The sequence below is a fragment of the Leuresthes tenuis genome, unplaced genomic scaffold (genome assembly GCF_036924035.1).
Source record: "Leuresthes tenuis unplaced genomic scaffold, fLeuTen1.0.hap1 SCAF_21, whole genome shotgun sequence".
Taxonomy (NCBI): domain Eukaryota; kingdom Metazoa; phylum Chordata; class Actinopteri; order Atheriniformes; family Atherinopsidae; genus Leuresthes; species Leuresthes tenuis.
Window position 1 is genome coordinate 12,792,151 of NW_027325375.1, and position 144,179 is coordinate 12,936,329.

General features: G+C 42.6%; 11 non-coding genes across 11 annotated transcripts; 7 read left to right on the top strand and 4 right to left on the bottom strand.

Moving 5' to 3' along the window:
* Positions 1-32,691: 32,691 nt before the first annotated feature.
* Positions 32,692-32,805, top strand: LOC140280672 (U5 spliceosomal RNA). The gene has a single exon (XR_011909607.1). It is a non-coding gene; the product is annotated as a U5 spliceosomal RNA (small nuclear RNA).
* A 308-nt stretch (positions 32,806-33,113) lies between these two features.
* Positions 33,114-33,297, top strand: LOC140280481 (U2 spliceosomal RNA). Its single transcript, XR_011909444.1, has one exon. It is a non-coding gene; the product is annotated as a U2 spliceosomal RNA (small nuclear RNA).
* Positions 33,298-37,888: 4,591 nt separating this feature from the next.
* LOC140280491 (U2 spliceosomal RNA) lies at positions 37,889-38,073 on the bottom strand. Its single transcript, XR_011909453.1, has one exon. It is a non-coding gene; the product is annotated as a U2 spliceosomal RNA (small nuclear RNA).
* A 308-nt stretch (positions 38,074-38,381) lies between these two features.
* On the bottom strand, positions 38,382-38,495 carry LOC140280673 (U5 spliceosomal RNA). The gene has a single exon (XR_011909608.1). It is a non-coding gene; the product is annotated as a U5 spliceosomal RNA (small nuclear RNA).
* Positions 38,496-56,252: 17,757 nt separating this feature from the next.
* LOC140280638 (U5 spliceosomal RNA) lies at positions 56,253-56,366 on the top strand. The gene has a single exon (XR_011909576.1). It is a non-coding gene; the product is annotated as a U5 spliceosomal RNA (small nuclear RNA).
* Positions 56,367-76,962: 20,596 nt separating this feature from the next.
* LOC140280639 (U5 spliceosomal RNA) lies at positions 76,963-77,076 on the top strand. Its single transcript, XR_011909577.1, has one exon. It is a non-coding gene; the product is annotated as a U5 spliceosomal RNA (small nuclear RNA).
* A 34,358-nt stretch (positions 77,077-111,434) lies between these two features.
* On the top strand, positions 111,435-111,548 carry LOC140280745 (U5 spliceosomal RNA). Its single transcript, XR_011909674.1, has one exon. It is a non-coding gene; the product is annotated as a U5 spliceosomal RNA (small nuclear RNA).
* Positions 111,549-111,856: 308 nt separating this feature from the next.
* On the top strand, positions 111,857-112,040 carry LOC140280482 (U2 spliceosomal RNA). The gene has a single exon (XR_011909445.1). It is a non-coding gene; the product is annotated as a U2 spliceosomal RNA (small nuclear RNA).
* A 4,591-nt stretch (positions 112,041-116,631) lies between these two features.
* On the bottom strand, positions 116,632-116,817 carry LOC140280537 (U2 spliceosomal RNA). The gene has a single exon (XR_011909495.1). It is a non-coding gene; the product is annotated as a U2 spliceosomal RNA (small nuclear RNA).
* Positions 116,818-117,125: 308 nt separating this feature from the next.
* On the bottom strand, positions 117,126-117,239 carry LOC140280674 (U5 spliceosomal RNA). The gene has a single exon (XR_011909609.1). It is a non-coding gene; the product is annotated as a U5 spliceosomal RNA (small nuclear RNA).
* An 18,310-nt stretch (positions 117,240-135,549) lies between these two features.
* Positions 135,550-135,663, top strand: LOC140280640 (U5 spliceosomal RNA). The gene has a single exon (XR_011909578.1). It is a non-coding gene; the product is annotated as a U5 spliceosomal RNA (small nuclear RNA).
* Positions 135,664-144,179: the final 8,516 nt, after the last annotated feature.

Below are 144,179 nucleotides of genomic sequence, written 5' to 3' on the forward strand. Positions count from 1 at the left end.
AGAACAGTGGAAAGGTTTCGACAGTAAGGCAACATAGAATCATCACAAACAGTTGTGGAAGGGAGGGGTCTGGTTACAGGTCCCAATCCCAGGTTAGGAGGTCTGCCAAATAAAATTTCAAATGGGCTGAGATTCACTTGAGCTCTGATTCTCATTCTCATGTAGGTAAGCACAATAGGTAATACTTTTGTCCATGGCAGACCTGTTTCTTCACAACATTTGGCTAACTTGGACTTTAATGTACCATTTTCTCTTTCCACAGCACCTCCACTCTGTGGATGATAAGCACAATGTGTGCGCAAGGTTATTCCCAGGAATTTACCAACCTCAGTCAATGCAGTGTTTACAAAATGTGTGCCATTATCACTGCTGATCTTCTCTGGAATGCCCCATCTAGGAATGATTTCTGTTTAGCAGTGCTTTAGTCACTGCATTACTGTTTGCATGTTTTGCAGGGAAAACTTCAACCCATTTACTAAACACGTCCACTATTACTAGTGCATATTTCTTTCCTTCAGCTGGTGTGAGTTCAACAAAATCCATCATCAAATGTTCAAAAGGTTTCTCTGGTGGAGGGTGTGCAACTTGCGATGTGTGTAATGCCTTTCCTACATTATGTGTGGCACAAACCATACATGACTGACAGTATTTTTGCGCATATGAACTGAACCCTTTTGTGAACCACTGAGCAGTGAGTGCATTCAGCATCCCCCCTTTTGACACATGGTCCAACCCATGTGTCAATTTTGAAAAATGAGGAAAAAAGTGTTTAGGTAGACAGGGTTTACCATCAGGTCCCATCCAAACACCATCCATATGAGTTGCACCCACAGAGGACCAAATGCGTCCAGAGGACCAAATTTCATCTGCAGAGGCAAAAGTTTGCAAAGCATGGAGATCTGTGAGGGAGTCTTCTGCCTGCAAAGAGAGGGAAGCGAAAACAGGAAAAGATTTAGCTGCTTGCTTAGCTGCAGCATCAGCTCTGGCATTGCCACAAGCAACAGGATCGTCTGAGTTAGTGTGAGCCGCACACTTACAGACCGAGATTGCTGTAGGCAAAAGGATCGCATCAAGAAGATCAGAAACCTGCTTGGAGTTCAGAATAGTTTTACCATCTGATTTAAGGAAATGCCTGTGTTTCCACAGCGCACCAAAGTCATGAACAACACCAAAGCATATCTGGAATCTGTGTAAATAGTGACAGACTTACCAGCTGCCAACTTACAAGCTTCAGTAAGTGCAATAAGCTCAGTAGTTTGAGCAGAGAAATGTTTAGGAAGAGAACCAGACAACAAAGTGTCATGTGAAGAACATACTGCAAACCAAACACAGTTAGTACCTGTGGCTGGATCACGCAAAGCTGATCCATCTACAAAAAGAATCATGTCAGAGTTTGGAAGAGGAGTCTCTAAAAGATCAGGTCGGGGTGTACAAACTTGTTCCAAAACAGCTTCACAGTCATGAGGCTCCCCATCCTCAGGAGTCGGAAGCAAAGTAGCAGGAGTCAGAACAGTACAACGTTTAACAGTGACATTTGGCATATCACAGAGGTGTATCTGAGCCAACGAGCAGTTGAAAGATGTGAAGTTTTCTGCTCGAGAAGAATAAAGGCAACAGCATGAGGAACCAAAACAGTCAAATTAGCGTAGCCCACAATATCTTGGGAGGCCAGGACAGCTTTCTCTGCAGCTGCAACAGCACGAAGACAACCGGGCAGGCCTGCAGTCACAGAGTCCAGTTTTGCTGAGAAATGAGCCACCGGCCTTTGCCTGCCCCATGTTCCTGCATAAGAACAGATGTCATACAACCATGCTTCTCATCAACTGCCTGTATGAAAGGTTTATGAGGATCTGGAATGCCAAGTGTTGGTGCTGTTTGAAGAGCCAGCTTAAGCTGACTAAAGGCTGGAGCTGCATGTCAGAACTGCAGCTGCCTTTACCATGGATAAGAGCACCTAAGAGAGCTTCGAGAAAAGAGTAGTTAGGAATAAAGTTCCTGCAGTAAGATGTTATACCTAAGAATGACATAAGCTGTTTTTTAGTAACCGGTTTAGGAATGATCTGAACTGCAGCAACACGTTTAGGAGAAAGTGAGCGCCCATCCTTAAAAATCACATGACCCAAAAAGGTGACTTCGTCCTGTACAAACTGTAACTTAGAAAGGCTGGCTTTATGGCCATAAGAAGGAAGATGTTTCAACAGATTCACTGTCTTTTTCACACTGTTGTTTAGATGGACCACATAAAAGGATGTCATCCACATACTGCAAAAGAGCAGAGCCTGTGGTTGATTGAAGTTAATCCAGACTAGCTTTGAGGGCAGCATTGTAAATAGTGGGACTTTCACAGTACCCCTGGCATAACCGGGTAAAAGTCCAAGATCTCCCTTCAAACTAAAAAGCAAACCAAAATGGGCTATCAGGGTGCACTGGCGACAAGTCAACCACTGAGAAAAACTGTGCATCTGATGTAATTTGAGACAAAATAGTGTGTGGGTTGGGCACAGTAGGAGCATGTGGCTGAACTGCAGCATTCACCGCTTGGAGGTCCTGTACAAAACGCCATTCATCTGGCTGGCCAGCATCTTTAATCTTTTTAACAGGAAACAATGGAGTAAGCACAGGTGAATTTTCAAAAGGAACAATAAACGCCTGTTTTCTGAAAAGATTGAAAAACAGGTTTAATCCCTTTAATTGCTTCAGGCTTAAAAGGGTATTGTTTTTTACATGGACAAAAGTCTGATTTAGGGGTGACAATTACTGGTTCACAGCCTTTTATCAACCCCACATCATATTTGCTCTTAGCCCAAAGATCATTGGGCACTTCAGCCAACATGGGTATCGAAGACAAATCTGTTTCAGATAAAAAACATGCTTCAAAATGTGATTCTGTGGTAGGAATTAAGTCCACAGTTCTCTGACAATGCATTGTACTCAAAAATGTTTTTTTGTATGCTGACAATCGTTCAGAAAACATCAAATTTGGATCAGCAGGTGAAACGGTCCACTCCATTTCTTTCTGACATGTAGCAACAAACTCTCCCACACCTTGTCACTGCCAGTGTGTACGTTTGGCCAAGGAAATGTGAGGGCGAGTACCACAAACATTAAAAAAATCAAAGTGCTCTGGAGTCAATAAAGTAGGCGCACATATTTTTTCACTTCTTCTCATAGTCATTGTCAGGCCCCAAAGAAATGTGTGATGTGCAGTGCAAATCAGTAGGTTGCATGAAATCAGAAAGGGGTGAAACTAACACTTTTGCTTCTTCCACTAGTTGTTGTGAAAAAGGAGAGCTGGGAAGTTTCCACTCATAAGCATATGTAAGTGCCGATGAATCAAACTGCACTGCTGTGAAAACTTTGTCAGGCTGTAACATAACCTTAACACCCTCTGGTGTAGAAGTTAAAATAATGCCTAATTTACACATGAGATCACAGCCCATCAGGTTAATGGGACACAACTCTGATAACAAAAATGAGTGTTTGAAGGAGAGCTCATCCGGAGTGACAACACGCAATGGGCATTGTCATTTTCTCCTTCACAACCTGGCCTGATGCAGACATACAGTAAACGTGGTTTCCACTTAACTTTGGAGGACAATCAAACTCCCCTGACGTCACTACTGATGAACATAAATTCCTATATTCTGAAAGAAATATCTTTGCTCTAGGACGGAAATAGCATGCAAAACTTTACTACGTGAATCACAGTCGGCAAGCGTTTCTTCACTACACAGAGCAGGAAAAATGTGTGAGTGTGTTTGTGCTATCACCCATCAGTGGAGGCTCCGTTGCCGCGTGACGTCCAGAACCTGCCTCCCACCCTCAGTCAGCCTTTTGCCCAATTTCATCACTTTTCAGCTGTGGACAGTCCTTCTTCCAGTGTCCAGTCTGGCCACAGTAAAAACAAATATTCGGATCATAGCTCTGGCGTGGCCCATTTCGACCTCCTCTCCCTCCTCTCTTTCAACTTCGGCCTCGTCCTCTTTTTACACCAACTGCGTAATACATGGTCATGGCTGCCAAATGCAGCTCCTTTTCACACTTGTCCCTTTTGGTTGTCTTACGCGTCTCAACTTGGTAATGAGCATGGCAAACATATCGGCGAACGTCAGCCAAACGAGGACCCTCACACCATCCCACGTAAATGTTCTTTACTTCAGTGGCGACATCTGGTATGAGGCCTTTAATTATTGCATTGCATGCAATACTCTCCCATGGTCCTGATTCATTACCCAAATCCCTTGGTCTCTGATGACCGCTGTGCTTGCTGACTTCCTCAAGGATGCGGTGTACAAAATCATCAGTCCCTTCACCGGGTTTCTGTTTGCAGGTGTAAATGTGGGACATATTGATTTTGGTTGGAAATTGAGTGGTGATGGTTTGACACAGTCTTTGGATGGCTGCTTCATATTGAGCGTTATCATTATGTCCTCGTTCACTGTTGGTAGGTCGCAAATCCAGTTGTAGCATACTGGCCTCTATTTTGCAGAGGTCGGTCGGTTTGAACTTTTTTGCCAATATGCGACGCAATTCAACCCCAGTCGGGCAGATTGTGCGCAGAAATCTCGCAACTCGTCAGCAAAATGGGGTCCAGAAATCTCTGGATCTGGTAAGCATTGTTATGCTTCCATGATGTCAGTCTCAGTCCAGGGTCGATAAACCAGTAATGGTCCAGTGGGAACTGCAACTTTAACCATAGGCATGGTTTGAATCTGGTTTTGTTTTTTCTCACGTTTAGATCTCTGAAGTCCAGATTGTGGGTAAAGGATTTTTGTCACTTGCGTTAAAAGTTCTTGGGCAGGTACGCTGGAGAACCAAACGTCTTCCTTTTCCTCATCATCAGACCTATGTAACTGATGTTGTGAGAATGATGGAATTTCTTCCCGAGGGAGGATGGAAGAAGTCCCTTCTTCCCGAGAGCCAGAGGCTTGTGGCAGGGCTGGCTGTTGTTGTTGCAGGGCAGGAGTCCAGGTCTGGATCCGGCACAGCTAATACTAAATTATTATCATCATTCCGTCATGGCATTTGTTTAACATTTTCCTTTCTTTCTCTTAATACACTTTATTTTTTCCAAAATTCTATACCTTTCTTACTTCTTATATAAACTTAATTTTCTTTTTTTTGCTTCATCTCTTTCTCATATTTGCAAAACTTTTCTTCTAATTTTCTTATTTCTAACATACTAAAAGAACCTTCAGGTGGAAAACCTCTGGACCATATGTCTTTTTCATTTCATCATGCTTAGGTCCCCCGGTAGGGTCAAAAGTCTGAGACCTACTGTTTCCCATTCTCAGACTTGGAATGGGGAAATATATTCCTTCACTCAAAGGACGTCTCCAATGAGGACCTTAATCTATACTCACACTTCTTCGGAGTACTTCACACTTCTTCGGACTGCTTCAAAAGTTTCACTTACCCATGAAATCTCTGTCTCACTAATGACACAACCGGGAAACACTCTTTTATTCAAATAAAAACTAAAAAGCAGTCCTATCGTCTCAGACTATCATATTTCAAAAATGATCCCAGCGCTGGTATTCAAGAAAAGGACCTGCCAGTCCTCTCTCTCAGAAAAGGCCTTGGAGGTATGAGGCTGGAACAGCTACTTCAGTCCAGGCTGGCCATGCACTGCGATCCGGTCCAGAGACACCAGTCGAGGGATCCTGTTCGTGACGTCAAAATTGTGGTGGAAATTTAGTAACGCACAGAGTCAGTTATTTTCTTCTGAGGAGATAAGAGGCTTTAATAATAATATCTTGAAAGAGAGAACAACACAGTACAGAATACAGAGTTGCTCTGACCACTGAAGCAAAAACACACAGTTATATTGCCCGCTCATCACGTCATCTGTCTTTGGTTGATAGTTGATTGTTCTTCTAACTTTCCTCCCCAACCATCAGTTTAGGTTACCCAAAAGGAGTGTATTGCTCCATCACAAGTATGCTTCTTTCACATACAGGGTAATATGAAGAATTTTATGCCTGAAACCTATTTAGACATGCAAAAATATGACGGACAAAGCAGTTTTAACTTGGTTTGAGTGAAGGAATTCATTTTATATCAAAATCCGGAATTGTGTAGAACTCGTGAAAAGAAGCTTATTCTTGGATTCCTGAAAAAATTTAGTGTTGTTGTTTCCTATCCTGAAAAGTACTACGTTGGTTTTTGTTTAAAGCTATTTAGACATGGATAAATATGAAGGACAAAGCAGTTTTAACTTGGTTTGAGTGAAGGAATTCATTTTATATCAAAATCCGAAATTGTGTAGAACTCGTGAAAATAAGCTTATTCTCGGATTCCTAAAGGTTTAGTGTTGTTCTTTCCTATCCTGCAAAGTACAACGTTCTTTTTTGTTTAAAGCTATTTAGACATGGATAAATATTAAGGAAAAAGCAGTTTTAACTTGGTTTGAGTGAAGGAATTCATTTTATATCAAAATCCGGAATTGTGCATTATGTCAGCAGAATTGTAATCTGAATACCTTTATGCCAAACAGATTTGCTTTGCCAAGGGAAGTTTTATAAATGTTTATTGTTTATGTTTACAATATATAAACTAGCAGAATAATTAATTCATCCTCCTGGTCCCTCCCACCCCGGAGAGGGCAGCCAGAGACTGGCTGCAATAGGCATCCCCGCTACCTGGGACCAAACACAGGGCAGGAGGGCCTGATGTCCACCAGGCTCGGGGCCTGCAGTCACCATATTCCGGGAGCTACTGTACCCCCAGAAGGAACCCATCCCGCCCCACCCCACTCAACCCAACCCCACCCCGGAGGACCTCTACAAAAACAAACAAACAACAACAAAAATCAAACAAACAAACAAACAAATCACCCGGTCACACCAGTCGCAGCAGCGAGACCCACCATCACCCAGGCCCCCCCCAACAGGGGAAAAGCACACCCCCACACATACCCCCTCCCCCTCACCGCACGCCCCAACACCCTAAAGAAAATAACCACCTGCGGACACCTTGGAGTTCCCAGAGCAACAAGGCCGGCACCAGGACCTGCACCAACCCACGCATATTGTGGCATGTCCAGGGCAACCCAGACCCCCCGGGCGCAAGGCAGCGGCAAGCCACCAGGTCCAGGCCCAGCTCCACCACACACGCCAGAGCGGCCCGGTCACCCGGTACAGAGCCAGCAGCCACCACCCCAAGGCCCCTAAGGGACCCCGCCCCACACCGCAAGACAGCCCCACCCGCAAGCCCCCAAAACTGCCCTCCAAGCCCGACACACAGTCCCCCCCAGCAATGACCAACCCGGTCCCCACGACCCGAGAGACCACCAGACGCCCGAAGCCACACAGCCCCCCCCAGCACACACCCAACCGCCCAGAGCGACGGGACAGCAACCCACCACCAACACTATGTGATCAAGCTAATCAGAGGGGACCAGAGAGAATTAAATTCAGCCAATTGATGTTTTGAGGAGGCAGACATTGTTTCCATGCTAATATAATCTAAAAGAAAATTTCTAAACTGGTTAATACACAGATTGTTCTTCGCTTTCCAGTTCATGAGAATAGTTTTCTTTGCTATACATAACACTGTGAGGATCATGTGTGCTAAGCTAAATTCCACGTTGATGTTGTCTAAGTCACCCAGTATGCACAGTGTGGGGCATGCAGGAATGCTACACTTTAGCCATGTTGATAGGTCCGCACAGACTTCAAGCCAGAACTTCTGGACAGGCGCACAAAACCACAAAGCGTGTGCATAATCATCAGGTGTGTTATCTGTGCAATGTGAGCAGATGTTTGAGTGTGTTAGACCCATCCTGAACATCCTTTGTCCTGTATAGTGTGTTCTATGAAGAATTTTGTATTGTATGAGCTGTAAATTAGGATTTTGAGTCATTCTGAAGGTGTTCAAACATATTTGTGGCCAGAAGCTATGACTAGAACTGATGGATAAATCTGCCTCCCATTTTGAGGACGGTAGAGACATTGTGTCATCTATCTTAGACAATAATTTATATATTTTTGATAGTAGTTTTGGGGTGCAGATGCTTAGAAATTCTGCTACCCTAATCAGGAGTTGTAAGTCTGGTTGGTGAAGGATATATTTCTTTGTTATTATAGACTTAAGTTGTTGATATTCTAGGAATTTATTGCTGCCTATCTCATGTTGTGATATGAGCTCATCAAATGAAATAAAATGTCCATTTTGGATTATATGTTCCAGATGTTTGATTCCTTTGATCTTCCAGAGAGTAAAGTTTAGCATTTTTTTGTTTTGCAGGATGTCAGGATTGTTCCAGATGGGTGTAAGCTTACACGGGACAAGTGAAGACTTTGTTATTTTAAGAAATTCCCACCAGGCTGTCAGAGAGGTGCTGATGTTAATGCTTTTGAAACATTTGTGATTTTTTACGTTTTGACTAATAAGTGGCAGGTCAGAGATTTCCAGATTATCACACAATGCTTGTTCTATATTTATCCATGTTCATCTATTGGGCTAGGTTTAAACCATTTTGATATATACCGTAACCTATTGGCTAAGGAATAGTGCTGAAAATTAGGTAAATCTAATCCACCACTGTCCTTGGTCTTCTGTAGGGTTTTTAAACTAATACGTGGTGGTTTGTTTTTCCACAGAAATTTGGAGATGCATGAATCTAGTGACTTAAACCAAGTAGCAGGTTGGTTTTATGGGGATCATTGAGAACAAATAGTTAACTTTTGGTAGTATCATCATTTTAATGGTTGTAACTCTCCCCATAAGTGATATAGGTAAGGACTTCCAACGAGAGAGATTGTCCTCTACTGTCTTTAATAATTGCACATAAATTAGTTTTGTTAGCTCTGAGAGCCTGGAGGAAATGTTTATGCCTAAATATCTAATATTTCCTGACTGTAAAGTGATCGCAGGTATATTCTGGACCCTACAGTTAATGGGCAGAACTGTGGTCTTAGACCAATTGATAGAGTAGTCAGAAAGTGCTGAGAATTTATTTATGAGTGTGATCGTGTGAGTGAGAGACGTCTGTGAGTTCTGAAGGAAAAGTAATACATCATCAGCATAAAGACTTATTTTATGCTCAATATTTTGGGGTTGGATGTCTTTAATATTTCTATCTTGTCTGATAGCAGCTGCTAAAGGTTTGATGAAAATAGCAAAAAGTGAGGGAGAAAGTGAGCAACCCTGTCTTGTACTTCTCTGCAGACTGAAGCTTGGAGAAGTTTGATCATTTGTCCTGACACTTGCATTTGGGGAGTCAGTTATTTTCTTGTGAGGAGATAAGAGACTTTAATAATAATATCTTGCAAGAGAGAACAACACAGTACAGAATACAGAGTTGCTCTGACCACTGAAGCAAAAACACACAGTTATATTGCCCGCTCATCACGTCATCTGTTTTTGGGTATAATTGATTGTTCTTTTAACTTTCCTCCCCAACCATCAGTTGAGGTTACCCAGACACACTCGTAAATACCAGCCTAACCCTGTCCCCCCTAAAGTGCAGCTATCTCATTATAACAAGCCCACCATTGTAAAGATGAATTTAAGAAAACAGGGCAGGGTGGTACCTTGCAGCTCGGTCATTTGCAGGTTATACACAGTAACACTCAATACAATGCATATAAGAATTATTTTCCATTACATTCCTCCCTTTTGATTATAATAATACCATTGTATTAATCAACCCAAAAGAAACAAGGAAAATAATAACTTTATCTGTAAAACATCAGCCTGCATTTGCACACAACGTGAGTTTAAAATGCAGGCATCATAGTAATAAAGGGTCCAATGATAAACAATCAAAACATGAACAATTAAACATGATTATCTTCATCCCTCTCTAAGTCAGCGTCACTAGAGGAAAGATTTTGAAAGCAAGAAAGTTATTTGAGTCATTTGGTCTTTTTCACACTGTTGTTTAGATGGACTACATAAAAGGATGTCATCCACATACTGCAAAAGAGCAGAGCCTGTGGTTGATTGAAGTTAATCCAGACTAGCTTTGAGGGCAGCATTGTAAATAGTGGGACTTTCACAGTACCCCTGGCATAACCGGGTAAAAGTCCAAGATCTCCCTTCAAACTAAAAAGCAAACCAAAATGGGCTATCAGGGTGCACTGGCGACAAGTCAACCACTGAGAAAAACTGTGCATCTGATGTAATTTGAGACAAAATAGTGTGTGGGTTGGGCACAGTAGGAGCATGTGGCTGAACTGCAGCATTCACCGCTTGGAGGTCCTGTACAAAACGCCATTCATCTGGCTGGCCAGCATCTTTAATCTTTTTAACAGGAAACAATGGAGTAAGCACAGGTGAATTTTCAAAAGGAACAATAACGCCTGTTTTCTGAAAAGATTGAAAAACAGGTTTAATCCCTTTAATTGCTTCAGGCTTAAAAGGGTATTGTTTTTTACATGGACAAAAGTCTGATTTAGGGGTGACAATTACTGGTTCACAGCCTTTTATCAACCCCACATCATATTTGCTCTTAGCCCAAAGATCATTGGGCACTTCAGCCAACATGGGTATCGAAGACAAATCTGTTTCAGATAAAAAACATGCTTCAAAATGTGATTCTGTGGTAGGAATTAAGTCCACAGTTCTTTGACAATGCATTGTACTCAAAAATGTTTTTTTGTATGCTGACAATCGTTCAGAAAACATCAAATTTGGATCAGCAGGTGAAACAGTCCACTCCATTTCTTTCTGACATTTAGCAACAAACTCTCCCACACCTTGTCACTGCCAGTGTGTACGTTTGGCCAAGGAAATGTGAGGGCGAGTACCACAAACATTAAAAAAATCGAAGTGCTCTGGAGTGAGCGACACAGCCAATAAAGTAGGCGCACATATTTTTTCACTTCTTCTCATAGTCATTGTCAGGCCCCAAAGAAATGTGTGATGTGCAGTGCAAATCAGTAGGTTGCATGAAATCAGAAAGGGGTGAAACTAACGCTTTTGCTTCTTCCACTAGTTGTTGTGAAAAAGGAGAGCTGGGAAGTTTCCACTCATAAGCATATGTAAGTGCCGATGAATCAAACTGCACTGCTGTGAAAACTTTGTCAGGCTGTAACATAACCTTAACACCCTCTGGTGTAGAAGTTAAAATAATGCCTAATTTACACATGAGATCACAGCCCATCAGGTTAATGGGACACAACTCTGATAACAAAAATGAGTGTTTGAAGGAGAGCTCATCGGGAGTGACAACACGCAATGGGCATTGTCATTTTCTCCTTCACAACCTGGCCTGATGCAGACATACAGTAAACGTGGTTTCCACTTAACTTTGGAGGACAATCAAACTCCCCTGACGTCACTACTGATGAACATAAGTTCCTATATTCTGAGAGAAATATCTTTGCTCTAGGACGGAAATAGCATGCAAAACTTTACTACGTGAATCACAGTCGGCAAGCGTTGCTTCACTACACAGAGCAGGAAAAATGTGTGAGTGTGTTTGTGCTATCACCCATTAGTGGAGGCTCCGCTGCCGCGTGACGTCCAGAACCTGCCTCCCACCCTCAGTCAGCCTTTTGCCCAATTTCATCACTTTTTAGCTGTGGACAGTCCTTCTTCCAGTGTCCAGTCTGGCCACAGTAAAAACAAATATTCGGATCATAGCTCTGGCGTGGCCCATTTCGACCTCCTCTCCCACACGTCCACGTCTTCGACTTCGGCCTCGTCCTCTGTTTACACCAACTGCGTAATACATGGTCATGGTTGCCAAATGCAGCTCCTTTTCACACTTGTCCCTTTTGGTTGTCTTACGCGTCTCAACTTGGTTCTGAGCATGGCGAGCATATCGGCGAACGTCAGCCAAACGAGGACCCTCACACCATCCCACGTAAATGTTCTTTACTTCAGTGGCGACATCTATATAATATTGTCTGGGTCCCGTTAAAACATGTATTTTTCCCATCTAATTCCTTGTTTGCTTTAAAACAAGTATTCCCCATTTTCTATCCCTTCAGTAGCCAACCAGTTTGTATGGAGTACACTGGAGCAACTTGACTGATCAGTAAAACACTGCTTTTGTTGTCACCGCAAGGCTTCCCCCGTCGGTTGTTTCACTGAGACACTACTGAGTAACTACAACTCAACACAGTTTATACACATAACATTCATATACATACTAACAAACAAACAAACAATAATTTATCGCAATTTTCTCATCTCTGTTTGAACGTACACCCAGGTAAATATTCCTGTAGTCTTCTCATACCGACTATGGACCCATTCATTGTTTAACTTCACTGTTTTGCAAATCCTAATTGAATATTACACATTGACATTGAACTTTACTGGATAAGCAGGTCTTCATTGCATTCAGCAGCCTATATGTGAGCATCTATGTGTAAGCTGTTCTTCTTTGCATTTATCAGCAGCAAGCAATTCTTCACTGCACATGCATATGTAAATAGTAAAACAATTCCAATGTGATAGCGAAACCTTCTATATCACAGTGGTTTCTAAGATCTATTTTAAGTTCTTTGCCATCAGTGAGATGACATAGTTTACAAAGTGTGTCAAATTATCACTGAAGATCTTTTCAGGAATTTCAAATCTAGAAATGAGTTATTTTACGCGTGATTTTGCTACTGAGAGTGCATCTGCTTGTGCACATGGAAATATTTCAGACCATTTGGTAAAAACCTCTGTTGTCACTGAGCAGAATCGTTTCCCTTAACATTAATTTAGTTCAATGAAATCTACACAATAATGAAATAATGAAATACAAACAAATATGTTGAAAAAGATACACTGGCTTAGGGAATTATCTTCGTTTTGGTCTTAGATTGCCCTGTGGAATGTATTTTGCACATATTTGACCTGCTAGACAAAACTTTATTCATTTATTTATTCTAAAAAAAAAAATTCAATAATTAGTAAAACCATATGCTGTAAAAACCTTGTTCATTATTGCTTCCATCCCTCCTGTTGAGACATGACATGGTCCGTGGCTCAATACTGCAGCATATTTAAACAAATTCTTTGGCAGTATGGTTTTCCTTCCGGTCATTCATACGAGTCTATTGTAGATGGCAATTGAATAACATCTAATAATGCTAAAATATTTGTAGTTTATACATTTAGCTGTGGATGTCAACATACCTGTTTTTCCAATGCTGTGTTAACACATGTACAGTTGAGAAGGCATACTGACTGTCAGTGTAAACGTTAACAACCTTTTTGTTATTTAATTTACAAGCTTCAGTTAAAGCTACCAATTCGACTGCTTGAACAGAGTAATTTTTTGGTAGTGGTTGTTTTAAGAAAACTTCAGTTTCTGTTACTACTGCAAATCCTGTAGCATTTGTGCCATCAGGGTTTTTTGCTTGACCTGTTGAATAAATATAGTTATTTCTGCATTTTCATAACGTATATCAGTTAAGTCTGGCCTGGGTAAAACACTGATGGTTATTTCTGACATGCAATCATGAGGCTTTCCATCTGTGGGGTAGGTAGCAGTGTGGATGGATTAAGTGTAGCACATCTCTCGACAACAAGGTGTGGCTGTGAAAGAAGAACTGTTATGTAGGAGAGATGTCTGGTAAAGATATTTTGTTAAGTAACCATATCACAGCCACTGCATGAGGTACCTTAAGTGTTAATGGGTGAAATAACACCATTATTGTTGATGCCTGCACTGCCAATGGCTTCTGGCCATTGATTCAAAAGTACGATCTCGTCCCTGTTTCCCACTTTCAGTGGACACTGGCCCCTAATTACCGCAATTCAGCAGGGGGTCTTTCATTAGGAGTACTGGACTCCCCCGTGCACGGTTTCAGCTCCGACCCTGGAAAGCGGAAAAAACGTTGAGATCTGGTTTGAGGACCCAATTGTTGAGAAAAGTCTCTCAATGAGACTCAGAGTTGCTGGAGTCAGTTAATGCAAATGTTTAATCTTGCAGCAAGTTCAAGAATGTGTGTGTGTATGGGTGTATGTGTGCGAACGTGTGTGAGTTTGTGTGTGTGAGAGTTTAAAGAACCTGTTATCCACAGGCCGGTCTTAACTAGTATGGCACAGGTCCAGCCTGTCTCATCTTTTTTGGAAGGTCCAGCGCTCGGCCGTAACCCTTCTGTCTGTTTGGACTCTCACATACATTCGGTTAATCATAGAAAAACGAGAACAAAACTTTTTAGCCCCTTAAATTCATAAAACAGACATGGTGCAGTTATTTCCATTCTAGAAAATAAGAGTAATCACCACCATTCCTATAAATTCTGGATATTCTAACAATCTGAATCTTTTTTAAATGTTCGATGAAGCCCTTTGCTGTTCTGTTTAGAGACTCAGCTGATCATAAACCAAGTTTTGCTCTTGAACCAAGCTTCTAAACTCTTCACCTTTTTCATTTCTCAGTTAGTATTCACTTTAAAACTGATTAAAAGAAAAATTAAATGAATGCCTATCAACAAATGTGGGATCTAAACTCTAGTGCTTCCTCTAAAATAATTTCCTTTCTCAATTCAGAAATGTGTGTGTGTAAGTCACAACACCCGTGACACCAAAACGGCTTTCTTTTCTCTCTTTTCTCTACACTCTGCACTGTGAGCACACACACCAAATCAGAAAGGCTTTTTTCTCTCTTTTCTACATTATGGACTGTGGGGACACAAAACCGCTCTCTCTTTTTTTTTTTGATTGTGTGCCAGGGCGTTGTCTCACATATTAGATTATGCTTACGATACGAATGGGTTTATCAGTCACATCAGAATCCATACATACTGATCCTCCCGTAATAAAATGGTCGGATCTTATCAAACACACTTTGTTTCTTGTGACAAGTCAGCGAAACAGCGTATACACGTCAAGACACTGAATCAAGTTTGCCACAAGAACTCATAAGTTTGGCAGTATTGCTCTGCCGTCAGCAATCATACACCCATTTTATTTTCATGAGACATGTGCACAAAGCCTGTTCAGCTGCAAGAAGGTCTAAATGTCCATCAATAATTGCTAGAAAACATGAAAGAAAATTTTCGAAAATCAAACCACACATGATCATAAGTGGGAGAGGAGGTGTTCAGCTGCAAGAAGGTGTGAATGTCCACCCATAATACCTGAAAAATGGGTAAAAAACAAGGTGCGAATGCCCAACCATACATCATCAAAAGCAGGAGTGCATGTGTTCGGCTACAAGAAGGTGTGAACGTCCAACCAAAAGTTTGTAAAAAGCAGTTAAGAAAAGGTTCGAATATCCAACCATACATAATCAAAATCGGGAGCAGAGCTGTTCGACTGCAAGTAGGTGTAAATGTCAGATCATAATTTGCAAAAAGCTGATGAGAAAGGGTGAGAATGCCCGACTATACACCATCAAATGCGGGAGCGGAGTTGTTCGGCTGTGAGTAGGTGTGAATCTCCGACCATAATTGCTGAAAAATGTGTTAGAAAAGGTAAAGAAAGCGGGAGGAGAGGTCTTCGGATGAGAGTGGTTGAAAATTTCCGACCATAATGTATAAAATGCGGTGAAAAAAAGGTGTGATAGAACACTAAAAGGTGGAGCGGAAGTGTTCGGCTGCAAGAAGGTGTGAATGTCCGACTATATTTGGTGAAAAGCAGGTGAAGCAAGGTCTGAATGCCAAACCTTACATCATCAAATGCGAGATCAGAGGTGTTTGGCAGCAAGAAGGCCATAGTTTGCCAAAAGCGGGTAAGGTGCGAATGTCCGACTAAATATCAAAAAAATTTGGGGCAGAGGTCTTCGGATGCAAGTGGGTGTGAATATCCAACCATACAAGTATGGTGGAGAGGAAGCTGTGAATAGCCGACCGTAGTTTGGAAAAAGCGGGTAAGAAAAGGTTTGAATACCCGAACATACACCATCAAAAGAGGGAGCGGAGGTGTTCCGCTGTACGAAGGTGTGAATGTCCGACCATAGTTGGTAAAAAGCGGGTAAGAAAAGGTTAAAATACCCGACTCTACACAATCAATAGCGGGAGCGGATGTGTTCGGCTACAAGAAGGTGTGAAAGTCCGACCATGGTTTGTAAAAAGCGGGTAAGAAAAGGTGCGAATGTCCGACAATGTATGATCAAAAGAGAGAGCGGAGGTTTTCGGATACAAGAAGGTCTGAATGTCCCACCATAGTTTGTAAAAAGCGGGTAAGAAAAGGTTAAAATACCCGACTGTACACAATCAATAGCAGGAGCGAAGTTGTTCGGCTACAAGAAGGTGTGAAAGTCCGACCAGGGTTTGTAAAAACCGGGAAGAAAAGGCTCGAAAGCCCGACTATACACCATCAAAAAGAAGGTTTGAATGTCCATCAATAATTGCTTTAAAACAAGAAAGTAAATTTTCGAATAACAAACCGTACATGATCATAAGCGGGAGAGGAGGTGTTCCGTTGTAAGACGGTGTGAATGTCTGACCATAGTTGGTAAAAAGCGGGTAAGAAAAGGTTAAAATACCCGACTGTACACAATCAATAGCGGGAGCGGAGTTGTTCGGCTACTAAAAGGTGTGAAAGTCCGACCCTGGTTTGTAAAAAGCGGGTAAGAAAAGGTTCGAATGCCCGAACATACACCATCAAAAGAGGGAGCGGAGGTGTTCCGCTGTAAGACGGTGTGAATGTCCGATCATAGTTGGTAAAAAGCGGGTAAGAAAAGGTTAAAATACCCGACTGTACACAATCAAAAGAGGGAGCGGAGTTGTTCAGCTAAGAGAAGGTGTGAAAGTCCAACCATGGTTTGTAAAAAGCGGGTAAGAAAAGGTTCGTATGCCCGAATATACACTATCAAAACCGGAAGTGTAGGTGTTCGGCTGCAAGAAGGTGTGAACGTCCGACCAAAGTTTGTAAAAAAGCAGTTAAGAAAAGGTTCGAATATCTAACCAAACATAATCAAAAGCGGGAGCAGAGCTGTTCGACTGCAAGTAGGTGTGAATGTCAGAGAATAATTTGCAAAAAGCTGATGAGAAAGGGTGAGAAATCCCGACCATACACCATCAAATGCGGTAGCCTAGTTGTTCGGCTGTGAGTAGGTGTGAATCTCCAACCATAATTGCTGAAAAATGTGTTAGAAAAGGTAAAAATGCCGGTCCATACATCATCAAAATCGGGAGAGGTGGTGTTCAGCTGCAAGAAGGTCTAAATGTCCATCAATAATTGCTAGAAAACATGAAAGAAAATTTTCAAAAATCAAACCACACATGATCATAAGTGGGAGAGGAGGTGTTCAGCTGTAAGAAGGTGTGAATGTCCACCCATAATACCTGAAAAAATGGTAAAAAAAAGGTGCGAATGCCCAACCATACATCATCAAAAGCAGGAGTGCATGTGTTCGGCTACAAGGAGGTGTGAACGTCCAACCAAAGTTTGTAAAAAGCAGTTAAGAAAAGGTTCGAATATCCAACCAAACATAATCAAAAGCAGGAGCAGAGCTGTTCGACTGCAAGTAGGTGTGAATGTCAGATCATAATTTGCAAAAAGCTGATGAGAAAGGGTGAGAATGCCCGACTATACACCATCAAATGCGGTAGCGGAGTTGTTCGGCTGTGAGTAGGTGTGAATCTCCGACCATAATTGCTGAAAAATGTGTTAGAAAAGGTAAGAATGCCGATCCATACATCATCAAAAGCGAGAGAGGTTGTGTTCGGCTGCAAGTAGGTGTGACTGTTCGACTAAAGTTTGTAAAAAGTGGGTAAGACAAGGTGCGAATGTCTGACAATGTATGATCAAAAGCGGGAGCGGAGGTGTTCAGCTGCAAGAAGGTCTACATGTCCATCAATAATTGCTAGAAAACATGAAAGAAACTTTTCGAAAATCAAACCGCACATGATCATAAGTGGGATAGGAGGTGTTCAGCTGCAAGGTGTGAATGTCCACCCATAATTCCTGAAAAATGGGCAAAAAAAAGGTGTGAATGCCCAACCATACATCATCAAAAGCAGGAGTGGAAGTGTTCGGCTACAAGAAGGTGTGAACGTCCAACCAAAATATGTAAAAAGCAGTTCAGAAAAGGTTTGAATATCCAACCATACATAATCAAAAGCGGGAGCAGAGCTTTTCGACTGCAAGTAGGTGTGAATGTCAGATCATAATTTGCAAAAAGCTGATGAGAAAGGGTGAGAATGCCCGACTATACATCATCAAATGCGGGAGCGGAGTTGTTCGGCTGTGAGTAGGTGTGAATCTCCGACCATAATTGCTGAAAAATGTGTTAGAAAAGGTAAGAATGCCGATCCATACATCATCAAAAGCGAGAGAGGTTGTGTTCGGCTGCAAGTAGGTGTGACTGTTCGACTAAAGTTTGTAAAAAGTGGGTAAGACAAGGTGCGAATGCCTGACAATGTATGATCAAAAGCGGGAGCGGAGGTGTTCAGCTGCAAGAAGGTCTACATGTCCATCAATAATTGCTAGAAAACATGAAAGAAACTTTTCGAAAATCAAACCGCACATGATCATAAGTGGGATAGGAGGTGTTCAGCTGCAAGGTGTGAATGTCCACCCATAATTCCTGAAAAATGGGCAAAAAAAAAGGTGTGAATGCCCAACCATACATCATCAAAAGCAGGAGTGGAAGTGTTCGGCTACAAGAAGGTGTGAACGTCCAACCAAAATATGTAAAAAGCAGTTCAGAAAAGGTTTGAATATCCAACCATACATAATCAAAAGCGGGAGCAGAGCTTTTCGACTGCAAGTAGGTGTGAATGTCAGATCATAATTTGCAAAAAGCTGATGAGAAAGGGTGAGAATGCCCGACTATACATCATCAAATGCGGGAGCGGAGTTTTTCGGCTGTGAGTAGGTGTGAATCTCCGACCATAATTGCTGAAAAATGTGTTAGAAAAGGTAAAAATGCCGGTCCATACATCATCAAAAGCGAGAGGGGTTGTGTTCGGCTGCAAGTAGGTGTGAATGTCCAGCCATAATTACTCACAAACGGGTAAGAAAAGGTAGTATTGCCAGACCATATATGATCAAAACAGGGAGCGGAGGTGGTTCAGCTGCAAGAAGGTTTGAATGTCCGACTAAAGTTCAAATATATTAAAGAAAGCGGGAGGAGAGGTCTTCGGATGAGAGTGGTTGAAAATTTCCGACCATAATGTATAAAATGCGGTGAAAAAAAGGTGTGATAGAACACTAAAAGGTGGAGCGGAAGTGTTCGGCTGCAAGAAGGTGTGAATGTCCGACTATATTTGGTGAAAAGCAGGTGAAGCAAGGTCTGAATGCCAAACCTTACATCATCAAATGCGAGATCAGAGGTGTTTGGCTGCAAGAAGGCCATAGTTTGCCAAAAGCGGGTAAGGTGCGAATGTCCGACTAAATATCAAAAAAATTTGGGGCAGAGGTCTTCGGATGCAAGTGGGTGTGAATATCCAACCATACAAGTATGGTGGAGAGGAAGCTGTGAATAGCCGACCATAGTTTGGAAAAAGCGGGTAAGAAAAGGTTTGAATACCCGAACATACACCATCAAAAGAGGGAGCGGAGGTGTTCCGCTGTACGAAGGTGTGAATGTCCGACCATAGTTGGTAAAAAGCGGGTAAGAAATGGTTAAAATACCCGACTGTACACAATCAATAGCGGGAGCGGATGTGTTCGGCTACAAGAAGGTGTGAAAGTCCGACCATGGTTTGTAAAAAGCGGGTAAGAAAAGGTGCGAATGTCCGACAATGTATGATCAAAAGAGAGAGCGGAGGTTTTCGGATACAAGAAGGTTTGAATGTCCCACCATAGTTTGTAAAAAGCGGGTAAGAAAAGGTTCGAATGCCCGACTATACACCATCAAAAGCGGGAGCAGAGGTGTTCCGCTGTAAGACGGTGTGAATGTCCGACCATAGTTGGTAAAAAGCGGGTAAGAAAAGGTTAAAATACCCGACTGTACACAATCAATAGCAGGAGCGGAGTTGTTCGGCTACAAGAAGGTGTGAAAGTCCGACCATGGTTTGTAAAAACCGGGAAGAAAAGGCTCGAAAGCCCGACTATACACCATCAAAAAGAAGGTTTAAATGTCCATCAATAATTGCTTTAAAACAAGAAAGTAAATTTTCGAATATCAAACCGTACATGATCATAAGCGGGAGAGGAGGTGTTCCGCTGTAAGACGGTGTGAATGTCCGACCATAGTTGGTAAAAAGCGGGTAAGAAAAGGTCAAAATACCCGACTGTACACAATCAATAGCGGGAGCGGAGTTGTTCGGCTACTAAAAGGTGTGAAAGTCCGACCCTGGTTTGTAAAAAGCGGGTAAGAAAAGGTTCGAATGCCCGAACATACACCATCAAAAGAGGGAGCGGAGGTGTTCCGCTGTAAGACGGTGTGAATGTCCGATCATAGTTGGTAAAAAGCGGGTAAGAAAAGGTTAAAATACCCGACTGTACACAATCAAAACAGGGAGCGGAGTTGTTCAGCTAAGAGAAGGTGTGAAAGTCCGACCATGGTTTGTAAAAAGCGGGTAAGAAAAGGTTCGTATGCCCGAATATACACTATCAAAACCGGAAGTGTAGGTGTTCGGCTGCAAGAAGGTGTGAACGTCCGACCAAAGTTTGTAAAAAAGCAGTTAAGAAAAGGTTCGAATATCTAACCAAACATAATCAAAAGCGGGAGCAGAGCTGTTCGACTGCAAGTAGGTGTGAATGTCAGAGAATGATTTGCAAAAAGCTGATGAGAAAGGGTGAGAAATCCCGACTATACACCATCAAATGCGGTAGCGGAGTTGTTCGGCTGTGAGTAGGTGTGATTCTCCAACCATAATTGCTGAAAAATGTGTTAGAAAAGGTAAGAATGCCGGTCCATACATCAACAAAAGCGGGAGAGGTGGTGTTCGGCTGCAAGTAGGTGTGAATGTCCATTAATAATTGCTTTAAAACATGAAAGAAAATTTTCGAATATCAAACCTTACATGATCATTAGCGGGAGAGGAGGTGTTCAGCTGCAAGAAGATGTGAATATCCACCTATAATTACTGAAAAATGGGTAGGAAAAGATGCGAATGTCCAACCATAAATCATCAAAAGCAGGAGTGGAGTTGTTCAGATACAAGAAGATATGAAAGTCCAACCATGGTTTGTAAAAAGCGGGTAAGAGAAGGTTCGAATACCCGAATATATACCATCAAAAGCGGAAGCGGAGGTGTTCGGCTGCAAGAAGGTGTGAACGTCCGACCAAAGTTTGTAAAAAGCAGTTAAGAAAAGGTTTGAATATCCAACCGAACATAATCAAAAGCGGGAGCAGAGCTGTTCGACTGCAAGTAGGTGTGAATGTCAGATCATAATTGCTGAAAAATGTGATAGAAAAGACTAGAATGCCGGACAATACATCATCAAAAGCGGGAGAGGCGGTTTTTCGGCTGCAAGTAGGTGTGAATGTCCAGCCATAATTACTCACAAACGGGGGAAGAAAAGGTAGTATTTCCAGACCACACATGATCAAAACAGGGAATGGAGGTGGTTCAGCTGCAAGGTGTGAATGTCTGACTAAAGTTTGTAAAAACCGTGTAAGACAAGGGGCGAATGCCCGACAATGTATGATCAAAAGAGGGAGCGGAGGTTTTCGGCCTCAAGGTCTGAATGTCCAACCATAATTTGTAAAAATCGGGGAAGAAAAGGCTCGAAAGCCCGACTATACACCATCAAAAGCGGGAGCAGAGGTGTTCAGGTGCAACAAGGTCTGAATGTCCGACCAATAATTACTGAAAAATGGGTAAGAAAAGGTGCGAATGCCAAATCATACATCATCAAAAGCAGGAGCGGATGTGTTCGGCTACAAGAAGGTTTTAATGTCCAACCATAGTAAGTAATAGGTGGGTAAGAAAATGCTCGAATGCCCGACTATACACCATCAAAAGCGGAAGCGGAGGTGTTCGGCTGCAAGACGGTGTGAACGTCCAACCAAAGTTTGTAAAAAGCATTAAGAAAATGTTCGAATATCCAACCAAACATAATCAAAAGCGGGAGCAGAGCTGTTCGACTTCAAGTAGGTGTGAATATCAGATCATAATTTGCAAAAAGCTGATGAGAAAGGGTGAGAATGCCCAACTATACACTATCAAATGTGGGAGCGGAGGTGTTCGTCTGTGAGTAGGTGTGAATGTCCGACCATAATTGCTGAAAAATGTGTTAGAAAAGGTAAGAAGGCCGGACCATATATCATCAAAAGCGGGAGAGGTTGTGTTTGGCTGCAAGAAGGTGTGAATGTCCAGCCATAATTACTCACAAACGGGTAAGAAAAGGTACTATTGCCAGACCATATATGATCAAAACAGGGAGCGGAGGTGGTTCAGCTGCAAGAAGGTTTGAATGTCCAACTAAAGTTTGTAAAAAGCGGGTAAGACAAGGTGTGAATGCCCGACAATGTATGATCAAAAGAGGAGCGGAGGTTTTCGGCTGCAAGAAGGTCTGAATATCCACCCATAATTACTGAAAAATGGGTAAGAAAAGGTGCGAAAGCCCAACCGCACATGATCATAAGTGGATGAGAAGGTGTTCGACTGCAAGTAGGTGTGAATGTAATCAATGTCTAGATAGATTTCAACAAAAAACAACGTTGTACTTTGCAGTAAAAGAAAGTGCAAATCAAAAGTTTTAGGAATCCGAGAATAAGCTTATTTTCATGAGTTCTGCACGATTTCGGATTTTATGTATAAAATGAATTCATTCACTCAAACCAAGTTAAAACTGCTTTTTCCTTCATATTTTTGCATGTCTAAATAGGTTTCTAGATCGACTTCAACAAAGAACAACATTGTATTTTGCAGTAGAAGAAAGAGCAAAACTGAAGGATCAGGAATCCGAGAATAAGCTTCTTTTCATACGTTCTGCATGATTTGGGATTTTATGTATAAAATGAATTCCTTCACTCAAACTAAGTTAACACTGCTTTGTCCTTCATATGTACCCATTTCTACATATATTTCAAGCATAAACTTCCTCATACTACCCTGAATGAGAAAGAACCACACTTGTGATTAAGCCATACGCCCCTTTTGAGGAGTTCTGCATGATTTGGGATTTTATCTATAAAATCAATTCCTTCACTCAAACTATGTTAAAACGGCTTTTACCTTCATATTTATCAATGTCTCGATATATTTAAACAAAAAAAAACAACGTTGTACTTTGCAGTAAAAGAAAGAGCCAATCAAAAGTTTTAGGAATCCGAGAATAAGCTTATTTTCATGAGTTCTGCACGATTTCGGATTTTATGTATAAAATGAATTAATTCACTCAAACCAAGTTAAAACTGCTTTTTCCTTCATATTTATCAATGTCTAGATCGACTTCAACAAAGAACAACATTGTATTTTGCAGTAGAAGAAAGAGCAACACTGAAGGATCAGGAATCCGAGAATAAGCTTATTTTCTTATGGGCAAGTGGGAACTGCTTTGTCCTTCATATTAATCAATGTGTAGATGGATTTCAACTTCTTCTACTGCAAAGTCCAATGTTTTTCTTTGTTGAAGTCGATCTAGACATTGATGAATATGGAAGGACAAAGCAGTTTTAACTTGGTTTGAGCAAAGCAATTCATTTTATAGCAAAATCCGAAATCGTGCAGAACTCATGAAAGCAGGCTTATACTCGGATTCCTGAAACTTTAGATTTGCTCTTTCTTTTACTGCAAAGTACAACGTTGTTTTTTTGTTTAAATATTTCTAGACATGGTAAATATGAAGGACAAATCAGTTTTAACATAGTTTGAGTGAAGTAATGCATTTTATAAGCAAAATCCCAAATCATGCAGAACTCACGAAATGCTTTTTCTCGCTTTTCACTGCTTTTTACAAACTTTAGTCGGACGTTCACACCTTCTTGCATCCGAACACCTACACTTCCGGTTTTGATAGTGTATATTCGGGCATACGAACCTTTTCTTACCCGCTTTTTACAAACCATGGTCGGACTTTCACACCTTCTCTTAGCTGAACAACTCCGCTCCCTGTTTTGATTGTGTACAGTCGGGTATTTTAACCTTTTCTTACCCGCTTTTTACCAACTATGATCGGACTTTCACACCTTCTTGTAGCCGAACACCACCTCTCCCGCTTTTCTTACCTTTTCTAACACATTTGTCAGCAATTATGGTCGGACATTCACACCTACTCACAGCTGGACACCTCCGCTCCCGCTTTTGATCATACAATGTCGGGACATCGCTCCTTGTCTTACCAGCTTTTTACAAACTTTAGTCGAACATTCACACCTTCTTGCAGCTGAACACCTCCGCTCCCGCTTTTGATGATGTATAGTCGGGCTTTCGAGCCTTTTCTTACCCGGTTTTTACAAATTATGGTTGGACATTCAGACCTTGCAGCCGAACACCTCCGCTCTCTCTTTTGATCATACATTGTTGGGCATTCGCACCTTGTCTTACCCGCTTTTTACAAACTATAGTCAGACATTAACACCTTGAAGCAAACCTCCGCTCCCTGTTTTGATCATGTATGGTCTGGCAATACTACCTTTTCTTCCCCCGTTTGTGAGTAATTATGGCTGGACATTCACACCTACTTGCAGTCGAACAGCTCTGCTCCCGCTTTTGATTATGTTTGGTTGGATATTCGAACCTTTTCTTAACTGCTTTTTACAAACCATGGTTGGACTTTCACACCTTCTTGTAGCCGAACAACTCCGCTCCCGCTATTGATTGTGTACAGTCGGGTATTTTAACCTTTTCTTACCCGCTTTTTACCAACTATGGTCGGACATTCACACCGTCTTACAGCGGAACACCTCCGCTCCCGCTTTTTATGGTGTATAGTCGGGCATTCGAACCTTTTCTTACCCGCTTTTTACAAACTATGGTAGGACATTCAAACCTTCGTGTATCCGAAAACCTCCGCTCTCTCTTTTGATCATACATTGTCAGACATTCGCACCTTTTCTTACCCGCTTTTTACAAACCATGGTCGGACTGTCACACCTTCTTGTAGCCGAACACATCCGCTCCCGCTATTGATTGTGTACAGTCGGGTATTTTAACCTTTTCTTACCCGCTTTTTACCAAGTATGGTCGGACATTCACACCTTCGTACAGCGGAACACCTCCGCTCCCTCTTTTGATGGTGTATGTTCGGGCATTCAAACCTTTTCTTACACGCTTTTTCCAAACTATGGTCGGCTATTCACAGCTTCCTCTCCACCATACTTGTATGGTGGGATATTCACAACCACTTGCATCCGAAAACCTCCGCCCCAAATTTTGTTGATATTTAGTCGGACATTCGCACCTTACCCGTTTTTGGCAAACTATGGCCTTCTTGCAGCCTAACAACTCTGATCTTGCTTTTGATGATGTAAGGTTGGGCATTCAGACCTTGCTTCACCATCTTTTCACCAAATATAGTCGGACATTCACACCTTCTTGCAGCCGAACACTTCCGCTCCACCTTTTAGTGTTCTATCACACCTTTTTTTTCACCGCATTTTATACATTATGGTTGGAAATTTTCAACCACTTTCATCCGAAGACCTCTCCTCCCGCTTTTGTTAATATATTTGAACTTTAGTTTGACATTCAAACCTTCTTGCAGCTGAACCACCTCCGCTCCCTGTTTTGATCATATATTGTCTGGCAATACTACCTTTTCTTACCCGTTTGTGAGTAATTATGGCTGGACATTCACACCTACTTGCAGCCGAACACAACCTCTCTCGCTTTTGATGATGTATGGACCGGCATTTTTACCTTTTCTAACACATTTTTCAGCAATTATGGTCGGAGATTCACACCTACTCACAGCCGAACAACTCCGCTACCGCATTTGATGATGTATAGTCGGGCATTCTCACCCTTTCTCATCAGCTTTTTGCAAATTATGATCTGACATTCACACCTACTTGCAGTCGAACAGCTCTGCTCCCGCTTTTGATTATGTTTGGTTGGATATTCGAACCTTTTCTTAACTTCTTTTTACATATTTTGGTTGGACGTTCACACCTTCTTGTAGCCGAACACTTCCACTCCTGCTTTTGACGATGTATGGTTGGGCATTCACACCTTTTTTTTGCCCATTTTTCAGGAATTATGGGTGGACATTCACACCTTGCAGCTGAACACCTCCTATCCTACTTATGATCATGTGCGGTTTGATTTTCGAAAAGTTTCTTTCATGTTTTTTAGCAATTATTGATGGACATGTAGACCTTCTTGCAGCTGAACACCTCCGCTCCCGCTTTTGATCATACATTGTCAGGCATTCGCACCTTGTCTTACCCACTTTTTACAAACTTTAGTCGAACAGTCACACCTTTTTGCAGCCGAACACCACCTCTACCGCTTTTGATGATGTATGGTCCAGCATTCTTACCTTTTCTAACACATTCTTCAGCAATTATGGTCGGACATTCACACCTACTCAGAGCCAAACACCTCCGCTCCCGCATTTGATGGTGTATAGTCGGGCATTCTACAGCGGAAAAGACTCATTCTTATGTTTGGTTAGATATTCAAACCTTTTCTTAACTGCTTTTTACAAACTTTGGTCGGACGTTCACAATATCTTGCAGCCGAACACCTCCGCTTCCGCTTTTGATGGTGTATATTCGAGCATACGAACCTTTTCTTACCCGCTTTTTACAAACCAAGGTCGGACTTTCACACCTTCTCTTAGCTGAACAACTCCGCTCCCTCTTTTGATTGTGTACAGTCGGGTAATTTAACCTTTTCTTACCCGCTTTTTACCATCTATGGTCGGACATTCACACCGTCTTACAGCGGAACACCTCCGCTCCCTCTTTTGATGATGTATGGTTAGGCATTCGCACCTTTTCTTACCCATTTTTCAGTAATTATGGGTAGACATTCACACCTTCTTGCAGCTGAACACCTCCTCTCCTGCTTATGATCATGTGCAGTTTGATATTCGAAAATTTTCTTTCATGTTTTCTAGCAATTATTGATGGACATTCAGACCGTCTTGAAGCTGAACACCGTCTTGAAGCTGAACACCTCCGCTCCCACTTTTGATGGTGTATAGTCGGGCTTTCGAGCCTTTTCTTCCCCGGTTTTTACAAATTATGGTTGGACATTCAGACCTTCTTGCAGCCGAAAACCTCCACTCCCTCTTTTGATCATACATTGTCGGGCATTCGCACCTTTTCTTACCCGCTTTTTACAAACCATGGTTGGACTTTCACACCTTCTTGTAGCCGAACAACTCCGCTCCCGCTATTGATTGTGTACAGTCGGGTATTTTAACCTTTTCTTACCCGCTTTTTACCAACTATTGTTGGACATTCACACCGTCTTACAGCGGAACACCTCCGCTCCCTCTTTTGATGGTGTATGTTCGGGCATTCGAACCTTTTCTTACCCGCTTTTTACAAACTATGGTCAGACATTCAAACCTTCTTGTAGCCGAACACATCCACTCCTGCTTTTGATGATGGGTATTCAAACCTACTTGTTGCCCGCTTTTCATTAATTATGGGTGGACATACACACCTTGTCGCAGCCAAACACCTCCGCTCCCTGTTTTGATCATGTATGATTGGACATTCGCACCTTTTCTCACCCGCTTTTTACTATGGTCGGCTATTCACAGCTTCCTCTCCACCATACTTGTATGGTGGGATATTCACACCCACTTGCATCCGAAGACCTCCGCCCCCACTTTTGTTGATATTTAGTCGGTCATTCGCAGCTTACCCGCTTTTGGCAAACTATGGCCTTCTTGCAGCCAAACACCTCTGATCTCGTTTTTGATGATGTAAGGTTGGGCATTCAGACCTTGCTTCACCTGCTTTTCACCAAATATAGTCGAACAGTCACACCTTCTTGCAGCCGAACACTTCTGCTCCACCTTTTAGTGTTCTATGGGGTATTCACACCTTTTTTTTCACCGCATTTTATTGATTATGGTTGGAAATTCTCCCCCACTCTTATCCGAAGACCTCTCCTCCTGCTTTTGTTAATATATAGTCGGGCATTCAAACCTTTTCTTACCCGCTTTTTACAAATTATGGTCGAACATTCACACCTACTTGCAGCCGAACACCTCCGCTCCCGCTTTTGATGGTGTATAGTCGGGCTTTCGAGCCTTTTCTTCCCCGGTTTTTACAAATTATGGTTGTACATTCAGACCTTGCAGCCGAAAACCTCCGCTCCCTCATTTGATCATAAATTGTCAGGCATTCGCACCTTGTCTTACCCGCTTTTTATAAACTTTAGTCAGACATTCACACCTTGCAGCTGAACCACCTCCGCTCCCTGTTTTGATAATGTATGGTCTGGCAATACTACCTTTTCTTACCGGTTTGTGAGTAATTATGGCTGGACATTCACACCTACTTGCAGCCGAACACCACTTTTCCCGCTTTTGATGATGTATGGTTCGGCATTCTAGTCTGTTCTAACACATTTTTCAGCAATTATGGTTTGACATTCACACCTACTCACAGCCGAACACTTCCGCTCCCGCTTTTGATTATGTTTGGTTGGATATTCGAAACTTTTCTTCACTGCTTTTTACAAACTTTGGTCGGACATTCACACCTTGCAGCCGAACACCTCCGCTTCCGCTTTTGATGGTATATATTCGGGCATTCGAACCTTTTCTTACCCGCATTTTACGAACTATGGTCGGACATTCAAACCTTCTTTTAGCCGAACACATCCACTCCTGCTTTTGATGATGTATGGTTGAGCATTCACACCTTTTCTTACCCATTTTTTACAAACTATGGTCGGACATTCACACCTTCTTGCAGCTGAACACCTCCTCTCCCGCTTATGATGATGTGTGGTTTGATATTCGAAAATTTTCTTTCATTTTTTCTAGCAATTATTGATGGACATTCAGACCTTCTTGCAGCTGAACACCTCCGCTCCCGCTTTTGATGATGTATAGTCGGGCTTTCGAGCCTTTTCTTCCCCGGTTTTTACAAAATTATTGTTGGACATTCAGACCTTCTTGCAGCCGAAAACCTCCGCTCCCTCTTTTGATCATACATTGTCGGGCATTCGCACCTTCTCTTACCCGCTTTTTACAAACCAGGGTCGGACTTTCACACCTTTTAGTAGCCGAACAACTCCGCTCCCGCTATTGATTGTGTACAGTCGGGTATTTTCACCTTTTCTTACCCGCTTTTTACCAACTATGGTCAGACATTCACACCTTCTTACAGTGGAACACCTCCGCTCCCTCTTTTGATGGTGTATGTTCGGGCATTCGAACCTTTTCTTACCCGTTTTTTACAAACTATGGTCGGACATTAAAACCTTCTTGTAGCCGAACACATCCACTCCTGCTTTTGATGATGTATGGTTGGGCATTCGTACCTTTTCTTACCCATTTTGCAGTAATTATGGGTGGACATTCACACCTTTTTGCATTTTAACACCTCCTCTCCCGCTTATGATCATGTGCGGTTTGATATTCGAAAATTCTCTTCCATGTTTTCTAGCAATTATTGATGGACATTCAGACCTTCTTGCAGCTGAACACCTCCGCTCCAGCTGTTGATGGTGTATAGTCGGGCTTTCGAGCCTTTTCTTCCCCGATTTTTACAAATTATGGATGGACATTCAGACCTTCTTTCAGCCGAAAACATCCGCTCCCTTTTTTGATCATACATTGTCGGGCATTCGCACCTTTTCTTACCCGCTTTTTACAATTCATGGTCGGACTTTCACACCTTTTAGTAGCGGAACAACTCTGCTCCCGCTATTGATTGTGTACAATAGGGTATTTTAACCTTTTCTTACCTGCTTTTTGCCAATTATGGTTGGACATTCACACCTTCTTACAGCGGAACACCTCCGCTCCCTCCTTTGATGGTGTATGTTCGGGCATTCGAACCTTTTCTTACCCGCTTTTTACAAACTATGGTCAGACATTCAAACCTTCTTGTAGCCGAACACATCCACTCCTGCTTTTGATGATGGATATTCAAACCTACTTGTTGCCTGCTTTTCATTAATTATGGGTGTACATACACACCTTGTCGCAGCCAAACACCTCCGCTCCCTGTTAGGATCATGTATGGTTGGGCATTCGTACCTTTTCTTACCCATTTTGCAGTAATTATGGGTGGACATTCACACCTTCTTGCATTTGAACACCTCCTCTCCCGCTTATGATCATGTGCGGTTTGATATTCGAAAATTCTCTTCCATGTTTTCTAGCAATTATTGATGGACATTCAGACCTTCTTGCAGCTGAACACCTCCGCTCCAGCTGTTGATGGTGTATAGTCGGGCTTTTGAGCCTTTTCTTCCCAGATTTTTACAAAATATGGATGGACATTCAGACCTTGTTTCAGCCGAAAACCTCCTCTCCCTCTTTTGATCATACATTGTCGGGCATTCACACCTTTTCTTACCCGCTTTTTACAAACCATGGTCGGACTTTCACACCTTTTAGTAGCGGAACAACTCTGCTCCCGCTATTGATTGTGTACAATCGGGTATTTTAACCTTTTCTTACCTGCTTTTTGCCAACTATGGTCGGACTTTCACACCTTCTTACAGCGGAACACCTCCGCTCCCTCCTTTGATGGTGTATGTTCGGGCATTCGAATCTTTTCTTACCCGCTTTTTACAAACTATGGTCAGACATTCACACCTTCTTGCAGCCGAACACTTCCGCTCTACCTTTTAGTGTTCTATGGGGTATTCACACCTTTTTTTTCACCACATTTTATAGATTATGGTTGTAAATTCTCACCCACTCGTATCCGAAGACCTCTCCTCCTGCTTTGGTTAATATATAGCAGGGCATTCGAACCTTTTCTTACCCGCTTTTTACAAATTATGGTCGAACATTCACACCTACTTGCAGCCGAACACCTCCGCTCCCGCTTTTGATGGTGTATAGTCGGGCTTTCGAGCCTTTTCTTCCCCGGTTTTTACAAATTATGGTTGGACATTCAGACCTTGCAGCCGAAAACCTCCGCTCCCTCTTTTGATCATACATTGTCAGGCATTCGCACCTACTTGCAGCCGAATACTTCCGCTCCACCTTTTAGTGATGTATGGTTGGCATTTGCACCTTTTCTTACCCTTTCTTACCCTACTGATTGCTTAAGATGAAGTTGTTTTTTCTCAAACTACAACATTTTTTTAATTGTTGAAACTTGATTTGAAGTGGATAAATAAGGAGGACAAACAGTTTTAAGTCAGGCTGATAGAAGGAATTAATTTTATAGCAAAATCTGTATTTCGTCATATGTCGAGAGATGCTTATTGCTGAAGAAGTTCTTTCTCATTCTACAAAGTTTGTTGTTTATTGTTGAAACTTCATCAGAAGTGAAGAAATAAATGAATGCCTATCAACAAATGTGGGATCTAAACTCTAGTGCTTCCTCTAAAATAATTTCCTTTCTCAATTCAGAAATGTGTGTGTGTAAGTCACAACACCCGTGACACCAAAACGGCTTTCTTTTCTCTCTTTTCTCTACACTCTGCACTGTGAGCACACACACCAAATCAGAAAGGCTTTTTTCTCTCTTTTCTACATTATGGACTGTGGGGACACAAAACCGCTCTCTCTTTTTTTTTTTGATTGTGTGCCAGGGCGTTGTCTCACGTATTAGATTATGCTTACGATACGAATGGGTTTATCAGTCACATCAGAATCCATACATACTGATACTCCCGTAATAAAATGGTCGGATCTTATCAAACACACTTTGTTTCTTGTGACAATCAAGTCAGCGAAACAGCGTATACACGTCAAGACACTGAATCAAGTTTGCCACAAGAACTCATAAGTTTGGCAGTATTGCTCTGCCGTCAGCAATCATACACCCATTTTATTTTCGTGAGACATGTGCAGGCACCTGTTCATCTACTGTTCTATCACTATGAATTAGTTTATCTATTATCAATAAGGATACTTCTACAACTACTATCAAAGTATGTCCGGACTTCTTATGTTGTCAGTTGCTATATATGAATAAGTGGGTAGCTACTGACAAGCATTAAGCATGTCACACAGCCCAAACATATAACATTTCAGGACACACCACACAGTTAACAACCACAGTGAAGCGTGTCAAAGCCCAAACATGTAACATTCAACAGGACACTTACACAACACATTCAAATCAAACAGTCAGACAACATACAAGAACATATACCCCAGCCGGCATTGCTCCCTGCCTATTTTCGTACAGCACACTATGTGTGCGCACACCTTTATTCACAAACTCTTCAACTTATACTCTTTTACCAAAGCTTTTACAGCTCGATTGGCCGAATACCCTTTGATCCTATTTCGGTGAATTTGACATCTGCCTTACATGTAACAGATTAGCGGTTTAGCAGTTTTAATTTAGTTTGAGTGAAGGAATTCATTTTATAGCAAAATCCGAAATCGTGAAGAACTCATGAAAGTAAGCTTATTCTCGGATTCCTGAAACTTTAGATTTGCTCTTTCTTTTACTTCAAAGTACAACGTTGTTTTTTTTTTGTTTAAATCTTTCTAGACATGGTAAATATGAAGGACAAAGCAGTTTTAACATAGTTTGAGTGAAGGAATTCATTTTATAGATAAAATCCCAAGAGTCTGCTGAGAAAAGAGAGTGAATGCGAAGTAGACTTTAACACGGCTCTGGGAGCGAGCCGAGTGTGGGCTAACCGGGAGAATTGCTTGAAAGAAACGCGACACCGAATGAGAGGTCAGAACAAAGCCTCAATACGGTGTTCCCGTGGTGTTTTTGTTGCTGCCTTGTCGATTGCACAGGGGCAAGCGTTTCAACCAAGCAACGCTCACCATGGGGAAGGTGGCTATGGCAACTAGCCTGATGCCCTGCTCCCGCAGTGACGGATAATCGTACTCTGGTTTCTCTTCATAACATACAAGTCTTTCGCCTTTTACTAAAGACTTTCGTGGAGAGCAGCACTAATGAGTTGTTTCTATTTTTGGCAGGCTTTACCTTTGCGGGTGAAGCCCTTTCTGTCTGTGCAAAAGAAATCTTGTTACTGTGCAGAGTGACTTCTCTGAGTAGAGTCGCCTTACTTGTTGCGATTGTGCCGATGTTCGAAGCTGGAGTGCAAAGTTGTTGCTTGAATGGTGCTTGCTGGAGCATGCGGGAGTGCAAAGTTATACCATTTAAAAGGGCTGAAGAGTGCTCAGTGCAGTGGGTGGGCGGAGGTGCAACGTGACACTCTGGCCACCTATGGCCATAAAAAGAACACTGCTACAAGTGCGCATTGTGCCAGCAAGGGCCCTCGGACCTGAAACAGTGGACAGTTATCGCTTCTCGGCCTTTTGGCTAAGATCAAGTGTAGTATCTGTTCTTATCAGTTTAATATGTCCTCTATACGAGGACTACATATTGAATGGATTTTTAAGAATAGGAGTTGAAAAAGAAGCTTGCTCCGTTCACTCCAAGCATCGACCCAGTACTGCAGTGCCGCTGGGAACGGTGCGCTCTTCTCTGCTCTTGTGAAAGAGCAAACAGCGGTGCAGGATGCAAGTTTCAGGGAGCCCAAGATGAAACTTTCTTTTAGTCTGCTGAGAAAAGAGAGTGAATGCGAAGTAGACTTTAACACAGCTCTGGGAGCGAGCCGAGTGCGGGCTAACCGGGAGAATTGCTTGAAAGAAACGCCATACCAAATGAGCGGTCAGAACAAAGCCTCAATACGGTGTTCCCGTTGTGTTTTTGTTGCTGCCGCTGTTTGCTTTTTCACAAGAGCGCACCTGTTGAGGGGGGGCCTGGGGGGGCCTGGGTGATGTTGGGTCTCAGGCCCGGGCTGCTGCGACTGGTGTGACCGGGTGGTTTGTTTGTTTGTTTTTTGTTGTTGTTTGTTTGTTTTTTGTAGAGGTCCTCCGGAGTGGGGTTGGGTTGAGTGGGGTGGGGCGGTATGGGTACCTTCTGGGGGTACAGTAGCTCCCAGAATATGGTCGCTGCAGGCCCCTGGCCTGGTGGACATCAGGCCCTCCTGTCCTGTGTTGGCTCCCTGGTAGCGGGGATGCCTATTGCAGCCAGTCCCTGGCTGCCCCCAGTGTATATCCCCATACCCCTCTCCCTTCTGGCTCCTGTACACAGCACACACTCACACATGAAGGGTTTTGGGGGCGTGTGTGTTCGGTGGGGTGTAGTGGACTCTGCAGTAGTTGCACTCTGCAGTTCCCACCCCTGTTTTAATTACACCTTAGACATTACTACTTATCAAACACACTCACACACACACATTAGGTCTTGGGGGGTGGTTACACTGAGTGGCATCTGGTGGGCGGGGCTCTTTGGGTATGTAGGCTGCCCAGAGGGCCACGCTCCCAGTTCTACAAGTTTGGCTGCCCCTCAATTTTAATTGCTCACTATTAGAAAATATTGAAGAGCCAGAAGGGTGAGGGGAGGGGTCTTCTTCGCACACCCCTGCTTCCTGGTTGCTGCTCGGGGCGGGAGGGGCCAGGAGGATTAATTAATTGTTCTGCTGGTTTGGGGTCTGTGGTGGCTGGGGGGCTGCTGGCCCCCTGGTGTGCCCGCTGCACTACACCCCAGCGGAGTCGAGGGAGGGAGGACGTGTAGATGTATGGGACATGAAAGTGTGTGTGGTAATGATTGGGCCTGGATCTTGGACTTGCTGTCGCCTGGCCTGCCTGTGCTTCTCCCGATGGGGGGGGCGGCGTGGCCTCTCTCCGCTGCTCGCGACTTCACCCACCTGTGGGCACGTCTTGACTCCCAGGGCACTTGGCCAGGGGTGCTGGGGCAGGCACTGACCCACTGTGTGGCTGTCTGGGGCGCTTGGCCCTCCTGGGTATTGGGTGGGGCCTCTGCCGGGGGGTTTGGGGGCGCTCGGGCTCCTGGGGCCCGGATCCAGTGCACGGCCCATGTCTGGGCGGCTGGGGCCTGGCGACGTCGGTGGGCTGTTGCCCCTGGCTCCCGGAGGGCCTCTGCCCTATGCTTATGGGGGCTCTTTCCGGGGGCTTCCTCTGCAGTCTTCTGGGTGGATGCGTGGTTGCCCCTGCGGTGGGCTTCCTGGGTTCTGTGCTCTGTGGGGGAACCTTTTCTTAACTGCTTTTTTACAAACTTTGGTCGGACGTTCACACCTTCTTGCAGCCGAACACCTACACTTCCGGTTTTGATAGTGTATATTCGGGCATACGAACCTTTTCTTACCCGCTTTTTACAAACGATGGTCGGACTTTCACACCTTCTCTTAGCTGAACAACTCCGCTCCCTCTTTTGATTGTGTACAGTCGGGTATTTTAACCTTTTCTTACCCGCTTTTTACCAACTATGATCGGACATTCACACCGTCTTACAGCGGAACACCTCCGCTCCCTCTTTTGATGGTGTATGTTTGGGCATTCGAACCTTTTCTTACCCGCTTTTTACAAACCAGGGTCGGACTTTCACACCTTTTAGTAGCCGAACAACTCCGCTCCCGCTATTGATTGTGTACAGTCGGGTATTTTAACCTTTTCTTACCCGCTTTTTACCAACTATGGTCGGACATTCACACCGTCTTACAGCGGAACACCTCCTCTCCCGCTTATGATCATGTACGGTTTGATATTCGAAAATTTACTTTCTTGTTTTAAAGCAATTATTGATGGACATTCAAACCTTCTTTTTGATGGTGTATAGTCGGGCTTTCGAGCCTTTTCTTCCCGGTTTTTACAAACCATGGTCGGACTTTCACACCTTCTTGTAGCCGAACAACTCCACTCCTGCTATTGATTGTGTACAGTCGGGTATTTTAACCTTTTCTTACCCGCTTTTTACCAACTATGGTCGGACATTCACACCGTCTTACAGCGGAACACCTCTGCTCCCGCTTTTGATGGTGTATAGTCGGGCATTCGAACCTTTTCTTACCCGCTTTTTACAAACTATGGTGGGACATTCAAACCTTCTTGTATCCGAAAACCTCCGCTCTCTCTTTTGATCATACATTAACGGACATTCGCACCTTTTCTTACCCGCTTTTTACAAACCATGGTCGGACTTTCACACCTTCTTGTAGCCGAACACATCCGCTCCCGCTATTGATTGTGTACAGTCGGGTATTTTAACCTTTTCTTACCCGCCTTTTACCAACTATGGTCGGACATTCACACCTTCGTACAGCGGAACACCTCCGCTCCCTCTTTTGATGGTGTATGTTTGGGTATTCAAACCTTTTCTTACCCGCTTTTTCCAAACTATGGTCGGCTATTCACAGCTTCCTCTCCACCATACTTGTATGGTTGGATATTCACACCCACTTGCATCCGAAGACCTCTGCCCCAAATTTTTTTGATATTTAGTCGGACATTCGCACCTTACCCGCTTTTGGCAAACTATGGCCTTCTTGCAGCCAAACACCTCTGATCTCGCATTTGATGATGTAAGGTTTGGCATTCAGACCTTGCTTCACCTGCTTTTCACCAAATATAGTCGGACATTCACACCTTCTTGCAGCCGAACACTTCCGCTCCACCTTTTAGTGTTCTATCACACCTTTTTTTCACCGCATTTTATACATTATGGTCGGAAATTTTCAACCACTCTCATCCGAAGACCTCTCCTCCCGCTTTCTTTAATATATTTGAACTTTAGTCGGACATTCAAACCTTCTTGCAGCTGAACCACCTCCGCTCCCTGTTTTGATCATATATGGTCTGGCAATACTACCTTTTCTTACCCGTTTGTGAGTAATTATGGCTGGACATTCACACCTACTTGCAGCCGAACACAACCCCTCTCGCTTTTGATGATGTATGGACCGGCATTTTTACCTTTTCTAACACATTTTTCAGCAATTATGGTCGGAGATTCACACCTACTCACAGCCGAACAACTCCGCTACCGCATTTGATGATGTATAGTCGGGCATTCTCACCCTTTCTCATCAGCTTTTTGCAAATTATGATCTGACATTCACACCTACTTGCAGTCGAAAAGCTCTGCTCCCGCTTTTGATTATGTTTGGTTGGATATTCGAACCTTTTCTTAACTGCTTTTTACATATTTTTGTTGGACGTTCACACCTTCTTGTAGCCGAACACTTCCACTCCTGCTTTTGATGATGTATGGTTGGGCATTCACACCTTTTTTTTGCCCATTTTTCAGGAATTATGGGTGGACATTCACACCTTGCAGCTGAACACCTCCTATCCCACTTATGATCATGTGCGGTTTGATTTTCGAAAAGTTTCTTTCATGTTTTCTAGCAATTATTGATGGACATTTAGACCTTCTTGCAGCTGAACACCACCTCTCCCGATTTTGATTATGTATGGACCGGCATTTTTACCTTTTCTAACACATTTCTAAATTGAGAAAGGAAATTATTTTAGAGGAAGCACTAGAGTTTAGATCCCACATTTGTTGATAGGCATTCATTTATTTCTTCACTTCTGATAAAAATGATAAGACTGACCTAAAGAATTGGAGGCCCATCACACTTTTAAACTTTGACTGTAAACTTTTTAGCAAGGTTTTAACGACACGGATGTCCTCTGTTTTAGAGGAGGTAATTCACCCAGACCAGTCTTGTGCCATCTCAGAGAGACAACTCACCGACAGCCTCGTACTGATTCGAGACATCATTGATTACTTAGAGACAGAAACACCCGGCTTGTCATCTTAAATTTAGACTTTGAAAAAGCTTTTGATCGGGTCTCGCATCAATATCTCTTTCAGGTGTTGCAGCCATCGAATAGGGCCCGATTGTTCCTACTTGGTGAGATTTGCTTGGTTGAGACGCTTGCTCCCCCCCCCCTTGCTCCTCGGCTGACCAAGTAGGAACAATCGGGCCCTATTCGATGGCTGCCTTGTCTTTTACTCTGTGCAAAAGACAAGGCAGCCACAAACACCACGGGAACACCGTATTGAGGCTTTGTTCTGACCACTCATTCGGTGTCGCGTTTCTTTCAAGCAATTCTCCCGGTTAGCCCACACTCGGCTCGCTCCCAGAGCTGTGTTAAAGTCTACTTCGCATTCACTCTCTTTTCTCAGCAGATTAAAAGAAAGTTTAATCTTGGGCTCCCTGAAACTTCCATCCTGCACCGCTGTTTGCTTTTTCACAAGAGCAGAGAAGAGCGCACCGTTCCCAGCGGCACTGCAGTACTGGGTCGATGCTTGGAGTGAACGGAGCAAAGCTTCTTTTTCAACTCCTATTCTTAAAAATCCATTTAATATGTAGTCCTCGTATAGAGGACATATTAAACTGATAAGAACAGATACTACACTTGATCTTAGCCAAAAGGCCGAGAAGCGATAACTGTCCACTGTTTCAGGTCCGAGGGCCCTTGCTGGCACAATGCGCACTTGTAGCAGTGTTCTTTTTATGGCCATAGGTGGCCAGAGTGTCACGTTGCACCTCCGCCCACCCGCTGCACTGAGCACTCTTCAGCCCTTTTAAATGGTATAACTTTGCACTCCCGCATGCTCCAGCAAGCACCATTCAAGCAACAACTTTGCACTCCAGCTTCGAACATCGGCACAATCGCAACAAGTAAGGCGACTCTACTCAGAGAAGTCACTCTGCACAGTAACAAGATTTCTTTTGCACAGACAGAAAGGGCTTCACCCGCAAAGGTAAAGCCTGCCAAAAATAGAAACAACTCATTAGTGCTGCTCTCCACGAAAGTCTTTAGTAAAAGGCGAAAGACTTGTATGTTATGAAGAGAAACCAGAGTACGATTATCCGTCACTGCGGGAGCAGGGCATCAGGCTAGTTGCCATAGCCACCTTCCCCATGGTGAGCGTTGCTTGGTTGAAACGCTTGCCCCTGTGCAATCGACAAGGCAGCAACAAAAACACCACGGGAACACCGTATTGAGGCTTTGTTCTGACCGCTCATTCGGTGTCGCGTTTCTTTCAAGCAATTCTCCCGGTTAGCCCACACTCGGCTCGCTCCCAGAGCCGTGTTAAAGTCTACTTCGCATTCACTCTCTTTTCTCAGCAGACTCTTGGGATTTTATCTATAAAATGAATTCCTTCACTCAAACTATGTTAAAACTGCTTTGTCCTTCATATTTACCATGTCTAGAAAGATTTAAACAAAAAAAAAAACAACGTTGTACTTTGCAGTAAAAGAAAGAGCAAATCTAAAGTTTCGGGAATCCGAGAATAAGCTTACTTTCATGAGTTCTTCACGATTTCGGATTTTGCTATAAAATGAATTCCTTCACTCAAACTAAATTAAAACTGCTAAACCGCTAATCTGTTACATGTAAGGCAGATGTCAAATTCACCGCAATAGGATCTAAGGGTATTCGGCCAATCGAGCTGTAGCAGCTTTGGTAAAAGAGTATAAGTTGAAGAGTTTGTGAATAAAGGTGTGCGCACACATAGTGAGCTGTAGGAAAATAGGCAGGGAGCAATGGGTATATGTTCTTGTATGTTGTCTGACTGTTTGATTTGAATGTGTTGTGTAAGTGTCCTGTTGAATGTTACATGTTTGGGCTTTGACACTTCACTGTGGTTGTTAACTGTGTGGTGTGTCCTGAAATGTTATATGTTTGGGCTGTGTGACATGCTTAATGCTTGTCAGTAGCTACCCACTTATTCATATATAGCAACTGACAACATAAGAAGTCTGGACATACTTTGATAGTAGTTGTAGAAGTATCCTTATTGATAATAGATAAACTAATTCATAGTGATAGAACAGTAGATGAACAGGTGCCTGCACATGTCTCACGAAAATAAAATGGGTGTATGATTGCTGACGGCAGAGCAATACTGCCAAACTTATGAGTTCTTGTGGCAAACTTGATTCAGTGTCTTGACGTGTATACGCTGTTTCGCTGACTTGATTGTCACAAGAAACAAAGTGTGTTTGATAAGATCCGACCATTTTATTACGGGAGTATCAGTATGTATGGATTCTGATGTGACTGATAAACCCATTCGTATCGTAAGCATAATCTAATACGTGAGACAACGCCCTGGCACACAATCAAAAAAAAAAAGAGAGAGCGGTTTTGTGTCCCCACAGTCCATAATGTAGAAAAGAGAGAAAAAAGCCTTTCTGATTTGGTGTGTGTGCTCACAGTGCAGAGTGTAGAGAAAAGAGAGAAAAGAAAGCCGTTTTGGTGTCACGGGTGTTGTGACTTACACACACACATTTCTGAATTGAGAAAGGAAATTATTTTAGAGGAAGCACTAGAGTTTAGATCCCACATTTGTTGATAGGCATTCATTTATTTCTTCACTTCTGATGAAGTTTCAACAATAAACAACAAACTTTGTATTATGAGAAAGAACCAGACTCATTCTTCAGGAATCCGAAAATAAGCTCTATTTTACGAGTTATGCACGAATTCGGATTCTCCTATAAAACGAATTCCTTAACTCTAACCAAGTTAAGACTGCTTTGTCCTTCATATTCATTCATGTCTAATCAAGTTTCAACGATAAACAACGTTGTACTTTGTAGAATGAGAAAGAACTTCTTCAGCAATAAGCATCTCTCGACATATGACGAAATACAGATTTTGCTATAAAATTAATTCCTTCTATCAGCCTGACTTAAAACTGTTTGTCCTCCTTATTTATCCACTTCAAATCAAGTTTCAACAATTAAAAAAATTTTGTAGTTTGAGAAAAAACAACTTAATCTTAAGCAATCAGTAGGGTAAGAAAGGGTAAGAAAAGGTGCAAATGCCAACCATACATCACTAAAAGGTGGAGCGGAAGTATTCGGCTGCAAGTAGGTGCGAATGCCTGACAATGTATGATCAAAAGAGGGAGCGGAGGTTTTCGGCTGCAAGGTCTGAATGTCCAACCATAATTTGTAAAAACCGGGGAAGAAAAGGCTCGAAAGCCCGACTATACACCATCAAAAGCGGGAGCGGAGGTGTTCGGCTGCAAGTAGGTGTGAATGTTCGACCATAACTTGTAAAAAGCGGGTAAGAAAAGGTTCGAATGCCCGACTATATATTAACCAAAGCAGGAGGAGAGGTCTTCGGATAAGAGTGGGTGAGAATTTACAACCATAATCTATAAAATGCGGTGAAAAAAAAGGTGTGAATACCCCATAGAACACTAGAACAAAAGGTAGAGCGGAAGTGTTCGGCTGCAAGAAGGTGTGAATGTCTGACCATAGTTTGTAAAAAGCGGGTAAGAAAAGGTTCGAATGCCCGAACATACACCATCAAAGGAGGGAGCGGAGGTGTTCCGCTGTAAGAAGGTGTGAATGTCCGACCATAGTTGGCAAAAAGCAGGTAAGAAAAGGTTAAAATACCCGATTGTACACAATCAATAGCGGGAGCAGAGTTGTTCCACTACTAAAAGGTGTGAAAGTCCGACCATGGTTTGTAAAAAGCGGGTAAGAAAAGGTGCGAATGCCCGACAATGTATGATCAAAAGATCATACATTGATCTTTTGATCAATGTAAGGAGGTTTTCGGCTGAAACAACGTCTGAATGTCCATCCATATTTTGTAAAAATCTGGGAAGAAAAGGCTCGAAAGCCCGACTATACACCATCAACAGCTGGAGCGGAGGTGTTCAGCTGCAAGAAGGTCTGAATGTCCATCAATAATTGCTAGAAAACATGGAAGAGAATTTTCGAATATCAAACCGCACATGATCATAAGCGGGAGAGGAGGTGTTCAAATGCAAGAAGGTGTGAATGTCCACCCATAATTACTGCAAAATGGGTAAGAAAAGGTACGAATGCTCAACCATACATGATCCTCACAGGGAGCGGAGGTGTTTGGCTGCGACAAGGTGTGTATGTCCACCCATAATTAATGAAAAGCGGGCAACAAGTAGGTTTGAATACCCATCATCAAAAGCAGGAGTGGATGTGTTCGGCTACAAGAAGGTTTGAATGTCTGACCATAGTTTGTAAAAAGCAGGTAAGAAAAGGTTCGAATGCCCGAACATACACCATCAAAGGAGGGAGCGGAGGTGTTCCGCTGTAAGAAGGTGTGAATGTCCAACCATAATTGGCAAAAAGCAGGTAAGAAAAGGTTAAAATACCCTATTGTACACAATCAATAGCGGGAGCAGAGTTGTTCCGCTACTAAAAGGTGTGAAAGTCCGACCATGAATTGTAAAAAGCGGGTAAGAAAAGGTGCGAATGCCCGACAATGTATGATCAAAAGAGGGAGCGGAGGTTTTCGGCTGAAAGAAGGTCTGAATGTCCATCCATAATTTGTAAAAATCGGGGAAGAAAAGGCTCGAAAGCCCGACTATACACCATCAACAGCTGGAGCGGAGGTGTTCAGCTGCAAGAAGGTCTGAATGTCCATCAATAATTGCTAGAAAACATGGAAGAGAATTTTCGAATATCAAACCGCACATGATCATAAGCGGGAGAGGAGGTGTTAAAATGCAAAAAGGTGTGAATGTCCACCCATAATTACTGCAAAATGGGTAAGAAAAGGTACGAATGCCCAACCATACATCATCAAAAGCAGGAGTGGATGTGTTCGGCTACAAGAAGGTTTTAATGTCCGACCATAGTTTGTAAAAAGCGGGTAAGAAAAGGTTCGAATGCCCGAACATACACCATCAAAAGAGGGAGCGGAGGTGTTCCACTGTAAGAAGGTGTGAATGTCTGACCATAGTTGGTAAAAAGCGGGTAAGAAAAGGTGAAAATACCCGACTGTACACAATCAATAGCGGGAGCGGAGTTGTTCGGCTACTAAAAGGTGTGAAAGTCCGACCCTGGTTTGTAAAAAGCGGGTAAGAGAAGGTGCGAATGCCCGACAATGTATGATCAAAAGAGGGAGCGGAGGTTTTCGGCTGCAAGAAGGTCTGAATGTCCAACAATAATTTTGTAAAAACCGGGGAAGAAAAGGCTCGAAAGCCCGACTATACATCATCAAAAGCGGGAGCGGAGGTGTTCAGCTGCAAGAAGGTCTGAATGTCCATCAATAATTGCTAGAAAACATGAAAGAAAATTTTCGAATATCAAACCACACATCATCATAAGCGGGAGAGGAGGTGTTCAGCTGCAAGAAGGTGTGAATGTCCGACCATAGTTTGTAAAAAATGGGTAAGAAAAGGTGCGAATGCTCAACCATACATCATCAAAAGCAGGAGTGGATGTGTTCGGCTAAAAGAAGGTTTGAATGTCCGACCATAGTTCGTAAAATGCGGGTAAGAAAAGGTTCGAATGCCCGAACATACACCATCAAAAGAGGGAGCGGAGTTGTTCGGCTACAAGAAGGTGTGAAAGTCCGACCATGGTTTGTAAAAAGCGGGTAAGAAAAGGTTCGAATGCCCGAATATATACCATCAAAAGCAGAAGCGGAGGTGTTCGGCTGCAAGAAGGTGTGAACGTCCGACCAAAGTTTGTAAAAAGCAGTGAAGAAAAGTTTCGAATATCCAACCAAACATAATCAAAAGCGGGAGCAGAGCTGTTCGACTGCAAGTAGGTGTGAATGTCAGATCATAATTTGCAAAAAGCTGATGAGAAAGGGTGAGAATGCCCGACTATACACCATCAAATGCGGGAGCGGAAGTGTTCGGCTGTGAGTAGGTGTGAATATCAAACCATAATTGCTGAAAAATGTGTTAGAAAAGACTAGAATCCTGGACCATACATCATCAAAAGTGGGAAAAGTGGTGTTCGGCTGCAAGTAGGTGTGAATGTCCAGCCATAATTACTCACAAACCGGTAAGAAAAGGTAGTATTGCCAGACCATACATTATCAAAACAGGGAGCGGAGGTGGTTCAGCTGCAAGGTGTGAATGTCTGACTAAAGTTTATAAAAAGCGGGTAAGACAAGGTGCGAATGCCTGACAATGTATGATCAAATGAGGGAGCGGAGGTTTTCGGCTGCAAGGTCTGAATGTACAACCATAATTTGTAAAAACCGGGGAAGAAAAGGCTCGAAAGCCCGACTATACACTATCAAAAGCGGGAGCGGAGGTGTTCGGCTGCAAGTAGGTGTGAATGTTCGACCATAATTTGTAAAAAGCGGGTAAGAAAAGGTTTGAATGCCCGACTATATATTAACAAAAGCAGGAGGAGAGGTCTTCGGATAAGAGTGGGTGAGAATTTCCAACCATAATCAATAAAATAAGGTGAAAAAAAAGGTGTGAATACCCCTTAGAACACTAAAAGGTGGAGCAGAAGTGTTCGGCTGCAAGAAGGTGTGACTGTTCGACTATATTTGGTGAAAAGCAGGTGAAGCAAGGTCTGAATGCCCAACCTTACATCATCAAAAACGAGATCAGAGGTTTTTGGCTGAAAGAAGGCCATAGTTTGCCAAAAGCGGGTAAGCTGCGAATGACCGACTAAATATCAACAAAAGTGGGGGCGGAGGTCTTCGGATGCAAGTGGGTGTGAATATCCCACCATACAAGTATGGTGGAGAGGAAGCTGTGAATGGCCGACCATAGTAAAAAGCGGGTGAGAAAAGGTGTGAATGTCCAATCATACATGATCAAAACAGGAAGCGGAGGTGTTTGGCTGCGACAAGGTGTGTATGTCCACCCATAATTAATGAAAAGCGGGCAACAAGTAGGTTTGAATACCCATCATCAAAAGCAGGAGTGGATGTGTTCGGCTACAAGAAGGTTTGAATGTCTGACCATAGTTTGTAAAAAGCGGGTAAGAAAAGGTTCGAGTGCCCGAACATACACCATCAAAAGAGGGAGCGGAGGTGTTCCGCTGTAAGAAGGTGTGAATGTCCAACAATAGTTGGTAAAAAGCGGGTAAGAAAAGGTTAAAATACCCGACTGTACACAATCAATAGCGGGAGCGGAGTTGTTCGGCTACTAAAAGGTGTGAAAGTCCGACCATGGTTTGTAAAAAGCGGGTAAGAAAAGGTGCGAATGCCCGACAATGTATGATCAAAAGAGGGAGTGGAGGTTTTCGGCTGCAAGAAGGTCTGAATGTCCAACCATAATTTGTAAAAACTGGGGAAGAAAAGGCTCGAAAGCCCGACTATACACCATCAAAAGTGGGAGCGGAGGTGTTCCGCTGTAAGACGGTGTGAATGTCCGACCATAGATGGTAAAAAGCGGGTAAGAAAAGGTTAAATTACCCGACTGTACACAATCAAAAGAGGGAGCGGAGTTTTTCAGCTAAGAGAAGGTGTGAAAGTCCGACCTTGGTTTGTAAAAAGCGGGTAAGAAAAGGTTCGTATGCCCGAATATACACCATCAAAAGCGGAAGCGGAGGTGTTCGGCTGCAAGAAATTGTGAACGTCCGACCAAAGTTTGTAAAAAGCAGTTAAGAAAAGGTTCGAATATCTAACCAAACATAAGAATGAGTCTTTTCCGCTGTAGAATGCCCGACTATAGACCATCAAATGCGGGAGCGGAGGTGTTCGGCTCTGAGTAGGTGTGAATGTCCGACCATAATTGCTAAAGAATGTGTTAGAAAAGGTAAGAATGCTGGACCATACATCATCAAAAGCGGTAGAGGTGGTGTTCGGCTGCAAAAAGGTGTGACTGTTCGACTAAAGTTTGTAAAAAGTGGGTAAGACAAGGTGCGAATGCCTGACAATGTATGATCAAAAGCAGGAGCGGAGGTGTTCAGCTGCAAGAAGGTCTACATGTCCATCAATAATTGCTAGAAAACATGAAAGAAACTTTTCGAAAATCAAACCGCACATGATCATAAGTGGGATAGGAGGTGTTCAGCTGCGAGGTGTGAATGTCCACCCATAATTCCTGAAAAATGGGCAAAAAAAAGGTGTGAATGCCCAACCATACATCATCAAAAGCAGGAGTGGAAGTGTTCGGCTACAAGAAGGTGTGAACGTCCAACCAAAATATGTAAAAAGAAGTGAAGAAAAGGTTCGAATATCCAACCAAACATAATCAAAAGCGGGAGCAGAGCTGTTCGACTGCAAGTAGGTGTGAATGTCAGATCATAATTTGCAAAAAGCTGATGAGAAAGGGTGAGAATGCCCGACTATACATCATCAAATGCGGGAGCGGAGTTGTTCGGCTGTGAGTAGGTGTGAATCTCCGACCATAATTGCTGAAAAATGTGTTAGAAAAGGTAAAAATGCCGGTCCATACATCATCAAAAGCGAGAGAGGTTGTGTTCGACTGCAAGTAGGTGTGAATGTCCAGCCATAATTACTCACAAACGGGTAAGAAAAGGTAGTATTGCCAGACCATATATCATCAAAACAGGGAGCGGAGGTGGTTCAGCTGCAAGAAGGTTTGAATGTCAAACTAAAGTTCAAATATATTAACAAAAGCGGGAGGAGAGGTCTTCGGATGAAAGTGGTTGAAAATTTCCGACCATAATGTATAAAATGCGGTGAAAAAAAAAGGTGTGATAGAACACTAAAAGGTGGAGCGGAAGTGTTCGGCTGCAAGAAGGTGTGAATGTCCGACTATATTTGGTGAAAAGCAGGTGAAGCAAGGTCTGAATGCCAAACCTTACATCATCAAAAGCAAGATCAGAGTTGTTTGGCTGCAAGAAGGCCATAGTTTGCCAAAAGCGGGTAAGGTGCGAATGTCCGACTAAATATCAACAAAATTTGGGGCGGAGGTTTTCGGATGCAAGTGGGTGTGAATATCCAACTATACAAGTATGGTGGAGAGGAAGCTGTGAATAGCCGACCATAGTTTGGAAAAAGCGGGTAAGAAAAGGTTTGAATACCCGAACATACACCATCAAAAGAGGGAGCGGAGGTGTTCCGCTGTACGAAGGTGTGAATGTCTGACCATACTTGGTAAAAAGCGGGTAAGAAAAGGTTAAAAAACCCGACTGTACACAATCAATAGCGGGAGCGGATGTGTTCGGCTACAAGAAGGTGTGACAGTCCGACCATGGTTTGTAAAAAGCGGGTAAGAAAAGGTGCGAATGTCCGACAATGTATGATCAAAAGAGAGAGCGGAGGTTTTCGGATACACGAAGGTTTGAATGTCCTACCATAGTTTGTAAAAAGCAGGTAAGAAAAGGTTCGAATGCCCGACTATACACCATAAAAAGCGGGAGCAGAGGTGTTCCGCTGTAAGACGGTGTGAATGTCCGACCATAGTTGGTAAAAAGCGGGTAAGAAAAGGTTAAAATACCCAACTGTACACAATCAATAGCGGGAGCGGAGTTGTTCGGCTACAAGAAGGTGTGAAAGTCCGACCATGGTTTGTAAAAAGCGGGTAAGAAAAGGTTCGAATATCCAACCAAACATAATCAAAAGCGGGAGCAGAGCTGTTCGACTGCAAGTAGGTGTGAATGTCCAGCCATAATTACTCACAAACGGGGGAAGAAAAGGTAGTATTGCAAGACCATACATGATCAAAACAGGGAGCGGAGGTTCAGCTGCAAGGTGTGAATGTCTGACTATAGTTTGTAAAAACCGGGTAAGAAAAGGCTCGAAAGCCCGACTATACATCAATAAAAGCGGGAGCGGAGGTGTTCAGCTGCAAGAAGGTGTGAATGTTCGACTAAAGTTTGTAAAAAGCTGGTAAGACAAGGAGCGATGTCCCGACATTGTATGATCAAAAGCGGGAGCGGAGGTGTCCAGCTGTGAGTAGGTGTGAATGTCCAACCATAATTGCTGAAAAATATGTTAGAAAAGGTAAGAATACTGGACCATACATCATCAAAAGCGGGAGAGGTGGTGTTCGGCTGCAAGAAGGTGTGAAAGTCCGACAATGGTTTGTAAAAAGCGGGTAAAAAAAAGGTTCGAATGCCCGAATATACATCATCAAAAGCGGAAGCGGAGGTGTTCGGATGCAAGAAGGTGTGAACGTCCGACCAAAGTTTGTAAAAAGCAGTGAAAAGCGAGAAAAAGCATGTCGTGAGTTCTGCATGATTTGGGATTTTGCTTATAAAATGCATTACTTCACTCAAACTATGTTAAAACTGATTTGTCCTTCATATTTACCATGTCTAGAAATATTTAAACAAAAAAACAACATTGTACTTTGCAGTAAAAGAAAGAGCAAATCTAAAGTTTCAGGAATCCGAGTATAAGCCTGCTTTCATGAGTTCTGCACGATTTAGGATTTTGCTATAAAATGAATTGCTTTGCTCAAACCAAGTTAAAACTGCTTTGTCCTTCCATATTCATCAATGTCTAGATCGACTTCTACAAAGAAAAACATTGGACTTTGCAGTAGAAGAAGTTGAAATCCATCTACACATTGATAAATATGAAGGACAAAGCAGTTCCCACTTGCCCATAAGAAAATAAGCTTATTCTCTTTCTTCTACTGCAAAATACAATGTTGTTCTTTGTTGAAGTCGATCTAGACAAATATGATAAATATGAAGGAAAAGGCAGTTTTAACTTGGTTTGAGTGAATGAATTCATTTTATACATAAAATCCGAAATCGTGCAGAACTCATGAAAATAAGCTTATTCTCGGATTCCTAAAACTTTTGATTGGCTCTTTCTTTTACTGCAAAGTACAACGTTGTTTTTTTGTTTAAATATATCGAGACATTGATAAATATGAAGGTAAAAGCCGTTTTAACATAGTTTGAGTGAAGGAATTGATTTTATAGATAAAATCCCAAATCATGCAGAACTCCTCAAAAGGGGCGTATGGCTTAATCACAAGTGTGGTTCTTTCTCATTCAGGGTAGTATGAGGAAGTTTATGCTGGAAATATATGTAGAAATGGGTACATATGAAGGACAAAGCAGTGTTAACTTAGTTTGATTGAAGGAATTCATTTTATAAATAAAATCCCAAATCATGCAGAACGTATGAAAAGAAGCTTATTCTCGGATTCCTGATCCTTCAGTTTTGCTCTTTCTTCTACTGCAAAATACAATGTTGTTCTTTGTTGAAGTCGATCTAGACATTGATAAATATGAAGGAAAAAGCAGTTTTAACTTGGTTTGAGTGAATGAATTCATTTTATACATAAAATCCGAAATCGTGCAGAACTCATGAAAATAAGCTTATTCTCGGATTCCTAAAACTTTTGATTTGCTCTTTCTTTTATTGCAAAGTACAACGTTGTTTTTTTGTTTAAATCTATCGAGACATTGATAAATATGAAGGTAAAAGCCGTTTTAACATAGTTTGAGTGAAGGAATTAATTTTATAGATAAAATCCCAAATCATGCAGAACTCCTCAAAAGGGAGGTATGGCTTAATCACAAGTGTGGCTCTTTCTCATTCAGGGTAATATGAGGAAGTTTATGCTTGAAATATATGTAGAAATGGGTACATATGAAGGACAAAGCAGTGTTAACTTAGTTTGCGTGAAGAAATTCATTTTATACATAAAATCCAAAATCGTGCAGAACTCATGAAAATAAGCTTATTCTCGGATTCCTAAAACTGTTGATTTGCACTTTCTTTTACTGCAAAGTACAACGTTGTTTTTTGTTGAAATCTATCTAGACATTGATAAATACCAGCCGAAACTCTGCTGCCGCTTTTGATAATTTATTATTGGGCATTCTTACCTTTTCTTACCCGCTTTTTACAAATTATGATCTTACATTCACACCTACTTGCAGTCGAACACCTTCTCATCCACTTATGATCATGTGCGGTTGGGCTTTCGCACCTTGTCTTACCCGCTTTTTACAAACTTTAGTCGGACATTCAAACCTTCTTGCAGCTGAACCACCTCCGCTCCCTGTTTTGATCATATATGGTCTGGCAATACTACCTTTTCTTACCGGTTTGTGAGTAATTATGGCTGGACATTCACACCTTCTTGCAGCCGAACACAACCTCTCCCGCTTTTGATGATATATGGTCCGGCATTCTTACCTTTTCTAACACATTTTTCAGCAATTATGGTCGGACATTCACACCTACTCACAGACGAACACCTCCGCTCCCACATTTGACAGTGTATAGTCGGGCATTCTCACCCTTTCTCATCAGCTTTTTGCAAATTATGATCTGATATTCACACCTACTTGCAGTCGAACAGCTCTGCTCCCGCTTTTGATTATGTTTGGTTGGATATTCGAACATTTTCTTAATGCTTTTTACAAACTTTGGTTGGACGTTCACACCGTCTTGCAGCCGAACACCTCCGCTTCCGCTTTTGATGGTGTATAGTTGGGCATTCGAGCCTTTTCTTACCCACCTATTACTTACTATGGTTGGACATTCAAACCTTCTTGTAGCCGAACACATCCGCTCCTGCTTTTGATGATGTATGATTTGGCATTCGCACCTTTTCTTACCCATTTTTCAGTAATTATTGGTCGGACATTCAGACCTTCTTGCACCTGAACACCTCTGCTCCCGCTTTTGATGGTGTATAGTCGGGCTTTCGAGCCTTTTCTTCCCCGATTTTTACAAATTATGGTTGGACATTCAGACCTTGCAGCCGAAAACCTCCGCTCCCTCTTTTGATCATACATTGTCGGGCATTCGCCCCTTGTCTTACACGGTTTTTACAAACTTTAGTCAGACATTCACACCTTGCAGCTGAACCACCTCCATTCCCTGTTTTTATCATGTGTGGTCTGGAAATACTACCTTTTCTTCCCCCGTTTGTGAGTAATTATGGCTGGACATTCACACCTACTTGCAGCCGAAAAACCACCTCTCCCGCTTTTGATGATGTATTGTCCGGCATTCTAGTCTTTTCTATCACATTTTTCAGCAATTATGATCTGACATTCACACCTACTTGCAGTCGAACAACTCTGCTCCCTCTTTTGATTATGTTCGGTTGGATATTCAAACCTTTTCTTAACTGCTTTTTACAAACTATGGTCGGACGTTCACACGTTCTTGTAGCTGAACACCCCCGCTTCCGCTTTTGATGGTATATATTCGGGTATTCGAACCTTCTCTTACCCGCTTTTTACAAACCATGGTTGGACTTTCATACCTTCTTGTAGCTGAACAACTCCACTCCTGCTTTTGATGATTTATGGTTGGACATTCGCATCTTTTCCTACCCATTTTTCAGTAATTATGGGTGGATATTCACATCTTCTTGCAGCTGAACACCTCCTCTCCCGCTAGTGATCATGTAAGGTTTGATATTCGAAAATTTTCTTTCATGTTTTAAAGCAATTATTAATGGACATTCACACCTACTTGCAGCCGAACACAACCTCTCTCGCTTTTGATGATGTATGGACCGGCATTCTTACCTTTTCTAACACATTTTTCAGCAATTATGGTTGGAGAATCACACCTACTCACAGCCGAACAACTCCGCTACCGCATTTGATGGTGTATAGTCGGGATTTCTCACCCTTTCTCATCAGCTTTTTGCAAATTATTCTCTGACATTCACACCTACTTGCAGTCGAACAGCTCTGCTCCCGCTTTTGATTATGTTTGGTTAGATATTCGAACCTTTTCTTAACTGCTTTTTTACAAACTTTGGTCGGACGTTCACACCTTCTTGCAGCCGAACACCTACACGTCCGGTTTTGATAGTGTATATTCGGGCATACGAACCTTTTCTTACCCGCTTTTTACAAACCATGGTCGGACTTTCACACCTTCTCTTAGCTGAACAACTCCGCTCCCTCTTTTGATTGTGTACAGTCGGGTATTTTAACCTTTTCTTACCCGCTTTTTACCAACTATGATCGGACATTCACACCGTCTTACAGCGGAACACCTCCGCTCCCTCTTTCATGGTGTATGTTCGGGTATTCAAACCTTTTCTTACCCGCTTTTTCCAAACTATGGTCGGCTATTCACAGCTTCCTCTCCACCATACTTGTATGGTTGGATATTCACACCCACTTGCATCCGAAGACCTCTGCCCCAAATTTTGTTGATATTTAGTCGGACATTCGCACCTTACCCGCTTTTGGCAAACTATGGCCTTCTTGCAGCCAAACACCTCTGATCTCGCTTTTGATGATGTAAGGTTGGGCATTCAGACCTTGCTTCACCTGCTTTTCACCAAATATAGTCGGACATTCACACCTTCTTGCAGCCGAACACTTCCGCTCCATCTTTTAGTGTTCTATCACACCTTTTTTTCACCGCATTTTATACATTATGGTCGGAAATTTTCAACCACTCTCATCCGAAGACCTCTCCTCCCGCTTTCTTTAATATATTTGAACTTTAGTCGGACATTCAAACCTTCTTGCAGCTGAACCACCTCCGCTCCCTGTTTTGATCATATATGGTCTGGCAATAGTACCTTTTCTTACCCGTTTGTGAGTAATTATGGCTGGACATTCACACCTACTTGCAGCCGAACACAACCTCTCCCGCTTTTGATGATATATGATCCGGCATTCTTACCTTTTCTAACACATTTTTCAGCAATTATGGTCGGACATTCACACCTACTCACAGACGAACACCTCCGCTCCCACATTTGATAGTGTATAGTCGGGCATTCTCACCCTTTCTCAACAGCTTTTTGCAAATTATGATCTGATATTCACACCTACTTGCAGTCAAACAGCTCTGCTCCCGCTTTTGATTATGTTTGGTTGGATATTCGAACATTTTCTTAACTGCTTTTTACAAACTTTGGTCGGACGTTCACACCGTCTTGCAGCCGAACACCTCCGCTTCCGCTTTTGATGGTATATAGTCGGGCATTCGAGCCTTTTCTTACCCGCCTATTACTTACTATGGTTGGACATTCAAACCTTCTTGTAGCTGAACACATCCGCTCCTGCTTTTGATGATGTATGATTTGGCATTCGCACCTTTTCTTACCCATTTTTCAGTAATTTTTGGTTTGACATTCAGACCTTCTTGCACCTGAACACCTCTGCTCCCGCTTTTGATGGTGTATAGTCGGACTTTCGAGCCTTTTCTTCCCCGATTTTTACAAATTGTGGTTGGACATTCAGACCTTGCAGCCGAAAACCTCCGCTCCCTCTTTTGATCATACATTGTCGGGCATTCGCCCCTTGTCTTACACGGTTTTTACAAACTTTAGTCAGACATTCACACCTTGCAGCTGAACCACCTCCATTCCCTGTTTTGATCATGTGTGGTCTGGAAATACTACCTTTTCTTCCCCCGTTTGTGAGTAATTATGGCTGGACATTCACACCTACTTGCAGCCGAAAAACCACCTCTCCCGCTTTTGATGATGTATTGTCCGGCATTCTAGTCTTTTCTATCACATTTTTCAGCAATTATGATCTGACATTCACACCTACTTGCAGTCGAACAGCTCTGCTCCCGCTTTTGATTATGTTTGGTTAGATATTCGAACCTTTTCTTAACTGCTTTTTTACAAACTTTGGTCGGACGTTCACACCTTCTTGCAGCCGAACACCTACGCTTCCGGTTTTGATAGTGTATATTCGGGCATACGAACCTTTTCTTACCCGCTTTTTACAAACCATGGTCGGACTTTCACACCTTCTCTTAGCTGAACAACTCCGCTCCCTCTTTTGATTGTGTACAGTCGGGTATTTTAACCTTTTCTTACCCGCTTTTTACCAACTATGATCGGACATTCACACCGTCTTACAGCGGAACACCTCCGCTCCCTCTTTTGATGATGTATGTTTAGGCATTCGCACCTTTTCTTACCCATTTTTCAGTAATTATGGGTAGACATTCACACCTTCTTGCAGCTGAACACCTCCTCTCCCGCTTATGATCATGTGCAGTTTGATATTCGAAAATTTTCTTTCATGTTTTCTAGCAATTATTGATGGACATTCAGACCGTCTTGCAGCTGAACACCTCCGCTCCCACTTTTGATGGTGTATAGTCGGGCTTTCGAGCCTTTTCTTCCCCGGTTTTTACAAATTATGGTTGGACATTCAGACCTTCTTGTAGCCGAAAACCTCCACTCCCTCTTTTGATCATACATTGTCGGGCATTCGCACCTTTTCTTACCCGCTTTTTACAAACCATGGTCGGACTTTCACACCTTTTAGTAGCCGAACAACTCCGCTCCCGCTATTGATTGTGTACAGTCGGGTATTTTAACCTTTTCTTACCCGCTTTTTACCAACTATGGTTGGACATTCACACCTTCTTACAGCAGAACACCTCCGCTCCCTGTTTTGATTATGTATGGTTTGACATTCGCACCTTCTCTCACCCGCCTTTTACTATGGTCGGCCATTCACAGCTTCCTCTCCACCATACTTGTATGGTGGGATATTCACACCCACTTGCATCCGAAGACCTCCGCCCCCAATTTTGTTGATATTTAGTCGGTCATTCGCACCTTACCCGCTTTTGGCAAACTATGGCCTTCTTGCAGCCAAACACCTCTGATCTCGCTTTTGATGATGTAAGGTTGGGCATTCAGACCTTGCTTCACCTGCTTTTCACCAAATATAGTCGGACATTCACACCTTCTTGCAGCCGAACACTTCCGCTTTTAGTGTTCTATGAGGCATTCACATATTTTTTTTCACCGTATTTTATAGATTATGGTTGGAAATTCTCACCCACTCTCATCCGAAGACCTCTCCTCCCGCTTTTGTTAATATATAGTCGGGCATTCGAACCTTTTCTTACCCGCTTTTTACAAATTATGGTCGAACATTCACACCTACTTGCAGCTGAATACTTCCGCTCCACCTTTTAGGTATGTATGGTTGGCATTTGCACCTCTTTTTATACTGATTGCTGAAGATTAAGTTGTTCTTTCTCAAACTACAAATTTTTTTTAATTGTTGAAACTTGATTTGAAGTGGATAAATAAGGAGGACAAACAGCTTTAAGTCAGGCTGATAGAAGGAATTAATTTTATAGCAAAATCTGTATTTCGTCATATGTCGAGAGATGCTTATTGCTCAAGAAGTTCTTTCTCATTCTACAAAGTACAACGTTGTTTATCGTTGAAACTTGATTAGACATGAATAAATATGAAGGACAAAGCAGTCTTAACTTGGTTTGAGTTAATGAATTCGTTTTATAGGAGAATCCGAATTCGTGCATAACTCATAAAATAGAGCTTATTTTCGGATTCCTGAAGAATGAGTCTGGTTCTTTCTCATAATACAAAGTTTGTTGTTTATTGTTGAAACTTCATCAGAAGTGAAGAAATAAATGAATGCCTATCAACAAATGTGGGATGTAAACTCTAGTGCTTCCTCTAAAATAATTTCCTTTCTCAATTTAGAAATGTGTGTGTGTAAGTCACAACACCCGTGACACCAAAACGGCTTTCTTTTCTCTACACTCTGCACTATGAGTACACACACCAAATCAGAAAGGCTTTTTTCTCTCTTTTCTACATTATGGACTGTGGGGACACAAAACCGCTCTCTCTCTTTTTTTTTTTTTATCGTGTGCCAGGGCGTTGTCTCACGTATTAGATTATGCTTAAGATACGAATGGGTTTATCAGTCACATCAGAATCCATACATACTGATCCTCCCGTAATAAAATGGTCGGATCTTATCAAACACACTTTGTTTCTTGTGACAATCAAGTCAGCGAAACAGCGTATACACGTCAAGACACTGAATCAAGTTTGCCACAAGAACTCATAAGTTTGGCAGTATTGCTCTGCCGTCAGCAATCATACACCCATTTTATTTTCGTGAGACATGTGCAAGCACCTGTTCATCTACTGTTCTATCACTATGAATTAGTGATCTATTATCAATAAGGATACTTCTACAACTACTATCAAAGTATGTCCGGACTTCTTATGTTGTCAGTTGCTATATATGAATAAGTGGGTACCTACTGACAAGCATTAAGCATGTCACACAGCCCAAACATATAACATTTCAGGACACACCACACAGTTAACAACCACAGTGAAGCGTGTCAAAGCCCAAACATGTAACATTCAACAGGACACTTACACAACACATTCAAATCAAACAGTCAGACAACATACAAGAACATATACCCCAGCCGGCATTGCTCCCTGCCTATTTTCGTACAGCACACTATGTGTGCGCACACCTTTATTCACAAACTCTTCAACTTATACTCTTTTACCGAAGCTTTTACAGCTCGATTGGCCGAATACCCTTTGATCCTATTTCGGTGAATTTGACATCTGCCTTACATATAACAGATTAGCGGTTTAGCAGTTTTAATTTAGTTTGAGTGAAGGAATTCATTTTATAGCAAAATCCGAAATCGTGAAGAACTCATGAAAGTAAGCTTATTCTCGGATTCCTGAAACTTTAGATTTGCTCTTTCTTTTACTGCAAAGTACAACGTTGTTTTTTTTGTTTAAATCTTTCTAGACATGGTAAATATTAAGGACAAAGCAGTTTTCACATAGTTTGAGTGAAGGAATTCATTTTATAGATAAAATCCCAAGAGTCTGCTGAGAAAAGAGAGTGAATGCGAAGTAGACTTTAACACGGCTATGGGAGCGAGCCGAGTGTGGGCTAACCGGGAGAATTGCTTGAAAGAAACGCGACACCGAATGAGCGATCAGAACAAAGCCTCAATACGGGATTCTCGTGGTGTTTTTGTTGCTGCCTTGTCTTTTGCACAGAGTAAAGGACAAGGCAGCCATCGAATAGGGCCCGATTGTTCCTAGTTGGTCAGCCGAGGAGCAAGGGGGGGGGGAGCAAGCGTCTCCACCAAGCAAAGCTCACCATGGGGAAGGTGGCTATGCCAACTAGCCTGATGCCCTGCTCCCGCAGTGACGGATAATCGTACTCTGGTTTCTCTTCATAACGTACAAGTCTTTCGCCTTTTACTAAAGATTTCTGTGGAGAGCAGCACTAATGAGTTGTTTCTATTTTTGGCAGGCTTTACCTTTGCGGGTGAAGCCCTTTCTGTCTGTGCAAAAGAAATCTTCTTACTGTGCAGAGTGACTTCTCTGAGTAGAGTCGCCTTACTTGTTGCGACTGTGCCGATGTTCGAAGCTGGAGTGCAAAGTTGTTGCTTGAATGGTGCTTGCTGGAGCGTGCGGGAGTGCAAAGTTATACCATTTAAAAGGGCTGAAGAGTGCTCAGTGCAGCGGGTGGGCGACACTCTGGCCACCTTGAAAACCGAGGTTACATCCACTACCAGGGGCAGCCCAAGTTCTGCCGCAAGTGTGGTGAGCATGGGCACCTGGTTGAGGCTTGTACCAAGGTGTTATGTGGGAAGAGCAGAGAAATTGGGCAAACTTTTGGAGAGTGTCCAAATGGCAGGAAATGTAATCTCTGTGGAGAATTAAATCACCTCTTCAGAGATTGCCCTAAATCTTTTGCCAACAAATTAAAGATGGTAAAGCCACAGTCAAGCCAACAAAGAGAAGGACCAAAGGTGGCAGTTGGTGAACAAAGTGAAGAGGTTGACCCAATAAATTCAAACTTCCCGCCAAAAGCTTGGATTGGAAGTGAGGAGCAAAAAGGGGAGGGGCCTGTAGAGGCCTCACCACTCAGTGTTGAAGTCTGTGAGAATTCACAGGCAGAGGGTGGAGCTACGCTAAATGAGGAGGAAGAGCAGACAGGTGAGTCTAGTGAAGATACTCACCTCCCCGAAGGTCAACAGCCGAAGAGGACGGCATCTGAGCCTCTGATTCCCCAGTGGTATCAGAGAAGAGGGGAAGGGTTAGGTCCCTTTCAGACAGTTCTTCAGTGGAAGAACCTAGAGTCTTCCCCTCCGACTCACCAAATGAGGTCTCCTTTTTAACTTCAGCTCTGCAATCAACCCTCAGGGACTCAAAGTTAAATGCAACATTGCGTCAGAGGCCAACACCGAGAGTCCGAAAAGGAAATATAGATCACCCTACTCACTTTTCACCTAAAGAAATGAAGGAAGAGCTAGTTTCCCAAGAAATAACCTGTGTGTAATTTGTTTTGATAACTTAGAAAAACGAAAATGACATACCTACTTTCCTTTATGCTTTTAATGGTTCTCACCTTCTCAACACTAAATGTGAGAAGTGTGAAATCAAAGACAAGAGCCCAGAGTATTTTATCCTTCTTAGACTCCATAAAATCAGATGTGTTTTTAATACAAGAATGTGGACTACCTTTTTTAAAAAACCATAGACAATGGGAGGAAATGTGGCCCCATTTATCGATATGGAGTGGCTCAAATCAAAATAAAAATGATGGTGTGGCCATTCTAATTAAAAATCCGCATGTTCTGGTGAAAGGTAGCACAGTGGTGAGAGACGGACGGGCACTTTTAGCACACTTGAATTTTATGGGGCAAGACTTTAACCTCTTAAATATTTATGGTTTCAATGGAAAAAATGAAAGGTATGACCTTTTAGAAGATATACAGCTTTACATGCTAGGGCAAGTACCTTTAGTTGTAGGAGGGGATTTTAACTGTATCTTGAGCAGGAAAGATAGAAAAAGAGCAGGGGTAGATTTTAAAGTGGATAAGACTTCGATTTTACTTCAGGGCATATGCAGGGATTTTAAGTTTACTGACTGTTTTAAAACCATGCATCCCAGAGAGGAGGGCTTCACCTGGTTTAGTCATGATGGCACCAGAGCCTCTCGCATTGATTATTTCTTTACTAGAGATTGCCCACCCACTGATGTTAGATTAACCCCTGTTTTCTTTTCAGACCACCTTATGCTCTCCTGCACCCTTTCACCCCCTTCTGGTGTGACGGTAGGAAGTGGTCTGTGGAAACTCAACTGTTCCCTGTTGGAGGATGAAATCATAGTCAGTCAGTACAGGGAATGTTATAAAGAGTGGCAGACCCTTCAAGACCTCTACGAAACACATGCACAATGGTGGGAAATGGTGAAGGAAACGACCCAGACTTTTTTTAAACAGCAAGGTAAACGTAAAAAAAGGAAAGAGAATAGATGTATGATGGGACTACATAAACGCTTACAGCGCTACTTTAAACTAAATCAGTGTGGCATAGACTTTAAAGAAGAAATCAAAGATGTCAAAAAGGAAATGTCAGTTTTAGCAGAAATAAAGAGTAAAGGAATTTTTGTAAGAAGCAGGGAGCAGGAAATTGAGGAAGGTGAAAAAGAAAGAAAGTTATAAATAAAAAGGAGTGTATTCAAAATCTAAAAAGAGAAGATGGGTTTTTAACAAAATCCACACAAGAGATGATTGAAACTGTACATACCTTTTATAGTAACATGTACAAAGAGAAACCAGTGCACTTGGAAACATCGGCAGAAATCTTAAAATTCGTTGACAAAACCGTAAAAGAGAATGCACACTTGACACAGAATTTTACTGCTTTAGAGTTAAAAAAATGCCTAACAGGTTTTAAGAGAAGTCGAGCTCCGGGTTTAGACGGGCTTCCTGCAGAATTCTATCTGACCTATTGGGACCTTTTATCATCAGACATTTTAGATGTTTTTAAAGATTTTGAAAAACTCGACCGACTGCCTGACAGTTTTAGAGTGGGAATAGTGACTCTACTTTATAAAAAAAATGATAAGACTGACCTAAAGAATTGGAGGCCCATCACACTTTTAAACTTTGACTGTAAACTTTTTAGCAAGGTTTTAGCGACACGGATGTCCTCTGTTTTAGAGGAGGTAATTCACCCAGACCAAGCTTGTGCCATCTCAGGGAGACAACTCACCGACAGCCTCGTACTGATTCGAGACATCATTGATTACGCTAGAGACAGAAACACCCGGCTTGTCATCTTAAATTTAGACTTTGAAAAAGCATTTGATCGGGTCTCGCATCAATATCTCTTTCAGGTGTTGCAGCCATCGAAAAGGGCCCGATTGTTCCTACTTGGTGAGCTTTGCTTGGTTGAGACGCTTGCCCCCCCCCCCTGCTCCTCGGCTGACCAAGTAGAAACAATCTATTCGATGGCTGCCTTGTCTTTTACTCTGTGCAAAAGACAAGGCAGCCACAAACACCACGGGAACACTGTATTGGGGGAGAATTTCCAACCATAATCTATAAAATACGGTGAGAAAAAATATGTGAATGCCTCATAGAACACTAAAAGCGGAAGTGTTCGGCTGCAAGAAGGTGTGAATGTCCGACTATATTTGGTGAAAAGCAGGTGAAGCAAGGTCTGAATGCCCAACCTTACATCATCAAAAGCGAGATCAGAGGTGTTTGGCTGCAAGAAGGCCATAGTTTGCCAAAAGCGGGTAAGGTGCGAATGACCGACTAAATATCAACAAAAGTGGGGGCGGAGGTCTTCGGATGCAAGTGGGTGTGAATATCCCACCATACAAGTATGGTGGAGAGGAAGCTGTGAATGGCCGACCATAGTAAAAGGCGGGTGAGAGAAGGTGCGAATGTCAAACCATACATAATCAAAACAGGGAGCGGAGGTGTTCTGCTGTAAGAAGGTGTGAATGTCCAACCATAGTTGGTAAAAAGCGGGTAAGAAAAGGTTAAAATACCCGACTGTACACAATCAATAGCGGGAGCGGAGTTGTTCGGCTACTAAAAGGTGTGAAAGTCCGACCATGGTTTGTAAAAAGCAGGTAAGAAAAGGTGCGAATGCCCGACAATGTATGATCAAAAGAGGGAGTGGAGGTTTTCGGCTGCAAGAAGGTCTGAATGTCCAACCATAATTTGTAAAAACCGGGGAAGAAAAGGCTCGAAAGCCCGACTATACACCATCAAAAGTGGGAGCGGAGGTGTTCAGCTGCAAGACGGTCTGAATGTCCATCAATAATTGCTAGAAAACATGAAAGAAAATTTTCGAATATCAAACTGCACATGATCATAAGCGGGAGAGGAGGTGTTCAGCTGCAAGAAGGTGTGAATGTCTACCCATAATTACTGAAAAATGGGTAAGAAAATGTGCGAATGCCTAACCATACATCATCAAAAGAGGGAGCGGAGGTGTTCCGCTGTAAGACGGTGTGAATGTCCGACCATAGATGGTAAAAAGCGGGTAAGAAAAGGTTAAATTACCCGACTGTACACAATCAAAAGAGGGAGCGGAGTTGTTCAGCTAAGAGAAGGTGTGAAAGTCCGACCTTGGTTTGTAAAAAGCGGGTAAGAAAAGGTTCGTATGCCCGAATATACACCATCAAAAGCGGAAGCGGAGGTGTTCGGCTGCAAGATATTGTGAACGTCCGACCAAAGTTTGTAAAAAGCAGTTAAGAAAAGGTTAGAATATCTAACCAAACATAATCAAAAGCGGGAGCAGAGCTGTTCGACTGGAAGTAGGTGTGAATGTCAGATCATAATTTGCAAAAAGCTGATGAGAAAGGGTGAGAATGCCCGACTATACACCATCAAATGCGGTAGCGGAGTTGTTCGGCTGTGAGTAGGTGTGAATCTCCAACCATAATTGCTGAAAAATGTGTTAGAAAAGGTAAAAATGCCGGTCCATACATAATCAAAATCGGGAGAGGTGGTGTTCAGCTGCAAGAAGGTCTAAATGTCCATCAATAATTGCTAGAAAACATGAAAGAAAATTTTCGAAAATCAAACCACACATGATCATAAGTGGGAGAGGAGGTGTTCAGCTGCAAGAAGGTGTGAATGTCCACCCATAATACCTGAAAAATGGGTAAAAAAAAGGTGCGAATGCCCAACCATACATCATCAAAAGCAGGAGTGCATGTGTTCGGCTACAAGAAGGTGTGAACGTCCAACCAAAGTTTGTAAAAAGCAGTTAAGAAAAGGTTCGAATATCCAACCATACATAATCAAAAGCGGGAGCAGAGCTGTTCGACTGCAAGTAGGTGTGAATGTCAGATCATAATTTGCAAAAAGCTGATGAGAAAGGGTGAGAATGCCCGACTATACACCATCAAATGCGGTAGCGGAGTTGTTCGGCTGTGAGTAGGTGTGAATCTCCAACCATAATTGCTGAAAAATGTGTTAGAAAAGGTAAAAATGCCGGTCCATACATAATCAAAATCGGGAGAGGTGGTGTTCAACTGCAAGAAGGTCTAAATGTCCATCAATAATTGCTAGAAAACATGAAAGAAAATTTTCGAAAATCAAACCACACATGATCATAAGTGGGAGAGGAGGTGTTCAGCTGCAAGAAGGTGTGAATGTCCACCCATAATTACTGAAAAATGGGTAAGAAAAGGTGCGAATACCTAACCATACATCATCAAAAGAGGGAGCGGAGGTGTTCCGCTGTAAGACGGTGTGAATGTCCGACCATAGATGGTAAAAGCGGGTAAGAAAAGGTTAAATTACCCGACTGTACACAATCAAAAGAGGGAGCGGAGTTGTTCAGCTAAGAGAAGGTGTGAAAGTCCGACCTTGGTTTGTAAAAAGCGGGTAAGAAAAGGTTCGTATGCCCGAATATACACCATCAAAAGCGGAAGCGGAGTTGTTCGGCTGTGAGTAGGTGTGAATCTCCGACCATAATTGCTGAAAAATGTGTTAGAAAAGGTAAAAATGCCGGTCCATACATAATCAAAATCGGGAGAGGGGGTTTTCAGCTGCAAGAAGGTGTGAATGTCCACCCATAATACCTGAAAAGTGGGTAAAAAAAAAGGTGCGAATGCCCAACCATACATCATCAAAAGCAGGAGTGCATGTGTTCGGCTACAAGAAGGTGTGAACGTCCAACAAAAGTTTGTAAAAAGCAGTTAAGAAAAGGTTCGAATATCCAACCATACATAATCAAAAGCGGGAGCAGAGCTGTTCGACTGCAAGTAGGTGTGAATGTCAGATCATAATTTGCAAAAAGCTGATGAGAAAGGGTGAGAATGCCCGACTATACACCATCAAATGCGGGAGCGGAGTTGTTCGGCTGTGAGTAGGTGTGAATCTCCGACCATAATTGCTGAAAAATGTGTTAGAAAAGGTAAGAATGCCGGTCCATACATCATCAAAAGCGAGAGAGGTTGTGTTCGGCTGCAAGTAGGTGTGAATGTCCAGCCATAATTACTCACAAACGGGTAAGAAAAGGTAGTATTGCCAGACCATATATGATCAAAACAGGGAGCGGAGGTGGTTCAGCAGCAAGAAGGTTTGAATGCCCGACTAAAGTTCAAATATATTAACAAAAGCGGGAGGAGAGGTCTTCGGATGAGAGTGGTTGAAAATTTCCAACCATAATGTATAAAATGCGGTGAAAAAAAGGTGTGATAGAACACTAAAAGGTGGAGCGGAAGTGTTCGGCTGCAAGAAGGTGTGAATGTCCGACTATATTTGGTGAAAAGCAGGTGAAGCAAGGTCTGAATGCCCAACCTTACATCATCAAAAGCGAGATCAGAGGTGTTTGGCTGCAAGAAGGCCATAGTTTGCCAAAAGCGGGTAAGGTGCGAATGTCCGACTAAATATCAACAAAATTTGGGGCGGAGGTCTTCGGATGCAAGTGGGTGTGAATGTCCGACTATATTTGGTGAAAAGCAGGTGAAGCAAGGTCTGAATGCCCAACCTTACATCATCAAAAGCGAGATCAGAGGTGTTTGGCTGCAAGAAGGCCATAGTTTGCCAAAAGCGGGTAAGGTGCGAATGACCGACTAAATATCAACAAAAGTGGGGGCGGAGGTCTTCGGATGCAAGTGGGTGTGAATATCCCACCATACAAGTATGGTGGAGAGGAAGCTGTGAATGGCCGACCATAGTAAAAGGCGGGTGAGAGAAGGTGCGAATGTCAAACCATACATAATCAAAACAGGGAGCGGAGGTGTTCTGCTGTAAGAAGGTGTGAATGTCCAACCATAGTTGGTAAAAAGCGGGTAAGAAAAGGTTAAAATACCCGACTGTACACACTCAATAGCGGAAGCGGAGTTGTTCGGCTAATAAAAGGTGTGAAAGTCCGACCATGGTTTGTAAAAAGCGGGTAAGAAAGGGTGCGAATGCACGACAATGTATGATCAAAAGAGGGAGTGGAGGTTTTCGGCTGCAAGAAGGTCTGAATGTCCAACCATAATTTGTAAAAACCGGGGAAGAAAAGGCTCGAAAACCCGACTATACACCATCAAAAGTGGGAGCGGAGGTGTTCAGCTGCAAGACGGTCTGAATGTCCATCAATAATTGCTAGAAAACATGAAAGAAAATTTTCGAATATCAAAATGCACATGATCATAAGCGGGAGAGGAGGTGTTCAGCTGCAAGAAGGTGTGAATGTCTACCCATAATTACTGAAAAATGGGTAAGAAAAGGTGCGAATGCCTAACCATACATCATCAAAAGAGGGAGCGGAGGTGTTCCGCTGTAAGACGGTGTGAATGTCCGACCATAGATGGTAAAAAGCGGGTAAGAAAAGGTTAAATTACCCGACTGTACACAATTAAAAGAGGGAGCGGAGTTGTTCAGCTAAGAGAAGGTGTGAAAGTCCGACCTTGGTTTGTAAAAAGCGGGTAAGAAAAGGTTCGTATGCCCGAATATACACCATCAATAGCGGAAGCGGAGGTGTTCGGCTGCAATATATTGTGAACGTCCGACCAAAGTTTGTAAAAAGCAGTTAAGAAAAGGTTCGAATATCTAACCAAACATAATCAAAAGCGGGAGCAGAGCTGTTCGACTGGAAGTAGGTGTGAATGTCAGATCATAATTTGCAATAAGCTGATGAGAAAGGGTGAGAATGCCCGACTATAAACCATCAAATGCGGTAGCGGAGTTGTTCGGCTGTGAGTAGGTGTGAATCTCCAACCATAATTGCTGAAAAATGTGTTAGAAAAGGTAAGAATGCCGGTCCATACATCATCAAAAGCGAGAGAGGTTGTGTTCGGCTGCAAGTAGGTGTGAATGTCCAGCCATAATTACTCACAAACGGGTAAGAAAAGGTAGTATTGCCAGACCATATATGATCAAAACAGGGAGCGGAGGTGGTTCAGCAGCAAGAAGGTTTGAATGCCCGACTAAAGTTCAAATATATTAACAAAAGCGGGAGGAGAGGTCTTCGGATGAGAGTGGTTGAAAATTTCCAACCATAATGTATAAAATGCGGTGAAAAAAAGGTGTGATAGAACACTAAAAGGTGGAGCGGAAGTGTTCGGCTGCAAGAAGGTGTGAATGTCCGACTATATTTGGTGAAAAGCAGGTGAAGCAAGGTCTGAATGCCCAACCTTACATCATCAAAAGCGAGATCAGAGGTGTTTGGCTGCAAGAAGGCCATAGTTTGCCAAAAGCGGGTAAGGTGCGAATGTCCGACTAAATATCAACAAAATTTGGGGCGGAGGTCTTCGGATGCAAGTGGGTGTGAATGTCCGACTATATTTGGTGAAAAGCAGGTGAAGCAAGGTCTGAATGCCCAACCTTACATCATCAAAAGCGAGATCAGAGGTGTTTGGCTGCAAGAAGGCCATAGTTTGCCAAAAGCGGGTAAGGTGCGAATGACCGACTAAATATCAACAAAAGTGGGGGCGGAGGTCTTCGGATGCAAGTGGGTGTGAATATCCCACCATACAAGTATGGTGGAGAGGAAGCTGTGAATGGCCGACCATAGTAAAAGGCGGGTGAGAGAAGGTGCGAATGTCAAACCATACATAATCAAAACAGGGAGCGGAGGTGTTCTGCTGTAAGAAGGTGTGAATGTCCAACCATAGTTGGTAAAAAGCGGGTAAGAAAAGGTTAAAATACCCGACTGTACACAATCAATAGCGGGAGCGGAGTTGTTCGGCTAATAAAAGGTGTGAAAGTCCGACCATGGTTTGTAAAAAGCGGGTAAGAAAAGGTGCGAATGCCCGACAATGTATGATCAAAAGAGGGAGTGGAGGTTTTCGGCTGCAAGAAGGTCTGAATGTCCAACCATAATTTGTAAAAACTGGGGAAGAAAAGGCTCGAAAGCCCGACTATACACCATCAAAAGTGGGAGCGGAGGTGTTCAGCTTCAAGACGGTCTGAATGTCCATCAATAATTGCTAGAAAACATGAAATAAAATTTTCGAATATCAAACTGCACATGATCATAAGCGGGAGAGAAGGTGTTCAGCTGCAAGAAGTTGTGAATGTCTACCCATAATTACTGAAAAATGGGTAAGAAAAGGTGCGAATGCCTAACCATACATCATCAAAAGAGGGAGCGGAGGTGTTCCGCTGTAAGACGGTGTGAATGTCCGACCATAGATGGTAAAAAGCGGGTAAGAAAAGGTTAAATTACCCGACTGTACACAATCAAAAGAGGGAGCGGAGTTTTTCAGCTAAGAGAAGGTGTGAAAGTCCGACCTTGGTTTGTAAAAAGCGGGTAAGAAAAGGTTCGTATGCCCGAATATACACCATCAAAAGCGGAAGCGGAGGTGTTCGGCTGCAAGAAATTGTGAACGTCCGACCAAAGTTTGTAAAAAGCAGTTAAGAAAAGGTTCGAATATCTAACCAAACATAAGAATGAGTCTTTTCCGCTGTAGAATGCCCGACTATAGACCATCAAATGCGGGAGCGGAGGTGTTCGGCTCTGAGTAGGTGTGAATGTCCGACCATAATTGCTAAAGAATGTGTTAGAAAAGGTAAGAATGCTGGACCATACATCATCAAAAGCGGTAGAGGTGGTGTTCGGCTGCAAAAAGGTGTGACTGTTCGACTAAAGTTTGTAAAAAGTGGGTAAGACAAGGTGCGAATGCCTGACAATGTATGATCAAAAGCAGGAGCGGAGGTGTTCAGCTGCAAGAAGGTCTACATGTCCATCAATAATTGCTAGAAAACATGAAAGAAACTTTTCGAAAATCAAACCGCACATGATCATAAGTGGGATAGGAGGTGTTCAGCTGCGAGGTGTGAATGTCCACCCATAATTCCTGAAAAATGGGCAAAAAAAAGGTGTGAATGCCCAACCATACATCATCAAAAGCAGGAGTGGAAGTGTTCGGCTACAAGAAGGTGTGAACGTCCAACCAAAATATGTAAAAAGAAGTGAAGAAAAGGTTCGAATATCCAACCAAACATAATCAAAAGCGGGAGCAGAGCTGTTCGACTGCAAGTAGGTGTGAATGTCAGATCATAATTTGCAAAAAGCTGATGAGAAAGGGTGAGAATGCCCGACTATACATCATCAAATGCGGGAGCGGAGTTGTTCGGCTGTGAGTAGGTGTGAATCTCCGACCATAATTGCTGAAAAATGTGTTAGAAAAGGTAAAAATGCCGGTCCATACATCATCAAAAGCGAGAGAGGTTGTGTTCGACTGCAAGTAGGTGTGAATGTCCAGCCATAATTACTCACAAACGGGTAAGAAAAGGTAGTATTGCCAGACCATATATCATCAAAACAGGGAGCGGAGGTGGTTCAGCTGCAAGAAGGTTTGAATGTCAAACTAAAGTTCAAATATATTAACAAAAGCGGGAGGAGAGGTCTTCGGATGAAAGTGGTTGAAAATTTCCGACCATAATGTATAAAATGCGGTGAAAAAAAAAGGTGTGATAGAACACTAAAAGGTGGAGCGGAAGTGTTCGGCTGCAAGAAGGTGTGAATGTCCGACTATATTTGGTGAAAAGCAGGTGAAGCAAGGTCTGAATGCCAAACCTTACATCATCAAAAGCAAGATCAGAGTTGTTTGGCTGCAAGAAGGCCATAGTTTGCCAAAAGCGGGTAAGGTGCGAATGTCCGACTAAATATCAACAAAATTTGGGGCGGAGGTTTTCGGATGCAAGTGGGTGTGAATATCCAACTATACAAGTATGGTGGAGAGGAAGCTGTGAATAGCCGACCATAGTTTGGAAAAAGCGGGTAAGAAAAGGTTTGAATACCCGAACATACACCATCAAAAGAGGGAGCGGAGGTGTTCCGCTGTACGAAGGTGTGAATGTCTGACCATACTTGGTAAAAAGCGGGTAAGAAAAGGTTAAAAAACCCGACTGTACACAATCAATAGCGGGAGCGGATGTGTTCGGCTACAAGAAGGTGTGACAGTCCGACCATGGTTTGTAAAAAGCGGGTAAGAAAAGGTGCGAATGTCCGACAATGTATGATCAAAAGAGAGAGCGGAGGTTTTCGGATACACGAAGGTTTGAATGTCCTACCATAGTTTGTAAAAAGCAGGTAAGAAAAGGTTCGAATGCCCGACTATACACCATAAAAAGCGGGAGCAGAGGTGTTCCGCTGTAAGACGGTGTGAATGTCCGACCATAGTTGGTAAAAAGCGGGTAAGAAAAGGTTAAAATACCCAACTGTACACAATCAATAGCGGGAGCGGAGTTGTTCGGCTACAAGAAGGTGTGAAAGTCCGACCATGGTTTGTAAAAAGCGGGTAAGAAAAGGTTCGAATATCCAACCAAACATAATCAAAAGCGGGAGCAGAGCTGTTCGACTGCAAGTAGGTGTGAATGTCCAGCCATAATTACTCACAAACGGGGGAAGAAAAGGTAGTATTGCAAGACCATACATGATCAAAACAGGGAGCGGAGGTTCAGCTGCAAGGTGTGAATGTCTGACTATAGTTTGTAAAAACCGGGTAAGAAAAGGCTCGAAAGCCCGACTATACATCAATAAAAGCGGGAGCGGAGGTGTTCAGCTGCAAGAAGGTGTGAATGTTCGACTAAAGTTTGTAAAAAGCTGGTAAGACAAGGAGCGATGTCCCGACATTGTATGATCAAAAGCGGGAGCGGAGGTGTCCAGCTGTGAGTAGGTGTGAATGTCCAACCATAATTGCTGAAAAATATGTTAGAAAAGGTAAGAATACTGGACCATACATCATCAAAAGCGGGAGAGGTGGTGTTCGGCTGCAAGAAGGTGTGAAAGTCCGACAATGGTTTGTAAAAAGCGGGTAAAAAAAAGGTTCGAATGCCCGAATATACATCATCAAAAGCGGAAGCGGAGGTGTTCGGATGCAAGAAGGTGTGAACGTCCGACCAAAGTTTGTAAAAAGCAGTGAAAAGCGAGAAAAAGCATGTCGTGAGTTCTGCATGATTTGGGATTTTGCTTATAAAATGCATTACTTCACTCAAACTATGTTAAAACTGATTTGTCCTTCATATTTACCATGTCTAGAAATATTTAAACAAAAAAACAACATTGTACTTTGCAGTAAAAGAAAGAGCAAATCTAAAGTTTCAGGAATCCGAGTATAAGCCTGCTTTCATGAGTTCTGCACGATTTAGGATTTTGCTATAAAATGAATTGCTTTGCTCAAACCAAGTTAAAACTGCTTTGTCCTTCCATATTCATCAATGTCTAGATCGACTTCTACAAAGAAAAACATTGGACTTTGCAGTAGAAGAAGTTGAAATCCATCTACACATTGATAAATATGAAGGACAAAGCAGTTCCCACTTGCCCATAAGAAAATAAGCTTATTCTCTTTCTTCTACTGCAAAATACAATGTTGTTCTTTGTTGAAGTCGATCTAGACAAATATGATAAATATGAAGGAAAAGGCAGTTTTAACTTGGTTTGAGTGAATGAATTCATTTTATACATAAAATCCGAAATCGTGCAGAACTCATGAAAATAAGCTTATTCTCGGATTCCTAAAACTTTTGATTGGCTCTTTCTTTTACTGCAAAGTACAACGTTGTTTTTTTGTTTAAATATATCGAGACATTGATAAATATGAAGGTAAAAGCCGTTTTAACATAGTTTGAGTGAAGGAATTGATTTTATAGATAAAATCCCAAATCATGCAGAACTCCTCAAAAGGGGCGTATGGCTTAATCACAAGTGTGGTTCTTTCTCATTCAGGGTAGTATGAGGAAGTTTATGCTGGAAATATATGTAGAAATGGGTACATATGAAGGACAAAGCAGTGTTAACTTAGTTTGATTGAAGGAATTCATTTTATAAATAAAATCCCAAATCATGCAGAACGTATGAAAAGAAGCTTATTCTCGGATTCCTGATCCTTCAGTTTTGCTCTTTCTTCTACTGCAAAATACAATGTTGTTCTTTGTTGAAGTCGATCTAGACATTGATAAATATGAAGGAAAAAGCAGTTTTAACTTGGTTTGAGTGAATGAATTCATTTTATACATAAAATCCGAAATCGTGCAGAACTCATGAAAATAAGCTTATTCTCGGATTCCTAAAACTTTTGATTTGCTCTTTCTTTTATTGCAAAGTACAACGTTGTTTTTTTGTTTAAATCTATCGAGACATTGATAAATATGAAGGTAAAAGCCGTTTTAACATAGTTTGAGTGAAGGAATTAATTTTATAGATAAAATCCCAAATCATGCAGAACTCCTCAAAAGGGAGGTATGGCTTAATCACAAGTGTGGCTCTTTCTCATTCAGGGTAATATGAGGAAGTTTATGCTTGAAATATATGTAGAAATGGGTACATATGAAGGACAAAGCAGTGTTAACTTAGTTTGCGTGAAGAAATTCATTTTATACATAAAATCCAAAATCGTGCAGAACTCATGAAAATAAGCTTATTCTCGGATTCCTAAAACTGTTGATTTGCACTTTCTTTTACTGCAAAGTACAACGTTGTTTTTTGTTGAAATCTATCTAGACATTGATAAATACCAGCCGAAACTCTGCTGCCGCTTTTGATAATTTATTATTGGGCATTCTTACCTTTTCTTACCCGCTTTTTACAAATTATGATCTTACATTCACACCTACTTGCAGTCGAACACCTTCTCATCCACTTATGATCATGTGCGGTTGGGCTTTCGCACCTTGTCTTACCCGCTTTTTACAAACTTTAGTCGGACATTCAAACCTTCTTGCAGCTGAACCACCTCCGCTCCCTGTTTTGATCATATATGGTCTGGCAATACTACCTTTTCTTACCGGTTTGTGAGTAATTATGGCTGGACATTCACACCTTCTTGCAGCCGAACACAACCTCTCCCGCTTTTGATGATATATGGTCCGGCATTCTTACCTTTTCTAACACATTTTTCAGCAATTATGGTCGGACATTCACACCTACTCACAGACGAACACCTCCGCTCCCACATTTGACAGTGTATAGTCGGGCATTCTCACCCTTTCTCATCAGCTTTTTGCAAATTATGATCTGATATTCACACCTACTTGCAGTCGAACAGCTCTGCTCCCGCTTTTGATTATGTTTGGTTGGATATTCGAACATTTTCTTAATGCTTTTTACAAACTTTGGTTGGACGTTCACACCGTCTTGCAGCCGAACACCTCCGCTTCCGCTTTTGATGGTGTATAGTTGGGCATTCGAGCCTTTTCTTACCCACCTATTACTTACTATGGTTGGACATTCAAACCTTCTTGTAGCCGAACACATCCGCTCCTGCTTTTGATGATGTATGATTTGGCATTCGCACCTTTTCTTACCCATTTTTCAGTAATTATTGGTCGGACATTCAGACCTTCTTGCACCTGAACACCTCTGCTCCCGCTTTTGATGGTGTATAGTCGGGCTTTCGAGCCTTTTCTTCCCCGATTTTTACAAATTATGGTTGGACATTCAGACCTTGCAGCCGAAAACCTCCGCTCCCTCTTTTGATCATACATTGTCGGGCATTCGCCCCTTGTCTTACACGGTTTTTACAAACTTTAGTCAGACATTCACACCTTGCAGCTGAACCACCTCCATTCCCTGTTTTTATCATGTGTGGTCTGGAAATACTACCTTTTCTTCCCCCGTTTGTGAGTAATTATGGCTGGACATTCACACCTACTTGCAGCCGAAAAACCACCTCTCCCGCTTTTGATGATGTATTGTCCGGCATTCTAGTCTTTTCTATCACATTTTTCAGCAATTATGATCTGACATTCACACCTACTTGCAGTCGAACAACTCTGCTCCCTCTTTTGATTATGTTCGGTTGGATATTCAAACCTTTTCTTAACTGCTTTTTACAAACTATGGTCGGACGTTCACACGTTCTTGTAGCTGAACACCCCCGCTTCCGCTTTTGATGGTATATATTCGGGTATTCGAACCTTCTCTTACCCGCTTTTTACAAACCATGGTTGGACTTTCATACCTTCTTGTAGCTGAACAACTCCACTCCTGCTTTTGATGATTTATGGTTGGACATTCGCATCTTTTCCTACCCATTTTTCAGTAATTATGGGTGGATATTCACATCTTCTTGCAGCTGAACACCTCCTCTCCCGCTAGTGATCATGTAAGGTTTGATATTCGAAAATTTTCTTTCATGTTTTAAAGCAATTATTAATGGACATTCACACCTACTTGCAGCCGAACACAACCTCTCTCGCTTTTGATGATGTATGGACCGGCATTCTTACCTTTTCTAACACATTTTTCAGCAATTATGGTTGGAGAATCACACCTACTCACAGCCGAACAACTCCGCTACCGCATTTGATGGTGTATAGTCGGGATTTCTCACCCTTTCTCATCAGCTTTTTGCAAATTATTCTCTGACATTCACACCTACTTGCAGTCGAACAGCTCTGCTCCCGCTTTTGATTATGTTTGGTTAGATATTCGAACCTTTTCTTAACTGCTTTTTTACAAACTTTGGTCGGACGTTCACACCTTCTTGCAGCCGAACACCTACACGTCCGGTTTTGATAGTGTATATTCGGGCATACGAACCTTTTCTTACCCGCTTTTTACAAACCATGGTCGGACTTTCACACCTTCTCTTAGCTGAACAACTCCGCTCCCTCTTTTGATTGTGTACAGTCGGGTATTTTAACCTTTTCTTACCCGCTTTTTACCAACTATGATCGGACATTCACACCGTCTTACAGCGGAACACCTCCGCTCCCTCTTTCATGGTGTATGTTCGGGTATTCAAACCTTTTCTTACCCGCTTTTTCCAAACTATGGTCGGCTATTCACAGCTTCCTCTCCACCATACTTGTATGGTTGGATATTCACACCCACTTGCATCCGAAGACCTCTGCCCCAAATTTTGTTGATATTTAGTCGGACATTCGCACCTTACCCGCTTTTGGCAAACTATGGCCTTCTTGCAGCCAAACACCTCTGATCTCGCTTTTGATGATGTAAGGTTGGGCATTCAGACCTTGCTTCACCTGCTTTTCACCAAATATAGTCGGACATTCACACCTTCTTGCAGCCGAACACTTCCGCTCCATCTTTTAGTGTTCTATCACACCTTTTTTTCACCGCATTTTATACATTATGGTCGGAAATTTTCAACCACTCTCATCCGAAGACCTCTCCTCCCGCTTTCTTTAATATATTTGAACTTTAGTCGGACATTCAAACCTTCTTGCAGCTGAACCACCTCCGCTCCCTGTTTTGATCATATATGGTCTGGCAATAGTACCTTTTCTTACCCGTTTGTGAGTAATTATGGCTGGACATTCACACCTACTTGCAGCCGAACACAACCTCTCCCGCTTTTGATGATATATGATCCGGCATTCTTACCTTTTCTAACACATTTTTCAGCAATTATGGTCGGACATTCACACCTACTCACAGACGAACACCTCCGCTCCCACATTTGATAGTGTATAGTCGGGCATTCTCACCCTTTCTCAACAGCTTTTTGCAAATTATGATCTGATATTCACACCTACTTGCAGTCAAACAGCTCTGCTCCCGCTTTTGATTATGTTTGGTTGGATATTCGAACATTTTCTTAACTGCTTTTTACAAACTTTGGTCGGACGTTCACACCGTCTTGCAGCCGAACACCTCCGCTTCCGCTTTTGATGGTATATAGTCGGGCATTCGAGCCTTTTCTTACCCGCCTATTACTTACTATGGTTGGACATTCAAACCTTCTTGTAGCTGAACACATCCGCTCCTGCTTTTGATGATGTATGATTTGGCATTCGCACCTTTTCTTACCCATTTTTCAGTAATTTTTGGTTTGACATTCAGACCTTCTTGCACCTGAACACCTCTGCTCCCGCTTTTGATGGTGTATAGTCGGACTTTCGAGCCTTTTCTTCCCCGATTTTTACAAATTGTGGTTGGACATTCAGACCTTGCAGCCGAAAACCTCCGCTCCCTCTTTTGATCATACATTGTCGGGCATTCGCCCCTTGTCTTACACGGTTTTTACAAACTTTAGTCAGACATTCACACCTTGCAGCTGAACCACCTCCATTCCCTGTTTTGATCATGTGTGGTCTGGAAATACTACCTTTTCTTCCCCCGTTTGTGAGTAATTATGGCTGGACATTCACACCTACTTGCAGCCGAAAAACCACCTCTCCCGCTTTTGATGATGTATTGTCCGGCATTCTAGTCTTTTCTATCACATTTTTCAGCAATTATGATCTGACATTCACACCTACTTGCAGTCGAACAGCTCTGCTCCCGCTTTTGATTATGTTTGGTTAGATATTCGAACCTTTTCTTAACTGCTTTTTTACAAACTTTGGTCGGACGTTCACACCTTCTTGCAGCCGAACACCTACGCTTCCGGTTTTGATAGTGTATATTCGGGCATACGAACCTTTTCTTACCCGCTTTTTACAAACCATGGTCGGACTTTCACACCTTCTCTTAGCTGAACAACTCCGCTCCCTCTTTTGATTGTGTACAGTCGGGTATTTTAACCTTTTCTTACCCGCTTTTTACCAACTATGATCGGACATTCACACCGTCTTACAGCGGAACACCTCCGCTCCCTCTTTTGATGATGTATGTTTAGGCATTCGCACCTTTTCTTACCCATTTTTCAGTAATTATGGGTAGACATTCACACCTTCTTGCAGCTGAACACCTCCTCTCCCGCTTATGATCATGTGCAGTTTGATATTCGAAAATTTTCTTTCATGTTTTCTAGCAATTATTGATGGACATTCAGACCTTCTTGCAGCTGAACACCTCCGCTCCCACTTTTGATGGTGTATAGTCGGGCTTTCGAGCCTTTTCTTCCCCGGTTTTTACAAATTATGGTTGGACATTCAGACCTTCTTGTAGCCGAAAACCTCCACTCCCTCTTTTGATCATACATTGTCGGGCATTCGCACCTTTTCTTACCCGCTTTTTACAAACCATGGTCGGACTTTCACACCTTTTAGTAGCCGAACAACTCCGCTCCCGCTATTGATTGTGTACAGTCGGGTATTTTAACCTTTTCTTACCCGCTTTTTACCAACTATGGTTGGACATTCACACCTTCTTACAGCAGAACACCTCCGCTCCCTGTTTTGATTATGTATGGTTTGACATTCGCACCTTCTCTCACCCGCCTTTTACTATGGTCGGCCATTCACAGCTTCCTCTCCACCATACTTGTATGGTGGGATATTCACACCCACTTGCATCCGAAGACCTCCGCCCCCAATTTTGTTGATATTTAGTCGGTCATTCGCACCTTACCCGCTTTTGGCAAACTATGGCCTTCTTGCAGCCAAACACCTCTGATCTCGCTTTTGATGATGTAAGGTTGGGCATTCAGACCTTGCTTCACCTGCTTTTCACCAAATATAGTCGGACATTCACACCTTCTTGCAGCCGAACACTTCCGCTTTTAGTGTTCTATGAGGCATTCACATATTTTTTTTCACCGTATTTTATAGATTATGGTTGGAAATTCTCACCCACTCTCATCCGAAGACCTCTCCTCCCGCTTTTGTTAATATATAGTCGGGCATTCGAACCTTTTCTTACCCGCTTTTTACAAATTATGGTCGAACATTCACACCTACTTGCAGCTGAATACTTCCGCTCCACCTTTTAGGTATGTATGGTTGGCATTTGCACCTCTTTTTATACTGATTGCTGAAGATTAAGTTGTTCTTTCTCAAACTACAAATTTTTTTTAATTGTTGAAACTTGATTTGAAGTGGATAAATAAGGAGGACAAACAGCTTTAAGTCAGGCTGATAGAAGGAATTAATTTTATAGCAAAATCTGTATTTCGTCATATGTCGAGAGATGCTTATTGCTCAAGAAGTTCTTTCTCATTCTACAAAGTACAACGTTGTTTATCGTTGAAACTTGATTAGACATGAATAAATATGAAGGACAAAGCAGTCTTAACTTGGTTTGAGTTAATGAATTCGTTTTATAGGAGAATCCGAATTCGTGCATAACTCATAAAATAGAGCTTATTTTCGGATTCCTGAAGAATGAGTCTGGTTCTTTCTCATAATACAAAGTTTGTTGTTTATTGTTGAAACTTCATCAGAAGTGAAGAAATAAATGAATGCCTATCAACAAATGTGGGATCTAAACTCTAGTGCTTCCTCTAAAATAATTTCCTTTCTCAATTTAGAAATGTGTGTGTGTAAGTCACAACACCCGTGACACCAAAACGGCTTTCTTTTCTCTACACTCTGCACTATGAGTACACACACCAAATCAGAAAGGCTTTTTTCTCTCTTTTCTACATTATGGACTGTGGGGACACAAAACCGCTCTCTCTCTTTTTTTTTTTTTATCGTGTGCCAGGGCGTTGTCTCACGTATTAGATTATGCTTAAGATACGAATGGGTTTATCAGTCACATCAGAATCCATACATACTGATCCTCCCGTAATAAAATGGTCGGATCTTATCAAACACACTTTGTTTCTTGTGACAATCAAGTCAGCGAAACAGCGTATACACGTCAAGACACTGAATCAAGTTTGCCACAAGAACTCATAAGTTTGGCAGTATTGCTCTGCCGTCAGCAATCATACACCCATTTTATTTTCGTGAGACATGTGCAAGCACCTGTTCATCTACTGTTCTATCACTATGAATTAGTGATCTATTATCAATAAGGATACTTCTACAACTACTATCAAAGTATGTCCGGACTTCTTATGTTGTCAGTTGCTATATATGAATAAGTGGGTACCTACTGACAAGCATTAAGCATGTCACACAGCCCAAACATATAACATTTCAGGACACACCACACAGTTAACAACCACAGTGAAGCGTGTCAAAGCCCAAACATGTAACATTCAACAGGACACTTACACAACACATTCAAATCAAACAGTCAGACAACATACAAGAACATATACCCCAGCCGGCATTGCTCCCTGCCTATTTTCGTACAGCACACTATGTGTGCGCACACCTTTATTCACAAACTCTTCAACTTATACTCTTTTACCGAAGCTTTTACAGCTCGATTGGCCGAATACCCTTTGATCCTATTTCGGTGAATTTGACATCTGCCTTACATATAACAGATTAGCGGTTTAGCAGTTTTAATTTAGTTTGAGTGAAGGAATTCATTTTATAGCAAAATCCGAAATCGTGAAGAACTCATGAAAGTAAGCTTATTCTCGGATTCCTGAAACTTTAGATTTGCTCTTTCTTTTACTGCAAAGTACAACGTTGTTTTTTTTGTTTAAATCTTTCTAGACATGGTAAATATTAAGGACAAAGCAGTTTTCACATAGTTTGAGTGAAGGAATTCATTTTATAGATAAAATCCCAAGAGTCTGCTGAGAAAAGAGAGTGAATGCGAAGTAGACTTTAACACGGCTATGGGAGCGAGCCGAGTGTGGGCTAACCGGGAGAATTGCTTGAAAGAAACGCGACACCGAATGAGCGATCAGAACAAAGCCTCAATACGGGATTCTCGTGGTGTTTTTGTTGCTGCCTTGTCTTTTGCACAGAGTAAAGGACAAGGCAGCCATCGAATAGGGCCCGATTGTTCCTAGTTGGTCAGCCGAGGAGCAAGGGGGGGGGGAGCAAGCGTCTCCACCAAGCAAAGCTCACCATGGGGAAGGTGGCTATGCCAACTAGCCTGATGCCCTGCTCCCGCAGTGACGGATAATCGTACTCTGGTTTCTCTTCATAACGTACAAGTCTTTCGCCTTTTACTAAAGATTTCTGTGGAGAGCAGCACTAATGAGTTGTTTCTATTTTTGGCAGGCTTTACCTTTGCGGGTGAAGCCCTTTCTGTCTGTGCAAAAGAAATCTTCTTACTGTGCAGAGTGACTTCTCTGAGTAGAGTCGCCTTACTTGTTGCGACTGTGCCGATGTTCGAAGCTGGAGTGCAAAGTTGTTGCTTGAATGGTGCTTGCTGGAGCGTGCGGGAGTGCAAAGTTATACCATTTAAAAGGGCTGAAGAGTGCTCAGTGCAGCGGGTGGGCGACACTCTGGCCACCTTGAAAACCGAGGTTACATCCACTACCAGGGGCAGCCCAAGTTCTGCCGCAAGTGTGGTGAGCATGGGCACCTGGTTGAGGCTTGTACCAAGGTGTTATGTGGGAAGAGCAGAGAAATTGGGCAAACTTTTGGAGAGTGTCCAAATGGCAGGAAATGTAATCTCTGTGGAGAATTAAATCACCTCTTCAGAGATTGCCCTAAATCTTTTGCCAACAAATTAAAGATGGTAAAGCCACAGTCAAGCCAACAAAGAGAAGGACCAAAGGTGGCAGTTGGTGAACAAAGTGAAGAGGTTGACCCAATAAATTCAAACTTCCCGCCAAAAGCTTGGATTGGAAGTGAGGAGCAAAAAGGGGAGGGGCCTGTAGAGGCCTCACCACTCAGTGTTGAAGTCTGTGAGAATTCACAGGCAGAGGGTGGAGCTACGCTAAATGAGGAGGAAGAGCAGACAGGTGAGTCTAGTGAAGATACTCACCTCCCCGAAGGTCAACAGCCGAAGAGGACGGCATCTGAGCCTCTGATTCCCCAGTGGTATCAGAGAAGAGGGGAAGGGTTAGGTCCCTTTCAGACAGTTCTTCAGTGGAAGAACCTAGAGTCTTCCCCTCCGACTCACCAAATGAGGTCTCCTTTTTAACTTCAGCTCTGCAATCAACCCTCAGGGACTCAAAGTTAAATGCAACATTGCGTCAGAGGCCAACACCGAGAGTCCGAAAAGGAAATATAGATCACCCTACTCACTTTTCACCTAAAGAAATGAAGGAAGAGCTAGTTTCCCAAGAAATAACCTGTGTGTAATTTGTTTTGATAACTTAGAAAAACGAAAATGACATACCTACTTTCCTTTATGCTTTTAATGGTTCTCACCTTCTCAACACTAAATGTGAGAAGTGTGAAATCAAAGACAAGAGCCCAGAGTATTTTATCCTTCTTAGACTCCATAAAATCAGATGTGTTTTTAATACAAGAATGTGGACTACCTTTTTTAAAAAACCATAGACAATGGGAGGAAATGTGGCCCCATTTATCGATATGGAGTGGCTCAAATCAAAATAAAAATGATGGTGTGGCCATTCTAATTAAAAATCCGCATGTTCTGGTGAAAGGTAGCACAGTGGTGAGAGACGGACGGGCACTTTTAGCACACTTGAATTTTATGGGGCAAGACTTTAACCTCTTAAATATTTATGGTTTCAATGGAAAAAATGAAAGGTATGACCTTTTAGAAGATATACAGCTTTACATGCTAGGGCAAGTACCTTTAGTTGTAGGAGGGGATTTTAACTGTATCTTGAGCAGGAAAGATAGAAAAAGAGCAGGGGTAGATTTTAAAGTGGATAAGACTTCGATTTTACTTCAGGGCATATGCAGGGATTTTAAGTTTACTGACTGTTTTAAAACCATGCATCCCAGAGAGGAGGGCTTCACCTGGTTTAGTCATGATGGCACCAGAGCCTCTCGCATTGATTATTTCTTTACTAGAGATTGCCCACCCACTGATGTTAGATTAACCCCTGTTTTCTTTTCAGACCACCTTATGCTCTCCTGCACCCTTTCACCCCCTTCTGGTGTGACGGTAGGAAGTGGTCTGTGGAAACTCAACTGTTCCCTGTTGGAGGATGAAATCATAGTCAGTCAGTACAGGGAATGTTATAAAGAGTGGCAGACCCTTCAAGACCTCTACGAAACACATGCACAATGGTGGGAAATGGTGAAGGAAACGACCCAGACTTTTTTTAAACAGCAAGGTAAACGTAAAAAAAGGAAAGAGAATAGATGTATGATGGGACTACATAAACGCTTACAGCGCTACTTTAAACTAAATCAGTGTGGCATAGACTTTAAAGAAGAAATCAAAGATGTCAAAAAGGAAATGTCAGTTTTAGCAGAAATAAAGAGTAAAGGAATTTTTGTAAGAAGCAGGGAGCAGGAAATTGAGGAAGGTGAAAAAGAAAGAAAGTTATAAATAAAAAGGAGTGTATTCAAAATCTAAAAAGAGAAGATGGGTTTTTAACAAAATCCACACAAGAGATGATTGAAACTGTACATACCTTTTATAGTAACATGTACAAAGAGAAACCAGTGCACTTGGAAACATCGGCAGAAATCTTAAAATTCGTTGACAAAACCGTAAAAGAGAATGCACACTTGACACAGAATTTTACTGCTTTAGAGTTAAAAAAATGCCTAACAGGTTTTAAGAGAAGTCGAGCTCCGGGTTTAGACGGGCTTCCTGCAGAATTCTATCTGACCTATTGGGACCTTTTATCATCAGACATTTTAGATGTTTTTAAAGATTTTGAAAAACTCGACCGACTGCCTGACAGTTTTAGAGTGGGAATAGTGACTCTACTTTATAAAAAAAATGATAAGACTGACCTAAAGAATTGGAGGCCCATCACACTTTTAAACTTTGACTGTAAACTTTTTAGCAAGGTTTTAGCGACACGGATGTCCTCTGTTTTAGAGGAGGTAATTCACCCAGACCAAGCTTGTGCCATCTCAGGGAGACAACTCACCGACAGCCTCGTACTGATTCGAGACATCATTGATTACGCTAGAGACAGAAACACCCGGCTTGTCATCTTAAATTTAGACTTTGAAAAAGCATTTGATCGGGTCTCGCATCAATATCTCTTTCAGGTGTTGCAGCCATCGAAAAGGGCCCGATTGTTCCTACTTGGTGAGCTTTGCTTGGTTGAGACGCTTGCCCCCCCCCCCTGCTCCTCGGCTGACCAAGTAGAAACAATCTATTCGATGGCTGCCTTGTCTTTTACTCTGTGCAAAAGACAAGGCAGCCACAAACACCACGGGAACACTGTATTGGGGGAGAATTTCCAACCATAATCTATAAAATACGGTGAGAAAAAATATGTGAATGCCTCATAGAACACTAAAAGCGGAAGTGTTCGGCTGCAAGAAGGTGTGAATGTCCGACTATATTTGGTGAAAAGCAGGTGAAGCAAGGTCTGAATGCCCAACCTTACATCATCAAAAGCGAGATCAGAGGTGTTTGGCTGCAAGAAGGCCATAGTTTGCCAAAAGCGGGTAAGGTGCGAATGACCGACTAAATATCAACAAAAGTGGGGGCGGAGGTCTTCGGATGCAAGTGGGTGTGAATATCCCACCATACAAGTATGGTGGAGAGGAAGCTGTGAATGGCCGACCATAGTAAAAGGCGGGTGAGAGAAGGTGCGAATGTCAAACCATACATAATCAAAACAGGGAGCGGAGGTGTTCTGCTGTAAGAAGGTGTGAATGTCCAACCATAGTTGGTAAAAAGCGGGTAAGAAAAGGTTAAAATACCCGACTGTACACAATCAATAGCGGGAGCGGAGTTGTTCGGCTACTAAAAGGTGTGAAAGTCCGACCATGGTTTGTAAAAAGCAGGTAAGAAAAGGTGCGAATGCCCGACAATGTATGATCAAAAGAGGGAGTGGAGGTTTTCGGCTGCAAGAAGGTCTGAATGTCCAACCATAATTTGTAAAAACCGGGGAAGAAAAGGCTCGAAAGCCCGACTATACACCATCAAAAGTGGGAGCGGAGGTGTTCAGCTGCAAGACGGTCTGAATGTCCATCAATAATTGCTAGAAAACATGAAAGAAAATTTTCGAATATCAAACTGCACATGATCATAAGCGGGAGAGGAGGTGTTCAGCTGCAAGAAGGTGTGAATGTCTACCCATAATTACTGAAAAATGGGTAAGAAAATGTGCGAATGCCTAACCATACATCATCAAAAGAGGGAGCGGAGGTGTTCCGCTGTAAGACGGTGTGAATGTCCGACCATAGATGGTAAAAAGCGGGTAAGAAAAGGTTAAATTACCCGACTGTACACAATCAAAAGAGGGAGCGGAGTTGTTCAGCTAAGAGAAGGTGTGAAAGTCCGACCTTGGTTTGTAAAAAGCGGGTAAGAAAAGGTTCGTATGCCCGAATATACACCATCAAAAGCGGAAGCGGAGGTGTTCGGCTGCAAGATATTGTGAACGTCCGACCAAAGTTTGTAAAAAGCAGTTAAGAAAAGGTTAGAATATCTAACCAAACATAATCAAAAGCGGGAGCAGAGCTGTTCGACTGGAAGTAGGTGTGAATGTCAGATCATAATTTGCAAAAAGCTGATGAGAAAGGGTGAGAATGCCCGACTATACACCATCAAATGCGGTAGCGGAGTTGTTCGGCTGTGAGTAGGTGTGAATCTCCAACCATAATTGCTGAAAAATGTGTTAGAAAAGGTAAAAATGCCGGTCCATACATAATCAAAATCGGGAGAGGTGGTGTTCAGCTGCAAGAAGGTCTAAATGTCCATCAATAATTGCTAGAAAACATGAAAGAAAATTTTCGAAAATCAAACCACACATGATCATAAGTGGGAGAGGAGGTGTTCAGCTGCAAGAAGGTGTGAATGTCCACCCATAATACCTGAAAAATGGGTAAAAAAAAGGTGCGAATGCCCAACCATACATCATCAAAAGCAGGAGTGCATGTGTTCGGCTACAAGAAGGTGTGAACGTCCAACCAAAGTTTGTAAAAAGCAGTTAAGAAAAGGTTCGAATATCCAACCATACATAATCAAAAGCGGGAGCAGAGCTGTTCGACTGCAAGTAGGTGTGAATGTCAGATCATAATTTGCAAAAAGCTGATGAGAAAGGGTGAGAATGCCCGACTATACACCATCAAATGCGGTAGCGGAGTTGTTCGGCTGTGAGTAGGTGTGAATCTCCAACCATAATTGCTGAAAAATGTGTTAGAAAAGGTAAAAATGCCGGTCCATACATAATCAAAATCGGGAGAGGTGGTGTTCAACTGCAAGAAGGTCTAAATGTCCATCAATAATTGCTAGAAAACATGAAAGAAAATTTTCGAAAATCAAACCACACATGATCATAAGTGGGAGAGGAGGTGTTCAGCTGCAAGAAGGTGTGAATGTCCACCCATAATTACTGAAAAATGGGTAAGAAAAGGTGCGAATACCTAACCATACATCATCAAAAGAGGGAGCGGAGGTGTTCCGCTGTAAGACGGTGTGAATGTCCGACCATAGATGGTAAAAGCGGGTAAGAAAAGGTTAAATTACCCGACTGTACACAATCAAAAGAGGGAGCGGAGTTGTTCAGCTAAGAGAAGGTGTGAAAGTCCGACCTTGGTTTGTAAAAAGCGGGTAAGAAAAGGTTCGTATGCCCGAATATACACCATCAAAAGCGGAAGCGGAGTTGTTCGGCTGTGAGTAGGTGTGAATCTCCAACCATAATTGCTGAAAAATGTGTTAGAAAAGGTAAAAATGCCGGTCCATACATAATCAAAATCGGGAGAGGGGGTTTTCAGCTGCAAGAAGGTGTGAATGTCCACCCATAATACCTGAAAAGTGGGTAAAAAAAAAGGTGCGAATGCCCAACCATACATCATCAAAAGCAGGAGTGCATGTGTTCGGCTACAAGAAGGTGTGAACGTCCAACAAAAGTTTGTAAAAAGCAGTTAAGAAAAGGTTCGAATATCCAACCATACATAATCAAAAGCGGGAGCAGAGCTGTTCGACTGCAAGTAGGTGTGAATGTCAGATCATAATTTGCAAAAAGCTGATGAGAAAGGGTGAGAATGCCCGACTATACACCATCAAATGCGGGAGCGGAGTTGTTCGGCTGTGAGTAGGTGTGAATCTCCGACCATAATTGCTGAAAAATGTGTTAGAAAAGGTAAGAATGCCGGTCCATACATCATCAAAAGCGAGAGAGGTTGTGTTCGGCTGCAAGTAGGTGTGAATGTCCAGCCATAATTACTCACAAACGGGTAAGAAAAGGTAGTATTGCCAGACCATATATGATCAAAACAGGGAGCGGAGGTGGTTCAGCAGCAAGAAGGTTTGAATGCCCGACTAAAGTTCAAATATATTAACAAAAGCGGGAGGAGAGGTCTTCGGATGAGAGTGGTTGAAAATTTCCAACCATAATGTATAAAATGCGGTGAAAAAAAGGTGTGATAGAACACTAAAAGGTGGAGCGGAAGTGTTCGGCTGCAAGAAGGTGTGAATGTCCGACTATATTTGGTGAAAAGCAGGTGAAGCAAGGTCTGAATGCCCAACCTTACATCATCAAAAGCGAGATCAGAGGTGTTTGGCTGCAAGAAGGCCATAGTTTGCCAAAAGCGGGTAAGGTGCGAATGTCCGACTAAATATCAACAAAATTTGGGGCGGAGGTCTTCGGATGCAAGTGGGTGTGAATGTCCGACTATATTTGGTGAAAAGCAGGTGAAGCAAGGTCTGAATGCCCAACCTTACATCATCAAAAGCGAGATCAGAGGTGTTTGGCTGCAAGAAGGCCATAGTTTGCCAAAAGCGGGTAAGGTGCGAATGACCGACTAAATATCAACAAAAGTGGGGGCGGAGGTCTTCGGATGCAAGTGGGTGTGAATATCCCACCATACAAGTATGGTGGAGAGGAAGCTGTGAATGGCCGACCATAGTAAAAGGCGGGTGAGAGAAGGTGCGAATGTCAAACCATACATAATCAAAACAGGGAGCGGAGGTGTTCTGCTGTAAGAAGGTGTGAATGTCCAACCATAGTTGGTAAAAAGCGGGTAAGAAAAGGTTAAAATACCCGACTGTACACACTCAATAGCGGAAGCGGAGTTGTTCGGCTAATAAAAGGTGTGAAAGTCCGACCATGGTTTGTAAAAAGCGGGTAAGAAAGGGTGCGAATGCACGACAATGTATGATCAAAAGAGGGAGTGGAGGTTTTCGGCTGCAAGAAGGTCTGAATGTCCAACCATAATTTGTAAAAACCGGGGAAGAAAAGGCTCGAAAACCCGACTATACACCATCAAAAGTGGGAGCGGAGGTGTTCAGCTGCAAGACGGTCTGAATGTCCATCAATAATTGCTAGAAAACATGAAAGAAAATTTTCGAATATCAAAATGCACATGATCATAAGCGGGAGAGGAGGTGTTCAGCTGCAAGAAGGTGTGAATGTCTACCCATAATTACTGAAAAATGGGTAAGAAAAGGTGCGAATGCCTAACCATACATCATCAAAAGAGGGAGCGGAGGTGTTCCGCTGTAAGACGGTGTGAATGTCCGACCATAGATGGTAAAAAGCGGGTAAGAAAAGGTTAAATTACCCGACTGTACACAATTAAAAGAGGGAGCGGAGTTGTTCAGCTAAGAGAAGATGTGAAAGTCCGACCTTGGTTTGTAAAAAGCGGGTAAGAAAAGGTTCGTATGCCCGAATATACACCATCAATAGCGGAAGCGGAGGTGTTCGGCTGCAATATATTGTGAACGTCCGACCAAAGTTTGTAAAAAGCAGTTAAGAAAAGGTTCGAATATCTAACCAAACATAATCAAAAGCGGGAGCAGAGCTGTTCGACTGGAAGTAGGTGTGAATGTCAGATCATAATTTGCAATAAGCTGATGAGAAAGGGTGAGAATGCCCGACTATAAACCATCAAATGCGGTAGCGGAGTTGTTCGGCTGTGAGTAGGTGTGAATCTCCAACCATAATTGCTGAAAAATGTGTTAGAAAAGGTAAGAATGCCGGTCCATACATCATCAAAAGCGAGAGAGGTTGTGTTCGGCTGCAAGTAGGTGTGAATGTCCAGCCATAATTACTCACAAACGGGTAAGAAAAGGTAGTATTGCCAGACCATATATGATCAAAACAGGGAGCGGAGGTGGTTCAGCAGCAAGAAGGTTTGAATGCCCGACTAAAGTTCAAATATATTAACAAAAGCGGGAGGAGAGGTCTTCGGATGAGAGTGGTTGAAAATTTCCAACCATAATGTATAAAATGCGGTGAAAAAAAGGTGTGATAGAACACTAAAAGGTGGAGCGGAAGTGTTCGGCTGCAAGAAGGTGTGAATGTCCGACTATATTTGGTGAAAAGCAGGTGAAGCAAGGTCTGAATGCCCAACCTTACATCATCAAAAGCGAGATCAGAGGTGTTTGGCTGCAAGAAGGCCATAGTTTGCCAAAAGCGGGTAAGGTGCGAATGTCCGACTAAATATCAACAAAATTTGGGGCGGAGGTCTTCGGATGCAAGTGGGTGTGAATGTCCGACTATATTTGGTGAAAAGCAGGTGAAGCAAGGTCTGAATGCCCAACCTTACATCATCAAAAGCGAGATCAGAGGTGTTTGGCTGCAAGAAGGCCATAGTTTGCCAAAAGCGGGTAAGGTGCGAATGACCGACTAAATATCAACAAAAGTGGGGGCGGAGGTCTTCGGATGCAAGTGGGTGTGAATATCCCACCATACAAGTATGGTGGAGAGGAAGCTGTGAATGGCCGACCATAGTAAAAGGCGGGTGAGAGAAGGTGCGAATGTCAAACCATACATAATCAAAACAGGGAGCGGAGGTGTTCTGCTGTAAGAAGGTGTGAATGTCCAACCATAGTTGGTAAAAAGCGGGTAAGAAAAGGTTAAAATACCCGACTGTACACACTCAATAGCGGGAGCGGAGTTGTTCGGCTAATAAAAGGTGTGAAAGTCCGACCATGGTTTGTAAAAAGCGGGTAAGAAAGGGTGCGAATGCACGACAATGTATGATCAAAAGAGGGAGTGGAGGTTTTCGGCTGCAAGAAGGTCTGAATGTCCAACCATAATTTGTAAAAACCGGGGAAGAAAAGGCTCGAAAACCCGACTATACACCATCAAAAGTGGGAGCGGAGGTGTTCAGCTGCAAGACGGTCTGAATGTCCATCAATAATTGCTAGAAAACATGAAAGAAAATTTTCGAATATCAAAATGCACATGATCATAAGCGGGAGAGGAGGTGTTCAGCTGCAAGAAGGTGTGAATGTCTACCCATAATTACTGAAAAATGGGTAAGAAAAGGTGCGAATGCCTAACCATACATCATCAAAAGAGGGAGCGGAGGTGTTCCGCTGTAAGACGGTGTGAATGTCCGACCATAGATGGTAAAAAGCGGGTAAGAAAAGGTTAAATTACCCGACTGTACACAATTAAAAGAGGGAGCGGAGTTGTTCAGCTAAGAGAAGGTGTGAAAGTCCGACCTTGGTTTGTAAAAAGCGGGTAAGAAAAGGTTTGTATGCCCGAATATACACCATCAATAGCGGAAGCGGAGGTGTTCGGCTGCAATATATTGTGAACGTCCGACCAAAGTTTGTAAAAAGCAGTTAAGAAAAGGTTCGAATATCTAACCAAACATAATCAAAAGCGGGAGCAGAGCTGTTCGACTGGAAGTAGGTGTGAATGTCAGATCATAATTTGCAATAAGCTGATGAGAAAGGGTGAGAATGCCCGACTATAAACCATCAAATGCGGTAGCGGAGTTGTTCGGCTGTGAGTAGGTGTGAATCTCCAACCATAATTGCTGAAAAATGTGTTAGAAAAGGTAAAAATGCCGGTCCATACATAATCAAAAGCGGGAGCGGAGGTGGTGTTCAGCTGCAAGAAGGTCTAAATGTCCATCAATAATTGCTAGAAAACATGAAAGAAACTTTTCGAAAATCAAACCGCACATGATCATAAGTGGGATAGGAGGTGTTCAGCTGCAAGGTGTGAATGTCCACCCATAATTCCTGAAAAATGGTAAAAAAAAAGGTGTGAATGCCCAACCATACATCATCAAAAGCAGGAGTGCATGTGTTCGGCTACAAGAAGGTGTGAACGTCCAACCAAAATATGTAAAAAGAAGTTAAGAAAAGGTTCGAATATCCAACCAAACATAATCAAAAGCAGGAGCAGAGCTGTTCGACTGCAAGTAGGTGTGAATGTCAGATCATAATTTGCAAAAAGCTGATGAGAAAGGGTGAGAATGCCCGACTATACATCATCAAATGCGGGAGCGGAGTTGTTCGGCTGTGAGTAGGTGTGAATCTCCGACCATAATTGCTGAAAAATGTGTTAGAAAAGGTAAAAATGCCGGTCCATACATCATCAAAAGCGAGAGGGGTTGTGTTCGGCTGCAAGTAGGTGTGAATGTCCAGCCATAATTACTCACAAACGGGTAAGAAAAGGTAGTATTGCCAGACCATATATGATCAAAACAGGGAGCGGAGGTGGTTCAGCTGCAAGAAGGTTTGAATGTCCGACTAAAGTTCAAATATATTAAAGAAAGCGGGAGGAGAGGTCTTCGGATGAGAGTGGTTGAAAATTTCCGACCATAATGTATAAAATGCGGTGAAAAAAAGGTGTGAAAGAACACTAAAAGGTGGAGCGGAAGTGTTCGGCTGCAAGAAGGTGTGAATGTCCGACTATATTTGGTGAAAAGCAGGTGAAGCAAGGTCTGAATGCCAAACCTTACATCATCAAATGCGAGATCAGAGGTGTTTGGCTGCAAGAAGGCCATAGTTTGCCAAAAGCGGGTAAGGTGCGAATGTCCGACTAAATATCAAAAAAATTTGGGGCAGAGGTCTTCGGATGCAAGTGGGTGTGAATATCCAACCATACAAGTATGGTGGAGAGGAAGCTGTGAATAGCCGACCATAGTTTGGAAAAAGCGGGTAAGAAAAGGTTTGAATACCCGAACATACACCATCAAAAGAGGGAGCGGAGGTGTTCCGCTGTACGAAGGTGTGAATGTCCGACCATAGTTGGTAAAAAGCGGGTAAGAAAAGGTTAAAATACCCGACTGTACACAATCAATAGCGGGAGCGGATGTGTTCGGCTACAAGAAGTTGTGAAAGTCTGATCATGGTTTGTAAAAAGCGGGTAAGAAAAGGTGCGAATGTCCGACAATGTATGATCAAAAGAGAGAGCGGAGGTTTTCGGATACAAGAAGGTTTGAATGTCCCACCATAGTTTGTAAAAAGCGGGTAAGAAAAGGTTCGAATGCCCGACTCTACACCATCAAAAGCGGGAGCAGAGGTGTTCCGCTGTAAGACGGTGTGAATGTCCGACCATAGTTGGTAAAAAGCGGGTAAGAAAAGGTTAAAATACCCGACTGTACACAATCAATAGCAGGAGCGGAGTTGTTCGGCTACAAGAAGGTGTGAAAGTCCGACCATGGTTTGTAAAAACCGGGAAGAAAAGGCTCGAAAGCCCGACTATACACCATCAAAAAGAAGGTTTGAATGTCCATCAATAATTGCTTTAAAACAAGAAAGTAAATTTTCGAATATCAAACCGTACATGATCATAAGCGGGAGAGGAGGTGTTCCGCTGTAAGACGGTGTGAATGTCCGACCATAGTTGGTAAAAAGCGGGTAAGAAAAGGTTAAAATACCCGACTGTACACAATCAATAGCGGGAGCGGAGTTGTTCGGCTACTAAAAGGTGTGAAAGTCCGACCCTGGTTTGTAAAAAGCGGGTAAGAAAAGGTTCGAATGCCCGAACATACACCATCAAAAGAGGGAGCGGAGGTGTTCCGCTGTAAGACGGTGTGAATGTCCGGTCATAGTTGGTAAAAAGCGGGTAAGAAAAGGTTAAAATACCCGACTGTACAAAGTCAAAAGAGGGAGCGGAGTTGTTCAGCTAAGAGAAGGTGTGAAAGTCCGACCATGGTTTGTAAAAAGCGGGTAAGAAAAGGTTCGTATGCCCGAATATACACTATCAAAACCGGAAGTGTAGGTGTTCGGCTGCAAGAAGGTGTGAACGTCCGACCAAAGTTTGTAAAAAAGCAGTTAAGAAAAGGTTCGAATATCTAACCAAACATAATCAAAAGCGGGAGCAGAGCTGTTCGACTGCAAGTAGGTGTGAATGTCAGAGAATAATTTGCAAAAAGCTGATGAGAAAGGGTGAGAAATCCCGACTATACACCATCAAATGCGGTAGCCTAGTTGTTCGGCTGTGAGTAGGTGTGAATCTCCAACCATAATTGCTGAAAAATATGTTAGAAAAGGTAAAAATGCCGGTCCATACATCATCAAAATCGGGAGAGGTGGTGTTCAGCTGCAAGAAGGTCTAAATGTCCATCAATAATTGCTAGAAAACATGAAAGAAAATTTTCGAAAATCAAACCACACATGATCATAAGTGGGAGAGGAGGTGTTCAGCTGCAAGAAGGTGTGAATGTCCACCCATAATACCTGAAAAAATGGTAAAAAAAAAAGGTGCGAATGCCCAACCATACATCATCAAAAGCAGGAGTGCATGTGTTCGGCTACAAGAAGGTGTGAACGTCCGACCAAAGTTTGTAAAAAGCATTAAGAAAATGTTCGAATATCCAACCAAACATAATCAAAAGCGGGAGCAGAGCTGTTCGACTTCAAGTAGGTGTGAATATCAGATCATAATTTGCAAAAAGCTGATGAGAAAGGGTGAGAATGCCCGACTATACACTATCAAATGTGGGAGCGGAGGTGTTCGTCTGTGAGTAGGTGTGAATGTCCGACCATAATTGCTGAAAAATGTGTTAGAAAAGGTAAGAAGGCCGGACCAGATATCATCAAAAGCGGGAGAGGTTGTGTTCGGCTGCAAGAAGGTGTGAATGTCCAGCCATAATTACTCACAAACGGGTAAGAAAAGGTACTATTGCCAGACCATATATGATCAAAACAGGGAGCGGAGGTGGTTCAGCTGCAAGAAGGTTTGAATGTCCGACTAAAGTTTGTAAAAAGCGGGTAAGACAAGGTGTGAATGCCCGACAATGTATGATCAAAAGAGGAGCGGAGGTTTTCGGCTGCAAGAAGGTCTGAATGTCCACCCATAATTACTGAAAAATGGGTAAGAAAAGGTGCGAAAGCCCAACCGCACATGATCATAAGTGGATGAGAAGGTGTTCGACTGCAAGTAGGTGTGAATGTAATCAATGTCTAGATAGATTTCAACAAAAAACAACGTTGTACTTTGCAGTAAAAGAAAGTGCAAATCAAAAGTTTTAGGAATCCGAGAATAAGCTTCTTTTCATACGTTCTGCATGATTTGGGATTTTATGTATAAAATGAATTCCTTCACTCAAACTAAGTTAACACTGCTTTGTCCTTCATATGTACCCATTTCTACATATATTTCAAGCATAAACTTCCTCATACTACCCTGAATGAGAAAGAACCACACTTGTGATTAAGCCATACGCCCCTTTTGAGGAGTTCTGCATGATTTGGGATTTTATCTATAAAATCAATTCCTTCACTCAAACTATGTTAAAACGGCTTTTACCTTCATATTTATCAATGTCTCGATATATTTAAACAAAAAAAACAACGTTGTACTTTGCAGTAAAAGAAAGAGCCAATCAAAAGTTTTAGGAATCCGAGAATAAGCTTATTTTCATGAGTTCTGCACGATTTCGGATTTTATGTATAAAATGAATTAATTCACTCAAACCAAGTTAAAACTGCTTTTTCCTTCATATTTATCAATGTCTAGATCGACTTCAACAAAGAACAACATTGTATTTTGCAGTAGAAGAAAGAGCAACACTGAAGGATCAGGAATCCGAGAATAAGCTTATTTTCTTATGGGCAAGTGGGAACTGCTTTGTCCTTCATATTTATCAATGTGTAGATGGATTTCAACTTCTTCTACTGCAAAGTCCAATGTTTTTCTTTGTTGAAGTCGATCTAGACATTGATGAATATGGAAGGACAAAGCAGTTTTAACTTGGTTTGAGCAAAGCAATTCATTTTATAGCAAAATCCGAAATCGTGCAGAACTCATGAAAGCAGGCTTATACTCGGATTCCTGAAACTTTAGATTTGCTCTTTCTTTTACTGCAAAGTACAACGTTGTTTTTTTGTTTAAATATTTCTAGACATGGTAAATATGAAGGACAAATCAGTTTTAACATAGTTTGAGTGAAGTAATGCATTTTATAAGCAAAATCCCAAATCATGCAGAACTCACGAAATGCTTTTTCTCGCTTTTCACTGCTTTTTACAAACTTTGGTCGGACGTTCACACCTTCTTGCATCCGAACACCTCCGCTTCCGCTTTTGATGATGTATATTCGGGCATTTGAACCTTTTTTTACCCGCTTTTTACAAACCATTGTCGGACTTTCACACCTTCTTGCAGCCGAACACCACCTCTCCCGCTTTTGATGATGTATGGTCCAGTATTCTTACCTTTTCTAACACATTTTTCAGCAATTATGGTCGGACATTCACACCTACTCACAGCTGGACACCTCCGCTCCCGCTTTTGATCATACAATGTCGGGACATCGCTCCTTGTCTTACCAGCTTTTTACAAACTTTAGTCAAACATTCACACCTTCTTGCAGCTGAACACCTCCGCTCCCGCTTTTGATGATGTATAGTCGGGCTTTCGAGCCTTTTCTTACCCAGTTTTTACAAATTATGGTTGGACATTCAGACCTTGCAGCCGAACACCTCCGCTCCCTCTTTTGATCATACATTGTCGGGCATTCGCACCTTGTCTTACCCGCGTTTTACAAACCATGGTCGGACTTTCACACCTTCTTGTAGCCGAACAACTCCGCTCCCGCTATTGATTGTGTACAGTCGGGTATTTTAACCTTTTCTTACCCGCTTTTTACCAACTATGGTCGGACATTCACACCGTCTTACAGCGGAACACCTCCGCTCCCGCTTTTTATGGTGTATAGTCGGGCATTCGAACCTTTTCTTACCCGCTTTTTGCAAACTTTGGTAGGACATTCAAACCTTCGTGTATCCGAAAACCTCCGCTCTCTTTTTTGATCATACATTGTCGGACATTCGCACCTTTTCTTACCCGCTTTTTACAAACCATGGTCGGACTGTCACACCTTCTTGTAGCCGAACACATCCGCTCCCGCTATTGATTGTGTACAGTCGGGTATTTCAACCTTTTCTTACCCGCTTTTTACCAAGTATGGTCGGACATTCACACCTTCGTACAGCGGAACACCTCCGCTCCCTCTTTTGATGGTGTATGTTCGGGCATTCAAACCTTTTCTTACCCGCTTTTTCCAAACTATGGTCGGCTATTCACAGCTTCCTCTCCACCATACTTGTATGGTGGGATATTCACACCCACTTGCATCCGAAAACCTCCGCCCCATTTTTTGTTGATATTTAGTCGGACATTCGCACCTTACCCGCTTTTGGCAAACTATGGCCTTCTTGCAGCCTAACAACTCTGATCTTGCTTTTGATGATGTAAGGTTGGGTATTCAGACCTTGCTTCACCTGCTTTTCACCAAATATAGTTGGACATTCACACCTTCTTGCAGCCGAACACTTCCGCTCCACCTTTTAGTGTTCTATCACACCTTTTTTTTCACCGCATTTTATACATTATGGTTGGAAATTTTCAACCACTTTCATCCGAAGACCTCTCCTCCCGCTTTTGTTAATATATTTGAACTTTAGTTTGACATTCAAACCTTCTTGCAGCTGAACCACCTCCGCTCCCTGTTTTGATCATATATGGTCTGGCAATGCTACCTTTTCTTACCCGTTTGTGAGTAATTATGGCTGGACATTCACACCTACTTGCAGCCGAACACAACCTCTCTCGCTTTTGATGATGTATGGACCGGCATTTTTACCTTTTCTAACACATTTTTCAGCAATTATGGTCGGAGATTCACACCTACTCACAGCCGAACAACTCCGCTCCCGCATTTGATGATGTATAGTCGGGCATTCTCACCCTTTCTCATCAGCTTTTTGCAAATTATGATCTGACATTCACACCTACTTGCAGTCGAACAGCTCTGCTCCCGCTTTTGATTATGTTTGGTTGGATATTCGAACCTTTTCTTAACTTCTTTTTACATATTTTGGTTGGACGTTCACACCTTCTTGTAGCCGAACACTTCCACTCCTGCTTTTGATGATGTATGGTTGGGCATTCACACCTTTTTTTTGCCCATTTTTCAGGAATTATGGGTGGACATTCACACCTTGCAGCTGAACACCTCCTATCCCACTTATGATCATGTGCGGTTTGATTTTCGAAAAGTTTCTTTCATGTTTTCTAGCAATTATTGATGGACATGTAGACCTTCTTGCAGCTGAACACCTCCGCTCCCGCTTTTGATCATACATTGTCAGGCATTCGCACCTTGTCTTACCCACTTTTTACAAACTTTAGTCGAACAGTCACACCTTTTTGCAGCCGAACACCACCTCTACCGCTTTTGATGATGTATGGTCCAGCATTCTTACCTTTTCTAACACATTCTTCAGCAATTATGGTCGGACATTCACACCTACTCAGAGCCGAACACCTCCGCTCCCGCATTTGATGGTCTATAGTCGGGCATTCTACAGCGGAAAAGACTCATTCTTATGTTTGGTTAGATATTCAAACCTTTTCTTAACTGCTTTTTACAAACTTTGGTCGGACGTTCACAATATCTTGCAGCCGAACACCTCCGCTTCCGCTTTTGATGGTGTATATTCGGGCATACGAACCTTTTCTTACCCGCTTTTTACAAACCAAGGTCGGACTTTCACACCTTCTCTTAGCTGAACAACTCCGCTCCCTCTTTTGATTGTGTACAGTCGGGTAATTTAACCTTTTCTTACCCGCTTTTTACCATCTATGGTCGGACATTCACACCGTCTTACAGCGGAACACCTCCGCTCCCTCTTTTGATGATGTATGGTTAGGCATTCGCACCTTTTCTTACCCATTTTTCAGTAATTATGGGTAGACATTCACACCTTCTTGCAGCTGAACACCTCCTCTCCTGCTTATGATCATGTGCAGTTTGATATTCGAAAATTTTCTTTCATGTTTTCTAGCAATTATTGATGGACATTCAGACCGTCTTGAAGCTGAACACCGTCTTGAAGCTGAACACCTCCGCTCCCACTTTTGATGGTGTATAGTCGGGCTTTCGAGCCTTTTCTTCCCCGATTTTTACAAATTATGGATGGACATTCAGACCTTCTTTCAGCCGAAAACCTCCGCTCCCTTTTTTGATCATACATTGTCGGGCATTCGCACCTTTTCTTACCCGCTTTTTACAATTCATGGTCGGACTTTCACACCTTTTAGTAGCGGAACAACTCTGCTCCCGCTATTGATTGTGTACAATAGGGTATTTTAACCTTTTCTTACCTGCTTTTTGCCAATTATGGTTGGACATTCACACCTTCTTACAGCGGAACACCTCCGCTCCCTCCTTTGATGGTGTATGTTCGGGCATTCGAACCTTTTCCTACCCGCTTTTTACAAACTATGGTCAGACATTCAAACCTTCTTGTAGCCGAACACATCCACTCCTGCTTTTGATGATGGGTATTCAAACCTACTTGTTGCCCGCTTTTCATTAATTATGGGTGTACATACACACCTTGTCGCAGCCAAACACCTCCGCTCCCTGTTAGGATCATGTATGGTTGGGCATTCGTACCTTTTCTTACCCATTTTGCAGTAACTATGGGTGGACATTCACACCTTCTTGCATTTGAACACTTCCTCTCCCGCTTATGATCATGTGCGGTTTGATATTTCAAAATTCTCTTCCATGTTTTCTAGCAATTATTGATGGACATTCAGACCTTCTTGCAGCTGAACACCTCCGCTCCAGCTGTTGATGGTGTATAGTCGGGCTTTCGAGCCTTTTCTTCCCAGATTTTAACAAAATATGGATGGACATTCAGACCTTGTTTAAGCCGAAAACCCCCTCTCCCTCTTTTGATCATACATTGTCGGGCATTCACACCTTTTCTTACCCGCTTTTTACAAACCATGGTCGGACTTTCACACCTTTTAGTAGTGGAACAACTCTGCTCCCGCTATTGATTGTGTACAATCGGGTATTTTAACCTTTTCTTACCTGCTTTTTGCCAACTATGGTCGGACATTCACACCTTCTTACAGCGGAACACCTCCGCTCCCTCCTTTGATGGTGTATGTTCGGGCATTCGAACCTTTTCTTACCCGCTTTTTACAAACTATGGTCAGACATTCACACCTTCTTGCAGCCGAACACTTCCGCTCTACCTTTTAGTGTTCTATGGGGTATTCACACCTTTTTTTTCACCGCATTTTATAGATTATGGTTGTAAATTCTCACCCACTCGTATCCGAAGACCTCTACTCCTGCTTTGGTTAATATATAGTCGGGCATTCGAACCTTTTCTTACCCGCTTTTTACAAATTATGGTCGAACATTCACACCTACTTGCAGCCGAACACCTCCGCTCCCACTTTTGATGGTGTATAGTCGGGCTTTCGAGCCTTTTCTTCCCCGGTTTTTACAAATTATGGTTGGACATTCAGACCTTGCAGCCGAAAACCTCCGCTCCCTCTTTTAATCATACATTGTCAGGCATTCGCACCTACTTGCAGCCGAATACTTCCGCTCCACCTTTTAGTGATGTATGGTTGGCATTTACACCTTTTCTTACCCTTTCTTACCCTACTGATTGCTTAAGATGAAGTTGTTTTTTCTCAAACTACAAAATTTTTTTAATTGTTGAAACTTGATTTGAAGTGGATAAATAAGGAGGACAAACAGTTTTAAGTCAGGCTGATAGAAGGAATTAATTTTATAGCAAAATCTGTATTTCGTCATATGTCGAGAGATGCTTATTGCTGAAGAAGTTCTTTCTCATTCTACAAAGTACAACGTTGTTTATCGTTGAAACTTGATTAGACATGAATAAATATGAAGGACAAAGCAGTCTTAACTTGGTTAGAGTTAAGGAATTCGTTTTATAGGAGAATCCGAATTCGTGCATAACTCGTAAAATAGAGCTTATTTTCGGATTCCTGAAGAATGAGTCTGGTTCTTTCTCATAATACAAAGTTTGTTGTTTATTGTTGAAACTTCATCAGAAGTGAAGAAATAAATGAATGCCTATCAACAAATGTGGGATCTAAACTCTAGTGCTTCCTCTAAAATAATTTCCTTTCTCAATTCAGAAATGTGTGTGTGTAAGTCACAACACCCGTGACACCAAAACGGCTTTCTTTTCTCTCTTTTCTCTACACTCTGCACTGTGAGCACACACACCAAATCAGAAAGGCTTTTTTCTCTCTTTTCTACATTATGGACTGTGGGGACACAAAACCGCTCTCTCTTTTTTTTTTTGATTGTGTGCCAGGGCGTTGTCTCACGTATTAGATTATGCTTACGATACGAATGGGTTTATCAGTCACATCAGAATCCATACATACTGATCCTCCCGTAATAAAATGGTCGGATCTTATCAAACACACTTTGTTTCTTGTGACAAGTCAGCGAAACAGCGTATACACGTCAAGACACTGAATCAAGTTTGCCACAAGAACTCATAAGTTTGGCAGTATTGCTCTGCCGTCAGCAATCATACACCCATTTTATTTTCATGAGACATGTGCACAAAGCCTGTTCAGCTGCAAGAAGGTCTAAATGTCCATCAATAATTGCTAGAAAACATGAAAGAAAATTTTCGAAAATCAAACCACACATGATCATAAGTGGGAGAGGAGGTGTTCAGCTGCAAGAAGGTGTGAATGTCCACCCATAATACCTGAAAAATGGGTAAAAAACAAGGTGCGAATGCCCAACCATACATCATCAAAAGCAGGAGTGCATGTGTTCGGCTACAAGAAGGTGTGAACGTCCAACCAAAGTTTGTAAAAAGCAGTTAAGAAAAGGTTCGAATATCCAACCATACATAATCAAAATCGGGAGCAGAGCTGTTCGACTGCAAGTAGGTGTGAATGTCAGATCATAATTTGCAAAAAGCTGATGAGAAAGGGTGAGAATGCCCGACTATACACCATCAAATGCGGGAGCGGAGTTGTTCGGCTGTGAGTAGGTGTGAATCTCCGACCATAATTGCTGAAAAATGTGTTAGAAAAGGTAAGAATGCCGGTCCATACATCATCAAAAGCGAGAGAGGTTGTGTTCGGCTGCAAGTAGGTGTGAATGTCCAGCCATAATTACTCACAAACGGGTAAGAAAAGGTAGTATTGCCAGACCATATATGATCAAAACAGGGAGCGGAGGTGGTTCAGCTGCAAGAAGGTTTGAATGTCCGACTAAAGTTCAAATATATTAACAAAAGCGGGAGGAGAGGTCTTCGGATGAGAGTGGTTGAAAATTTCCAACCATAATGTATAAAATGCGGTGAAAAAAAGGTGTGATAGAACACTAAAAGGTGGAGCGGAAGTGTTCGGCTGCAAGAAGGTGTGAATGTCCGACTATATTTGGTGAAAAGCAGGTGAAGCAAGGTCTGAATGCCCAACCTTACATCATCAAAAGCGAGATCAGAGGTGTTTGGCTGCAAGAAGGCCATAGTTTGCCAAAAGCGGGTAAGGTGCGAATGTCCGACTAAATATCAACAAAATTTGGGGCGGAGGTCTTCGGATGCAAGTGGGTGTGAATGTCCGACTATATTTGGTGAAAAGCAGGTGAAGCAAGGTCTGAATGCCCAACCTTACATCATCAAAAGCGAGATCAGAGGTGTTTGGCTGCAAGAAGGCCATAGTTTGCCAAAAGCGGGTAAGGTGCGAATGACCGACTAAATATCAACAAAAGTGGGGGCGGAGGTCTTCGGATGCAGGTGGGTGTGAATATCCCACCATACAAGTATGGTGGAGAGGAAGCTGTGAATGGCCGACCATAGTAAAAGGCGGGTGAGAGAGACACATACATAATCAAAACAGGGAGCGGAGGTGTTCTGCTGTAAGAAGGTGTGAATGTCCGACCATAGTTGGTAAAAAGCGGGTAAGAAAAGGTTAAAATACCCGACTGTACACAATCAATAGCGGGAGCGGAGTTGTTCGGCTACTAAAAGGTGTGAAAGTCCGACCATGGTTTGTAAAAAGCGGGTAAGAAAAGGTGCGAATGCCCGACAATGTATGATCAAAAGAGGGAGTGGAGGTTTTCGGCTGCAAGAAGGTCTGAATGTCCAACCATAATTTGTAAAAACCGGGGAAGAAAAGGCTTGAAAGCCCGACTATACACCATCAAAAGTGGGAGCGTAGGTGTTCAGCTGCAAGACGGTCTGAATGTCCATCAATAATTGCTAGAAAACATGAAAGAAAATGTTCGAATATCAAACTGCACATGATCATAAGCGGGAGAGGAGGTGTTCAGCTGCAAGAAGGTGTGAATGTCTACCCATAATTACTGAAAAATGGGTAAGAAAAGGTGCGAATGCCTAACCATACATCATCAAAAGAGGGAGCGGAGGTGTTCCGCTGTAAGACGGTGTGAATGTCCGACCATAGATGGTAAAAAGCGGGTAAGAAAAGGTTAAATTACCCGACTGTACACAATCAAAAGAGGGAGCGGAGTTGTTCAGCTAAGAGAACGTGTGAAAGTCCGACCTTGGTTTGTAAAAAGCGGGTAAGAAAAGGTTCGTATGCCCGAATATACACCATCAAAAGCGGAAGCGGAGGTGTTCAGCTGCAAGATATTGTGAACGTCCGACCAAAGTTTGTAAAAAGCAGTTAAGAAAAGGTTCGAATATCTAACCAAACATAATCAAAAGCGGGAGCAGAGCTGTTCGACTGGAAGTAGGAGGAAGAGCAGTCACCCACCAATCGGAAGGTCGGTGGTTCGACTCTGGCTTCCCCAGGATACATGTCGAAGCGTCCTTGGGCAAGACACTGAACCCCACGTTGCTCCCCCAGTGTATCATTGGGGGTATGAATGTGTGTGAATGCTTAGAAAGCACGTAGTTATATCCTAAGACGTGCTGTATGAATGTGTGTGAGTGGGGTGAATGCGGCATGTAGTGAAGCGCTTTGAGTGGTCAGCTAGACTAGAAAAGCGCTATACAAGTACAAGTCCATTTACCATTTACCAATGTCAGATCATAATTTGCAAAAAGCTGATGAGAAAGGGTGAGAATGCCCGACTATACACCATCAAATGCGGTAGCGGAGTTGTTTGGCTGTGAGTAGGTGTGAATCTCCAACCATAATTGCTGAAAAATGTGTTAGAAAAGGTAAAAATGCCGGTCCATACATCATCAAAATCGGGAGAGGTGGTGTTCAGCTGCAAGAAGGTCTAAATGTCCATCAATAATTGCTAGAAAACATGAAAGAAAATTTTCGAAAATCAAACCACACATGATCATAAGTGGGAGAGGAGGTGTTCAGCTGTAAGAAGGTGTGAATGCCCAACCATACATCATCAAAAGCAGGAGTGGAAGTGTTCGGCTACAAGAAGGTGTGAACGTCCAACAAAAATATGTAAAAAGCAGTTAAGAAAAGGTTCGAATATCCAACCAAACATAATCAAAAGCGGGAGCAGAGCTTTTCGACTGCAAGTAGGTGTGAATGTCAGATCATAATTTGCAAAAAGCTGATGAGAAAGGGTGAGAATGCCCGACTATACATCATCAAATGCGGTAGCGGAGTTGTTCGGCTGTGAGTAGGTGTGAATCTCCGACCATAATTGCTGAAAAATGTGTTAGAAAAGGTAAAAATGCCGGTCCATACATCATCAAAAGCGAGAGGGGTTGTGTTCGGCTGCAAGTAGGTGTGAATGTCCAGCCATAATTACTCACAAACGGGTAAGAAAAGGTAGTATTGCCAGACCATATATGATCAAAACAGGGAGCGGAGGTGGTTCAGCTGCAAGAAGGTTTGAATGTCCGACTAAAGTTCAAATATATTAAAGAAAGCGGGAGGAGAGGTCTTCGGATGAGAGTGGTTGAAAATTTCCGACCATAATGTATAAAATGCGGTGAAAAAAAGGTGTGATAGAACACTAAAAGGTGGAGCGGAAGTGTTCGGCTGCAAGAAGGTGTGAATGTCCGACTATATTTGGTGAAAAGCAGGTGAAGCAAGGTCTGAATGCCAAACCTTACATCATCAAATGCGAGATCAGAGGTGTTTGGCTGCAAGAAGGCCATAGTTTGCCAAAAGCGGGTAAGGTGCGAATGTCCGACTAAATATCAACAAAATTTGGGGCAGAGGTCTTCGGATGCAAGTGGGTGTGAATATCCAACCATACAAGTATGGTGGAGAGGAAGCTGTGAATAGCCGACCATAGTTTGGAAAAAGCGGGTAAGAAAAGGTTTGAATACCCGAACATACACCATCAAAAGAGGGAGCGGAGGTGTTCCGCTGTACGAAGGTGTGAATGTCCGACCATAGTTGGTAAAAAGCGGGTAAGAAATGGTTAAAATACCCGACTGTACACAATCAATAGCGGGAGCGGATGTGTTCGGCTACAAGAAGGTGTGAAAGTCCGACCATGGTTTGTAAAAAGCGGGTAAGAAAAGGTGCGAATGTCCGACAATGTATGATCAAAAGAGAGAGCGGAGGTTTTCGGATACAAGAAGGTTTGAATGTCCCACCATAGTTTGTAAAAAGCGGGTAAGAAAAGGTTCGAATGCCCGACTATACACCATCAAAAGCGGGAGCAGAGGTGTTCCGCTGTAAGACGGTGTGAATGTCCGACCATAGTTGGTAAAAAGCGGGTAAGAAAAGGTTAAAATACCCGACTGTACACAATCAATAGCAGGAGCGGAGTTGTTCGGCTACAAGAAGGTGTGAAAGTCCGACCATGGTTTGTAAAAACCGGGAAGAAAAGGCTCGAAAGCCCGACTATACACCATCAAAAAGAAGGTTTGAATGTCCATCAATAATTGCTTTAAAACAAGAAAGTAAATTTTCGAATATCAAACCGTACATGATCATAAGCGGGAGAGGAGGTGTTCCGCTGTAAGACGGTGTGAATGTCCGACCATAGTTGGTAAAAAGCGGGTAAGAAAAGGTTAAAATACCCGACTGTACACAATCAATAGCGGGAGCGGAGTTGTTCGGCTACTAAAAGGTGTGAAAGTCCGACCCTGGTTTGTAAAAAGCGGGTAAGAAAAGGTTCGAATGCCCGAACATACACCATCAAAAGAGGGAGCGGAGGTGTTCCGCTGTAAGACGGTGTGAATTTCCGATCATAGTTGGTAAAAAGCGGGTAAGAAAAGGTTAAAATACCCGACTGTACACAATCAAAACAGGGAGCGGAGTTGTTCAGCTAAGAGAAGGTGTGAAAGTCCGACCATGGTTTGTAAAAAGCGGGTAAGAAAAGGTTCGTATGCCCGAATATACACTATCAAAACCGGAAGTGTAGGTGTTCGGCTGCAAGAAGGTGTGAACGTCCGACCAAAGTTTGTAAAAAAGCAGTTAAGAAAAGGTTCGAATATCTAACCAAACATAATCAAAAGCGGGAGCAGAGCTGTTCGACTGCAAGTAGGTGTGAATGTCAGAGAATAATTTGCAAAAAGCTGATGAGAAAGGGTGAGAAATCCCGACTATACACCATCAAATGCGGTAGCGGAGTTGTTCGGCTGTGAGTAGGTGTGATTCTCCAACCATAATTGCTGAAAAATGTGTTAGAAAAGGTAAGAATGCCGGTCCATACATCAACAAAAGCGGGAGAGGTGGTGTTCGGCTGCAAGTAGGTGTGAATGTCCATTAATAATTGCTTTAAAACATGAAAGAAAATTTTCGAATATCAAACCTTACATGATCATTAGCGGGAGAGGAGGTGTTCAGCTGCAAGAAGATGTGAATATCCACCTATAATTACTGAAAAATGGGTAGGAAAAGATGCGAATGTCCAACCATAAATCATCAAAAGCAGGAGTGGAGTTGTTCAGATACAAGAAGATATGAAAGTCCAACCATGGTTTGTAAAAAGCGGGTAAGAGAAGGTTCGAATACCCGAATATATACCATCAAAAGCGGAAGCGGGGGTGTTCGGCTGCAAGAAGGTGTGAACGTCCGACCAAAGTTTGTAAAAAGCAGTTAAGAAAAGGTTTGAATATCCAACCGAACATAATCAAAAGCGGGAGCAGAGCTGTTCGACTGCAAGTAGGTGTGAATGTCAGATCATAATTGCTGAAAAATGTGATAGAAAAGACTAGAATGCCGGACAATACATCATCAAAAGCGGGAGAGGTGGTTTTTCGGCTGCAAGTAGGTGTGAATGTCCAGCCATAATTACTCACAAACGGGGGAAGAAAAGGTAGTATTTCCAGACCACACATGATCAAAACAGGGAATGGAGGTGGTTCAGCTGCAAGGTGTGAATGTCTGACTAAAGTTTGTAAAAACCGTGTAAGACAAGGGGCGAATGCCCGACAATGTATGATCAAAAGAGGGAGCGGAGGTTTTCGGCCTCAAGGTCTGAATGTCCAACCATAATTTGTAAAAATCGGGGAAGAAAAGGCTCCAAAGCCCGACTATACACCATCAAAAGCGGGAGCAGAGGTGTTCAGGTGCAAGAAGGTCTGAATGTCCGACCAATAATTACTGAAAAATGGGTAAGAAAAGGTGCGAATGCCAAATCATACATCATCAAAAGCAGGAGCGGATTTGTTCGGCTACAAGAAGGTTTTAATGTCCAACCATAGTAAGTAATAGGTGGGTAAGAAAAGGCTTGAATGCCCGACTATACACCATCAAAAGCGGAAGCGGAGGTGTTCGGCTGCAAGACGGTGTGAACGTCCGACCAAAGTTTGTAAAAAGCATTAAGAAAATGTTCGAATATCCAACCAAACATAATCAAAAGTGGGAGCAGAGCTGTTCGACTTCAAGTAAGTGTGAATATCAGATCATAATTTGCAAAAAGCTGATGAGAAAGGGTGAGAATGCCCAACTATACACTATCAAATGTGGGAGCGGAGGTGTTCGTCTGTGAGTAGGTGTGAATGTCCGACCATAATTGCTGAAAAATGTGTTAGAAAAGGTAAGAAGGCCGGACCATATATCATCAAAAGCGGGAGAGGTTGTGTTTGGCTGCAAGAAGGTGTGAATGTCCAGCCATAATTACTCACAAACGGGTAAGAAAAGGTACTATTGCCAGACCATATATGATCAAAACAGGGAGCGGAGGTGGTTCAGCTGCAAGAAGGTTTGAATGTCCAACTAAAGTTTGTAAAAAGCGGGTAAGACAAGGTGTGAATGCCCGACAATGTATGATCAAAAGAGGAGCGGAGGTTTTCGGCTGCAAGAAGGTCTGAATGTCCACCCATAATTACTGAAAAATGGGTAAGAAAAGGTGCGAAAGCCCAACCGCACATGATCATAAGTGGATGAGAAGGTGTTCGACTGCAAGTAGGTGTGAATGTAATCAATGTCTAGATAGATTTCAACAAAAAACAACGTTGTACTTTGCAGTAAAAGAAAGTGCAAATCAAAAGTTTTAGGAATCCGAGAATAAGCTTATTTTCATGAGTTCTGCACGTTTCGGATTTTATGTATAAAATGAATTCATTCACTCAAACCAAGTTAAAACTGCTTTTTCCTTCATATTTATCAATGTCTAGATCGACTTCAACAAAGAACAACATTGTATTTTGCAGTAGAAGAAAGAGCAAAACTGAAGGATCAGGAATCCGAGAATAAGCTTCTTTTCATACGTTCTGCATGATTTGGGATTTTATGTATAAAATGAATTCCTTCACTCAAACTAAGTTAACACTGCTTTGTCCTTCATATGTACCCATTTCTACATATATTTCAAGCATAAACTTCCTCATACTACCCTGAATGAGAAAGAACCACACTTGTGATTAAGCCATACGCCCCTTTTGAGGAGTTCTGCATGATTTGGGATTTTATCTATAAAATCAATTCCTTCACTCAAACTATGTTAAAACGGCTTTTACCTTCATATTTATCAATGTCTCGATATATTTAAACAAAAAAAACAACGTTGTACTTTGCAGTAAAAGAAAGAGCCAATCAAAAGTTTTAGGAATCCGAGAATAAGCTTATTTTAATGAGTTCTGCACGATTTCGGATTTTATATATAAAATGAATTAATTCACTCAAACCAAGTTAAAACTGCTTTTTCCTTCATATTTATCAATGTCTAGATCGACTTCAACAAAGAACAACATTGTATTTTGCATTAGAAGAAAGAGCAACACTGAAGGATCAGGAATCCGAGAATAAGCTTATTTTCTTATGGGCAAGTGGGAACTGCTTTGTCCTTCATATTAATCAATGTGTAGATGGATTTCAACTTCTTCTACTGCAAAGTCCAATGTTTTTCTTTGTTGAAGTCGATCTAGACATTGATGAATATGGAAGGACAAAGCAGTTTTAACTTGGTTTGAGCAAAGCAATTCATTTTATAGCAAAATCCGAAATCGTGCAGAACTCATGAAAGCAGGCTTATACTCGGATTCCTGAAACTTTAGATTTGCTCTTTCTTTTACTGCAAAGTACAACGTTGTTTTTTTGTTTAAATATTTCTAGACATGGTAAATATGAAGGACAAATCAGTTTTAACATAGTTTGAGTGAAGTAATGCATTTTATAAGCAAAATCCCAAATCATGCAGAACTCACGAAATGCTTTTTCTCGCTTTTCACTGCTTTTTACAAACTTTAGTCGGACGTTCACACCTTCTTGCATCCGAACACCTCCGCTTCCGCTTTTGATGATGTATATTCGGGCATTTGAACCTTTTTTTACCCGCTTTTTACAAACCATTGTCGGACTTTCACACCTTCTTGTAGCCGAACACCACCTCTCCCGCTTTTCTTACCTTTTCTAACACATTTTTCAGCAATTATGGTCGGACATTCACACCTACTCACAGCTGGACACCTCCGCTCCCGCTTTTGATCATACAATGTCGGGACATCGCTCCTTGTCTTACCAGCTTTTTACAAACTTTAGTCGAACATTCACACCTTCTTGCAGCTGAACACCTCCACTCCCGCTTTTGATGATGTATAGTCGGGCTTTCGAGCCTTTTCTTACCCGGTTTTTACAAATTATGGTTGGACATTCAGACCTTGCAGCCGAACACCTCCGCTCTCTCTTTTGATCATACATTGTTGGGCATTCGCACCTTGTCTTACCCGCTTTTTACAAACTATAGTCAGACATTAACACCTTGAAGGAAACCTCCGCTCCCTGTTTTGATCATGTATGGTCTGGCAATACTACCTTTTCTTCCCCCGTTTGTGAGTAATTATGGCTGGACATTCACACCTACTTGCAGTCGAACAGCTCTGCTCCCGCTTTTGATTATGTTTGGTTGGATATTCGAACCTTTTCTTAACTGCTTTTTACAAACCATGGTTGGACTTTCACACCTTCTTGTAGCCGAACAACTCCGCTCCCGCTATTGATTGTGTACAGTCGGGTATTTTAACCTTTTCTTACCCGCTTTTTACCAACTATGGTCGGACATTCACACCGTCTTACAGCGGAACACCTCCGCTCCCGCTTTTTATGGTGTATAGTCGGGCATTCGAACCTTTTCTTACCCGCTTTTTACAAACTATGGTAGGACATTCAAACCTTTGTGTATCCGAAAACCTCCGCTCTCTCTTTTGATCATACATTGTCAGACATTCGCACCTTTTCTTACCCGCTTTTTACAAACCATGGTCGGACTGTCACACCTTCTTGTAGCCGAACACATCCGCTCCCGCTATTGATTGTGTACAGTCGGGTATTTTAACCTTTTCTTACCCGCTTTTTACCAAGTATGGTCGGACATTCACACCTTCGTACAGCGGAACACCTCCGCTCCCTCTTTTGATGGTGTATGTTCGGGCATTCAAACCTTTTCTTACACGCTTTTTCCAAACTATGGTCGGCTATTCACAGCTTCCTCTCCACCATACTTGTATGGTGGGATATTCACAACCACTTGCATCCGAAAACCTCCGCCCCAAATTTTGTTGATATTTAGTCGGACATTCGCACCTTACCCGTTTTTGGCAAACTATGGCCTTCTTGCAGCCTAACAACTCTGATCTTGCTTTTGATGATGTAAGGTTGGGCATTCAGACCTTGCTTCACCTGCTTTTCACCAAATATAGTCGGACATTCACACCTTCTTGCAGCCGAACACTTCCGCTCCACCTTTTAGTGTTCTATCACACCTTTTTTTTCACCGCATTTTATACATTATGGTTGGAAATTTTCAACCACTTTCATCCGAAGACCTCTCCTCCCGCTTTTGTTAATATATTTGAACATTCAAACCTTCTTGCAGCTGAACCACCTCCGCTCCCTGTTTTGATCATATATTGTCTGGCAATACTACCTTTTCTTACCCGTTTGTGAGTAATTATGGCTGGACATTCACACCTACTTGCAGCCGAACACAACCTCTCTCGCTTTTGATGATGTATGGACCGGCATTTTTACCTTTTCTAACACATTTTTCAGCAATTATGGTCGGAGATTCACACCTACTCACAGCCGAACAACTCCGCTACCGCATTTGATGATGTATAGTCGGGCATTCTCACCCTTTCTCATCAGCTTTTTGCAAATTATGATCTGACATTCACACCTACTTGCAGTCGAACAGCTCTGCTCCCGCTTTTGATTATGTTTGGTTGGATATTCGAACCTTTTCTTAACTTCTTTTTACATATTTTGGTTGGACGTTCACACCTTCTTGTAGCCGAACACTTCCACTCCTGCTTTTGACGATGTATGGTTGGGCATTCACACCTTTTTTTTGCCCATTTTTCAGGAATTATGGGTGGACATTCACACCTTGCAGCTGAACACCTCCTATCCTACTTATGATCATGTGCGGTTTGATTTTCGAAAAGTTTCTTTCATGTTTTCTAGCAATTATTGATGGACATGTAGACCTTCTTGCAGCTGAACACCTCCGCTCCCGCTTTTGATCATACATTGTCAGGCATTCGCACCTTGTCTTACCCACTTTTTACAAACTTTAGTCGAACAGTCACACCTTTTTGCAGCCGAACACCACCTCTACCGCTTTTGATGATGTATGGTCCAGCATTCTTACCTTTTCTAACACATTCTTCAGCAATTATGGTCGGACATTCACACCTACTCAGAGCCAAACACCTCCGCTCCCGCATTTGATGGTCTATAGTCGGGCATTCTACAGCGGAAAAGACTCATTCTTATGTTTGGTTAGATATTCAAACCTTTTCTTAACTGCTTTTTACAAACTTTGGTCGGACATTCACAATATCTTGCAGCCGAACACCTCCGCTTCCGCTTTTGATGGTGTATATTCGAGCATACGAACCTTTTCTTACCCGCTTTTTACAAACCAAGGTCGGACTTTCACACCTTCTCTTAGCTGAACAACTCCGCTCCCTCTTTTGATTGTGTACAGTCGGGTAATTTAACCTTTTCTTACCCGCTTTTTACCATCTATGGTCGGACATTCACACCGTCTTACAGCGGAACACCTCCGCTCCCTCTTTTGATGATGTATGGTTAGGCATTCGCACCTTTTCTTACCCATTTTTCAGTAATTATGGGTAGACATTCACACCTTCTTGCAGCTGAACACCTCCTCTCCTGCTTATGATCATGTGCAGTTTGATATTCGAAAATTTTCTTTCATGTTTTCTAGCAATTATTGATGGACATTCAGACCGTCTTGAAGCTGAACACCGTCTTGAAGCTGAACACCTCCGCTCCCACTTTTGATGGTGTATAGTCGGGCTTTCGAGCCTTTTCTTCCCCGGTTTTTACAAATTATGGTTGGACATTCAGACCTTCTTGCAGCCGAAAACCTCCACTCCCTCTTTTGATCATACATTGTCGGGCATTCGCACCTTTTCTTACCCGCTTTTTACAAACCATGGTTGGACTTTCACACCTTCTTGTAGCCGAACAACTCCGCTCTCGCTATTGATTGTGTACAGTCGGGTATTTTCACCTTTTCTTACCCGCTTTTTACCAACTATGGTCAGACATTCACACCTTCTTACAGTGGAACACCTCCGCTCCCTCTTTTGATGGTGTATGTTCGGGCATTCGAACCTTTTCTTACCCGTTTTTTACAAACTATGGTCGGACATTAAAACCTTCTTGTAGCCGAACACATTCACTCCTGCTTTTGATGATGTATGGTTGGGCATTCGTACCTTTTCTTACCCATTTTGCAGTAATTATGGGTGGACATTCACACCTTTTTGCATTTTAACACCTCCTCTCCCGCTTATGATCATGTGCGGTTTGATATTCGAAAATTCTCTTCCATGTTTTCTAGCAATTATTGATGGACATTCAGACCTTCTTGCAGCTGAACACCTCCGCTCCAGCTGTTGATGGTGTATAGTCGGGCTTTCGAGCCTTTTCTTCCCCGATTTTTACAAATTATGGATGGACATTCAGACCTTCTTTCAGCCGAAAACCTCCGCTCCCTTTTTTGATCATACATTGTCGGGCATTCGCACCTTTTCTTACCCGCTTTTTACAATTCATGGTCGGACTTTCACACCTTTTAGTAGCGGAACAACTCTGCTCCCGCTATTGATTGTGTACAATAGGGTATTTTAACCTTTTCTTACCTGCTTTTTGCCAATTATGGTTGGACATTCACACCTTCTTACAGCGGAACACCTCCGCTCCCTCCTTTGATGGTGTATGTTCGGGCATTCGAACCTTTTCTTACCCGCTTTTTACAAACTATGGTCAGACATTCAAACCTTCTTGTAGCCGAACACATCCACTCCTGCTTTTGATGATGGATATTCAAACCTACTTGTTGCCCGCTTTTCATTAATTATGGGTGTACATACACACCTTGTCGCAGCCAAACACCTCCGCTCCCTGTTAGGATCATATATGGTTGGGCATTCGTACCTTTTCTTACCCATTTTGCAGTAATTATGGGTGGACATTCACACCTTCTTGCATTTGAACACCTCCTCTCCCGCTTATGATCATGTGCGGTTTGATATTCGAAAATTCTCTTCCATGTTTTCTAGCATTTATTGATGGACATTCAGACCTTCTTGCAGCTGAACACCTCTGCTCCAGCTGTTGATGGTGTATAGTCGGGCTTTTGAGCCTTTTCTTCCCAGATTTTTACAAAATATGGATGGACATTCAGACCTTGTTTCAGCCGAAAACCTCCTCTCCCTCTTTTGATCATACATTGTCGGGCATTCACACCTTTTCTTACCCGCTTTTTACAAACCATGGTTGGACTTTCACACCTTTTAGTAGCGGAACAACTCTGCTCCCGCTATTGATTGTGTACAATCGGGTATTTTAACCTTTTCTTACCTGCTTTTTGCCAACTATGGTCGGACATTCACACCTTCTTACAGCGGAACACCTCCGCTCCCTCCTTTGATGGTGTATGTTCGGGCATTCGAACCTTTTCTTACCCGCTTTTTACAAACTATGGTCAGACATTCACACCTTCTTGCAGCCGAACACTTCCGCTCTACCTTTTAGTGTTCTATGGGGTATTCACACCTTTTTTTTCACCACATTTTATAGATTATGGTTGTAAATTCTCACCCACTCGTATCCGAAGACCTCTCCTCCTGCTTTGGTTAATATATAGCAGGGCATTCGAACCTTTTCTTACCCGCTTTTTACAAATTATGGTCGAACATTCACACCTACTTGCAGCCGAACACCTCCGCTCCCGCTTTTGATGGTGTATAGTCGGGCTTTCGAGCCTTTTCTTCCCCGGTTTTTACAAATTATGGTTGGACATTCAGACCTTGCAGCCGAAAACCTCCGCTCCCTCTTTTGATCATACATTGTCAGGCATTCGCACCTACTTGCAGCCGAATACTTCCGCTCCACCTTTTAGTGATGTATGGTTGGCATTTGCACCTTTTCTTTCCCTTTCTTACCCTACTGATTGCTTAAGATGAAGTTGTTTTTTCTCAAACTACAACATTTTTTTAATTGTTGAAACTTGATTTGAAGTGGATAAATAAGGAGGACAAACAGTTTTAAGTCAGGCTGATAGAAGGAATTAATTTTATAGCAAAATCTGTATTTCGTCATATGTCGAGAGATGCTTATTGCTGAAGAAGTTCTTTCTCATTCTACAAAGTTTGTTGTTTATTGTTGAAACTTCATCAGAAGTGAAGAAATAAATGAATGCCTATCAACAAATGTGGGATCTAAACTCTAGTGCTTCCTCTAAAATAATTTCCTTTCTCAATTCAGAAATGTGTGTGTGTAAGTCACAACACCCGTGACACCAAAACGGCTTTCTTTTCTCTCTTTTCTCTACACTCTGCACTGTGAGCACACACACCAAATCAGAAAGGCTTTTTTCTCTCTTTTCTACATTATGGACTGTGGGGACACAAAACCGCTCTCTCTTTTTTTTTTTGATTGTGTGCCAGGGCGTTGTCTCACGTATTAGATTATGCTTACGATACGAATGGGTTTATCAGTCACATCAGAATCCATACATACTGATCCTCCCGTAATAAAATGGTCGGATCTTATCAAACACACTTTGTTTCTTGTGACAATCAAGTCAGCGAAACAGCGTATACACGTCAAGACACTGAATCAAGTTTGCCACAAGAACTCATAAGTTTGGCAGTATTGCTCTGCCGTCAGCAATCATACACCCATTTTATTTTCGTGAGACATGTGCAGGCACCTGTTCATCTACTGTTCTATCACTATGAATTAGTTTATCTATTATCAATAAGGATACTTCTACAACTACTATCAAAGTATGTCCGGACTTCTTATGTTGTCAGTTGCTATATATGAATAAGTGGGTAGCTACTGACAAGCATTAAGCATGTCACACAGCCCAAACATATAACATTTCAGGACACACCACACAGTTAACAACCACAGTGAAGCGTGTCAAAGCCCAAACATGTAACATTCAACAGGACACTTACACAACACATTCAAATCAAACAGTCAGACAACATACAAGAACATATACCCCAGCCGGCATTGCTCCCTGCCTATTTTCGTACAGCACACTATGTGTGCGCACACCTTTATTCACAAACTCTTCAACTTATACTCTTTTACCAAAGCTTTTACAGCTCGATTGGCCGAATACCCTTTGATCCTATTTCGGTGAATTTGACATCTGCCTTACATGTAACAGATTAGCGGTTTAGCAGTTTTAATTTAGTTTGAGTGAAGGAATTCATTTTATAGCAAAATCCGAAATCGTGAAGAACTCATGAAAGTAAGCTTATTCTCGGATTCCTGAAACTTTAGATTTGCTCTTTCTTTTACTTCAAAGTACAACGTTGTTTTTTTTTTGTTTAAATCTTTCTAGACATGGTAAATATGAAGGACAAAGCAGTTTTAACATAGTTTGAGTGAAGGAATTCATTTTATAGATAAAATCCCAAGAGTCTGCTGAGAAAAGAGAGTGAATGCGAAGTAGACTTTAACACGGCTCTGGGAGCGAGCCGAGTGTGGGCTAACCGGGAGAATTGCTTGAAAGAAACGCGACACCGAATGAGAGGTCAGAACAAAGCCTCAATACGGTGTTCCCGTGGTGTTTTTGTTGCTGCCTTGTCGATTGCACAGGGGCAAGCGTTTCAACCAAGCAACGCTCACCATGGGGAAGGTGGCTATGGCAACTAGCCTGATGCCCTGCTCCCGCAGTGACGGATAATCGTACTCTGGTTTCTCTTCATAACATACAAGTCTTTCGCCTTTTACTAAAGACTTTTGTGGAGAGCAGCACTAATGAGTTGTTTCTATTTTTGGCAGGCTTTACCTTTGCGGGTGAAGCCCTTTCTGTCTGTGCAAAAGAAATCTTGTTACTGTGCAGAGTGACTTCTCTGAGTAGAGTCGCCTTACTTGTTGCGATTGTGCCGATGTTCGAAGCTGGAGTGCAAAGTTGTTGCTTGAATGGTGCTTGCTGGAGCATGCGGGAGTGCAAAGTTATACCATTTAAAAGGGCTGAAGAGTGCTCAGTGCAGCGGGTGGGCGGAGGTGCAACGTGACACTCTGGCCACCTATGGCCATAAAAAGAACACTGCTACAAGTGCGCATTGTGCCAGCAAGGGCCCTCGGACCTGAAACAGTGGACAGTTATCGCTTCTCGGCCTTTTGGCTAAGATCAAGTGTAGTATCTGTTCTTATCAGTTTAATATGTCCTCTATACGAGGACTACATATTGAATGGATTTTTAAGAATAGGAGTTGAAAAAGAAGCTTGCTCCGTTCACTCCAAGCATCGACCCAGTACTGCAGTGCCGCTGGGAACGGTGCGCTCTTCTCTGCTCTTGTGAAAAAGCAAACAGCGGTGCAGGATGCAAGTTTCAGGGAGCCCAAGATGAAACTTTCTTTTAGTCTGCTGAGAAAAGAGAGTGAATGCGAAGTAGACTTTAACACAGCTCTGGGAGCGAGCCGAGTGCGGGCTAACCGGGAGAATTGCTTGAAAGAAACGCCATACCAAATGAGCGGTCAGAACAAAGCCTCAATACGGTGTTCCCGTTGTGTTTTTGTTGCTGCCGCTGTTTGCTTTTTCACAAGAGCGCACCTGTTGAGGGGGGGCCTGGGGGGGCCTGGGTGATGTTGGGTCTCAGGCCCGGGCTGCTGCGACTGGTGTGACCGGGTGGTTTGTTTGTTTGTTTTTTGTTGTTGTTTGTTTGTTTTTTGTAGAGGTCCTCCGGAGTGGGGTTGGGTTGAGTGGGGTGGGGCGGTATGGGTACCTTCTGGGGGTACAGTAGCTCCCAGAATATGGTCGCTGCAGGCCCCTGGCCTGGTGGACATCAGGCCCTCCTGTCCTGTGTTGGCTCCCTGGTAGCGGGGATGCCTATTGCAGCCAGTCCCTGGCTGCCCCCAGTGTATATCCCCATACCCCTCTCCCTTCTGGCTCCTGTACACAGCACACACTCACACATGAAGGGTTTTGGGGGCGTGTGTGTTCGGTGGGGTGTAGTGGACTCTGCAGTAGTTGCACTCTGCAGTTCCCACCCCTGTTTTAATTACACCTTAGACATTACTACTTATCAAACACACTCACACACACACATTAGGTCTTGGGGGGTGGTTACACTGAGTGGCATCTGGTGGGCGGGGCTCTTTGGGTATGTAGGCTGCCCAGAGGGCCACGCTCCCAGTTCTACAAGTTTGGCTGCCCCTCAATTTTAATTGCTCACTATTAGAAAATATTGAAGAGCCAGAAGGGTGAGGGGAGGGGTCTTCTTCGCACACCCCTGCTTCCTGGTTGCTGCTCGGGGCGGGAGGGGCCAGGAGGATTAATTAATTGTTCTGCTGGTTTGGGGTCTGTGGTGGCTGGGGGGCTGCTGGCCCCCTGGTGTGCCCGCTGCACTACACCCCAGCGGAGTCGAGGGAGGGAGGACGTGTAGATGTATGGGACATGAAAGTGTGTGTGGTAATGATTGGGCCTGGATCTTGGACTTGCTGTCGCCTGGCCTGCCTGTGCTTCTCCCGATGGGGGGGGCGGCGTGGCCTCTCTCCGCTGCTCGCGACTTCACCCACCTGTGGGCACGTCTTGACTCCCAGGGCACTTGGCCAGGGGTGCTGGGGCAGGCACTGACCCACTGTGTGGCTGTCTGGGGCGCTTGGCCCTCCTGGGTATTGGGTGGGGCCTCTGCCGGGGGGTTTGGGGGCGCTCGGGCTCCTGGGGCCCGGATCCAGTGCACGGCCCATGTCTGGGCGGCTGGGGCCTGGCGACGTCGGTGGGCTGTTGCCCCTGGCTCCCGGAGGGCCTCTGCCCTATGCTTATGGGGGCTCTTTCCGGGGGCTTCCTCTGCAGTCTTCTGGGTGGATGCGTGGTTGCCCCTGCGGTGGGCTTCCTGGGTTCTGTGCTCTGTGGGGGAACCTTTTCTTAACTGCTTTTTTACAAACTTTGGTCGGACGTTCACACCTTCTTGCAGCCGAACACCTACACTTCCGGTTTTGATAGTGTATATTCGGGCATACGAACCTTTTCTTACCCGCTTTTTACAAACGATGGTCGGACTTTCACACCTTCTCTTAGCTGAACAACTCCGCTCCCTCTTTTGATTGTGTACAGTCGGGTATTTTAACCTTTTCTTACCCGCTTTTTACCAACTATGATCGGACATTCACACCGTCTTACAGCGGAACACCTCCGCTCCCTCTTTTGATGGTGTATGTTTGGGCATTCGAACCTTTTCTTACCCGCTTTTTACAAACCAGGGTCGGACTTTCACACCTTTTAGTAGCCGAACAACTCCGCTCCCGCTATTGATTGTGTACAGTCGGGTATTTTAACCTTTTCTTACCCGCTTTTTACCAACTATGGTCGGACATTCACACCGTCTTACAGCGGAACACCTCCTCTCCCGCTTATGATCATGTACGGTTTGATATTCGAAAATTTACTTTCTTGTTTTAAAGCAATTATTGATGGACATTCAAACCTTCTTTTTGATGGTGTATAGTCGGGCTTTCGAGCCTTTTCTTCCCGGTTTTTACAAACCATGGTCGGACTTTCACACCTTCTTGTAGCCGAACAACTCCACTCCTGCTATTGATTGTGTACAGTCGGGTATTTTAACCTTTTCTTACCCGCTTTTTACCAACTATGGTCGGACATTCACACCGTCTTACAGCGGAACACCTCTGCTCCCGCTTTTGATGGTGTATAGTCGGGCATTCGAACCTTTTCTTACCCGCTTTTTACAAACTATGGTGGGACATTCAAACCTTCTTGTATCCGAAAACCTCCGCTCTCTCTTTTGATCATACATTAACGGACATTCGCACCTTTTCTTACCCGCTTTTTACAAACCATGGTCGGACTTTCACACCTTCTTGTAGCCGAACACATCCGCTCCCGCTATTGATTGTGTACAGTCGGGTATTTTAACCTTTTCTTACCCGCCTTTTACCAACTATGGTCGGACATTCACACCTTCGTACAGCGGAACACCTCCGCTCCCTCTTTTGATGGTGTATGTTTGGGTATTCAAACCTTTTCTTACCCGCTTTTTCCAAACTATGGTCGGCTATTCACAGCTTCCTCTCCACCATACTTGTATGGTTGGATATTCACACCCACTTGCATCCGAAGACCTCTGCCCCAAATTTTTTTGATATTTAGTCGGACATTCGCACCTTACCCGCTTTTGGCAAACTATGGCCTTCTTGCAGCCAAACACCTCTGATCTCGCATTTGATGATGTAAGGTTTGGCATTCAGACCTTGCTTCACCTGCTTTTCACCAAATATAGTCGGACATTCACACCTTCTTGCAGCCGAACACTTCCGCTCCACCTTTTAGTGTTCTATCACACCTTTTTTTCACCGCATTTTATACATTATGGTCGGAAATTTTCAACCACTCTCATCCGAAGACCTCTCCTCCCGCTTTCTTTAATATATTTGAACTTTAGTCGGACATTCAAACCTTCTTGCAGCTGAACCACCTCCGCTCCCTGTTTTGATCATATATGGTCTGGCAATACTACCTTTTCTTACCCGTTTGTGAGTAATTATGGCTGGACATTCACACCTACTTGCAGCCGAACACAACCCCTCTCGCTTTTGATGATGTATGGACCGGCATTTTTACCTTTTCTAACACATTTTTCAGCAATTATGGTCGGAGATTCACACCTACTCACAGCCGAACAACTCCGCTACCGCATTTGATGATGTATAGTCGGGCATTCTCACCCTTTCTCATCAGCTTTTTGCAAATTATGATCTGACATTCACACCTACTTGCAGTCGAAAAGCTCTGCTCCCGCTTTTGATTATGTTTGGTTGGATATTCGAACCTTTTCTTAACTGCTTTTTACATATTTTTGTTGGACGTTCACACCTTCTTGTAGCCGAACACTTCCACTCCTGCTTTTGATGATGTATGGTTGGGCATTCACACCTTTTTTTTGCCCATTTTTCAGGAATTATGGGTGGACATTCACACCTTGCAGCTGAACACCTCCTATCCCACTTATGATCATGTGCGGTTTGATTTTCGAAAAGTTTCTTTCATGTTTTCTAGCAATTATTGATGGACATTTAGACCTTCTTGCAGCTGAACACCACCTCTCCCGATTTTGATTATGTATGGACCGGCATTTTTACCTTTTCTAACACATTTCTAAATTGAGAAAGGAAATTATTTTAGAGGAAGCACTAGAGTTTAGATCCCACATTTGTTGATAGGCATTCATTTATTTCTTCACTTCTGATAAAAATGATAAGACTGACCTAAAGAATTGGAGGCCCATCACACTTTTAAACTTTGACTGTAAACTTTTTAGCAAGGTTTTAACGACACGGATGTCCTCTGTTTTAGAGGAGGTAATTCACCCAGACCAGTCTTGTGCCATCTCAGAGAGACAACTCACCGACAGCCTCGTACTGATTCGAGACATCATTGATTACTTAGAGACAGAAACACCCGGCTTGTCATCTTAAATTTAGACTTTGAAAAAGCTTTTGATCGGGTCTCGCATCAATATCTCTTTCAGGTGTTGCAGCCATCGAATAGGGCCCGATTGTTCCTACTTGGTGAGATTTGCTTGGTTGAGACGCTTGCTCCCCCCCCCCTTGCTCCTCGGCTGACCAAGTAGGAACAATCGGGCCCTATTCGATGGCTGCCTTGTCTTTTACTCTGTGCAAAAGACAAGGCAGCCACAAACACCACGGGAACACCGTATTGATGTTTTGTTCTGACCACTCATTCGGTGTCGCGTTTCTTTCAAGCAATTCTCCCGGTTAGCCCACACTCGGCTCGCTCCCAGAGCTGTGTTAAAGTCTACTTCGCATTCACTCTCTTTTCTCAGCAGATTAAAAGAAAGTTTAATCTTGGGCTCCCTGAAACTTCCATCCTGCACCGCTGTTTGCTTTTTCACAAGAGCAGAGAAGAGCGCACCGTTCCCAGCGGCACTGCAGTACTGGGTGGATGCTTGGAGTGAACGGAGCAAAGCTTCTTTTTCAACTCCTATTCTTAAAAATCCATTTAATATGTAGTCCTCGTATAGAGGACATATTAAACTGATAAGAACAGATACTACACTTGATCTTAGCCAAAAAGGCCGAGAAGCGATAACTGTCCACTGTTTCAGGTCCGAGGGCCCTTGCTGGCACAATGCGCACTTGTAGCAGTGTTCTTTTTATGGCCATAGGTGGCCAGAGTGTCACGTTGCACCTCCGCCCACCCGCTGCACTGAGCACTCTTCAGCCCTTTTAAATGGTATAACTTTGCACTCCCGCATGCTCCAGCAAGCACCATTCAAGCAACAACTTTGCACTCCAGCTTCGAACATCGGCACAATCGCAACAAGTAAGGCGACTCTACTCAGAGAAGTCACTCTGCACAGTAACAAGATTTCTTTTGCACAGACAGAAAGGGCTTCACCCGCAAAGGTAAAGCCTGCCAAAAATAGAAACAACTCATTAGTGCTGCTCTCCACGAAAGTCTTTAGTAAAAGGCGAAAGACTTGTATGTTATGAAGAGAAACCAGAGTACGATTATCCGTCACTGCGGGAGCAGGGCATCAGGCTAGTTGCCATAGCCACCTTCCCCATGGTGAGCGTTGCTTGGTTGAAACGCTTGCCCCTGTGCAATCGACAAGGCAGCAACAAAAACACCACGGGAACACCGTATTGAGGCTTTGTTCTGACCGCTCATTCGGTGTCGCGTTTCTTTCAAGCAATTCTCCCGGTTAGCCCACACTCGGCTCGCTCCCAGAGCCGTGTTAAAGTCTACTTCGCATTCACTCTCTTTTCTCAGCAGACTCTTGGGATTTTATCTATAAAATGAATTCCTTCACTCAAACTATGTTAAAACTGCTTTGTCCTTCATATTTACCATGTCTAGAAAGATTTAAACAAAAAAAAAAACAACATTGTACTTTGCAGTAAAAGAAAGAGCAAATCTAAAGTTTCGGGAATCCGAGAATAAGCTTACTTTCATGAGTTCTTCACGATTTCGGATTTTGCTATAAAATGAATTCCTTCACTCAAACTAAATTAAAACTGCTAAACCGCTAATCTGTTACATGTAAGGCAGATGTCAAATTCACCGCAATAGGATCTAAGGGTATTCGGCCAATCGAGCTGTAGCAGCTTTGGTAAAAGAGTATAAGTTGAAGAGTTTGTGAATAAAGGTGTGCGCACACATAGTGAGCTGTAGGAAAATAGGCAGGGAGCAATGCCGGCTGGGGTATATGTTCTTGTATGTTGTCTGACTGTTTGATTTGAATGTGTTGTGTAAGTGTCCTGTTGAATGTTACATGTTTGGGCTTTGACACTTCACTGTGGTTGTTAACTGTGTGGTGTGTCCTGAAATGTTATATGTTTGGGCTGTGTGACATGCTTAATGCTTGTCAGTAGCTACCCACTTATTCATATATAGCAACTGACAACATAAGAAGTCTGGACATACTTTGATAGTAGTTGTAGAAGTATCCTTATTGATAATAGATAAACTAATTCATAGTGATAGAACAGTAGATGAACAGGTGCCTGCACATGTCTCACGAAAATAAAATGGGTGTATGATTGCTGACGGCAGAGCAATACTGCCAAACTTATGAGTTCTTGTGGCAAACTTGATTCAGTGTCTTGACGTGTATACGCTGTTTCGCTGACTTGATTGTCACAAGAAACAAAGTGTGTTTGATAAGATCCGACCATTTTATTACGGGAGTATCAGTATGTATGGATTCTGATGTGACTGATAAACCCATTCGTATCGTAAGCATAATCTAATATGTGAGACAACGCCCTGGCACACAATCAAAAAAAAAAAGAGAGAGCGGTTTTGTGTCCCCACAGTCCATAATGTAGAAAAGAGAGAAAAAAGCCTTTCTGATTTGGTGTGTGTGCTCACAGTGCAGAGTGTAGAGAAAAGAGAGAAAAGAAAGCCGTTTTGGTGTCACGGGTGTTGTGACTTACACACACACATTTCTGAATTGAGAAAGGAAATTATTTTAGAGGAAGCACTAGAGTTTAGATCCCACATTTGTTGATAGGCATTCATTTATTTCTTCACTTCTGATGAAGTTTCAACAATAAACAACAAACTTTGTATTATGAGAAAGAACCAGACTCATTCTTCAGGAATCCGAAAATAAGCTCTATTTTACGAGTTATGCACGAATTCGGATTCTCCTATAAAACGAATTCCTTAACTCTAACCAAGTTAAGACTGCTTTGTCCTTCATATTTATTCATGTCTAATCAAGTTTCAACGATAAACAACGTTGTACTTTGTAGAATGAGAAAGAACTTCTTCAGCAATAAGCATCTCTCGACATATGACGAAAATTAATTCCTTCTATCAGCCTGACTTAAAACTGTTTGTCCTCCTTATTTATCCACTTCAAATCAAGTTTCAACAATTAAAAAAATGTTGTAGTTTGAGAAAAAACAACTTAATCTTAAGCAATCAGTAGGGTAAGAAAGGGTAAGAAAAGGTGCAAATGCCAACCATACATCACTAAAAGGTGGAGCGGAAGTATTCGGCTGCAAGTAGGTGCGAATGCCTGACAATGTATGATCAAAAGAGGGAGCGGAGGTTTTCGGCTGCAAGGTCTGAATGTCCAACCATAATTTGTAAAAACCGGGGAAGAAAAGGCTCGAAAGCCCGACTATACACCATCAAAAGCGGGAGCGGAGGTGTTCGGCTGCAAGTAGGTGTGAATGTTCGACCATAATTTGTAAAAAGCGGGTAAGAAAAGGTTCGAATGCCCGACTGTATATTAACCAAAGCAGGAGGAGAGGTCTTCGGATAAGAGTGGGTGAGAATTTACAACCATAATCTATAAAATGCGGTGAAAAAAAAGGTGTGAATACCCCATAGAACACTAAAAGGTAGAGCGGAAGTGTTCGGCTGCAAGAAGGTGTGAATGTCTGACCATAGTTTGTAAAAAGCGGGTAAGAAAAGGTTCGAATGCCCGAACATACACCATCAAAGGAGGGAGCGGAGGTGTTCCGCTGTAAGAAGGTGTGAATGTCCGACCATAGTTGGCAAAAAGCAGGTAAGAAAAGGTTAAAATACCCGATTGTACACAATCAATAGCGGGAGCAGAGTTGTTCCACTACTAAAAGGTGTGAAAGTCCGACCATGGTTTGTAAAAAGCGGGTAAGAAAAGGTGCGAATGCCCGACAATGTATGATCAAAAGATCATACATTGATCTTTTGATCAATGTAAGGAGGTTTTCGGCTGAAACAACGTCTGAATGTCCATCCATATTTTGTAAAAATCTGGGAAGAAAAGGCTCGAAAGCCCGACTATACACCATCAACAGCTGGAGCGGAGGTGTTCAGCTGCAAGAAGGTCTGAATGTCCATCAATAATTGCTAGAAAACATGGAAGAGAATTTTCGAATATCAAACCGCACATGATCATAAGCGGGAGAGGAGGTGTTCAAATGCAAGAAGGTGTGAATGTCCACCCATAATTACTGCAAAATGGGTAAGAAAAGGTACGAATGCTCAACCATACATGATCCTCACAGGGAGCGGAGGTATTTGGCTGCGACAAGGTGTGTATGTCCACCCATAATTAATGAAAAGCGGGCAACAAGTAGGTTTGAATACCCATCATCAAAAGCAGGAGTGGATGTGTTCGGCTACAAGAAGGTTTGAATGTCTGACCATAGTTTGTAAAAAGCGGGTAAGAAAAGGTTCGAATGCCCGAACATACACCATCAAAGGAGGGAGCGGAGGTGTTCCGCTGTAAGAAGGTGTGAATGTCCAACCATAATTGGCAAAAAGCAGGTAAGAAAAGGTTAAAATACCCTATTGTACACAATCAATAGCGGGAGCAGAGTTGTTCCGCTACTAAAAGGTGTGAAAGTCCGACCATGAATTGTAAAAAGCGGGTAAGAAAAGGTGCGAATGCCCGACAATGTATGATCAAAAGAGGGAGCGGAGGTTTTCGGCTGAAAGAAGGTCTGAATGTCCATCCATAATTTGTAAAAATCGGGGAAGAAAAGGCTCGAAAGCCCGACTATACACCATCAACAGCTGGAGCGGAGGTGTTCAGCTGCAAGAAGGTCTGAATGTCCATCAATAATTGCTAGAAAACATGGAAGAGAATTTTCGAATATCAAACCGCACATGATCATAAGCGGGAGAGGAGGTGTTAAAATGCAAAAAGGTGTGAATGTCCACCCATAATTACTGCAAAATGGGTAAGAAAAGGTACGAATGCCCAACCATACATCATCAAAAGCAGGAGTGGATGTGTTCGGCTACAAGAAGGTTTTAATGTCCGACCATAGTTTGTAAAAAGCGGGTAAGAAAAGGTTCGAATGCCCGAACATACACCATCAAAAGAGGGAGCGGAGGTGTTCCACTGTAAGAAGGTGTGAATGTCTGACCATAGTTGGTAAAAAGCGGGTAAGAAAAGGTGAAAATACCCGACTGTACACAATCAATAGCGGGAGCGGAGTTGTTCGGCTACTAAAAGGTGTGAAAGTCCGACCCTGGTTTGTAAAAAGCGGGTAAGAGAAGGTGCGAATGCCCGACAATGTATGATCAAAAGAGGGAGCGGAGGTTTTCGGCTGCAAGAAGGTCTGAATGTCCAACAATAATTTTGTAAAAACCGGGGAAGAAAAGGCTCGAAAGCCCGACTATACATCATCAAAAGCGGGAGCGGAGGTGTTCAGCTGCAAGAAGGTCTGAATGTCCATCAATAATTGCTAGAAAACATGAAAGAAAATTTTCGAATATCAAACCACACATCATCATAAGCGGGAGAGGAGGTGTTCAGCTGCAAGAAGGTGTGAATGTCCGACCATAGTTTGTAAAAAATGGGTAAGAAAAGGTGCGAATGCTCAACCATACATCATCAAAAGCAGGAGTGGATGTGTTCGGCTAAAAGAAGGTTTGAATGTCCGACCATAGTTCGTAAAATGCGGGTAAGAAAAGGTTCGAATGCCCGAATATATACCATCAAAAGCAGAAGCGGAGGTGTTCGGCTGCAAGAAGGTGTGAACGTCCGACCAAAGTTTGTAAAAAGCAGTGAAGAAAAGTTTCGAATATCCAACCAAACATAATCAAAAGCGGGAGCAGAGCTGTTCGACTGCAAGTAGGTGTGAATGTCAGATCATAATTTGCAAAAAGCTGATGAGAAAGGGTGAGAATGCCCGACTATACACCATCAAATGCGGGAGCGGAAGTGTTCGGCTGTGAGTAGGTGTGAATATCAAACCATAATTGCTGAAAAATGTGTTAGAAAAGACTAGAATCCTGGACCATACATCATCAAAAGTGGGAAAAGTGGTGTTCGGCTGCAAGTAGGTGTGAATGTCCAGCCATAATTACTCACAAACCGGTAAGAAAAGGTAGTATTGCCAGACCATACATTATCAAAACAGGGAACGGAGGTGGTTCAGCTGCAAGGTGTGAATGTCTGACTAAAGTTTATAAAAAGCGGGTAAGACAAGGTGCGAATGCCTGACAATGTATGATCAAATGAGGGAGCGGAGGTTTTCGGCTGCAAGGTCTGAATGTACAACCATAATTTGTAAAAACCGGGGAAGAAAAGGCTCGAAAGCCCGACTATACACCATCAAAAGTGGGAGCGGAGGTGTTCAGCTTCAAGACGGTCTGAATGTCCATCAATAATTGCTAGAAAACATGAAATAAAATTTTCGAATATCAAACTGCACATGATCATAAGCGGGAGAGAAGGTGTTCAGCTGCAAGAAGTTGTGAATGTCTACCCATAATTACTGAAAAATGGGTAAGAAAAGGTGCGAATGCCTAACCATACATCATCAAAAGAGGGAGCGGAGGTGTTCCGCTGTAAGACGGTGTGAATGTCCGACCATAGATGGTAAAAAGCGGGTAAGAAAAGGTTAAATTACCCGACTGTACACAATCAAAAGAGGGAGCGGAGTTTTTCAGCTAAGAGAAGGTGTGAAAGTCCGACCTTGGTTTGTAAAAAGCGGGTAAGAAAAGGTTCGTATGCCCGAATATACACCATCAAAAGCGGAAGCGGAGGTGTTCGGCTGCAAGAAATTGTGAACGTCCGACCAAAGTTTGTAAAAAGCAGTTAAGAAAAGGTTCGAATATCTAACCAAACATAAGAATGAGTCTTTTCCGCTGTAGAATGCCCGACTATAGACCATCAAATGCGGGAGCGGAGGTGTTCGGCTCTGAGTAGGTGTGAATGTCCGACCATAATTGCTAAAGAATGTGTTAGAAAAGGTAAGAATGCTGGACCATACATCATCAAAAGCGGTAGAGGTGGTGTTCGGCTGCAAGTAGGTGTGACTGTTCGACTAAAGTTTGTAAAAAGTGGGTAAGACAAGGTGCGAATGCCTGACAATGTATGATCAAAAGCAGGAGCGGAGGTGTTCAGCTGCAAGAAGGTCTACATGTCCATCAATAATTGCTAGAAAACATGAAAGAAACTTTTCGAAAATCAAACCGCACATGATCATAAGTGGGATAGGAGGTGTTCAGCTGCGAGGTGTGAATGTCCACCCATAATTCCTGAAAAATGGGCAAAAAAAAGGTGTGAATGCCCAACCATACATCATCAAAAGCAGGAGTGGAAGTGTTCGGCTACAAGAAGGTGTGAACGTCCAACCAAAATATGTAAAAAGAAGTGAAGAAAAGGTTCGAATATCCAACCAAACATAATCAAAGGCGGGAGCAGAGCTGTTCGACTGCAAGTAGGTGTGAATGTCAGATCATAATTTGCAAAAAGCTGATGAGAAAGGGTGAGAATGCCCGACTATACATCATCAAATGCGGGAGCGGAGTTGTTCGGCTGTGAGTAGGTGTGAATCTCCGACCATAATTGCTGAAAAATGTGTTAGAAAAGGTAAAAATGCCGGTCCATACATCATCAAAAGCGAGAGAGGTTGTGTTCGACTGCAAGTAGGTGTGAATGTCCAGCCATAATTACTCACAAACAGGTAAGAAAAGGTAGTATTGCCAGACCATATATCATCAAAACAGGGAGCGGAGGTGGTTCAGCTGCAAGAAGGTTTGAATGTCAAACTAAAGTTCAAATATATTAACAAAAGCGGGAGGAGAGGTCTTCGGATGAAAGTGGTTGAAAATTTCCGACCATAATGTATAAAATGCGGTGAAAAAAAAAGGTGTGATAGAACACTAAAAGGTGGAGCGGAAGTGTTCGGCTGCAAGAAGGTGTGAATGTCCGACTATATTTGGTGAAAAGCAGGTGAAGCAAGGTCTGAATGCCAAACCTTACATCATCAAAAGCAAGATCAGAGTTGTTTGGCTGCAAGAAGGCCATAGTTTGCCAAAAGCGGGTAAGGTGCGAATGTCCGACTAAATATCAACAAAATTTGGGGCGGAGGTTTTCGGATGCAAGTGGGTGTGAATATCCAACTATACAAGTATGGTGGAGAGGAAGCTGTGAATAGCCGACCATAGTTTGGAAAAAGCGGGTAAGAAAAGGTTTGAATACCCGAACATACACCATCAAAAGAGGGAGCGGAGGTGTTCCGCTGTACGAAGGTGTGAATGTCTGACCATACTTGGTAAAAAGCGGGTAAGAAAAGGTTAAAAAACCCGACTGTACACAATCAATAGCGGGAGCGGATGTGTTCGGCTACAAGAAGGTGTGACAGTCCGACCATGGTTTGTAAAAAGCGGGTAAGAAAAGGTGCGAATGTCCGACAATGTATGATCAAAAGAGAGAGCGGAGGTTTTCGGATACACGAAGGTTTGAATGTCCTACCATAGTTTGTAAAAAGCAGGTAAGAAAAGGTTCGAATGCCCGACTATACACCATAAAAAGCGGGAGCAGAGGTGTTCCGCTGTAAGACGGTGTGAATGTCCGACCATAGTTGGTAAAAAGCGGGTAAGAAAAGGTTAAAATACCCGACTGTACACAATCAATAGCGGGAGCGGAGTTGTTCGGCTACAAGAAGGTGTGAAAGTCCGACCATGGTTTGTAAAAAGCGGGTAAGAAAAGGTTCGAATATCCAACCAAACATAATCAAAAGCGGGAGCAGAGCTGTTCGACTGCAAGTAGGTGTGAATGTCCAGCCATAATTACTCACAAACGGGGGAAGAAAAGGTAGTATTGCAAGACCATACATGATCAAAACAGGGAGCGGAGGTTCAGCTGCAAGGTGTGAATGTCTGACTATAGTTTGTAAAAACCGGGTAAGAAAAGGCTCGAAAGCCCGACTATACATCAATAAAAGCGGGAGCGGAGGTGTTCAGCTGCAAGAAGGTGTGAATGTTCGACTAAAGTTTGTAAAAAGCTGGTAAGACAAGGAGCGATGTCCCGACATTGTATGATCAAAAGCGGGAGCGGAGGTGTCCAGCTGTGAGTAGGTGTGAATGTCCAACCATAATTGCTGAAAAATATGTTAGAAAAGGTAAGAATACTGGACCATACATCATCAAACGCGGGAGAGGTGGTGTTCGGCTGCAAGAAGGTGTGAAAGTCCGACAATGGTTTGTAAAAAGAGGGTAAAAAAAGGTTCGAATGCCCGAATATACATCATCAAAAGCGGAAGCGGAGGTGTTCGGATGCAAGAAGGTGTGAACGTCCGACCAAAGTTTGTAAAAAGCAGTGAAAAGCGAGAAAAAGCATTTCGTGAGTTCTGCATGATTTGGGATTTTGCTTATAAAATGCATTACTTCACTCAAACTATGTTAAAACTGATTTGTCCTTCATATTTACCATGTCTAGAAATATTTAAACAAAAAAACAACATTGTACTTTGCAGTAAAAGAAAGAGCAAATCTAAAGTTTCAGGAATCCGAGTATAAGCCTGCTTTCATGAGTTCTGCACGATTTAGGATTTTGCTATAAAATGAATTGCTTTGCTCAAACCAAGTTAAAACTGCTTTGTCCTTCCATATTCATCAATGTCTAGATCGACTTCTACAAAGAAAAACATTGGACTTTGCAGTAGAAGAAGTTGAAATCCATCTACACATTGATAAATATGAAGGACAAAGCAGTTCCCACTTGCCCATAAGAAAATAAGCTTATTCTCTTTCTTCTACTGCAAAATACAATGTTGTTCTTTGTTGAAGTCGATCTAGACATTGATAAATATGAAGGAAAAGGCAGTTTTAACTTGGTTTGAGTGAATGAATTCATTTTATACATAAAATCCGAAATCGTGCAGAACTCATGAAAATAAGCTTATTCTCGGATTCCTAAAACTTTTGATTGGCTCTTTCTTTTACTGCAAAGTACAACGTTGTTTTTTTGTTTAAATCTATCGAGACATTGATAAATATGAAGGTAAAAGCCGTTTTAACATAGTTTGAGTGAAGGAATTGATTTTATAGATAAAATCCCAAATCATGCAGAACTCCTCAAAAGGGGCGTATGGCTTAATCACAAGTGTGGTTCTTTCTCATTCAGGGTAGTATGAGGAAGTTTATGCTGGAAATAAATGTAGAAATGGGTACATATGAAGGACAAAGCAGTGTTAACTTAGTTTGATTGAAGGAATTCATTTTATACATAAAATCCCAAATCATGCAGAACGTATGAAAAGAAGCTTATTCTCGGATTCCTGATCCTTCAGTTTTGCTCTTTCTTCTACTGCAAAATACAATGTTGTTCTTTGTTGAAGTCGATCTAGACATTGATAAATATGAAGGAAAAAGCAGTTTTAACTTGGTTTGAGTGAATGAATTCATTTTATACATAAAATCCGAAATCGTGCAGAACTCATGAAAATAAGCTTATTCTCGGATTCCTAAAACTTTTGATTTGCTCTTTCTTTTTTGCAAAGTACAACGTTGTTTTTTTGTTTAAATCTATCGAGACATTGATAAATATGAAGGTAAAAGCCGTTTTAACATAGTTTGAGTGAAGGAATTAATTTTATAGATAAAATCCCAAATCATGCAGAACTCCTCAAAAGGGAGGTATGGCTTAATCACAAGTGTGGCTCTTTCTCATTCAGGGTAATATGAGGAAGTTTATGCTTGAAATATATGTAGAAATGGGTACATATGAAGGACAAAGCAGTGTTAACTTAGTTTGCGTGAAGAAATTCATTTTATACATAAAATCCAAAATCGTGCAGAACTCATGAAAATAAGCTTATTCTCGGATTCCTAAAACTGTTGATTTGCACTTTCTTTTACTGCAAAGTACAACGTTGTTTTTTGTTGAAATCTATCTAGACATTGATAAATACCAGCCGAAACTCTGCTGCCGCTTTTGATAATTTATGATTGGGCATTCTTACCTTTTCTTACCCGCTTTTTACAAATTATGATCTTACATTCACACCTACTTGCAGTCGAACACCTTCTCATCCACTTATGATCATGTGCGGTTGGGCTTTCGCACCTTGTCTTACCCGCTTTTTACAAACTTTAGTCGGACATTCAAACCTTCTTGCAGCTGAACCACCTCCGCTCCCTGTTTTGATCATATATGGTCTGGCAATAGTACCTTTTCTTACCGGTTTGTGAGTAATTATGGCTGGACATTCACACCTTCTTGCAGCCGAACACAACCTCTCCCGCTTTTGATGATATATGGTCCGGCATTCTTACCTTTTCTAACACATTTTTCAGCAATTATGGTCGGACATTCACACCTACTCACAGACGAACACCTCCGCTCCCACATTTGACAGTGTACAGTCGGGCATTCTCACCCTTTCTCATCAGCTTTTTGCAAATTATGATCTGATATTCACACCTACTTGCAGTCGAACAGCTCTGCTCCCGCTTTTGATTATGTTTGGTTGGATATTCGAACATTTTCTTAATGCTTTTTACAAACTTTGGTTGGACGTTCACACCGTCTTGCAGCCGAACACCTCCGCTTCCGCTTTTGATGGTGTATAGTTGGGCATTCGAGCCTTTTCTTACCCACCTATTACTTATTATGGTTGGACATTCAAACCTTCTTGTAGCCGAACACATCCGCTCCTGCTTTTGATGATGTATGATTTGGCATTCGCACCTTTTCTTACCCATTTTTCAGTAATTATTGGTCGGACATTCAGACCTTCTTGCACCTGAACACCTCTGCTCCCGCTTTTGATGGTGTATAGTCGGGCTTTCGAGCCTTTTCTTCCCCGATTTTTACAAATTATGGTTGGACATTCAGACCTTGCAGCCGAAAACCTCCGCTCCCTCTTTTGATCATACATTGTCGGGCATTCGCCCCTTGTCTTACACGGTTTTTACAAACTTTAGTCAGACATTCACACCTTGCAGCTGAACCACCTCCATTCCCTGTTTTTATCATGTGTGGTCTGGAAATACTACCTTTTCTTCCCCCGTTTGTGAGTAATTATGGCTGGACATTCACACCTACTTGCAGCCGAAAAACCACCTCTCCCGCTTTTGATGATGTATTGTCCGGCATTCTAGTCTTTTCTATCACATTTTTCAGCAATTATGATCTGACATTCACACCTACTTGCAGTCGAACAGCTCTGCTCCCGCTTTTGATTATGTTTGGTTAGATATTCGAACCTTTTCTTAACTGCTTTTTTACAAACTTTGGTCGGACGTTCACACCTTCTTGCAGCCGAACACCTACACGTCCGGTTTTGATAGTGTATATTCGGGCATACAAACCTTTTCTTACCCGCTTTTTACAAACCATGGTCGGACTTTCACACCTTCTCTTAGCTGAACAACTCCGCTCCCTCTTTTGATTGTGTACAGTCGGGTATTTTAACCTTTTCTTACCCGCTTTTTACCAACTATGATCGGACATTCACACCGTCTTACAGCGGAACACCTCCGCTCCCTCTTTCATGGTGTATGTTCGGGTATTCAAACCTTTTCTTACCCGCTTTTTCCAAACTATGGTCGGCTATTCACAGCTTCCTCTCCACCATACTTGTATGGTTGGATATTCACACCCACTTGCATCCGAAGACCTCTGCCCCAAATTTTGTTGATATTTAGTCGGACATTCGCACCTTACCCGCTTTTGGCAAACTATGGCCTTCTTGCAGCCAAACACCTCTGATCTCGCTTTTGATGATGTAAGGTTGGGCATTCAGACCTTGCTTCACCTGCTTTTCACCAAATATAGTCGGACATTCACACCTTCTTGCAGCCGAACACTTCCGCTCCATCTTTTAGTGTTCTATCACACCTTTTTTTCACCGCATTTTATACATTATGGTTGGAAATTTTCAACCACTCTCATCCGAAGACCTCTCCTCCCGCTTTCTTTAATATATTTGAACTTTAGTCGGACATTCAAACCTTCTTGCAGCTGAACCACCTCCGCTCCCTGTTTTGATCATATATGGTCTGGCAATAGTACCTTTTCTTACCCGTTTGTGAGTAATTATGGCTGGACATTCACACCTACTTGCAGCCGAACACAACCTCTCCCGCTTTTGATGATATATGATCCGGCATTTTTACCTTTTCTAACACATTTTTCAGCAATTATGGTTGGAGATTCACACCTACTCACAGCCGAACAACTCCGCTACCGCATTTGATGGTGTATAGTCGGGCATTCTCACCCTTTCTCATCAGCTTTTTGCAAATTATGATCAGACATTCACACCTACTTGCAGTCGAACAGCTCTGCTCCCGCTTTTGATTATGTATGGTTGGATATTCGAACATTTTCTTAACTGCTTTTTACAAACTTTGGTTGGACGTTCACACCTTCTTGTAGCCGAACACATGCACTCCTGCTTTTGATGATGTATGGTTGGGCATTCGCACCTTTTTTTACCCATTTTTCAGGTATTATGGGTGGACATTCACACCTTCTTGCAGCTGAACACCTCCTCTCCCACTTATGATCATGTGTGGTTTGATTTTCGAAAATTTTCTTTCATGTTTTCTAGCAATTATTGATGGACATTTAGACCTTCTTGCAGCTGAACACCACCTCTCCCGATTTTGATTATGTATGGACCGGCATTTTTACCTTTTCTAACACATTTTTCAGCAATTATGGTTGGAGATTCACACCTACTCACAGCCGAACAACTCCGCTACCGCATTTGATGGTGTATAGTCGGGCATTCTCACCCTTTCTCATCAGCTTTTTGCAAATTATGATCTGACATTCACACCTACTTCCAGTCGAACAGCTCTGCTCCCGCTTTTGATTATGTTTGGTTAGATATTCGAACCTTTTCTTAACTGCTTTTTACAAACTTTGGTCGGACGTTCACAATATCTTGCAGCCGAACACCTCCGCTTCCGCTTTTGATGGTGTATATTCGGGCATACGAACCTTTTCTTACCCGCTTTTTACAAACCATGGTCGGACTTTCACACCTTCTCTTAGCTGAACAACTCCGCTCCCTCTTTTGATTGTGTACAGTCGGGTAATTTAACCTTTTCTTACCCGCTTTTTACCATCTATGGTCGGACATTCACACCGTCTTACAGCGGAACACCTCCGCTCCCTCTTTTGATGATGTATGTTTAGGCATTCGCACCTTTTCTTACCCATTTTTCAGTAATTATGGGTAGACATTCACACCTTCTTGCAGCTGAACACCTCCTCTCCCGCTTATGATCATGTGCAGTTTGATATTCGAAAATTTTCTTTCATGTTTTCTAGCAATTATTGATGGACATTCAGACCGTCTTGCAGCTGAACACCTCCGCTCCCACTTTTGATGGTGTATAGTCGGGCTTTCGAGCCTTTTCTTACCCGGTTTTTACAAATTATGGTTGGACATTCAGACCTTCTTGTAGCCGAAAACCTCCACTCCCTCTTTTGATCATACATTGTCGGGCATTCGCACCTTTTCTTACCCGCTTTTTACAAACCATGGTCGGACTTTCACACCTTTTAGTAGCCGAACAACTCAGCTCCCGCTATTGATTGTGTACAGTCGGGTATTTTAACCTTTTCTTACCCGCTTTTTACCAACTATGGTTGGACATTCACACCTTCTTACAGCAGAACACCTCCGCTCCCTGTTTTGATTATGTATGGTTTGACATTCGCACCTTCTCTCACCCGCCTTTTACTATGGTCGGCCATTCACAGCTTCCTCTCCACCATACTTGTATGGTGGGATATTCACACCCACTTGCATCCGAAGACCTCCGCCCCCAATTTTGTTGATATTTAGTCGGTCATTCGCACCTTACCCGCTTTTGGCAAACTATGGCCTTCTTGCAGCCAAACACCTCTGATCTCGCTTTTGATGATGTAAGGTTGGGCATTCAGACCTTGCTTCACCTGCTTTTCACCAAATATAGTCGGACATTCACACCTTCTTGCATCCGAAGACCTCCGCCCCAAATTTTGTTGATATTTAGTCGGACATTCGCACCTTACCCGCTTTTGGCAAACTATGGCCTTCTTGCAGCCAAACACCTCTGATCTCGCTTTTGATGATGTAAGGTTGGGCATTCAGACCTTGCTTCACCTGCTTTTCACCAAATATAGTCGAACATTCACACCTTCTTGCAGCCGAACACTTCCGCTCCACCTTTTAGTGTTCTATCACACCTTTTTTTCACCGCATTTTATACATTATGGTTGGAAATTTTCAACCACTCTCATCCGAAGACCTCTCCTCCCGCTTTTGTTAATATATTTGAACTTTAGTCGGACATTCAAACCTTCTTGCAGCTGAACCACCTCCGCTCCCTGTTTTGATCATATATGGTCTGGCAATACTACCTTTTCTTACCCATTTGTGAGTAATTATGGCTGGACATTCACACCTACTTGCAGCCGAACACAACCTCTCTCGCTTTTGATGATGTATGGACCGGCATTCTTACCTTTTCTAACACATTTTTCAGCAATTATGGTCGGAGATTCACACCTACTTACAGCCGAACAACTCCGCTCCCGCATTTGATGGTGTATAGTCGGGCATTCTCACCCTTTCTCATCAGCTTTTTGCAAATTATGATCTGACATTCACACCTACTTGCAGTCGAACAGCTCTGCTCCCGCTTTTGATTATGTATGGTTGGATATTCGAACCTTTTCTTAACTGCTTTTTACAAACTTTGGTTGGACGTTCACACCTTCTTGTAGCCGAACACATGCACTCCTGCTTTTGATGATGTATGGTTGGGCATTCGCACCTTTTTTTTACCCATTTTTCAGGTATTATGGGTGGACATTCACATCTTCTTGCAGCTGAACACCTCCTCTCCCACTTATGATCATGTGTGGTTTGATTTTCGAAAATTTTCTTTCATGTTTTCTAGCAATTATTGATGGACATTTAGACCTTCTTGCAGCTGAACACCACCTCTCCCGATTTTGATTATGTATGGACCGGCATTTTTACCTTTTCTAACACATTTTTCAGCAATTATGGTTGGAGATTCACACCTACTCACAGCCGAACAACTCCGCTACCGCATTTGATGGTGTATAGTCGGGCATTCTCACCCTTTCTCATCAGCTTTTTGCAAATTATGATCTGACATTCACACCTACTTCCAGTCGAACAGCTCTGCTCCCGCTTTTGATTATGTTTGGTTAGATATTCGAACCTTTTCTTAACTGCTTTTTACAAACTTTGGTCGGACGTTCACAATATCTTGCAGCCGAACACCTCCGCTTCCGCTTTTGATGGTGTATATTCGGGCATACGAACCTTTTCTTACCCGCTTTTTACAAACCAAGGTCGGACTTTCACACCTTCTCTTAGCTGAACAACTCCGCTCCCTCTTTTGATTGTGTACAGTCGGGTAATTTAACCTTTTCTTACCCGCTTTTTACCATCTATGGTCGGACATTCACACCGTCTTACAGCGGAACACCTCCGCTCCCTCTTTTGATGATGTATGGTTAGGCATTCGCACCTTTTCTTACCCATTTTTCAGTAATTATGGGTAGACATTCACACCTTCTTGCAGCTGAACACCTCCTCTCCCGCTTATGATCATGTGCAGTTTGATATTCGAAAATTTTCTTTCATGTTTTCTAGCAATTATTGATGGACATTCAGACCGTCTTGCAGCTGAACACCTCCGCTCCCACTTTTGATGGTGTATAGTCGGGCTTTCGAGCCTTTTCTTCCCCGGTTTTTACAAATTATGGTTGGACATTCAGACCTTCTTGTAGCCGAAAACCTCCACTCCCTCTTTTGATCATACATTGTCGGGCATTCGCACCTTTTCTTACCCGCTTTTTACAAACCATGGTCGGACTTTCACACCTTTTAGTAGCCGAACAACTCCGCTCCCGCTATTGATTGTGTACAGTCGGGTATTTTAACCTTTTCTTACCCGCTTTTTACCAACTATGGTTGGACATTCACACCTTCTTACAGCAGAACACCTCCGCTCCCTGTTTTGATTATGTATGGTTTGACATTCGCACCTTCTCTCACCCGCCTTTTACTATGGTCGGCCATTCACAGCTTCCTCTCCACCATACTTGTATGGTGGGATATTCACACCCACTTGCATCCGAAGACCTCCGCCCCCAATTTTGTTGATATTTAGTCGGTCATTCGCACCTTACCCGCTTTTGGCAAACTATGGCCTTCTTGCAGCCAAACACCTCTGATCTCGCTTTTGATGATGTAAGGTTGGGCATTCAGACCTTGCTTCACCTGCTTTTCACCAAATATAGTCGGACATTCACACCTTCTTGCAGCCGAACACTTCCGCTTTTAGTGTTCTATGAGGCATTCACATATTTTTTTTCACCGTATTTTATAGATTATGGTTGGAAATTCTCACCCACTCTCATCCGAAGACCTCTCCTCCCGCTTTTGTTAATATATAGTCGGGCATTCGAACCTTTTCTTACCCGCTTTTTACAAATTATGGTCGAACATTCACACCTACTTGCAGCTGAATACTTCCGCTCCACCTTTTAGGTATGTATGGTTGGCATTTGCACCTCTTTTTATACTGATTGCTGAAGATTAAGTTGTTCTTTCTCAAACTACAAATTTTTTTTAATTGTTGAAACTTGATTTGAAGTGGATAAATAAGGAGGACAAACAGTTTTAAGTCAGGCTGATAGAAGGAATTAATTTTATAGCAAAATCTGTATTTCGTCATATGTCGAGAGATGCTTATTGCTCAAGAAGTTCTTTCTCATTCTACAAAGTACAACGTTGTTTATCGTTGAAACTTGATTAGACATGAATAAATATGAAGGACAAAGCAGTCTTAACTTGGTTTGAGTTAATGAATTCGTTTTATAGGAGAATCCGAATTCGTGCATAACTCATAAAATAGAGCTTATTTTCGGATTCCTGAAGAATGAGTCTGGTTCTTTCTCATAATACAAAGTTTGTTGTTTATTGTTGAAACTTCATCAGAAGTGAAGAAATAAATGAATGCCTATCAACAAATGTGGGATCTAAACTCTAGTGCTTCCTCTAAAATAATTTCCTTTCTCAATTTAGAAATGTGTGTGTGTAAGTCACAACACCCGTGACACCAAAACGGCTTTCTTTTCTCTACACTCTGCACTATGAGTACACACACCAAATCAGAAAGGCTTTTTTCTCTCTTTTCTACATTATGGACTGTGGGGACACAAAACCGCTCTCTCTCTTTTTTTTTTTTTATCGTGTGCCAGGGCGTTGTCTCACGTATTAGATTATGCTTAAGATACGAATGGGTTTATCAGTCACATCAGAATCCATACATACTGATCCTCCCGTAATAAAATGGTCGGATCTTATCAAACACACTTTGTTTCTTGTGACAATCAAGTCAGCGAAACAGCGTATACACGTCAAGACACTGAATCAAGTTTGCCACAAGAACTCATAAGTTTGGCAGTATTGCTCTGCCGTCAGCAATCATACACCCATTTTATTTTCGTGAGACATGTGCAAGCACCTGTTCATCTACTGTTCTATCACTATGAATTAGTGATCTATTATCAATAAGGATACTTCTACAACTACTATCAAAGTATGTCCGGACTTCTTATGTTGTCAGTTGCTATATATGAATAAGTGGGTACCTACTGACAAGCATTAAGCATGTCACACAGCCCAAACATATAACATTTCAGGACACACCACACAGTTAACAACCACAGTGAAGCGTGTCAAAGCCCAAACATGTAACATTCAACAGGACACTTACACAACACATTCAAATCAAACAGTCAGACAACATACAAGAACATATACCCCAGCCGGCATTGCTCCCTGCCTATTTTCGTACAGCACACTATGTGTGCGCACACCTTTATTCACAAACTCTTCAACTTATACTCTTTTACCGAAGCTTTTACAGCTCGATTGGCCGAATACCCTTTGATCCTATTTCGGTGAATTTGACATCTGCCTTACATATAACAGATTAGCGGTTTAGCAGTTTTAATTTAGTTTGAGTGAAGGAATTCATTTTATAGCAAAATCCGAAATCGTGAAGAACTCATGAAAGTAAGCTTATTCTCGGATTCCTGAAACTTTAGATTTGCTCTTTCTTTTACTGCAAAGTACAACGTTGTTTTTTTTTGTTTAAATCTTTCTAGACATGGTAAATATTAAGGACAAAGCAGTTTTCACATAGTTTGAGTGAAGGAATTCATTTTATAGATAAAATCCCAAGAGTCTGCTGAGAAAAGAGAGTGAATGCGAAGTAGACTTTAACACGGCTATGGGAGCGAGCCGAGTGTGGGCTAACCGGGAGAATTGCTTGAAAGAAACGCGACACCGAATGAGCGATCAGAACAAAGCCTCAATACGGGATTCTCGTGGTGTTTTTGTTGCTGCCTTGTCTTTTGCACAGAGTAAAGGACAAGGCAGCCATCGAATAGGGCCCGATTGTTCCTAGTTGGTCAGCCGAGGAGCAAGGGGGGGGGGAGCAAGCGTCTCCACCAAGCAAAGCTCACCATGGGGAAGGTGGCTATGCCAACTAGCCTGATGCCCTGCTCCCGCAGTGACGGATAATCGTACTCTGGTTTCTCTTCATAACGTACAAGTCTTTCGCCTTTTACTAAAGATTTCTGTGGAGAGCAGCACTAATGAGTTGTTTCTATTTTTGGCAGGCTTTACCTTTGCGGGTGAAGCCCTTTCTGTCTGTGCAAAAGAAATCTTCTTACTGTGCAGAGTGACTTCTCTGAGTAGAGTCGCCTTACTTGTTGCGACTGTGCCGATGTTCGAAGCTGGAGTGCAAAGTTGTTGCTTGAATGGTGCTTGCTGGAGCGTGCGGGAGTGCAAAGTTATACCATTTAAAAGGGCTGAAGAGTGCTCAGTGCAGCGGGTGGGCGACACTCTGGCCACCTTGAAAACCGAGGTTACATCCACTACCAGGGGCAGCCCAAGTTCTGCCGCAAGTGTGGTGAGCATGGGCACCTGGTTGAGGCTTGTACCAAGGTGTTATATGGGAAGAGCAGAGAAATTGGGCAAACTTTTGGAGAGTGTCCAAATGGCAGGAAATGTAATCTCTGTGGAGAATTAAATCACCTCTTCAGAGATTGCCCTAAATCTTTTGCCAACAAATTAAAGATGGTAAAGCCACAGTCAAGCCAACAAAGAGAAGGACCAAAGGTGGCAGTTGGTGAACAAAGTGAAGAGGTTGACCCAATAAATTCAAACTTCCCGCCAAAAGCTTGGATTGGAAGTGAGGAGCAAAAAGGGGAGGGGCCTGTAGAGGCCTCACCACTCAGTGTTGAAGTCTGTGAGAATTCACAGGCAGAGGGTGGAGCTACGCTAAATGAGGAGGAAGAGCAGACAGGTGAGTCTAGTGAAGATACTCACCTCCCCGAAGGTCAACAGCCGAAGAGGACGGCATCTGAGCCTCTGATTCCCCAGTGGTATCAGAGAAGAGGGGAAGGGTTAGGTCCCTTTCAGACAGTTCTTCAGTGGAAGAACCTAGAGTCTTCCCCTCCGACTCACCAAATGAGGTCTCCTTTTTAACTTCAGCTCTGCAATCAACCCTCAGGGACTCAAAGTTAAATGCAACATTGCATCAGAGGCCAACACCGAGAGTCCGAAAAGGAAATATAGATCACCCTACTCACTTTTCACCTAAAGAAATGAAGGAAGAGCTAGTTTCCCAAGAAATAACCTGTGTGTAATTTGTTTTGATAACTTAGAAAAACGAAAATGACATACCTACTTTCCTTTATGCTTTTAATGGTTCTCACCTTCTCAACACTAAATGTGAGAAGTGTGAAATCAAAGACAAGAGCCCAGAGTATTTTATCCTTCTTAGACTCCATAAAATCAGATGTGTTTTTAATACAAGAATGTGGACTACCTTTTTTAAAAAACCATAGACAATGGGAGGAAATGTGGCCCCATTTATCGATATGGAGTGGCTCAAATCAAAATAAAAATGATGGTGTGGCCATTCTAATTAAAAATCCGCATGTTCTGGTGAAAGGTAGCACAGTGGTGAGAGACGGACGGGCACTTTTAGCACACTTGAATTTTATGGGGCAAGACTTTAACCTCTTAAATATTTATGGTTTCAATGGAAAAAATGAAAGGTATGACCTTTTAGAAGATATACAGCTTTACATGCTAGGGCAAGTACCTTTAGTTGTAGGAGGGAATTTTAACTGTATCTTGAGCAGGAAAGATAGAAAAAGAGCAGGGGTAGATTTTAAAGTGGATAAGACTTCGATTTTACTTCAGGGCATATGCAGGGATTTTAAGTTTACTGACTGTTTTAAAACCATGCATCCCAGAGAGGAGGGCTTCACCTGGTTTAGTCATGATGGCACCAGAGCCTCTCGCATTGATTATTTCTTTACTAGAGATTGCCCACCCACTGATGTTAGATTAACCCCTGTTTTCTTTTCAGACCACCTTATGCTCTCCTGCACCCTTTCACCCCCTTCTGGTGTGACGGTAGGAAGTGGTCTGTGGAAACTCAACTGTTCCCTGTTGGAGGATGAAATCATAGTCAGTCAGTACAGGGAATGTTATAAAGAGTGGCAGACCCTTCAAGACCTCTACGAAACACATGCACAATGGTGGGAAATGGTGAAGGAAACGACCCAGACTTTTTTTAAACAGCAAGGTAAACGTAAAAAAAGGAAAGAGAATAGATGTATGATGGGACTACATAAACGCTTACAGCGCTACTTTAAACTAAATCAGTGTGGCATAGACTTTAAAGAAGAAATCAAAGATGTCAAAAAGGAAATGTCAGTTTTAGCAGAAATAAAGAGTAAAGGAATTTTTGTAAGAAGCAGGGAGCAGGAAATTGAGGAAGGTGAAAAAGAAAGAAAGTTATAAATAAAAAGGAGTGTATTCAAAATCTAAAAAGAGAAGATGGGTTTTTAACAAAATCCACACAAGAGATGATTGAAACTGTACATACCTTTTATAGTAACATGTACAAAGAGAAACCAGTGCACTTGGAAACATCGGCAGAAATCTTAAAATTCGTTGACAAAACCGTAAAAGAGAATGCACACTTGACACAGAATTTTACTGCTTTAGAGTTAAAAAAATGCCTAACAGGTTTTAAGAGAAGTCGAGCTCCGGGTTTAGACGGGCTTCCTGCAGAATTCTATCTGACCTATTGGGACCTTTTATCATCAGACATTTTAGATGTTTTTAAAGATTTTGAAAAACTCGACCGACTGCCTGACAGTTTTAGAGTGGGAATAGTGACTCTACTTTATAAAAAAAATGATAAGACTGACCTAAAGAATTGGAGGCCCATCACACTTTTAAACTTTGACTGTAAACTTTTTAGCAAGGTTTTAGCGACACGGATGTCCTCTGTTTTAGAGGAGGTAATTCACCCAGACCAAGCTTGTGCCATCTCAGGGAGACAACTCACCGACAGCCTCGTACTGATTCGAGACATCATTGATTACGCTAGAGACAGAAACACCCGGCTTGTCATCTTAAATTTAGACTTTGAAAAAGCATTTGATCGGGTCTCGCATCAATATCTCTTTCAGGTGTTGCAGCCATCGAAAAGGGCCCGATTGTTCCTACTTGGTGAGCTTTGCTTGGTTGAGACGCTTGCCCCCCCCCCCTGCTCCTCGGCTGACCAAGTAGAAACAATCTATTCGATGGCTGCCTTGTCTTTTACTCTGTGCAAAAGACAAGGCAGCCACAAACACCACGGGAACACTGTATTGGGGGAGAATTTCCAACCATAATCTATAAAATACGGTGAAAAAAAATATGTGAATGCCTCATAGAACACTAAAAGCGGAAGTGTTCGGCTGCAAGAAGGTGTGAATGTCCGACTATATTTGGTGAAAAGCAGGTGAAGCAAGGTCTGAATGCCCAACCTTACATCATCAAAAGCGAGATCAGAGGTGTTTGGCTGCAAGAAGGCCATAGTTTGCCAAAAGCGGGTAAGGTGCGAATGACCGACTAAATATCAACAAAAGTGGGGGCGGAGGTCTTCGGATGCAAGTGGGTGTGAATATCCCACCATACAAGTATGGTGGAGAGGAAGCTGTGAATGGCCGACCATAGTAAAAGGCGGGTGAGAGAAGGTGCGAATGTCAAACCATACATAATCAAAACAGGGAGCGGAGGTGTTCTGCTGTAAGAAGGTGTGAATGTCCAACCATAGTTGGTAAAAAGCGGGTAAGAAAAGGTTAAAATACCCGACTGTACACAATCAATAGCGGGAGCGGAGTTGTTCGGCTACTAAAAGGTGTGAAAGTCCGACCATGGTTTGTAAAAAGCAGGTAAGAAAAGGTGCGAATGCCCGACAATGTATGATCAAAAGAGGGAGTGGAGGTTTTCGGCTGCAAGAAGGTCTGAATGTCCAACCATAATTTGTAAAAACCGGGGAAGAAAAGGCTCGAAAGCCCGACTATACACCATCAAAAGTGGGAGCGGAGGTGTTCAGCTGCAAGACGGTCTGAATGTCCATCAATAATTGCTAGAAAACATGAAAGAAAATTTTCGAATATCAAACTGCACATGATCATAAGCGGGAGAGGAGGTGTTCAGCTGCAAGAAGGTGTGAATGTCTAGCCATAATTACTGAAAAATGGGTAAGAAAAGGTGCGAATGCCTAACCATACATCATCAAAAGAGGGAGCGGAGGTGTTCCGCTGTAAGACGGTGTGAATGTCCGACCATAGATGGTAAAAAGCGGGTAAGAAAAGGTTAAATTACCCGACTGTACACAATCAAAAGAGGGAGCGGAGTTGTTCAGCTAAGAGAAGGTGTGAAAGTCCGACCTTGGTTTGTAAAAAGCGGGTAAGAAAAGGTTCGTATGCCCGAATATACACCATCAAAAGCGGAAGCGGAGGTGTTCGGCTGCAAGATATTGTGAACGTCCGACCAAAGTTTGTAAAAAGCAGTTAAGAAAAGGTTCGAATATCTAACCAAACATAATCAAAAGCGGGAGCAGAGCTGTTCGACTGGAAGTAGGTGTGAATGTCAGATCATAATTTGCAAAAAGCTGATGAGAAAGGGTGAGAATGCCCGACTATACACCATCAAATGCGGTAGCGGAGTTGTTCGGCTGTGAGTAGGTGTGAATCTCCAACCATAATTGCTGAAAAATGTGTTAGAAAAGGTAAAAATGCCGGTCCATACATAATCAAAATCGGGAGAGGTGGTGTTCAGCTGCAAGAAGGTCTAAATGTCCATCAATAATTGCTAGAAAACATGAAAGAAAATTTTCGAAAATCAAACCACACATGATCATAAGTGGGAGAGGAGGTGTTCAGCTGCAAGAAGGTGTGAATGTCCACCCATAATTACTGAAAAATGGGTAAGAAAAGGTGCGAATACCTAACCATACATCATCAAAAGAGGGAGCGGAGGTGTTCCGCTGTAAGACGGTGTGAATGTCCGACCATAGATGGTAAAAGCGGGTAAGAAAAGGTTAAATTACCCGACTGTACACAATCAAAAGAGGGAGCGGAGTTGTTCAGCTAAGAGAAGGTGTGAAAGTCCGACCTTGGTTTGTAAAAAGCGGGTAAGAAAAGGTTCGTATGCCCGAATATACACCATCAAAAGCGGAAGCGGAGTTGTTCGGCTGTGAGTAGGTGTGAATCTCCAACCATAATTGCTGAAAAATGTGTTAGAAAAGGTAAAAATGCCGGTCCATACATAATCAAAATCGGGAGAGGGGGTTTTCAGCTGCAAGAAGGTGTGAATGTCCACCCATAATACCTGAAAAGTGGGTAAAAAAAAAGGTGCGAATGCCCAACCATACATCATCAAAAGCAGGAGTGCATGTGTTCGGCTACAAGAAGGTGTGAACGTCCAACCAAAGTTTGTAAAAAGCAGTTAAGAAAAGGTTCGAATATCCAACCATACATAATCAAAAGCGGGAGCAGAGCTGTTCGACTGCAAGTAGGTGTGAATGTCAGATCATAATTTGCAAAAAGCTGATGAGAAAGGGTGAGAATGCCCGACTATACACCATCAAATGCGGGAGCGGAGTTGTTCGGCTGTGAGTAGGTGTGAATCTCCGACCATAATTGCTGAAAAATGTGTTAGAAAAGGTAAGAATGCCGGTCCATACATCATCAAAAGCGAGAGAGGTTGTGTTCGGCTGCAAGTAGGTGTGAATGTCCAGCCATAATTACTCACAAACGGGTAAGAAAAGGTAGTATTGCCAGACCATATATGATCAAAACAGGGAGCGGAGGTGGTTCAGCAGCAAGAAGGTTTGAATGCCCGACTAAAGTTCAAATATATTAACAAAAGCGGGAGGAGAGGTCTTCGGATGAGAGTGGTTGAAAATTTCCAACCATAATGTATAAAATGCGGTGAAAAAAAGGTGTGATAGAACACTAAAAGGTGGAGCGGAAGTGTTCGGCTGCAAGAAGGTGTGAATGTCCGACTATATTTGGTGAAAAGCAGGTGAAGCAAGGTCTGAATGCCCAACCTTACATCATCAAAAGCGAGATCAGAGGTGTTTGGCTGCAAGAAGGCCATAGTTTGCCAAAAGCGGGTAAGGTGCGAATGTCCGACTAAATATCAACAAAATTTGGGGCGGAGGTCTTCGGATGCAAGTGGGTGTGAATGTCCGACTATATTTGGTGAAAAGCAGGTGAAGCAAGGTCTGAATGCCCAACCTTACATCATCAAAAGCGAGATCAGAGGTGTTTGGCTGCAAGAAGGCCATAGTTTGCCAAAAGCGGGTAAGGTGCGAATGACCGACTAAATATCAACAAAAGTGGGGGCGGAGGTCTTCGGATGCAGGTGGGTGTGAATATCCCACCATACAAGTATGGTGGAGAGGAAGCTGTGAATGGCCGACCATAGTAAAAGGCGGGTGAGAGAAGGTGCGAATGTCAAACCATACATAATCAAAACAGGGAGCGGAGGTGTTCTGCTGTAAGAAGGTGTGAATGTCCAACCATAGTTGGTAAAAAGCGGGTAAGAAAAGGTTAAAATACCCGACTGTACACACTCAATAGCGGGAGCGGAGTTGTTCGGCTAATAAAAGGTGTGAAAGTCCGACCATGGTTTGTAAAAAGCGGGTAAGAAAGGGTGCGAATGCCCGACAATGTATGATCAAAAGAGGGAGTGGAGGTTTTCGGCTGCAAGAAGGTCTGAATGTCCAACCATAATTTGTAAAAACCGGGGAAGAAAAGGCTCGAAAACCCGACTATACACCATCAAAAGTGGGAGCGGAGGTGTTCAGCTGCAAGACGGTCTGAATGTCCATCAATAATTGCTAGAAAACATGAAAGAAAATTTTCGAATATCAAACTGCACATGATCATAAGCGGGAGAGGAGGTGTTCAGCTGCAAGAAGGTGTGAATGTCTACCCATAATTACTGAAAAATGGGTAAGAAAAGGTGCGAATGCCTAACCATACATCATCAAAAGAGGGAGCGGAGGTGTTCCGCTGTAAGACGGTGTGAATGTCCGACCATAGATGGTAAAAAGCGGGTAAGAAAAGGTTAAATTACCCGACTGTACACAATTAAAAGAGGGAGCGGAGTTGTTCAGCTAAGAGAAGGTGTGAAAGTCCGACCTTGGTTTGTAAAAAGCGGGTAAGAAAAGGTTCGTATGCCCGAATATACACCATCAAAAGCGGAAGCGGAGGTGTTCGGCTGCAAGATATTGTGAACGTCCGACCAAAGTTTGTAAAAAGCAGTTAAGAAAAGGTTCGAATATCTAACCAAACATAATCAAAAGCGGGAGCAGAGCTGTTCGACTGGAAGTAGGTGTGAATGTCAGATCATAATTTGCAATAAGCTGATGAGAAAGGGTGAGAATGCCCGACTATACACCATCAAATGCGGTAGCGGAGTTGTTCGGCTGTGAGTAGGTGTGAATCTCCAACCATAATTGCTGAAAAATGTGTTAGAAAAGGTAAAAATGCCGGTCCATACATAATCAAAATCGGGAGAGGTGGTGTTCAGCTGCAAGAAGGTCTAAATGTCCATCAATAATTGCTAGAAAACATGAAAGAAACTTTTCGAAAATCAAACCGCACATAATCATAAGTGGGATAGGAGGTGTTCAGCTGCAAGGTGTGAATGTCCACCCATAATTCCTGAAAAATGGTAAAAAAAAAGGTGTGAATGCCCAACCATACATCATCAAAAGCAGGAGTGCATGTGTTCGGCTACAAGAAGGTGTGAACGTCCAACCAAAATATGTAAAAAGAAGTTAAGAAAAGGTTCGAATATCCAACCAAACATAATCAAAAGCAGGAGCAGAGCTGTTCGACTGCAAGTAGGTGTGAATGTCAGATCATAATTTGCAAAAAGCTGATGAGAAAGGGTGAGAATGCCCGACTATACATCATCAAATGCGGGAGCGGAGTTGTTCGGCTGTGAGTAGGTGTGAATCTCCGACCATAATTGCTGAAAAATGTGTTAGAAAAGGTAAAAATGCCGGTCCATACATCATCAAAAGCGAGAGGGGTTGTGTTCGGCTGCAAGTAGGTGTGAATGTCCAGCCATAATTACTCACAAACGGGTAAGAAAAGGTAGTATTGCCAGACCATATATGATCAAAACAGGGAGCGGAGGTGGTTCAGCTGCAAGAAGGTTTGAATGTCCGACTAAAGTTCAAATATATTAAAGAAAGCGGGAGGAGAGGTCTTCGGATGAGAGTGGTTGAAAATTTCCGACCATAATGTATAAAATGCGGTGAAAAAAAGGTGTGATAGAACACTAAAAGGTGGAGCGGAAGTGTTCGGCTGCAAGAAGGTGTGAATGTCCGACTATATTTGGTGAAAAGCAGGTGAAGCAAGGTCTGAATGCCAAACCTTACATCATCAAATGCGAGATCAGAGGTGTTTGGCTGCAAGAAGGCCATAGTTTGCCAAAAGCGGGTAAGGTGCGAATGTCCGACTAAATATCAAAAAAATTTGGGGCAGAGGTCTTCGGATGCAAGTGGGTGTGAATATCCAACCATACAAGTATGGTGGAGAGGAAGCTGTGAATAGCCGACCATAGTTTGGACAAAGCGGGTAAGAAAAGGTTTGAATACCCGAACATACACCATCAAAAGAGGGAGCGGAGGTGTTCCGCTGTACGAAGGTGTGAATGTCCGACCATAGCGGGTAAGAAAAGGTTAAAATACCCGACTGTACACAATCAATAGCGGGAGCGGATGTGTTCGGTTTCAAGATGTTGTGAAAGTCTGATCATGGTTTGTAAAAAGCGG